General features: G+C 36.3%; 4 protein-coding genes across 5 annotated transcripts; 2 read left to right on the plus strand and 2 right to left on the minus strand.

The window, feature by feature from the left end:
- Positions 1-11,644: 11,644 nt before the first annotated feature.
- Positions 11,645-61,914, plus strand: LOC127861902 (nuclear pore complex protein Nup107-like). The gene is made up of 26 exons (XM_052400624.1): positions 11,645-11,803; positions 13,677-13,723; positions 15,428-15,543; positions 16,879-16,962; positions 17,369-17,469; positions 21,642-21,707; positions 23,179-23,245; positions 24,174-24,330; positions 26,981-27,131; positions 30,300-30,371; positions 32,964-33,055; positions 35,306-35,384; positions 38,617-38,730; positions 39,965-40,141; positions 40,317-40,522; positions 41,521-41,633; positions 42,203-42,321; positions 45,286-45,421; positions 45,816-45,985; positions 52,117-52,219; positions 53,981-54,069; positions 54,709-54,780; positions 55,942-56,115; positions 58,404-58,472; positions 59,488-59,688; positions 61,452-61,914. The coding sequence occupies exons 1-26, from the start codon at positions 11,801-11,803 to the stop codon at positions 61,554-61,556; spliced, it is 2,883 nt and encodes a 960-aa protein (XP_052256584.1). The 5' UTR covers positions 11,645-11,800; the 3' UTR covers positions 61,557-61,914.
- A 10,882-nt stretch (positions 61,915-72,796) lies between these two features.
- LOC127861903 (iron-sulfur cluster assembly 1 homolog, mitochondrial-like) lies at positions 72,797-78,664 on the plus strand. The gene is made up of 4 exons (XM_052400625.1): positions 72,797-72,961; positions 75,783-75,836; positions 76,521-76,626; positions 77,875-78,664. The coding sequence occupies exons 1-4, from the start codon at positions 72,878-72,880 to the stop codon at positions 78,021-78,023; spliced, it is 393 nt and encodes a 130-aa protein (XP_052256585.1). The 5' UTR covers positions 72,797-72,877; the 3' UTR covers positions 78,024-78,664.
- A 14,071-nt stretch (positions 78,665-92,735) lies between these two features.
- On the minus strand, positions 92,736-117,194 carry LOC127861416 (uncharacterized). Of its 2 annotated transcripts, XM_052399884.1 has the most exons (29): positions 117,050-117,194; positions 116,135-116,346; positions 115,161-115,400; positions 114,737-114,889; positions 114,047-114,495; positions 113,737-113,902; positions 113,270-113,446; positions 112,959-113,108; positions 112,240-112,824; positions 111,769-112,112; positions 111,477-111,659; positions 110,721-110,985; positions 110,370-110,517; positions 109,908-110,165; positions 109,503-109,760; positions 108,641-108,881; positions 107,691-107,904; positions 102,928-107,504; positions 97,974-102,771; positions 97,446-97,781; positions 96,264-96,429; positions 95,918-96,102; positions 95,486-95,715; positions 95,259-95,370; positions 95,027-95,102; positions 94,704-94,879; positions 94,166-94,484; positions 93,757-93,953; positions 92,736-93,417 (listed from the first exon to the last, which is right to left on the minus strand). In XM_052399884.1, exons 1-29 carry the CDS (start codon positions 117,099-117,101, stop codon positions 93,124-93,126), a joined length of 15,561 nt encoding a protein of 5,186 aa, XP_052255844.1. In that variant the 5' UTR covers positions 117,102-117,194; the 3' UTR covers positions 92,736-93,123. The 2 variants fall into 2 exon arrangements, with proteins under 2 accessions (XP_052255844.1, XP_052255842.1); XM_052399882.1 differs by having other exon boundaries at positions 97,974-107,504.
- Positions 117,195-129,901: 12,707 nt separating this feature from the next.
- LOC127861423 (BTB and MATH domain-containing protein 36-like) lies at positions 129,902-143,591 on the minus strand. Its single transcript, XM_052399897.1, has 4 exons — positions 143,303-143,591; positions 138,085-138,141; positions 136,920-137,202; positions 129,902-130,203 (listed from the first exon to the last, which is right to left on the minus strand). Exons 1-4 carry the CDS (start codon positions 143,429-143,431, stop codon positions 130,058-130,060), a joined length of 615 nt encoding a protein of 204 aa, XP_052255857.1. The 5' UTR covers positions 143,432-143,591; the 3' UTR covers positions 129,902-130,057.
- Positions 143,592-144,179: the final 588 nt, after the last annotated feature.

Raw genomic sequence — 144,179 nt, forward strand, 5'->3', positions numbered from 1 at the left:
ACTGTCGTAACAAAGACGGTACAATCAATTATATGAAATCACGTCTCACATTTAGCCTTTGGAATCTCCCACATAACGTTGTATCTTCTAATATGAGCGAGTTCCATATTACCCAATAACATATAGACTCGGACACCTGACCCCTGAGGATGTTCCATAGTTTCGTCTTCCACACAGCAGAGAGTTAACTTGTAGAATACCTTCACAGGAAGGCTTAAGGGCAGCAGAGACACTTCCCTGGATCAATCAAGCTTGAAGTTCGAACCTTGATGGTGTCCAAAAAAAGTTTTAATAGTAAAATTGCAATCGCTTGTGCGACGATAACATTGCATGTTAGAGCATTTGAACGACCTCTCCTAATAAACAGGGTGGGGGTGCGTAAACTGGAGCTTACTAGGTTTAAGTGGGGATGGCGTCGTTTATCGTAAAGGAGTAAAAAAAAACCATTAAGAAAACACTAACATTGCAACACATAACATGCTATAGAACTATAATATGGAAGTGCACATTCAAAATTTATTAGCTAGGGTAGGTATTTCGTGCCCAGCTCTTTAACATCGGAAAGAGCTGTTTGTCATTTGCAAGTCAGGTTCCAAAATATGCTTATTATGAAGTCAGTTCCATGAAGGGGGAGTTAAACTAAGTTTTTGGCAATACATTTGTTATCAGAGCGAAAACGGCGCCAGGAAAATAAAATAATTGTGATTTAAGTTATATTTTACTAAACACGTTCGTCAATACTGTGTATTATAAGTGAAAATGATATTTGTACATTCGATTTTTCGAACGTCACGTAAGTAGATTTGTGGAATATTTGCATTCAATAACTTTTACATCCCGAAGTGAAACAAAAAACGAGGGAAGCACAACCAATATAAAGCCGAAAGGGCGCATTCACTTAAAGGGACCTGTTCACGTTTTGATAGACTGACCCAATTGAAAATAAAATGTTTCAGATGACTTAATTTCTATTGTCATTATTTTTTCTGTAAGGAAATAGTAATACTGAACATTAACTATGCTCCAAACTATCCATTACATGCATCTGATTTTAAAAATCTGAAAATTATCAACAATTACGTGTGTCAAATGGTCTGTTGATGCGTCTTGTGTGTAGTGTTGGGCCCTGCGTGCTTGTCACCTTCGCTTTCAGCCTATACCGCTGGCTAGCCCTGTGCGAAAATGAAGCTGAAGTGCGTAAGTCTTCACTGCCAGTACATAGCCTCTCTACAGATAAGTCCTATGTAGTGCCTCCTAGTGGCGACACACGTCAACTGAGTACCTCGCGGCCTCAGGCTGAACTACAGGGACTCGGAGGTGGTCTGCCCCCAGACATGCGGCATGCCAGGCCCACCGGCGTATGGAAATGCCCTGATGCCCATGAACAGACCCCCAGCCAAAGGGTAAAATGGCCCCTGTGTTCCCAGGGATATAAGGTTCCCCGCCTACAGGGTTAAGTAGGAAACCACTGCCTTGTGGTTTGTCGTTGGATCGGCAAAGGCTAAGGGTGAGGTAACCCCGACAGAAAACCTAGGGAGTTGAAATCGGAGACGTTAGGCCATTGGCACTCCCTTAACAAACCATGACGTCATGTACATCGCTATGTCTACACAATCAACCGGTGTTACTCGATGTGGTGCTGAGTCTCTGAGATCCCACCAGGGAGATTCAGTGCCGGGCTCTGAGCCTCGACAGAGTCCACCCACAGCTACTGGGGGTCCCTCCTTCATTCCACAACAAGCCAAGAGAAGAGGAGGAAAGAAAGCTGGCTACAATAAGCCTAGGAGGAGAAAAGACCAACATCATCCTTTCAAGGTGATGCATTGGAACGCAGAAGGAGTCTTTAACAAAAAGACAGAGCTAGAACATATCCTTCATGAACAGGACATAAATGTCTGCTGCATTCAGGAAACTCATCTGCAGCCAGCGAAATCCTTCAAGGTCAGAGGATACCAGAGTTTCCGATGTGACAGAAAAGGCAGAAAGAAAGGAGGCATCCTGACATTAGTCCGGAACAACATCAATGTAGTCCAGACTAAAACGCATATGGATGACTCTGAATTCCAGGTTCTGAGTCTCAGGAAGAACGATTTCAATCTGAAGCTTGTGAATCTCTACTCTCCAAATGACAAAGCTCTTTCCCTAGACAGTATCCCAACAGAAGAATCTAACTTCATTGTTGTTGGCGACTTCAACAGTCATTCACAAAGCTGGGGATATGACCACATGGACCGACGCGGAGAGGAAGTGGAGAACTGGCAAGATGAAAACAAGCTTAATCTTATCAACCAGCCTGAAGATCTGGCAACTTTCTACTCTAGGAGATGGCACACAACGTCGACCCCCGACTTAGCTTTCTGCACTGCAGATATCCAAGGGCATATCAAGAGAGAAGTCTGTGAACAACTAGGAGGAAGCGACCATCGTCCAGTTCACCTCATCATAAACCATTCTACCTCTTCATCCTCAAGCATCCCCAGATGGAACTACAAGAAGGCCGACTGGACCTTATACAAACGTCTGAGTGATGACCTCTGCAGAGATATCAGAGTGGATGGTAGAGATATAAACAAAGTTGTGAAAGACTTCAATGCATGCATACTAAACGCAGCACAGAAGGCGATACCACGTGGGGCCAGAAAAGACTACAAGCCATACTGGAGTAGGGAGTTGGAAGACCTCCAGACTAAGTTGACAGAAGCCAGGGTGGAAGCAGAAAGCAACCCCTCACAAGAAAGCAACCTCTCACTACAGCGAGCCAAGGCCAAATTCCTGCGGCACAAACTTGAAGCCCAGAGAAAGAGCTGGAGAAACAAAACAGCATCACTCAACCTGGAGCGAGATGGCCGTAAGCTGTGGAGGTTAACGAAACAGCTGAATGACGATGAAGTCCAAGCGAGAGGCTCAGTAACTCTGGAAGAGAATGGAGAGCTGCTGACAGGCAAACAAGCGGCAAATGTCTTTGCCAGCAACTACAAAGATGTCAGTGACATTCCTGTCAGTAGAGAGAGACAGAGAGAAGTAAGAAGAGAACAAAGGGACAGGAAAACAGATGATGTGACATCAGACCGCATGAGCCAAAGCCTGACCCTGCACGAACTACAGACAGCAGTCAGGCAGCTGAAATTAAAGAAGTCTCCAGGACCAGACAAAGTGACCAATGAAATGATCACCCATCTAGGCAGTTCAGCAATGCACAAACTCCTAGACATCTTCAACCACAGCTGGACACAAGGCCAACTTCCCCAAGTCTGGAAAGAGGCCATTATGATACCTATCCACAAGAAAGGCAAGGATCCGAAGCAGGCTGGAAGCTACCGTCCAATAAGCCTCACTAGCTGTGTTGGGAAGACGATGGAGAGAATTGTAAATGCACGCCTTAAATGGTATCTGGAGACGAACGACTTACTTGCAAAACAACAAGCTGGATTCAGGCAATTCCGCTCCACCGAGGACCAGACTACCTACCTGGCACAAGAAATTGAAGATGCTTTCCAGGAACAGAAGGTTGTCCTGACAGCATGGATAGACCTTCAAAGGGCCTTCGATAAAGTCTGGACTGACGGACTCCAAGTCAAACTGATGAGGAATGGAGTTGGAGGAAACATGCTGAAGTGGATCAAGTCCTATCTATTCAATAGAAGGGCAAGAGTAAGCTTGAACCAAAGAAGCAGTAAGAAGTTCCTTCTACGGCACGGTGTCCCACAAGGAGGAGTCCTGTCCCCGACGCTCTTCTTACTCTTCATCAACGATCTTGTGTCTGAATTGCCAAGGGGAGTGAAGGCGGCACTTTATGCTGATGATCTTGTGTTATGGTGCAAAGAAGAGCATGCCACCACAGCCACATACAGAATGCAAGAAGCAATAGACAAACTTACCGCATGGGCTGAAGACTGGTGTGTAATGATCAACAAAGAGAAATCATCCACCACACTATTCACATTGTCATCAAAACAGAAAGCAGGGACGGTGAGAATGGGAGACACTCCTATGACTGAAGCAGACGAGACCACGTACCTGGGAGTCACCTTTGACAAGAGGCAAACGTGGAAGCCACACCTCATGAAAGCAGAAGGAAGGGCCCGAAGAAAACTTGCAATGATGCGAAAGCTTGCGGGAACTACATGGGGGGCAAATGAGCACATACTCAAGACAGTCTATCAAGGCACAGTGAGACCCCAACTAGAGTATAGTTCCCCCACATGGTCTTCCACAGCCAAATCCAATTGCCAGGCTCTGGATAAAATCCAGAACCAAGCTCTGCGCATCATGACAGGAGCAACCAAGTCCACACCAATTGCCTTCATGGAAAAGATAACAGGAATACAACCACTTCAAGAAAGAAGAGATGTCAAAATCCTGCTTCAGACAGAGAAGTATAAATGTCTAACGGATCACCCCATGTCAGCCAGAGTTAAAGGGTACACCAAAAATCGGATCAAGCGTAGCAGCTTTGTACACGAAGCTAAGAAGCTGGACAAGGCCTATGCAACGGATCTGACCATCCCCACCACTCCGCTTGGTCAAGAAGACATCATAGATCCATTACAAAATGACCTGTCAAATGTTGCAGTAAGATCCAGTGTTCCTCACCTACAGCCAGGTAAACAAGAGGATGAGCATATCAGAAAGAGCCTCACACTTGCCATGATCGATGACGAATACCCAAGAGAGGCATGGACTCATGTCTACACAGACGGTTCTGCCACTAGAGCAGTCATAAATGGAGGTGCTGGCATCGTCATTCTGTACCCATCCGGAAAACGAGAAACACATCATGCAGCAACCGGAACACACTGTAGCAACTATAGAGCAGAGACTTTAGCCCTCATGAAGGCAGTGTCAATGATTGAAGACTCGACCGAAGATGTCAACTCGATAGTCTTCTTTACAGATGCCATGTCTGTATTAGAAGCCCTGACCAACAACAAGGTTCCTCAGCTTGCAAATGCCTTACAAAGAATCAGCACCAACCTAAACGTGACCCTCCAGTGGATCCCAGCACACTGTGGAGTGGCCGGAAATGAAGATGCTGACCAACTGGCAAAACAAGGTGCTCAGTTAGATCAGCCACCTGTGCAAGTAAGCTACAAGGAGAAAGTTACCATCATTAAATCACTTACCCGGCCAAGACAAGAGGCAGATGCATATCATCTCCTAAGCAGGGCAGAGCAAGTGATAATGGTCAGACTCCGATCAGGGCACAACCGACTCAATGCACACATGCATAAAAAATACAGACTGGCCCCGTCACCGACCTGTCCGTGTGGCACAGAAGACCAAACAGCTGAACACATCCTCCAAAGATGTAAACGTCACGACCAGGAGCGAGCTACAAAGTGGCCCCAGGACACAACCCTCCATCAGAAACTTTATGGAGACGTGGATGACCTGAGACGGACCACATCATTTATCGAAGAAACTGGTGTGATCGTGTAGAGCGAACGCCAAGAAGAAGAAGATCAACAATTACAAACGCGAAAATATGGAATAATTTGGAGAGTTCTGTTATATCGTTGTATTTGTAACATTATGAGGATTGTTTATATAAAGTATAAAATACCTATGTTATAATATCAGAGAGAATGGCCGAGGGGTTTAAGCGCTAGACTTATTCTAAGTGTCAGTTGTTCAAGCCTAGGTGTCGATTAATTTCTGTTTGTTCTTTACTGTTATTTTTGTTTTATGCTAGCGCTCTTTAATTTCATTGTTTAAATTTATCAATTTAAAACACTAAATGTCAAACTTCGAAACATGCCAAAATCTGTATCGGGTGAAAAGATCCACATCTACTTCGCGAAAATCACAAAAAAAACGACGCCATCTTGAAAGTATGTTCAAACTAACCCCACTTAAACCCCCAGTAACCTCCTGCTAACGCCCCCCTCCGCCCCGTAAATAAGCAAAAAGTGTCATTTAATAAAACCTGAACGAAATAATTAAATATTTGTGTTTCAGGCTTATGGTCAATCTGAAACACCTAATGATTCATGCAATCTTAAATCGAAGCCTTTTCCATTAAATCTAATCTACTTGTGTTGTTCTTTGTGCATAATTACGTGTTCTCATCTTACAACCCGGATTGGTGATATATGTGTATGTCATGCTACGTTTTGTTGCGTTTGTCAAGGATAGCCATTTTCTGGAACAAAGACATACTATTCATCTACAGAATAGAACAGAAAAGCATTTATAATGTTTCACAAGTCGAATGCAATCAACATGTCTTGTGACAACCGATGGGCAAATATTTGTCATACTAATTGAAATTTGTAACGTATCAGTATCAGTAATATTTTTCTATTTTGGAGACAATAAAAAACAATCAAATACAAACTATATTAAAAAGGAAACATCAATAAAAATAACATCGTAAGTAAAAGCAATACAAATGAAAACATTCGTTTTCGAACCATTTGAGTAATTTGTATTGAAAACAATGTCTTGACATGTATACTTATTTCTTGTCAACTGAAATATAATTTTTAAAATATCACTTTATTTGATTGGAAATCAATTGCATCGATACGGGAATGAAACATAAAATTTAACAAGCGATGACACCATACCATATTTTAAAAAAACACAACATGGAATTTGTTTACGTCAAAATTAACCTTTCGTTCGTTCAAATTGAAACGAAATAATTTGTTTTAGTCGCGATTTATTTAATGTTGCGTAACGTACATTGAATATCGGCAAATTTTATGTTGCCACTTCAAATGTAAAAATATCAGTGAAACAACGCCTTATTCATCACATGTTGTCTCATTTTCTTTCGAATGCGCTGAGATATAATTTGCAAGTAATGCTATCGGGATTAGAATCTGTACATGAAATAATTCCAGCAAACGTGTTCAATGCATACACAGATTTAAAAGCCTAACTGCAGAATGTACATTTAAAAGGTTTTCAATAAGAATAGTTGTATCAATATTTTAATTCTCAAAGCTGGATAAAGGCATCATTTGACACAATCACAGACAATAATCACTTTACAATTATATTAAAGATTTCATAGATTGCTTTGTTATTTGATTATGAGCGGAGTTAAGCTGGCCTGTTACACGTTTTGCTCAAAACATCACATATCAATCAATGACAATCCAGCACGTGACAAACACAGGCGGTAACGAATGTTCTTGCTCAGGACTTAGTGACTATATAGACGAGACAGCATCTTCATCGCTCTAGAGGACGGGTCGGAGGCCGGTATGGCAGTCCGACCTACGGCTAACAAATGGTTGGAAACACAAAATGTGTACAAAGGTATTTATTTAGTTTATAATTTTTGTCTGTAACTATCATACATGAATTATTGTAAAACAGAATAATTGTTTCTGCTAGATATGGCATAAAGAGAATACTAGGTTAGATTTTAATGTAGATAATTTTAAATTCGACCATTCTATGGTCTTTTTTTTATTTATTCCATCAATTTAAACTTTGCATTTTCATTCCAAAAGAAAATAAACGCAAATTACTGAAATCAACACTTAAACACTCCATGACATCATGAATACTTTTTCCGTGTGCTGTATTCAACAAGGTTAAAACCACCATGATTTATAACATATGGATGCTATTTTTTCAAAACGGTATGAGGATGAAATACTTTGAATTATATGCTGAATTAAAATTCGAATTTCAGAAACATCAAGCGCAATTCATCGAACACTTCTGTGAAATACCGGATACGCTCATCTGCAGACGTCCATTCCTCGTGTGTTCACGTGATGACCGGTCATCGGAATTCAGATACCCCCAAAACGCAGCTACCGGAGTGTGTATGTACAACATTGACATCACACTGACGTAAATATGGCACGCCATTGATGTTGAAACAATTACGGAATAAGATTTCTTTTTATAACACTAGGTTATTGTTGTATTTTAACACAATTATTTCGTGGTTTTATAAAAGGTTATATATTTCTAATAAGTATGAAATTTATATTAACAAAAATAACCGCTATATATCTCAACAACTTTGTAATTCTGAATCATAATGATACCACATCACATGGATGAAAACTTTATACATATGAGACTGAGTGGGCGAGGCATATTCCATACATATGAGACATATATCAGTTTGATATTTATACGATAACACTGACTACTCTTCAAAGACATTTCTATTTACGATCATAACTGTGATATGTATAAGATGTTTATACTTTTATGTTTACACTGACACCTTATCAAAACGTAACTGTGGTATTTATAAGATGTTTCCCAGCATATCTGTGATATTTATATACATCCGCTCGATATTTATACTTCTAAGTTTACAATGATTACTTTTGAAAGATCTTTCAATTAACAAGCATAACTGTGATATTTATAAGATAATAACCAACATAACTTTGATAGTTATATGAAGTTCATCTGGGATATTTACATACACCTGTTTGATTTTTATACTTCTATGCTTACACTGATGTCTTTTCAAAAATGATTATATTTTACAGCATAACTGTGATATTTATAAGATGTTTAAGAGCATAACTGTGATAGTTATAAGATGTTTAACAGCATAACTGTGATATTTATAAGATGTATGTTTAAGAGCACAACTGTGACAGTTAGAAGATGTTTAACAGCATAGTTGTGATATTTATAAGATGTTTAAGAGAATAACTGTGATAGTTAGAAGATGTTTAACAGCATAACTGATAGTTATAAGATGTTTCAAAGCATATCTGAGATAGTTGCAAGATTCATCCATGCTCATTTATGCAACTAATAGTTTATATCAAGTTATATTAAACTTTGATATGTATTAATCAAAGGTATGTTTACAGTCAAACGTTTAATATTTATTAATTGCACATATACATAGTTTAGATTTGAAAATTATGGTGTTGTTTATTGTGTGTTTACAAATAGTAACAATCATATTTTTAATTGACGCATATACATTTTGATTATTTAATATCTAGTTTTATAAGGTTGTCTTTATGTTGCAACTACTTGCATATTGTATATATAACGCAATTAATCACGTTTTACTTTTTTTAAACTGATAAGCTTAATAACACTATCTGTGATTTTTTATGTGTATATACGTTTTTTATTTATATTTTAACATTAGCATTTTTGTCTTATTTATGTGATACCGATATTAGTGTACATAATGCAAATATTGTGGTAGGATGTGGATAATTGATTGAATGCTTTATTATTTGTGTTTATTCACACTGACAAATCCGTCCATGTTTTCTTTGTGTAAATAAGCATACGTTATTATTTTTTGCGTTTGAACTGCTTTTTGTATACTTTCGTCAAATTTTAGTCGAATATAGGGGACATAAACATGTATTGTACATATTTTTTTAAACATAATTCGGTGATGGGTAATATTCGGTGTTTGGAGCCAGTGACTCTATAAATACAGATGCATTGTCTATAAATATGTTTATACAATGTTGCAATACCACTGTGGTAATATATTTGAAAATAAATTATTTAAATGTATTTGATACTCCATTTTTCATACAACACTACTTAATTAAATAGTTGTATTGTATCAAATCCGAAAGCATTAAACACTTCAACCTCGCTCTTGGAAAACGGGGCTTAATGCATGTGCGTAAAGTGTCGTCCAAGAATAGACTGCCCAGTCCGCAAATGTTTATCAGGTTAAAAGAAGTCACGTCTTAGCGAAAATCGAGTTTAGGCCGAAAGTATTGCTCCTGTGTCGATGGTGTTTTGGGATCTTTGTCTTTTGAAATTGATATAAATAGAAACACATGTTTAAATGCAATTACTATTACTGTGCACCTAAAATGATTTTATCTTCTTCAATCTATGACTGCAACACACCAAAAGCTCGACGTTCAAACAGAAATCCGCGTTCACAATTACCGCAATGAAGGCATTTTGACATGTTAGGTTGAATTTAAACTTCAGTAAACACGGTATGTGTTATTTACAATATGTTGATCATCGACTGTACTTTTCTCTGAAATTCTTATTCCGGGCAGAGAGTTCCCATCTTTATTTTTTTCTTCCGGACAGATAGTACCCATCAAGCGAGGTTATTTACGTTTAATGGCTTCAGCTTGTTGCTGTGAACTATTCGAGAGGAGGCGCTATTTCTTGTTCGGGTGATTGAAAAGCCGATATAGAATAGTTTTGTTGTCATCACAGCATTTTTAGTATGCCCTTTCTAGCTTTTGGTTGGCATTAACTCTCTTGGTTTCATAAAGACATCACACCACTTCGCTTTTTGGTACCGATAAAATGACAGTTATGTGTCTTATATTTCTTTGCTGCGTCCGCGAGCTCTTTACATCTTTTCATGCTGCCATAAGGTATTCGACTGATTTCTCTAAGCATGGGCGGGACTTCGCGTGGCCATAGATGAGGATTGCGGCATACCCACGTAATTCTGGGAGGTTTAGAAACAGTTTTGTGATTTCATGCGGAGGAGACCTGTATGCCGCAGCAAGATGTGCCAAATGCAGATCACTTTTGTCCTGTTCGCCGATAAGGAAAGCTGGCTTTAAACCATGATTTATCTGTTGAACCTTTCAACTTGTCCTTTTTCGCGCCAGGTCCCGCGCGCTGGTCATTGTATCTCTGACTTCCAACATCCGACAGAGCTACTTGAAGACATTGTTTTCTACGCGGTCAATTGGTCGGTGCGTATCGCCAATTGACGTATCCCATCTTTCTAAGTCGTTCAGAACTCTAGTAGCACACTCGTCATCTATTCACTTTTCAACAGGCTTATTTCGACATATTTCTTTACAATAAACGTTGCTTCTTGATATTATCAAAAACGGACCAGTAAAAACAATCGCAAGAATATCACATGTTGCACCATTACTTACGTGACCCGTGGGTGCCATTGGCAACTTCTTTGGCATTTTTTCCAGCATCACATAGAGAACAATTGTACGCATATCAGACTTTATATAAAATATTCTTACTAAGGTTCGCCAGCCCCCTTGATGACCGTGTGATGTGCTTAATACTAACTTCCATTAAAAAATCAGACACTCGACTATATGAAGCCACGCGTCAGTTCCAGCCTTTGGAATTTCTTATATTACAGTTTACCACACCAATCCGAGCGAGTCCCATATTACCAAATATGTATAAACTCGAGCACCGGATGATAACATTGTCCACATTTTAGTCGTCCACACAGCAAAAAGTTACCATGTAAGCGCTTTTCCTGTCAACACGCGAAGTCTAACAGACCGTAGAGAAACGTCACTGGATTTCCGAAGATAAAAAGCAGTTCATGTACATGAATAACGAGTAAAGTATTCATAGTTTCTATTTCACTCTTTCAGCCCTGTTCAACGACTCTATTTACCAGCTTCTGTCATCATGATTTGAAAAGTGGATGCTGCAAGTGACATTATCACTTCACACGTTATATTTCGTTATCTACGTATCTGGTTCCGTCCATTTGTTGCTCTTATTATCTTTGGTAAGTAATTGCGTTTAGACGAATTGTCTTTCAATAGTAGTTTTGTATTGATTAACAATATTGTTACAAAGGTATAGTCAGGTTTATCACAATTGGAAGGAGACTAGTAAGCACTGGAGGGTCAGCAACATTTATGATAGAGATCTCTTCGTGCAGGTGACCGACATGGTTAGAGAAGACGGGAAGTAGGATATGATATTGCGTTGATTATCACAACACATTAATATTGATAGGCCACCTAAACTGGCGCCGGGATGAAAACAAAGTTTGGAAAGACAATAACAGCGAAGATATAATATGTCGATGAATAGAACGCTATTTCAAGTAAAAAAATAATAACGACATTCAGTAATGGTTAGTATTCCTTTGTCGTGTGACCAGCAATATTTTAAATGTGTTTGCACATGTTTCGGATAGATTAATTCGGATAAAGACCACTTATCAGGGACCTATACTGTTTGGTCCCTGCACTTACTTTCGAATTAGGCATGATGTAGATTAAAGAATGGACAACTTGTATCGATTTTGGATAAGTATGTGCGCTGAGGTAGTTGTCAAAAAGTAAAAATTAATTTTAATCTAGATTTTTAGGCGATCCCGCTTATTGTGTACACATTTGAACACAAATCATGTTGGCTTGCTGATCCATGTAAACGTACTCCCAGAGCCTTTGATAATTTTTGCTGTTGCGGCTCTGGGAGTACATATGCACCCCTTCATAAACACAATCACAGTTATGCGCACTGATTTTGTGGGCTGCTGCATCACTAAGCTTACAGTGATTTTTTTTGTTACAGCCTGTGGCATTTGGATTGGGAAAATTAGCGCGATAAACCATGAAATTGGGAAAAATCGCGATAAACCATGAAATTGGGAAACATTATAAATACGATAATAAGAACAGCATGAAAATTGCTAAGTTCATGTTTGACAGCATTTTTATATTGTGTTGCTTTCATGTCTTCTTACAACGTTTAGTTAATATCCTTCCACATGCATATTAAACTTGCAATAATCTATAGATTCTTCAATATACATGTACCATTATGATTTAATCATATTCTCTTTAAGAGTATGAATTTAATTTATGATGTTTTTTAAAGTAAAATATGATATGGTGAAAACATTAACAAATACTAACAAACACGCTTTTGTGTTCTTGCTGTGTAAATGTTGTATTAAATGGAGCTAAAATAATACATTTCATTTGTTTACCTTTTAATATCTTGCACAATTGACATCCTCAGTTCAATGCTATTTCACCAAACTATACAGCGTGACAAACATAATAAAGCAGAATATGCATATGAATCTGAATATACACAGATCCACTAACATATTAATCAAATCATGTTTGTCGCTTTCCATTTTCGAACGGTTCTTGTCTTAAATGCTTTAACTTTGTGAACTCCAATTCCCCAACACAGATTTCCGTGACGCACATTCACTGTAAAACATTTCTAATAAATATTTGTTGTTGTTCATCTCAAACTAGTATTTTGCGTTAATTGATACACACATTAAATTATCTCCTTATAACCATGTGATATCAGCTGTTAATTTGAGTGTTATTCATCTGACATTTTCGCTGCTCATCGCAAACTTCTCGTCTGCTTGCTGCCATCTTGGACGTGTGTAAAAACAGGCGTTAACAATCGGGATACATCGACTATCGTCGGTATCCTCCCGCAATATAGAGAGAGATGTGTGGATAGCAACGTAAAATCGTATTCGGCTACTTTTGCGAACATTCGTAAGTCAGTTGTCATTCGGCGAAGACTCGACCAGCTCGATCAGCACTCGTTCTACAAAATTAACGCTAAATGACATTGTAATCTTATTGGCTTGATTGGGAAAATTTGGTCATTTTTTGGGAAATTTTGGTCAGATTTTTGGGAAAAAACGTCATTTTTTGCAATTGGGAAGCAGCCAAATATCGGCGGTAATTTTGGGCAAAAAAAATCACTGGCTTACGTCGTGTGTTACTAATTAAGGAGAGCAATGAATAAACTTCAAAAACACATTAAATTTACCCGATGAGTTCCAAAATGGTTCTGGTCGTTCGAAAAACATGGCCGCCAGAGAAATGTCATTTTACTGCAGACAGGCTTATCTAGGACAATACTTTGCTAACATGGCTTTTTCTCGAACGTGGCTTGAAGCATGCAATTTCCATGTTATAAATAGCAAACTCCTAAGTATTAAATTTTGCTTTTTATATTTTCAGGACATGTCAAGCGATGAATCATTTCTTACAAGAACTCGTGGAAGGAGGTATGAGAACTTATTTTAGAAATGATTGACTCATTGCAAATACTACGGAACTGTGTTCTATAAGCAATTTTTTTTTGCCCATGTGGGAAAAGTGCCCTTACAAGCCCAATTGTAAAAAAAATTGTGCGAAATTCCTGAAATTTAAAATTGATAGCCGAGTGTTTTTACGTTGTCAATATTATATATACTTACGTTCAAGCTATAGAGCTGCAAAGGGAAACTAATTACATGTTGCATTTCATTTATAAAAAAATAATTCAAAAATAATGTTGTTAAAACCTTCAATTGGGATTTGATTTTTACAGCAATTGGAAATTTGTAGTTTTTTCCTCATTGGAAAAGTGCTGTTTTCCGGTACTTTACATATATTCAATATTTCCTTCAATTTGGCAGAGAAACAAATAAGAATTTAGCTGTACAAACTATGCTTTTTAACCAGGTTTTTTAACCAGGTTTTCCGAAGGAAAAAACTGGTTATTAGATTGGCGAATGCGGGCGGGCTGGCGGGCGGGCGGAACAAGCTTGTCCGGGCCATAACTATGTCGTTCATTGTCAGATTTTAAAATCATTTGGCACATTTGTTCACCATCATTGGACGGTGTGTCGCGCGAAATAATTACGTTGATATCTCCAAGGTCAAGGTCACACTTTGAGTTCAAAGGTCAAAAATGGCCATAAATGAGCTTGTCCTGGCCATAACTATGTCATTCATTGTGAGATTTTAAAATCATTTGGCACATTTGTTCACCATCATGGGACGGTGTGTCGCACGAAAGAATCACGTCAATATCTCCAATGTCAAGGTCGCCACGACTAAAAATAGATTTAAAAAAAAAAATCAGATTTTTTTTTCACAATGAAAACCTGGTTTTGTGACAATTTTGTCCCTTGTTCAATTTTATTATCTAAACCCAATCACTCTCAGAAGAAAGTGAAAATGGCAATATGCAACCAGCAGATAAACAGAATAACCGCAAGAAACTCCCAGCAGAGTGTACAGGTTTGATGCCAGTTGCTACTCATCTGAATCTTAAGGTTGGAAATGAATCCTTTAAAACTTGAAGCTATTTAATAAGGTTTGTATTTTTTGTTTCTAGGGGGCTATATACAGGTAAAAATGCACATCTGAGTGGTAAAGGGTTGACCGTGTCCAGGGGGTTTTCTGCCTATTTTGGGAAAAGGAGTCTGACCAAATTGGGAATTTTTTATCGACAAAATTGGTCATTTTGGGAATTTTTGCTTCGATGAAACGGCTCATTTGGGAAAAAATTGTGAATTAATCATGCTTAAATACTTCAGTGGTTTAACTAATAAATTTGTATTTATTTGGTTATTTTGTCTACTTGATGTAAACAGATGCAATATTGGGCATGTTCAACGTTAAGTCAATTACTGCAGTTTTGTTTTTCAGTTACAGTTACACTCTGTGATAAGAACTGAACAGTCAAAACCTTATAGCAAATATTTTTTACCAAAACAAACACTGGTTAGTCACACAAGTTATAAGACACTTCATTCTTAAAAAAAAAAAAAAAAAAAAATTTTTTTTTTTTTTTGTAAATAGGGATTTTTTTTTATAATTTCGGTTTGGGATCGGGTCCGTTTGCTTTGGGAGTGCCTCCGTTGTCCGGAGGCGCAGACAGTGCTGAAAAACCCCTGGTGTCCTGTTCATGTTTGAGAGTTGCAACCTCATGCTCATTGCAGGAGTCTACAGGCCTTAGAGGCAATGCTTGATGCTGGTTCCCCCGCACTGAGAGAGGCCCAGATCAGTAAGACTCTGAGACGCAAGAGTGCAGTAACTGCAGTCAATGTTCAAAAGTGTATCCTTTCATGATTGAAATGAGCCTCACTCTGTGAAAAGGGGGTTTAAAGCATGTGCTTAAAGTGTTGTCCCAGATTAGCATCTGCAGTCTGCACAGGCCAATCAGGTACACATGTTATGCCTAAACTGGAATGTTTGCTAAGACAATACTTTCTGTTAATAAAAATATGTAAGTGCAAAGTGTCGTCCCTGATTAGCCTGTATAGACTGCACAGGCATATCTGAGACAAAACTACTCACATGCATTAAATCCTGTTTTCCAAGAGCGATGCACATAATATTTTATAAGTCTTCTCATTGTCCTTTAGGTTTTATATGGGGGCATAGGAAGTTATAGAGGTTCCATCTCTTCATTTCGTGCAAACTTACTTTGGAGATATTTGTGCAAGACTAAGCTGAGGTATGAATTGTGCTATTGTATGCAAAATAACAATGATTTTATTAATCCTGCGCTACAAAGCGTATTACTATTGTTCACCATTATTAGAAATTGCATGAAAGACCTGTGCTGCTATATCAGACAAAGTTCAAGGTCACACTTGAACTCAAGTTGAAGAAGTCAAAAGATCAAATTTGTTAAATTTCTATTGCTTAATTACAAGCATTCCTGAAAAATGGCTTCACGTGTTACCCACAGGCATCTCCTTCTGATGATTTCCTTTGCAGAGTTCCAAAATATTTGATGCTCTTATGAAATCTCTTGAAGTCTCATTTTTACTCTTTTAGTATGGAACATTCCCAGAGCATTGGTTCTAATGGTATTTTGGACTAAATTGAAACTGGGTTTTGTGGGTCAAAAGTAAGATCACATTTATTAGGTCATATTTAATAATATGTTTGTAAACATGAAGTCATATGTTTCAGCCAATTGTTATTATTTATCTAAAAAAATTTAAGGGTAAATATGTGGTCAAAACACTCTGTTGATCAACTTTAATCGCAGCACTTTAATTTTTGCAGAGCACTAGACTATTTTGGGATAGTTGCTTTACAACATAATTATCCTGAAGCTTTTTTATTAGAATTAGGTGAAAAAATTAAACACATGGAAATATGCTAGAAACTTCATTATGTATAATGTTTTACCAGTCATCAAGTATCAATTCATTTTGCGGAGATCTGAATGTTACATTAAAACTGCTGTCTTAGTTCACTCCAGGTTGACATAAGTTGTAATTTGTTATTTATAGATTTTATATCCATTGAACCTAATATTTTATTCAATTACGTCATCATAATTTGCAAAAAAAACTAGTAGATCAAAAAAGAAATAACAAAACACCCTGAATGCCTCTCACATGATTGTATGAAAACCTTGACTTGGATGCTGCAGCCTTACAGCTTCTAGATGAGAGTGTCAGTTCTGCTGGGAACCGGTCACTACGCACACCAGGGGGGTCAGTCAATATCAGCTCATGTAAGTGTGCATGCAGCCATTGGAATTTCTCAAATGATCAAAAGAGTTTACTTTCCAGAAGCTCTTGAAAATGTAAACAAATCAATGTACATCTTTATTTTCCAGTTTCAAGAAAAATGTTGACAGATATAAAAATCTTAAGGACATGATATGAATAAGATACTGAATACAAATTTGCTTCTTAAATATAGACTATCAGCCAACTCAAAACCATGTGTATCACACACTGATGAAGTTGCTGGGAACCTATATGAGCCTCATTTAGGGAAAATTTGGCTTAGTGCATGTGCAAAATCTGCTCAGGCTATTCTGAGACGATGCTTTATGCCTGGCATTAAGCCCTGTTTTCACCGAGCAAGGACCTCATAATGAGGTCGGTTGTGGTGAAGCTTGAAATATTTTTCAGATGTTCCTAAGCTCCTGGCTCCAGGCAACAAGTTTGACGTCTCTTCTAGAATGGGTATCGTTGCCAGGAAAACACCTAAGAAGGATGGATCCTTTCACAGGGTAAATGCTACTGTGATACACACAAATTGATGAGAAATGCAAAATAGTTATAAGTTATTTTCAGTCTTTCTTACGCCAGGCTGACAGAATTATTTAATTACAGTAGACTCTGCCAATACAGGACTCTCTGAATACCGGAACTCTCCCAATTCCGTACAGTCGGGCCAGTCCTGTTTTTTCTCCTTCTATTTCTTTGTTAAAAAAACTTTGAATAAACCGAACTCTCTCAAAACCGGAAATCGAACGGATATCTCCGTGACTTTGGTCATTTTCAACGTAAAATACATTGAGTGCACCGGACGGGCCAAATTCTCAAGATGCCCAAGGCGTGAAAATTACAGTACCTAGTCAGCACAGCGTGTGCAGTGTCACACATTTTGCTCGCGCAATCATCGACAATCGGATTAAACATACCATAAAGGTGTCAAGTCGTTACCGCGCTAAAGAAGTCCGATTTAATAATGCAAAACAAACTGTGAATGTCTATAAAAGTCGTACGGTAACACCAAAAAGTGATTGACTCGATCGTTTTATTAAGCTTATTATAAACAATTTAATTACACAAATAATGCATGCCGTATCAAAGATCACTTTCTTGTGATCTTCTCGGGTAGTTTAAAAGATCTTATAGCCATGTTTTTAACGCTTAAATAGTTGTTTGTTTGTTTGTCAGATAAAACTGTGAGAAATATGACCGTTAAATATCCATCCATCTGTCTGCAAATTCATTCATTGCCTTTTCTTAATTTCAAACGCATCTTCAGCATTAATAGTCTCAAATCTACAAGTCTTCTCAAATCGTTATTCGTCAAAATTGTCTGAGGTTTAATTAATTCAGAGCTATTTATAGCGAACTCGAACACAACTCACTCGCCTATATGACAAATGTCATGTATGTACATGTATAAAGCACCACACTCACTTTGAGATTAATCAAAACAAGTCGGTATGGAATTTTTTTTTTGCTATTGATCGAATAAAAACATTTTTTGAAGAACGCTTTAAACATAAACCTTACATGAGTACAGTTATCACGTGGTACATGTAAATGTATATGGTTTGTTTTATTCTTATATGATTTTGTACACAATGCATACAATGTATTTTTCGGCAATATGCATACTCTTGGTAAACCGGAACTCTCTGAAAACCGGACAATCAGGCTGGTCCCCAGAACGTCCGGTTTACAGAGAGTCTACTGTAATTGCATGTACATTGTTATTGCAACCATGCGAAATACAAAATAATCTTACTGGCCATAAGGTCCGATATACATGTAATTTAAAATTTACAAGACCTCACCAGATTTTGCTGGACCTTGTTCTTCTAAACCCAAACAATAGAAAATAGCTCTTATAGATTTTATTTTATTATTATGACATTTAGCATCTTTAAGAATTCTAAATACAATAAAATAAAAATTAAATATACCTGTTCTATTATAAATATGGTAAAACATTAAATTAAAAGTGAAGAAAGCTTTGTTATATTTTAAACATAACAAGTAATTTAAGTGTTGAAACAGCTGCTACTACTGCTGACTGTCACATAAAATCTTGACACTGAACAGGCAAGGGTCGTGTGGTTCCATGCGTACGATTTACTATCATCACAAGGATTGAAACCAGTAAAATTCAGTTCAACCAAAAAACTATGTCACGAAAAAATGTGCAGTATTTGACTAGTTCTAAGAAAATGTGTCTTGGAGTTTGTTATGTCACAAGCAAAGATAGCAAGTTTGACTGGTTGATAAAATCTGTTTTATTTTAAAGTTAAATAATCTGTTGAATTAAAACAAAAAAAGCCAGTTTGCATTTTTAAGCGTATTCTTACTTCATTGTTAATAAAACCAAATTTTACTATTTTTTTTCTGACACAATGTCCAACAGTTTCGTGAATAATACCATACCTTAGTGTGTCCCAGGTCCGACGTCTTTCGCATTGGTTGATTATCCTCTGCCATAGGTGGAAGGATATTGTTTTGCCCTTGTCCATCCATCCTACCTTCCATCCAGAATGTCTGGAGCCATGTCTCAGAACTGCTTGGGCTGACTTCATTGAAACTCTGAATAAGTTTATATAAGGATAAGAGGATGATTCATTTCAAATGAAATTGCAATCATTTTGCAAATAACAGAGTTAATGCCGCTTTTTTTTTGTAAATACGCACTTTTTATTATGTCCCCCACCCACTATAGTGGGGGACATATTGTTTTTGCCCTGTCTGTTGGTCTGTACGTTGCTCTGTTGGTCTGTTTGCTCCAACTTTAACATTTGCAATAACTTTTTCAATATTCAAGATAGCAACTTGATATTTGGCATGCATGTGTATCTCATGGAGCTGCACATTTTGAGTGGTGAAAGGTCAAGGTCATACTTCAAGGTCAGAGGTCAAATATATGTGGCCAAAATCGCTCATTTTATGAATACTTTGGCAATATTGATGATACCAACTTGATATTTGGCATGCATGTGTATCTCATGGAGCCGCACATTTTGAGTGGTGAAAGGTCAAGGTCATCCTTCAAGGTCAGAGGTCAAGTATATGTGGCCAAAATCGCTCATTTTATGAATACTTTGGCAATATTGAAGATACAAACTTGATATTTGGCATGCATGTGTATCTCATGGAGCCGCACATTTTGACTGGTAAAAGGTAAAGGTCGTCCTTCAAGGTCAAAGGTCAAAAAAAAAAAATTCAAAGCGGCGCAGAAGGGGACATAGTGTTTCTGACAAACACATTTTTAATAAGTTGCCATGCTTTTTATGTCCCCCACCACTATATTGTGGGGCATATTGTTTTTGCCCTGTATGTTAGTTGGTTGGTTTGTGTGTTTGTTTGCTCCAACTTTAACATTTTGACATAACTTTTGCAATATTGAAGATAGCAACTTCATATTTGGCATGCATGTGTATCTCATGGAGCTGCACATTTTGAGTGGTGAAAGGTCAAGGTCATCCTTCAAGGTCAAAGGTCAAATATATAGCTTTAAAGCGGCGCAGAAGGGGACATAGTGTTTCTGACAAACACATATCTTGTTTGTGTTTGGAGCCACATTTTGAAACTTCTTTGGCAGATTTCATTGAATCTTGGTATGAGTGTATGTTTGGATTAGAGGATGAGGCAAATCAAATTGCCACACTAGCACTTAAACAATAACAGAGTTATTTGCCCATTTTTTACTAAAATACCCCTTTTATGTAGGATATTTCTGTCTTGAGGTTTATCTCCAACAACATAGGAGCCATCCATAAAACTTACCACTGTTGTTCTCAATCATCTTTGATTGAGTTACATGCAAGACCCTTAACAACAATAGATCAAAGGATTTTCAAATCCCTCATGTATTTGTTCATTGTTATCAAGCAGTGAGGCAAGTCCCAACGGCCATGGTCATGGTCTCACAAATTTCTTCCTTGTTTCTGATTTCATTATTGAAATAGCATTTTCATGACCCATTTTCTGCACAAATACTTGATATGATATCCAATCAGAATGCATGATATTGATAATGTACCAACATGCTGGACAGTTATTGTATTTGAGTTAACTACCAGTTGAGACAGGAAGTTTGTGTATTTTAAACAGAGCAAATTATAAAAGTAGATTTGCATTCAATGATTTTAAACGGGCAAGTATTTCATGACAAACACACAATTGTAATCAATTAATAAATTGCATATGTTATGATAAACAGTAAAACATCTGGCAAAACTTAACTTGAATTTTGCGGATCATTGAAATTATAAAAGATGACTTGTGCCGTTTTTGAAAAACATCAACGAAATGGAAAGGTAGTGACTACAGACCATGATGGAATGTGAAACAAACACTTTGGCCACAGATGCCAACTCTTGTTCTTTCAGTATATATATTTTTTCATAAGACATGATTTTGATCAGATAATCTCAGGACCCCCCCCCCCCCCTAACAATGAGGGGGGCTGTTTTCTAGTGGGCATTTGATAATTTAAAAAAGGACACTTTCTGTCTAAACTGGATTTTAGCAAAAATACTTTCTTAAAAAAACACTATACAAACTGAATCAGTTGTCCCCGATTAGCCTGTGTATAGTGCACCAGCTTATCTGTGAGGACACTTACCTAAGCCCAGTTTTCCTAAAGGGGGCTCAAACAGCGGTTTTGTGACTTTCAATAATTGTATCATTTCAGTCCATGCAAGAGGAAAGCATGTCCAGTCCCTTCCGCAACCTGTCTGGAATGGCCCCAGTCATAGAGGTAATGTGGAAACTCATATTAGTATAATTACTTACTAATGTTTTGATGCTTTTTGAATTGTAGCAAGTTATTTCTTGTTTACTGGTGTAATGCTATTTCTGTTGTTAGTATTAACAAAGTTTATTACATATACTTTAAGTATACAGTCAAACCAAATATAAACAATGGATCTTTAAACTTGCCACATTTTGGTGGGATGACCAGGGTGACATTGTCTCTTTTTGCCCCCTTTCGAAGAAAAGTGGGCATATAGTGATCGGACTGTCCGACCGTCTGTCTGTTTGTCCGTCTGTCTGTCAGTCTGTCTTTCCGTCACACTTTGCGTTTAGGTTTCGAAAAATGCTCATAACTTCTATGTCCCTTGAGATATAACCTTCATATTTGGAATGCATGTGTATATGGACGAGGCCTTTCCATACGCACAAAAATGTTCACCCCTGTGATCTGGACCTTGAACTTAGGGTCTGCGTTTAGGTTTCGAAATCTGCGTTTAAGTTTCGAAAAAATGCTCATAACTTCTATGTCCCTTGAGATATAACCTTCATATTTGGTATGCATGTGTATATGGATGAGGCCTTTCCATACGCACACAAAATTTCACCCCTGTGACCTAAACCTTGAACTTAGGGTCCGCGTATAGGTTTCGAAATCTGCGTTTAAGTTTCCAAAAGTGCTCATAACTTCTATGTCCCTTGAGATATAACCTTCATATTTGGTATGCATGTGTATATGGACGAGGCCTTTCCATATGCACAAAAATGTTCACCCCTGTGACCTTGACCTTGAACTAAGGGTCCGCGTTTAGGTTTCGAAATCTGCGTTTAAGTTTCGAAAAATGCTCATAACTTTTATGTCCCTTGAGATATAACCTTCATATTTGGTATGCATGTGTATATGTACGAGGCCTTTCCATACGCACACAAATTTTCACCCTGTGACCTTGACCTTGAACTTAGGGTCCGCGTTTAGGTTTCGAAATCTGCGTTTAAGTTTCGAAAAATGCTCATAACTTCTATGTCCCTTGAGATATAACCTTCATATTTGGTATGCATGTGTATATGGACGAGGCCTTTCCATACGCACAAAAATTTTCACCCCTGTGACCTTGACCTTGAACTTAGGGTCAGCGTTTAGGTTTAGAAATCTGCGTTTAAGTTTCGAAAAATGCTCATAACTTCTATGTCTCTTGAGATATAACCTTCATATTTGGTATGCATGTGTATATGAACGAGGCCTTTCCATACGCATTAAAATGTTCACCCCTGTGACCTTGACCTTGAACTTAGGGTCTGCGTTTAGGTTTCGAAATCTGCTTTAAAGTTTCGAAAAATGCTCATAACTTCAATGTTAAAATATTTTATATTTTTTAGTCACCATGCTTTTTCAAGCTCAGTACATATCAATGATGTTTCTCCATGGTTTTATTGGTAAAACATGCAAGTAAAAACTGTTTGTATTCATTATCTCATAGATGGAGGGAGATGAGGTGACAACAACCAACGTAGGACTGCTACTGGAGGAGGACCCAGGGGTCTCGTGTAGGTCACCATAGCAACATGGGTTGCACCTTGACAATGATTGTTATTATACACTATCTTTTAGTTACACCACTCCACATTTTAATAGCATCTTTTGTTATTTGTAAAAAAAAATGCTTCATCATTTAGGATTGTTTAAGGCGGAGGTTTTTTATGTCCCCCACCCATTATAGTGGGAGACATAGTCTTTTTGCCCTGTCTGTCTGTTGGTCTGTTTGCTCCAACTTTAACATTTGCAATGACTTTTTCAATATTCAAGATAGCAACTTGATATTTGGTATGCATGTGTATCTCATAGAGCTGCACATTTTGAGTGGTGAAAGGTCAAGGTGATCCTTCAAGGTCAGAGGTCAAATATATGTGGCCAGAATCACTCATTTTATGAATACTTTTGCAATATCGAAGATAGCATCTTGATATTTGGCATGCATGTGTATCTCATGGAGCCGCACACTTTGAGTGGTGAAAGGTCAAGGTCATCCTTCAAGGTCAAAGGTCAAAAAATAAATAAAATCAAAGCAGCGCAGAAGGGGACAGTGTTTATGACAAACACATGCCGCACAATTTGAGTGGTGAAAGGTCAAGGTCATCCTTCAAGGTCAAAGGTATTTTTTTTTTAACAAATTCAAAGCGGCGCAGAAGGGGCATAGTGTTTCTGACAAACACATTTCTTGTTTTTAAAAGTGCTTTTATAGGTTTTATTAAACCTCTTTTGTGTACAGAGTTTTAAATTGCAAGCTTGGAAAGTTTATTAATTCATAAACAAACTTTATATGGCGGGGCTTATCACTTTCACAAATTTGGATTGTTAGATAGCGAATAAGCAAGGATCAAACAAAAGACATTAAAACTTTGGTTTGGATAATGAGTATGCATCTCGGAAAAAAAAAAAGTTTACTGATATCCTTGTAATTTTTTTGTTAAACAGCATCGAAAGACCTTTACATGGATTTTCTTCAATGTTTGAGGGATCACCCATCAGAAGGGGAACTATTTACTTTGGTGGAAGGGTATGAAAAGTTGTGCCAAGACCAAGTAGTTCTGCTAAAAAAGCTGGTCCGCCATGCCTCAAGGCAGGAAGAAAAGTAAGCAGTATTTTTTTATTAATTTTTTTTGTAAATAGAGAAACTTTATTGACTTTATCCCAAGATATGTGCTGGTTGAGGCAATTGTGCTCAATGCCCTACAGAGATTAAGCAAAAGGCTATAAAGTATCTTAGAAAGCTGTAAGTTTTAGTTTAACCAAAGATTAATACTTCTTTGGGGCCAAAATGATTATGACAGCATGTAAAGCTTTCCTATTTGTATTGATCAATTTATATTGCATATTTAGTTTTTAAACTTTTTCATTTTAAAAAGAGCAAATGGAGTTTTTTTTTGGTAGTACAAAGAGCTCTTGGTAATGCTTGTTATCTTTTAACAGGTTACTAAAGTTTAAAAATAAAGGAGTATTATGGTAACATCTTCGACAAGCTGGCAGGGTTGGGCGTCCAGGAGAATAATACAGAGTTTGAATCATCATTTATCTAATTATGTTTAAGGTCAAGGTCACTGTTATTCAAAATGGAAAGGTCACTGTTATACAAAATAGAAAACAGTTTCAACTCAATAACTTTAGTTTGGTTCACAGCACTTAATTTAATTAAAAAAAGGAAAACGGTCTGAAATCAATAACTTTAGTTTTTAACATGGCGTTACTTGGAAAATAAGTGTGAATGTAGCTTACCTGCATACCTACTTTGGGATTTCATTTGTGGCCTGTCAGGTTAAGGTCAAGGTCACTATTTCAAAAATGGAAGCACTATTAATGATTTTAACTTGATTTTGAAGGCATGTATTGCACTGATATTGTGTACATGTGTAGCCTTCGTGTAGACCTAGTTTCGGAATGTATATGAGTAATTTTGAAAAAGATCACAGTCAATGATTCTTAAGATTGAAATAAGTTCCTGCTTAATTAATTTAGATTGGATTGAGGTATTGTGCTTGAAAATGAACAGGTTAAGGTCAGTGTTACTATGAATAGGAAAATATTTTTCACTTGAAAACTTAAGCGTAAGAATGAAATTGTGTTGAAATTATGCGCTGTGGTGGCTTACAACATGCAGACCTAACTTGGCATTGCTTTTTTGGTCAGTAAGTTGGATCAAGGTTGAGGTCACTATTACTTAAAATAAAAAACTTATTTTCCCTCAAGAACTTGAATTTGGATGGCAGTATTTCACTGACATTTTCTGTGTAGGTAGCTTACCTGTTGACCTAAGTAGATTTCCACAATTATTGTAATTATATGAGATTAATATGTTAAAGATCAAATACCTGGTTTCATGGCATTGCCATGTTTATTTTTGTCTCCATTATTTTCTGTGACATATTTTCAAAAAAATAAAATCTTTCTGAGATTTATGTTACCTGGACCTTTAAACAGGCATATTTTGTGATGAATTGGCACTCTTCTTGGATTAATTAAAATTAATGTAATAATAATAAGGAGTTGCAACTACTGATGGGAAAAGCTTTGTGTATGTTTGGTCACTTAAAAAACTAAACAATGTAAAGCTTAAAGTAAACTAGATGGAGAAATCTTATTATGCCCCCACAAACGAAGTTTAGGGGGGTATATAGGAGTGAGCTTGTCTGTCGGTCTGTCTGTTGGTCCGTATTAAGTGTCCGCTCTCTAATTCAAGTTGTTTTCACCGATCTTCACCAAACTTGGTCATATGTTGTATCTAGATGATGTCTAGGTCAAGTTCGAATATGGGTCATGCTGGGTCAAAAACAAGGTCACAGGGTCACTTAGCGCGTTTTAAACATTGAGCATGGTGTCCGCTCTCTAATTCAAGTAGTTTTCATCCGATCTTCACCAAACTTGGTCAGAAGTTGTATCTAGATGATGTCTAGGTCAAGTTTAAATATGGGTCATGCTGGGTCAAAAACTAGGTCAGGAGGTCACTTAGTGCATTTGAAACATTGAGCATGGTGTCTGCTGTTTTTTGTGAAGACAACATGCAAAATATTCTGTGCCCATGCGGCATGTGGGGGTATTCGTCACGTCTGTGACAAAGCTCTTGTTATTGCACCCTTTTCTTTTTTTTTCCTATCAGTTGATCAATTGACCAACTTTCTGACACACCATTATGAATCGGGCAAACAGCAACAAACACATAAAACACAAATTAAATTAGTTGCCACCTTGATATGATCAAATCAAAGCATGGTGGCTTCAAGATGAACGTGACAATCTTTTATCTTCTAGTCTTAAAATAAAAATATTGACATATGCAGTCATACTTTCAATTTCTATGGTAAGTCTCTTGAATTATTTTCATTGGAACATATTCCAAAGCAAATGAGTCGGATAGAAGAAATTAAAATTAAATTACAATTTTTTTATCAGTTGACCAAAAAAATTAATTGGAGTCTTTGTTTTCATTTTGAAGATTATCATTCAATGCACCAATCATGTACATATAAGAAATTTATGATTGAAACACATTAAATGTAAATTAAGTACCACTTTACTTAAATGCAAGCATATATTCAAAATAGCATGTATCATGTGATAAACTTTGTATATGTATAAAGGGCGAAAATTAATTAGAGATTATTCAATGGGCAAGCAGGGCAGGGAGATCATATTGGCACAGCAATATCGACGTGAGAACTTTAGCTCGAGTGTAAACAATGACTTATTAAACATGGTCAATGTAATTGATTTCTGTAATTGTGTTCAAGATTCACACGGACTTTCAACGTGTTGCAACAGCTTAGTGATGAGGAATGCACTTGGAAACTCATCAAGAATCTGTTCAAAGATCGGCAGGAGACTGCAATGAAAGAAGAATTTATGATGGATGAGATGAAGGAGGAACCTACTGTCGTACAGGTGAGATAATCAGTTTTCTGCCAAGGCTGCAAAATTGCAAAATGTTCACAAATGTTGCAAAAAAATCTGGTCTCTTTGCAATTTATGTTGCACACTTAATGCGTAAGACAAATCATCAAGAATGGCAACGATTGGGAAGACATCAGATTTCTCTAAGTTTACATGAAATTTTCGTTAAAGAGCCACTCCCTGATTGGTTTGATCAAACTTGAGGCTACCATCTAGGCCAATAGAAAAAATAATGCATTCAAGATATTTTTCATATTAAAGAGTATTTGATAATTTTTGGGGATTTCCTTCTACACGAAAAAGTGTGGATTTCACTTTTACAGTTATCAAGTATATCTCTATGCATAAGAACAAAACTTAAAAATGCCATTATTAAATTAAAAAAACTTAGTTGATTGCTCACTGTCTTATAAAAGCCATATTCACAAAATTGGTGTAATTTGTTTAATTTTCTGAACAAAAGATATAAAAATGTCACATTTTTAGCTTGACTATTATATATGAAATATATATAGTGGAGCTATCCTACTCACCCCGGCGTCGGCGTTTCCGTGCAAATGTTAAAGATTGCGTACTACCCCAAATATTTTCAATGTCCCTTGACACATTGCTTTCATATTTTGCATACTTGTTAACCATCATGACCCCAACCTATAAACAAAAGTATACAACTGTATCAAGCATTTTGATAGAATTATTGCCCCTTTTATACTTAGAATATGCATATTATTGATAAATCTATGTTAAACTTAGCATACTACCCCAAATATTTCCTATATCCTTTGAAATATTGCTTTTATATTTTGCATACTTGTTTACCAACATGACCCCAACCTATAAACAAGAGCGACCACTGTATCAAGCATTTTGACATATTTATGGCCCCTTTTACACTTAGATAATTGAACATTTTGCTTAAATTGTCATAACTTCTTTATTTATGATCACATTTTATAATTACTTTGACAAAACAACACTGAATACCACAATGGATGCCACCCAAACAATACCCCACGCCCCTACCCAGAATCCCTCCCCCCCCCCAACCCCCCCCCCCAATTTTTATACGCCCGTCTATGACGGGACGTATTATGGTATACCCCGCGTCTGTCCGTCCGTCCGTCTGTCCGTCCGTCCGTCTGTCCGTCCGTCTGTTAATGTCGTACGCTACGTCAAATATCCTTTGACAGATTTTCTTCAAATTTTAACACAATCTTAATATTGATAAACCCTGATCCCCTTTCGTTTTTGACGGAATTCTGAATTGTCGTTCCAGAGTTATGGGACTTTGTTCGTCAAAATTTCGTGATTTCATTGAATGTCCTACTGTAGCTCAAATATCCTTCGATGGATTTTTTTCAAATTTCAACACAATCTTAATATTGATAAACCCTGATCCCCTTTCGTTTTTGACGGAATTCTGAATTGTCGTTCCAGAGTTATGGGACTTTGTTCGTCAAAATTTCGTGATTTCATTGAATGTCCTACCGTAGCCGTCCGTCCGACCGTCTGTTAATGTCGTACGCTACGTCAAATATCCTTTGACAGATTTTCTTCAAATTTTAACACAATCTTAATATTGATAAACCCTGATCCCCTTTCGTTTTTGACGGAATTCTGAATTGTCGTTCCAGAGTTATGGGACTTTGTTCGTCAAAATTTCGTGATTTCATTGAATGTCCTACTGTAGCTCAAATATCCTTCGATGGATTTTTTTTTTTTTTTTTTTAGTATCCCTGAAAAATTGAACAAGGTGAGCTTTTTTCTATTCCAATTGTACACTACCACTTACCCATCTACATTTCTCTTTTATTATTGGTCAAAATATCTATAACAGGTTTACTTCAACTCCATATCCTCTAAAGAAATGCATACATATACTCAAAAAAAGATATGGTATGAATGTCAAGGAGACGGGGCTCCATGCTCATGTACTTATAAAATAAACCATGTATTCAAATACAAATAAACTGAAGTAAAAAAATGATTCAAAGGGTTATTTATTACCTTACTACTTCATTGGCGAACGACGGGCGTATCATGCGCTCATGGCGCAGCTCCTCAGTTTTTTAAACCACATCTAATAAATTATCACACCCCACATTATACCCCCCCTCTCACCCCCTACCCCCTCCCCCCAACCTCCCCCCCCTCATTTTTTTTTAACATCATCTAATAAATTACACCCCCCCCCACATTATACCCCCCTCACCCCCTCTCCCCCCCCCAATCCCCCCTACCCTCCCCCCAATTTTTTTTGTTTTCCTTTTTTTATTTTTGAAAGATTGTCTAATAAATGACTATTATACCCCCTCTCAACCCCCCCCCCCCCCAAAAAAAAAACAACTTTTTTTTCCTTTTTATACGCCCGTTTTTAAAAACGGGACGTATTATAGTTTCACCCTTGGCGGGCGGGCGGCGTCCACAGCAGTGTCCGCTCTGTAATTCAAATAGTTTTCATCCGATCTTCACCAAACTTGGTCAGATGTTGTGTCTAGACAATATCTAGGTCAAGTTCGAATATGGGTCATGCCGGGTCAAAAACTAGGTCACGGGTCACTTAGTGCATTTCAAGGATTAAGCATGGTGTCCGCTCTTTAATTGAAGTAGTTTTCACCCGATCTTCACCAAATTTGGTCAGAAGTTGTTTCTAGGTGATATGTAGGTCAAGTTCAAATATGGGTCATGCCGGGTCAAAAACTAGGTCACGAGGTTACTTAGTGCATTTCAAGCATTTAAAATGGTGTCCGCTCTCAAATTGAAGTAGTTTTCAGCTGATCTTCACCTAATTTGGGCAGAAGTTACATCTAAATGATATCTTGGTCAAGTTCAAATATGGGTCATGCCAGGTCAATAACTAGGTCTGGAGGTCACTTAGTGCATTTTAAGCATTGAGCATGGTGTCCAAAACCTTCGAACAGGCGTATCTTGTGACAGTTTGGCACTCTTGTTTTATTTTTGAAAGATCGTCTAATAAATTATTGAAAATGAACAGTCTCCCCATGATGGCGTACGTTATACTGTTAAGCACTCGAATAGTCGAGCGCGCTGTCCTCTGACAGCTCTTGTTGTATACGTCTTGGACATCCATGTGTTTGTGTTTGTGTCTATATAGCAACCAAACACTTCTATATACTCATCTGTGGGTGACTGTTCCAGGGTGTCCACCAGAGTGATGCAAGGATAGCCAATGATCTGCTGGACAAGGACCAGAGTGTACGGGAAGCACAGGTAGGCTGGGCATTGATATTCAAATGGAATGCTTTATCAATGGGTTCTTGGTACTAAGGCTTTTATGCCCCCGGTAGGATTGCATATAGCAGTTGAACTGTCAGTCCGTCTGTCTGTCTGTGCGTCCGTCCGAAAACATTAACATTGGTCATAACTTGAGCAATATTGAAGATAGAAATTTGATATGTGGCATGCATGTGTATCTCATGGAGCTGCACTTTTTGAGTGGTGAAAGGTCAAGGTCGTCCTTCAAGGTCAAAGGTCATAAAACAAAATCCAAAGGAAGTAACAAGCTTTAAGGGGGGAGATAATTTCTATTTTATATCATTTGGCAGGTAAAGATCTTTTTCACAAAGGAAGTAATATTTTTAAAGGGATATATTTTAAAAATAATAATTCAAAGCGGCGCAGTAGGGGGCATTGTGTTTCTGACAAACACATCTCTTGTTTATAGAAATGCAGTCGTCTTAAGTTAGCAGTTTTTACAAACAATTCATATATTGTTAGACCCATGTAGATCTGAGCAAGTCAGTCTTGAAATGAACCTGTGAAGTTCTTCCAGACTTGATATCATTTTATTCACTTAAAATAAGTTTGAAAATGTCCATTATTGTCACACATGATTTAATAAGTTTATTATCCACCGCCATAGGCGGAGGGATATTGTTTTGGCGTTGTCCTTCCGTCCATCCGGCCGGCACTTTTGTGTCCGGAGCCATATCTTGGAAGTGCTTTGGCAGATTTCATTGAAACTTGGTATGTGTATATATATGGATAAGAGAATAATGCACGCCAAATGGCATTGTACACCAGCTGTTAATAACGGAGTTATGGCCCTTGGTATCTTGAAAAAATGCTTTTTTGTGTCCGGAGCCATATCTTGGAAGTGCTTCGGCGTATTTAATTGAAACTTAATATGAGTATATATATGGATATGAGGATGATGCACGCCAAATGGCATTGTACACCATCGGAATATAACGGAGTTATGGCCCTTTGTATTTTGAAAAAATGCTTTTTTGTGTGTCTGGAGCCATATCTTGGAAGTGCTTTGACAGATTTCATTGAAACTTGGTATGAGTATATAAATGGATAAGAGGATGATGTTGGCGTTGTCCATCCGTCCAGAAATTTGTGTCCAGAAGTATTTTGGCGGGGGATATCAATTCTACCAATTTGCTTGTTTATAATTGATTTCATTGTCAAATAGAGAATACTATGTTAGTGTGATTGTGTACTTAAATTTATCCCACGAGTGAAGAAAGGTTTTCATGGCGAGGCTTGCCGAGCCTTGTAAGCCTTTCTGACACGAGTGGGATAAATTTAAGTACACAATCACATTTACAAAGTATTCTATTTATCCTACAATATTGTTTTATTTAATTTATTCCTAAAATAAAAGCAAAAATACATTAAATTAACTAAATCTAACATTGCGTAGTAATATTTATTGTGATCTTTCCTGTTTACGGAACTCAAAATAGTCCTTAAGAATTCCACGCAAAAGAAAAGTAATGAGACAAAATATCGCTATACGCCTTAATTCAAAATTAACCAGCGTTCCAAATGTAACACACTCAATTGGAACACAGACGGTTGTGTTCAAACTACAATTCTTGTTTCACCACTGTAAAAAACCAAAAAACAAACATGGCTCCCGCCATTTTGAAATTTACAAAAATGTGTAGACACATACTGTGGCTACGTGAAGCTTGATTCAGCATTTATTCCCGCCGATATTGTTAATTTTAGTCTTTAAACAACTCTTCTTTTTACACGCTTTATACTTACTTACATAAAATTATTGTTCTACTCACCAAAGTTGTATAATAACCACGTCCATGTTTATTTTCGTAATGTTTAATTTGCTTCCATGACGAGTTAAAATTCTAGACAAATTTCTTCATCGCCATCCATCTTTTCCATTTTAAAGCACTGGATGTAAGCAGGCAATTCATTGTGGATAGACATTCTTTGATCGACTGACAAAGGAACGACTAAACCAATCGAAGAAATTACCATTTTAATTCGACATCGATTTCCTTCGAAAAGTTAAAGAACAATTCACTCACACTTTTCTTAAATTTAATCCATCAATTGTTCAACAAAACATCACGTTATTCGAGTACATTCGACATTTTAACTAAATCAAATATGCAGTCTCACCAGTTTCATTCCAGTTTTATATCCAATCACTGTGTTTTTCACATTCATAATATTATAGTAATCCATCGTAAACACACACACACACTCGTTAAACGACTGCGTACCCAATGACCTAAATGACGCAATCAGGGGTGAAAGGCCAAAAAAGTAGTCCCTATGTACATGTTCTAAAAATAACTGCTATAAACCGGATCTAAAAAAATAGCGATAAAGAAAACCTTATCTTTTCTTTATGAGTCGTATTTGTTCTATAAAATCATTTAGCTGTAGGATAAAAGCAGATGTATTATAGAAGTAAGTTAATGACAAAAGTAATGACCCTGTGCAGAAAATTGTATAAATTCAAAAACAAACTGTGAAAGGATACTTTACTGGACCATATACAGCATACATACACAGCAAATGTCTGGCTTCTTGTGCTTGCAGGTTGTGGTAGATTGGCTGGAGAGCAGTGCACAAGATAACTGGGAATACTTCTCTGAAAACATCAAGTTCTTCTCAGACAGAGCTGTGGGATAGTAAGTTATACCTGGATAATAACTAAGGATCTATGTAAGTTATCTAATGGATGGCTTTGAGGCAGCTGTGGCTTTATGGTGTGAGGAAGAAAATAGAGTATACATTGTGGAAGTTTAATTTTGTAGGTTGTGTTCAGACACATTTTTCAGACCTACCAGTACAAAAAAAAACTTCAAAAAATACGTTGAGAAATGTGTCTGTTGATCTACAGAAGGAAAAGCAACTAGGTCTCTTTTGAGATAAAAAACATTGGTACAAGACGGTTCTAAGAGAGGGGATCTAACACACAACCTCACCTTGTAAAGATGTGTATTAGTTATCCAGCGAAATATGCACCTTAATCTGGAACAATGAGGCTTTCTGCATGTGTGTAAAGTGTCGTCACAGATCAGGCTTTGCAGTTTGCACAGGCTTATAGGCTTATAAGAGATTACACTTTTTTTTGCCAAGTAGAGACTTTCTTTTAATGAAAAATACCTTCAAAGTGGAAAGTATTGTCCCTAGTTAGCCAGTGCAGACTTCACAGGCTGATCTTTGATGACACTTTACACACATGCATTAAGCCCAGGTTTACCAGAGTAAGGTTCATGTATATACTACCGAGGATGTTTGTGTCTTGTTCAGAGAAAATTGGGCTTAATTCGTGTGCGTAAAGTGTCGTCCCAGATTAGCCTGTGCAGTTCGCACAGGCTAATCAGGGACGGCACTTGCCGCTTTAATGGTATTTTTAGTTTCAAGGAAGTCCCTCCTTACAGAAAATAAAGTTTAGCCGGAAAGTGTCGTCCCTGATTAGCCTGTGCAGACTGCACAGGCTAATCTGGGACGACACTTTACGCACATGCATTATGCCCAGTTTTATCAGAACAAGACACATTTGTTGATTTCACTCTTAAGATTGTTTTATCATTATATGAGTGGTCTATTTCTTTCTATTTCATGCTTTTTATGCCCCCGAAGAAGGGCGATCGGACTGTCCGTCAGTTCGTCCATCCATCTGTCAGTCTGTCCGTCATACTTTGCGTTTAGGTTTCGAAAAATGCTCATAACTTCTATGTTGCTTCAGATAGCAATTTCATATTTGTAATGCATGTGTATATGGACTAGGCCTTTCCATATGCGCACAAATTTTGGCCTTGACCTTGAACTTAGGGTCCGTCTTTAGGTTTCAAAATCTGCGTTTAGGTTTAAAAAAAAGCTCATAACTTCTATCAAGCATTTATAGGGGGCATAAGTCATCTTATGGTGACAGCTCTTGTTTATCATGTATTGATGTGTTCCCAGATTTGCTTGAGAGTTAATAGATTTTGCTTAGAATAGCATAGAATGGAATAACATAGAATTCTAAATGTGCACATGAAATCTTTTCATGATGCAAACTTTAACTGGGCTTTTTTAACCAGGTTTTCCGAAGGAAAAAACTGGTTATTAGATTGGCGAATGCGGATGGGCTGGCTGGCGGGCGGGCGGGCGGAACAAGCTTGTCCGGGCCATAACTATGTCGTTCATTGTCAGATTTTAAAATCATTTGGCACATTTGTTCACCATCATTGGACGGTGTGTCGCGCGAAATAATTACGTCGATATCTCCAAGGTCAAGGTCACACTTTGAGTTCAAAGGTCAAAAATGGCCATAAATGAGCTTGTCTAAAGGTTAAAAGGTTGAAGGTGCGGTTTATAGTCTGCTTCTATATACATATTCAGCCGACTTCACAATCAACCCCCCGATCACTGGGATCTAAGTCGTCCGTTAACATATGGCGCACCAGGCAGCCACGGCACATTGGCTTATTTCCCTCACAGGTACCCATTTATACACCTGGGTGGAGAGGAGCAGATGTGGGACAAATTTCTTGCTCAAGGAAATTACAGCGGTCAGGGCGGGATTCGAACCTGGGACCTCTAGATCCCTATGCCAGCGTCCTACCATTAGACCACTGCTCCCAAACTATGTCATTTATTGTGAGATTTTAAAATCTTTGGCACATTTGTTCACCATCATGGGACGGTGCGTCGCATGAAAGAATCACGTCAATATCTCCAATGTCAAGGTTGCCACGACTAAAAATAGATTAATTTTCAAACAAACTTACAAAGGGGGTTAATTTTGTTTGTTCATTTCAAAAGTTCAGTTTGAGTTGTCTCCCTTTATCAGATTTTTTTTCACAATGAAAACCTGGTTTTGTGACAATTTTGTCCCTTGTCTTCTTTTTGTTTTCATCCATAAACATCACTTTTTGTTTATTTGCCAGTGAGAATGCCAAGCACAGGTTGCAGACCCGGTCTAGTGGACTTCCAATTGGAGCCGACAGATCTCTCATCACTGAACTGGTACCTGATTTTCACTGATTGCTTTCTTATGGAACAGACCCTAATGAACTAGTGCTGTCAATTACAATTTGTGAAAACACAAACAAAGTTTCCATATTTTATTCATTTTTAGCTGGACTATTATATATGAAATATATATATAGTGGAGCTATCCTACTCACCTTGGCGTCAGCGTTGCCTTTGGCGTTGGCGTTTCCGTGAGCGTGCAAATGTTAAAGTTTGCATACTACCCCAATAATTTTCATTATCCCTTGACATATTGCTTTCATATTTTGCATACTTGTTTACCATCATGACCCCAACCTATAAACAAGAGTAGACAACTGTATCAAGCATTTTGACAGAATTATTGCCCCTTTTATATTTAGAATATGCATATTATTGATAAATCTATGTTAAAGTTTAAGTACTACCCCAAATATTTCCTATGTCCTTTGACATATTGCTTTTAAATTTTGCATACTTGTTTACCAACATGACCCCAACCTATAAACAAGAGCAGACCACTGTATCAAGCATTTTGACAGAATTATTGCCCCTTGTATACTTAGAATATGCATATTATTGATATCTATGTTAAAGTTTGCGTACTACCCCAAATGTTTCCTATGTCTCTTTACATATTGCTTTCATATTATGCATACTTGTTTACCAACATTACCCCAACCTATAAACAAGAGCATACAACTGTATCAAGCATTTTGACAGAATTATGGCCCCTTTTATACTTGGATAATTGAATATTTTTTTCCTTTTTTTTATTTTTGAAAGATCGTCTAATAAAATATTTAATATGAACAATTTCCCTAGATGGCTTACGTTATATGGTCAAGCACTCAAATAGTCAAGCGCGCTGTCCTCTGACAGCTCTTTTTTTATTTAATTGTCATACAAACTGCTGCTACCTTGGTCACACCTATTGTTACCTGCTATTCAGTATGTTGGCAATAGTCCTTTTAGCCAGTAAGATAATGGGCTGTAGTTATCAGGAAAAACAAACATCACATCTGTTATAAACTTGTACTTTTGTATATACAATCCCAGAAATTGATAATTCCCGGATAACTGCCCCTGAATACTCGCGCGCACCTCCAAAACGGTACTGAAGAAAACAACAGGGACATATATGTCTGTATAGCTCCCTGAACAAAACAAGAATGCGAAACGATTTTATCACGGGCATACACATACGCGCTTTAAATCCATAATTGGGACATCGCCCTCCCCATTCAGCCGATTCGTTCGCTCCTTTATCGCTGATGTTTTTTCAAGACCTTTATCTTGCTGCAATTAATCAGCCCTAATAAAAGAAGAAAAAAATCACTTATTTTTTCGTGTTTTTTATTTTTTAATTGTAAATTTAGACTTTATAATGAAAATTGAATAAAGACATACGTTTAGGAAATCTAGAGAACACAAGAGGAACTATTCAAGTTTATTTAAGGCTCCATGTTTTTCATGTTGAACATGTTTATCGTGAATTTAGATGTTATTAAGAAAAATTAAAAAATAATGAAATCAGTTTAGAAAATATTGAGAACAGCCCAAAACAGTTTATTTCAGACTATAAACTTTGATATTACATGTTAAACGTTATTTCAATAATAATATAAGAAAGTTATAGGCAAAAGCTGATAAGTCCTTTTCAATAAAAAAAGTATGCCATGTCCTGACATCTTACAGAGTTTTGCAAAGGAATAGCTCCGATACTTGTTACTTTAGAATCACAAAATTCATATCCGGCTAGTAATAGCTTGAGAGCGATTTTTGTTTAGATTGAGAGAGATTTTTAAATAAAAAGCACTTTAGTTTTAGACTCAACCAGATACATTCTTTTAATTAAAAAAGTTTGCCTCTACCTGAAATCTTACAGAGGTTCGCTAATAAATATTTCTGGACCAATTTTATAATCACAAACTTCATTTCGGCTATAGATTTTATATTACCTTTAAAATGACACTTACAAGGGAAATATTAATAACGAAATGGAAAATGTTTAGACAAACACAGATATGTACTATTTAATAAAAAAAGTCGGCCTTGGTCTTGAATCTTACACAGTTTCTTATTGAGTATCTCCGGAACTATAGAAGTACGGCATTTAATACGAAATAAAACAGGCTTAAACAAAGGCAGATATCTACTTTTCAATAAAATTGTCTACCTTGTCCTGAAATCTTTCAAAGTTACGCTCATTAATATCTCCGGCACTATTTACGCTCAAATCACAACGTTTACTTCGGACTTAAGATATTTCTTTATAACCTTTATAATTTTCATTGAATACTTGTATTCCATAAAGAAATAATTAAATTTTATACAAAGGCATTACTGAAAGGTATGCTTAAAAAGCAAACTTGGCCTTAAACATTCCGTGTTGTCACTGAATATTGTTGCAGAGACACATATTTTATAAATCTATCGTGTATAATTCTTATTTAACTTATATTGATTAACGATGTGATACATATGACACTTGGTTTCATGTTTCAATTGTTTTCAATCCCACTGTACAAAGTCATAAAGTACTGTTTATTGGAATAAAGCGGGTGTACACCATGATTACGCTGTAATCTGCCAAATTCTTCAGTACCGTCAGGATCAGCGGTCACGTGATAGCCAATATGGTCAATTTATCGATTCTGGGATTGTTTAATGAATGCTTTCAAATTAACTGCCAGAATAGCATTATATCAATGTATAACTTGCAGCAACTTATGGAATGAAAATTTGGGGATGACAAACTGTGTGCTATACCTTGTAAGGAATGATAATTAGGAATTATTCATATAAAGCCACAACAAATTGCTCAGTTGTACATTGTATTTGCTTCCCTACAATTCGTAAAATGGAACAAAAATTTGGTATCCCCTGCTAAAAGAATATTTTTTGTCCGAATCTGAGGTGTAGTTTTTTAAGTCTACATGTTTTACAATATACATTGTATATTTTTTTGTTCAACAGTTAATACGACAAAATGGCAGCATTGAGTAAGCTAAATGTGTTTGGCAGAAATGTCCAAATATATGTTCACAATACCTTATGTTATTCTGCACATTGTGCTCGTCTATGATTATAGTGAAAATGGAATAGCAATATTTTTTCTTTTAATTTTGCTCTTACATTTTGGATAAAAATTATGTCTAAGAACTGATCAATTTGTTGTGGCTCAAATATTTGATACTAACATTTTATGGAAGTAGCATCTGCTGCTAACTGCCATGTTCTGTAGGATCCAGATGCGCCTATTCGTCAGAACAAGCTCTTAGATGACCTTGACAAGGAAGATGAGGATCGTCTGCTCCAGTACATATTTGTCTGCATAAGGGCTGGACAGCTGGAAAAGGTATGAAGTTTGTAAAGGGTCTTTGACAAAAAATTAAGGGTCAATTATTTAAGCAGTCCTTTGTTTTTAAGTAAATTTGCCGAAGAACATGTACTCATACACAGCATTAAAAAAAAAGGACAATAAAACAATGAAAGAGGAAACCTTATTGAATTAGTAAAATAATTGGTTTAGAAATGTTTATGGGCCCTGTGTCTGATGTATGAAGAAAAAAAAAGTTTCACTTTTTTAAAGAAAAAAATTGGGAAAACTATATGACATGTTTGAAATGGCCTTTGAAGTATCAATTAGCAAATTGTAATAACGTAACTGTTCAATCATTACTTTGTATGGATGTACTTCAGTCCAAGAAAATGCGGATGATGAAATGTTAGTTATCATATACTATACAATGCCTGGAAAGAATACATGTATTTAGTGTTTTTTTAACCCTTTTGAGATTGGGGCCATGTCCCTTTGGATTGAAAAAATTGCAGCATTTTGACTAAAATTGGGAACTTTGTGTTGTTTTTGTTTTGCTAACAAATGCTTCAAAATTGAGAATTAAAGTGTTTTCAGTATTATATTTACAAATGTTTAACTTATAGAGCTTGTTTTGAGATCCAATTGGGATTTTTAAGGTCCCATTTGGGAAAATATATACTTTTTGGCATCTGCAATAAATGTGTGCATATATTTTAAGCATATGAAACTGTCTGTTTGCATTTACATTACTAAATTTTGCAAACCAAACGTTTATTTTATGTTTCTTAAAAAAATGTGTTAGAATCAAACTGAATCATTTAATACTTATTATGTTACAATTTGTTGGCAGATCTGCCCTACTGATAGGACTACTTTAAACATCACTTTGATAATTTGTGAAAGATATATTCCAAATCAACTAAAAAAATGATAAATATTAGTAATATTAACTGACGAATACAATCGAATATCGAACAGTCACATGGTAAAAATGACAACATTTGATTAGATGATGTGGTAAATAATTGTTTTATCTCACACAATTCCGCACTAATCAATAAGTAGCTACATATAAGGCCCAGAAGACTTGCGAAGACTGTGGCAAAGCGTAGGGGTCTGCACAGGCTTATCAGAGATAAGACTTTCTGCTTCTACGGTATTTTTCATGTATGCTATATATGCTAAACATCAGAGTGCACAGACTGTGGCCTGTAGTAAAGTGTCATGTTCCTCAAGATTAAGCTATTACCAGTAATTCTCTGTACATCAGGCCCAGAAGATGTGCATAGACTGTGGGCAGGCATGGCGGGCTGCCACTTTGGAGGGCTGGCGACTCTTCCACGACCCCAACTACGAGGGGCTGGGGCCGGAGTGTCAGAGGACCCCTGTGGAGGGGAACCCCAACAGGGACATCTGGAAACTGGTCTGCTGGAATATGACACAAGACGTGAGATATTATAATTATCTTTGCGCTCTGGAAAAATTAATGTTATTGTTAATGTTAAAGAAAAATAACTTGAGGTGTGGGCTGAAGAAAGATATATGAGTTTTCTTTTTCGGATTCCATAGCATTTCAACATTAATCTCTATAAATTGATTGAGATGCATTATGTGTATTACAGCCCAAGGTAAATGTATATGAGAAAGCCATATACTCTGCGTTGAGTGGTAACCTGCGAGGGATGCTGCCTGTGTGCAAGTCTTGGGTGGACTACGTGTGGGCGTACTTCCGTGTGCTGGTTGACATGAGGGTAGAGGAAGAGATACGTCTCAAGACAACCATCGGACGAGGCCTGGAGAGCTTGCCGGGCCAGTACTATGAGAAGAAGTAAGTTCTAAGTACGGCTATGCACAATTTAAAGCATTTGGGCTTGCACTCTTGGACAATAAGGCTTAATGCTTGTGCCTAAAGTGTGCATTCCACACAGGCTAATCTGGGCTGACACTTTCTGCCTAAGGTAGACTTTCAAGTTTGACACTTTTTTAAACAAAAAATTCAATAAAAGGGAAGATTTTTATCTGATTAAATATTTTTTCTTGTTCACAAAATCATATTTTATCAAATGTATTTCCAAGTCAACGTCAGCTGTATGATTCCCTTCTTAGTTCAATTTTAATGACTTGAATGTTGCTAATTTCCTCAAGAAATATGTTAACGATGCACATATATAAATATTTCATGGAACTTATAGAACTTTTTAGAAGTTTTGTTTCTATGTATGTCCTCAAAGCCGCATCTAATATCAGATTCTGTTTTAAATTTATAATCAAACAATCGTAATCACTGAATATTAATACAATTATTTTATGTGCAGACTGTATAGAGATGCATAAAAAACTAAACTGTCATGTTGAACAAAAGATCTATTTGTGGTAGGCTATTAGACTACTCTTTAGCACTATAATTAAGAGTGTGTACATTTTAAAACAACGGTGTACAGTTTTACCAAAGACTGTTGTTCTTTTAACATCACATGTTCTAGAAAAGAGTACATTACTGATGTTAACACTGCTGTCCTATACAATTTATTTTGCCAAATACAATCCATGCTATAATGGTAAGCTTCCAGACTATTCAGTATAGTGAAGTTACATTCCAAATAAGTATACACGTAGCAACAACTGTATACCTTTTTCTTTACATTTTATTTCAAGGGCACATTTGAAACAATAATTGTAAAGTCAAAAATCATGAATAACACCCACAGGGTTTGAGTAACACTGCATAATGCTAATATTAATATTATTATTGGAACAAATTAGTATTAATACCTGTTTGACTAAAAGTGATGTCTCTTTCTGCATTCATTACCACATGTCTTTCAGTTTGAATGCCAGGGTTGTGTTCCGTGAAATCGAAGCCAATGAAACGATGCAGAAGGAAGCTAACGCTCTGTACCACGTCATCCAGAAATACATCATACTTGAGGATATTACAGGTAGGTTCCTTATAAATGATCATGCTTTTTCAACAGGGTCGTTTGTATGTCACAATTTAGTTAATGTTACAAAAGAAATGATTAAACACAACAATATACTGGGGTAGATCATAAAAATGATTGGTTTTAGAATGAGTAAAAATTCTTACAGATGTAAATGGAAAAAGTATGCACTTTAACATTTCTATTATCAATTGCTATTATGGTATCAATATATAATGCCATACATTACCCTTACTAAAACATTGAGTTGTTGTGATTTTTTTCATTTTCTTAAAAGAAGTAAGGTTTTCTTATTTGTGCAAACCATAACATAACAGAAATACGGTTCAAACAATAGAAGAAAAAATACAAAATACAAAACAAAGTTAATTTTACCCTGATAATTTTATGCGTTTTATCCATAAAACAGACTTAAAAGTGTCTCAATATTCCTTTTCCATTTGACAATACCTGTATTTTATATACAAATATTTTAATTAGAACCTTTATTTGAATTTAAAGCTCAAATCTGCTTTGTTAATGGTAATATTGATGCCTTACATAATGCAACACTGAACCTCATACAGGTTTGCTGGACATTCTTCATGAGAAGATGAGCCACGGCGGGCCAGAGCTGTCCCTGCACACACTCAGGTTCATGGCCCACTTCGTACTGTTTCTTCGAAAAGTTGGCCAGCATTCTCAGGTGGGTGAACCTTAACTGACCTGCGCCCGTATTAACAATGATCTGATAAGAAAATCTTTATCTTAGTTTTAGTGCTTCTATGCAGGGTTTTTTTTTACTAAGAAAGTGACGCCGATAATCGGCGTCTTCCCCTACCAGAATTTTTCCCCTAAAACTACCATTTCCCCTCCAAAAATATAATTTTTCACCAAAATAGAATATTTTACCCTCAAAGAAATGTTTTTTTCTTTCTTTTGGGAAGTCGACACTTATCCTATTTGTACCATGTACAACGATCTCGCTCTCTCTCTCTCCCGACGAACACTCAAATCTGGGAATCCCAGTGATTCTATATATAGCTCTTAAATTATGTCATGGAAACCGGGCAACTAATCGTATTAATCATGTGACTATTTTTCTGGATTCCGGTCGTGCGCGAGAAGGGTGATTCGTCAATTAATTACCGAAAACCAGTCGAGTTTTCATCCGGGTTATGTGAAAGCCAAGATGGGTATAAACGTTAAAACAGAAAAAAAGTCTCACAATTGGCGTTCATACACGAACAAAATAAAACGTTCGGACTCGGAAAATATTAATTGCGTTGACGCATTTTTTAAGAATGAATCATCAAAAATCGTTGAAACCCAGCAGGATGCGGAGGTACATGTAATCAACATCGATTAATACTGTCGGATTATTGTGAAAGTGAAAGTAGACAATCGGCAGCTGCCGCACCTTTCCCTTCCAATACTGTAGCAGATCTAGATCGTCAACCCATTCATCATGAAATTGAAATCACAATATTGAAATCGTTACCCGGCCCCAGTTGAAAACATTTCCCATTATTAGATCTACCCCTGCAACTTTATTTAGGACTTTGACTTTAATATCATACTTGTTCATGTGTTTAAGAACAAAAAGGTCAGAGACATGTCTCTTTTTAAAAAAAAAAACCTAAAGTCTGTAGGCGAGTTATAGACATTGAAATGAACAGTTTTTATTTTTTCCCCAAATATGTCTTTTTCGCGCTCGATTTTCCCCTTTTACCCAGCGTCCAGCGTCTTCCCCTTTTTCTAAAAAAAACCCCTGCTATGATATAATTTCGGATAATGTACTAGTTTATTTTTAACCAGGTATTCCGAAGGAAAAAACTGGTTATTAGATTGGCGAATGTAGGCAGGTGGGCAGGCTGGTGGGCGGGCGGAACAAGCTTGTCCTGGCCATAACTTTGTTGTTCATTTTGAGATTTTAAAATCATTTGGCACATTTGTTCACCATCATTAGACGGTGTGTCGCACGAAAGAATTACGTAAATATCTCCAAGGTCAAGGTCACATTTTTGAGTTCAAAGGTCAATCATGGCCATAAATGAGCTTGTCCGGGCCATAACTATGTCATTCATTGTGAGATTTTAAAATCTTTTGGCACATTTGTTCACCATCATTGAACGGTGTGTTGCACGAAAGATTACGTCAATATCTCCAAGGTCAAGGTCGCCGCGACTAAAAATAGATTTATTTTGAAACCAAGGATGTTAATTATAAACAATCAGTTCAGTTTGAGTTGTCTCCCTTTATCAGACTTTTTTCAAATTGAAAACCTGGTTTTGTGACAATTTTGTCCCTTGTTTTTATAAAAGGAACCTTTATCCATTGCAGAATTACAGTAGTTGTTATTCCTATCATGCTTAAAAGCGCATTTTAACCTGTCTGATAGTCAAATTAAGAACTTTCTTAATAGATTCAAGTTTCAAAGACTTATTTCCAACCCTAGGATACAGTTGAGCTGTCAACAGCACAAAACATGAAAAGACTGTGAGTAACTGGCAGGCCGTTCTGGTTTTATGCTGGTTGCATTTAGCCATTTTCATTTTGCTTCGTTTTGGAAAGTTTTAACCCTTTCAATGCTGGAACCGAATTTTGAACCTTTGCAAACAGTTTTGATCCAGATGAGACGCCACAGAACGTGGTGTCTCATCATGATCCAAACTGTTTGCTAATTTTGATAGTATTCTTTGAAAAAAATCAAAGAAAATGCTAAGTTTAGAAATTCAGCAGACGACAATTTAGCAGACGACAAATTTCCCAGCATGCAAAGGGTTTAAGCACTAGACCATCAATCCAGGGTGTGTTGAGCATACACCCACTCACATAGTTTGTTTCCCAGCTTGGATACAAGTAGGACAGGTGTCTACTTACTTTAACCCATTTATGCCTAGCATAAAAAAATCGAAGAAAATGCTAAGTTTAGAAATTCAGCAGACGACAATTTAGCAGACGACAAATTTCCCAGCATGCAAAGGGTTTAAGCACTAGACCATCAATCCAGGGTGTGTTGAGCCCACACCCACTCACATAGTTTGTTTCCCAGCTTGGATACAAGTAGGACAGGTGTCTACTTACTTTAACCCATTTATGCCTAGCGTCTTGAAAAAGGCAGGGGCAAACAGCTTAGACCCAGATCATCAGGGTCAGGGTCTGCACTGTTTGCTTAAAGGAATTTCTGTTAGAAATATTCTAAATATAGAAATAAATATACTAGACATCCCTTATTTTGGAAATTATAAATGGGTTAACTGGTAGATGGGCTAAGCTTGTTCACTCAAAGTGGGGGTATTGCTTTAAGAATAAATAGTTGTACACAATTGGCAGTATGGCTGTTTTCCCATGTGCTATCCTTCGGTTCTTTAATTGAGCAGAACTCGGGGGAAAACAGGGCTTAATGCATGTTCTTGACAGCGTTGCCCCAAATTAGCGTGTCCAGTAAGCATCGGCTAATCAGGGACGACATATTTCGCTTTCAGGAAGTTAAAAAAAAAGTCTGTTCTTAAGAAAAATGCAGTCAAGGTGGAAAGTGTCGTCCCTGATTAGCCTTTGAAGACTGCACAGACAAATCTGGGACGACAAGTACCGCTAATGAATAAAGCCCCATTTTCCCAGAGCACGACTTGTATTTTAGTAGCGAATGTTGTGATTGCTGTTTTAGGAAGACATATGTAACCTGATCATAGAGCGTTATGTAGAGGAACTGATCAAGAACAAGCAGTACAGCCTGCTAGCCCACTATGTCTCCAAGCTGCCAGCCTCGGCCCAGGTGCACTGGTATGCACAGTTCTTGGAAGGTAAGTGAACTTGAAATGACATGCAGTACACACAGTACATGAAGTTCTCTACATTTTTATGAGCAAAAATAAAACGCCAATAATGAACAGATATTTTTAATGTTTTAAATAAAAAGTTAAGAATGAAAACAAATTCAATACAATTTTATTGAAAAACAAACTAAAATAAATTTAGAGAACAACTTCTATAGGAAAAGACATAATAAGAGTTTAAAAGATGAGACAAGGAAACATCGTGTCATGCCAAATTCAGTCTTTCGCCAAATGAGTCCAACGAAGCTGTTGTGCCTACTTATGAGACCACTATCTTGCGTGGCTTTAACAGGTTAGCTCTTGCTATGCTGTCAGCATTTTGCATAATACTCATTTTTCCATGATGCTGTTCATATTTCAGGGATCACCACCAAGGAGGACCGGGCTCGCTACCTGGACCTGGCTGAGGAGGCCGGCCTTGACGTGGCAGCCATCACGAAGCGGGTTGTGGAGAACATACGCAGCAAGTCACAGGTGGACTTTTCCAGTCTCCAGGACACGCAGGCCAGCGTTGATACACACATCTCAGAGGTAGATTACTTTGGGGCTTTTATTTCCCTCCCATTTTGCCACTTGGATTGTTTTTTATGCCCCCGGTAGGGTGGCATAAAGCAGTTGAACTGTCCATCAGTACGCAGTCTGTGTGTCTGTTCGAAAACTTTAACATTGGCCATAACTTTTTCAATATTGAAGATAGCAACTTGATATTTGGCATGCATGTGTATCTCATGGAGCTGCACCTTTTGAGTGGTGAAAGGTCAAGGTCTTCCTCCAAGATTAAAGGTCAAATATATAGCTTTTTATGCTCCCCGAAATAAATTTCGGCGGAGCATAAAGTTGCCAGTTTGTCCTTCCTTACTTACTTACTTCCGTCACACTTTTGCTACCGTTTCTCATAGCGCCTTCAATACTTAACAAATCGCTTTCATATTTGGCATGTAGGTACCTTTTGATGAGGTTTGAGGTCACTAGGGTTAAGGTCACCGAGGCTAATAATAGCCTCCTTTCGTCACACTTTTGCTATCGTTTCTCATAGCGCCTTCAATACTTTACCAATCTCTTTCATATTTGGCATGTAGGTACCTTGCATGGACCTCTACCTTTTGATGAGGTTTGAGGTCACTGGGGTCAAGGTCAAGGTCACCGAGGCTAATAATAGACTTCCTTCCGTCACACTTTTGCTACCGTTTCTCATAGCGCCTTCAATACTTTACCAATCGCTTTCATATTTGGCATGTAGGTACCTTGCATGGACCTCTACCTTTTGATGAGGTTTGAGGTCACTTGGTCAAGGTCACCGTGGCTTATAATTCATTTTTTAGGTGTTTATTAACGCATACATTGACAAAGCGCATCATCAGGGAGCATCCATCAGTTTCACTGATATTCTTGTTTCAATATTGAAGATGGCAACTTGACATTTGGCATGCATGTGTATCTCATGGAGCTGCACATTGTAAGTGGTGAAAGGTCAAGGTCATCCTTCTGGGTCAAATGTCTGTCCGTCCGTATGAAAACTTTAACATTACTTTTTCAATATTGAAGATAGCAACTTGATATTTGGCATGCATGTGTACATGGACCTGCACATTTTGAGTGGTGAAGGTCAAGGTCATCCTTCAAGGTCAAAGGTCAAGTATATGGCTTCAAAGCGGCGGAGTAGGGGGCATTGTGTTTCTGACAAACACATTTCTTGTTTACCATTTTTATGCTCCCCCCAAAAATTGGGGGGGGGGGGGGATATAGTCGCCGCTTTGTCTGTCCTTCCGTCCGTCAGTCCGCGTGTCCGTCTGTGCACAATTTTTGTCCGGGCTATTTCTTAGCAACTTATGACCAGAATTTAATGAAACTTTATGGGAAGCTTCACTACCAAGAGGAGATGTGCATATTATCAGCGGGTTCTGGTCGGATGATTTTTCACAGAGTTAAGGCCATTTGAAATTTTCCATTAACTGTACATATAGTGCAATTCTTGTCCGGGCTATTTCTCAGCAACTAATGACTAAAATTCAATGAAACTTTATGGGAAGCTTTACTACCAAGAGGAGATGTGCATATTATCAGCAGGTTCTGGTCGGAAGATTTTTCACAGTGTTATGGCCCTTTGAAATTTTCCATTAACTGTCCATATTGTGCAATTCTTGTCCGGGCTATTTCTCAGCAACTAATGACCGGGATTCAATGAAACTTTATTGGAAGCTTCAATACCAAGAGGAGATGTGCATATTATCAGCGGGTTCTGGTCGGATGATTTTTCACAGAGTTATGGCCCTTTGAAATTTTCCATTAACTGTACATATAGTGCAATTCTGTCCGGGCTATTTCTCAGCAACTAATGCCTGGAATTCAATGAAACTTTACGGGAAGCTTCACTACGAAGAGGAGATGTGCATATAATCAGCGGTTTCTGGTCGGATGATTTTTCACCGAGTTATGGCCCTTTGAAATTTTCCATTAACTGTACATATAGTGCAATTCTTTTCCGGGCTATTTCTCAGCAACTAATGACCGGAATTCAATGAAACTTTATGGGAAGCTTCACTACCAAGAGGAGATGTGCATATTATCAGCGGTTTCTGGTCCGATGATTTTTCACCTAGTTAAGACCCTTTGAAATTTTATATAAAAAATTCTTGTCCCCCCAACTACTGTACCCTCAAGACGTTTCCTTTTATCTAAATATATAGTGCAATATTGTGACCAAAAAACACCTTGGGGAGCATTACCCGTCTCCGACGGTTTCTTGTTTGAAGAAGTTGCAGATTTTGATTATTACAGTGCTCACACTGGCCTTCAGAAAATAATAGCCATATTTTTTTCCTTAAAAAAATAATAGCCAAAACAGACGCGGACTTTTCTGCAAAATGGTACTGAAGGCAAAAAGAAAAAAACAATGAATCTCATTTTGTCTACGTTTTATCAAATGTATATCTATTGGATTTTAAAACAAGCATAACATCAGTGTCATTCTCTTCTCAAATTATATCATGGCTTTACAAAAGAATACAATCAAGGTTGTGGTGTGACTTAACAAACCAGACATCAGCTACAGTTACATACATACATACTTTAAAACAAAAAGATAAATACTTTTATTAAAGTACTATTAATAAAATAAGAGAACTGCCCTTTCAAATTGTTCAATTTTTAAAGTCTGTCTAGGTGCAAGTTCTGGTTAGTACAATGCAAAATATTGTCAACCAGACCATCCGTAACACCGCATATGTATTCGTCATTCTATAAAAATGTTATAAAGAACGCAGAAAGTAAATTAAAATCGACAAACCGTACCGTATCTGAAAACGACTGTCCGAAAACATGTCGAGATACCTCTTTTGAACATGAAATAAAATATGCATATCGTTTGACTGCAGAAAATAAAAACCCCAATCTTGCGAAATGCAATCAATATAGGTTGAAATATTGTTTTAAAATGTTATATTGCAGTGCTTTACTTTACTCATAGATACATAATTTAAAATTGCGAGATGGGGGACATTTGCAACATACGTAGAATGGTACGGTTTTCAGAAAGTAGCGAAAACGCGAATAATAGCAACCTTGTAAAACTGGAGCTTTTATTAACCAGGTTTTCCGAAGGAAAAAACTGGTTATTAGATTGGCGAATGCGGGCGGGCTGGCTGGCTGGCGGGCTGGCGGGCTGGCTGGCTGGCTGGCGGGCTGGCGGGCTGGCGGAATAAGCTTGTCCGGGCCATAACTATGTCGTTCATTGTCAGATTTTAAAATCATTTGGCACATTTGTTCACCATCATTGGACGGTGTGTCACGCGAAATAATTACGTCGATATCTCCAAGGTCAAGGTCACACTTTGAGTTCAAAGGTCAAAAATGGCCATAAATGAGCTTGTCCGAGCCATAACTATGTCGTTCATCGTCAGATTTTAAAATCATTTGGCACATTTGTTCACCATCATTGGACGGTGTGTCGCGCGAAATAATTACGTCGATATCTCCAAGGTCAAGGTCACACTTTGAGTTCAAAGGTCAAAAATGGCCATAAATGAGCTTGTCCTGGCCATAACTATGTCATTCATTGTGAGATTTTAAAATCATTTGGCACATTTGTTAACCATCATGGGACGGTGTGTCCCACGAAAGAATCACGTCAATATCTCCAATGTCAAGGTCGCCACGACTAAAAATAGATTTAAAAAAAAAAAAAACTTACAAAGGGGGTTAATTTTTTTTGGTCATTTCAAAAGTTCAGTTTGAGTTTTCTCCCTTTATCAGATTTTTTTTTCACAATGAAAACCTGGTTTTGTGACAATTTTGTCACTTGTTCTACTTACCTTTGAAAAGTGTCGAATGTTTTTAACGCTAATTTGTTTTTTTAGCAACAAAAACACATTAATTATAGAAAAATAACAAAATCGGCTTCTTCTTATTATTATAAAGAAACATTAAAGCAGACGACATTTAGCGTTAGCTGACTTTAAATCAATTACGGGATTATTTGAGCAACGTAAACAAAATTATTACAAAAAAATGAAATCATTATCACACATCAAGAAATGTTGAAGCAAATGACAGATAGCGGTAATGCCGGGGATAATTAGTTGATGATGATAATAATTATTTAATCAAGAAAAGATCAACGTAATCTAATTGCAGAAAAAAAACGGCGTGATAAACTAAACCAGCCGACAATATTCGCGGCGATTTTCAATAATGCCGCTTAAATAATAATTGATGAAAAAATAACGAAAATCTGACAGTTACCGATAATTGGTAAAGCACTGGGAGATTAAAGACATTTTTTTCCGAAATTTATCACTTCTGTCGGACACTGATTCAGAAAAACGCTCTAGGCCAGGATATCGCAGAAGTATTGACGTGTGTATGACAATACACAGGGTCGACTGTGTACACAGGTTATCTCGTTATCTACTTTTCCTGCTTGATGGCCTGATTTACAGGCCTTTCGCATTCGCTGGAAAACTTTTAGAGGCTAAATTTTTTTAATGTAGGCGGATAAAATAATCGCCATTTTTTCTAGACAATTTTAAGAAATAATAGCCTGTGGAATTAAATAATTGCCATTGGTCATAATGCATACATGCCATAATTTTCTAGGTCCAAAGCGGGACATTCCATAAAAAATTGTCGGGACATTTGACCAAAAAGCAGGACACCTAAAACGATCTATCATTCCACCTTTACTATAGTCAGTATAGTACTAACAAAAACTCTTGATACTTTTATTCAAGACATAAAACATCTGATATGAAGCATGAAATCTAAAACATAACAATAACAGTTTTATTAAATAAGACAATAGCAAACAACGTAGATAATATTCATCTGTTTAAGAGTACAAAATCTAGAACATTACGACAACAATACTCATTATATTAATTTCAATGGCAAACATTAACGCAGGGGAGGCTATCCAGTTGACTGAAAGTACGGGTTACAGTACACTATCTACCGAACAGTTACATCAGTTACACACGGAATGCGCGGCCGTACACATTTCCGTATTTTGTTTTCTTCCTATATACACAGATTAAACTGAATTGTGAATTGTCAGGCGCTGTATTGGGGTTACATATATATATATATATAGTGTCAAACTGTCATGAATAACAACACGTTGTTTTTATTACAATAACACAAGACAAGATGGGTAACTATTTTACTGTTTGTTGCGATGTTTTTTAAGCATGTGTCCATGCGCAGTTTGTTACTTGTCAATTGTCGCGGCTTAATTGGAGTAGGGTCAAACTGTCATGCATAGCATCTCGTTGTTTTTAGCTTAATTGGAGTAGGGTCAAACTGTCATGCATAGCACCTCGTTGTTTTTATAACAATTACACTAGACAGGATGGGTATCACTTATTGGACTGTTTGTTGCGATTTTGGTATATTGCACATTCGGAATATCCCGCTATATTGGAACTAAACATTGAATGGAAAAGACTCATTTATGACGTAGCGTTAATTTTACAAAACAATTGTTTTTTTAAACCGTTTCAAACAAATACAAAATAAACACATTTTCAACATTTATTTTATTATAATAAAACTATCGATAGCAATAAGCGACCACTATCTTGAAGACCACCATGGTGTGAATGCCTGATGAAATCAATAATTAGCCGATAAATCGCTGATAAGGTGTCATAAACAACACTGGTACACACGATAAGTAGACTCGGATTGTTAATTGGGGGTCAATAAAGGGATTAGCAGTGTTAAGTGTTAGCGAAACAGAGCTTGAATAGCGAATTTTATTGGGAACCTATACACCTTACATCGTTTTTTACGAATGTCGGGACAAATCGTCTCATGGCGGGACGGCGGGACAAAGGGCCCAAAAGCGGGACTGTCCCGCCGAGATCGGGACGTATGGCATGTATGTCATAATGTCTGGCAGCAGCGTGAGCACAGATTATTAGATTATTGGATGGCGTGCAGGCGTAGGTAAGTTTTCTTTCAATGAGTTTGCAGATATAAGGCTTAAGAAAATTTGGAGCTAGTAGGGTGATGGTCACTTACTACAAATGAAAAACTGTTTTCACTGTATAACGTAAGGTAGGATGTAATTAAGGTAAAATTTTGTGTGTAGAAACATACAGTGCTATCTTGGGATTCATAGATTTAAAACAGGGCGAGTAAACCAGTATTTGCCTGGTTTGTAGGAGGATCTCAGGAAGATTGAGGCCATCGACTGGTTGGTGTTTGACATTGTGCAGCGAGCAGAGGCCATGAAACAGGCCAACGCTGTCATGAGGACATTCATAGGTAACGCACGGAGTATAAGTTTTTGTGATACTAATGAAATAATTGCTGTCCCATGAAATATATGTTCTATCATAGACATAACTTGATTAGTATTGACTTGAAAAACCTGTTTTGACCACCAGAGTTATCAAAATGTTTGTAACTTTGAGCATTGATTTGAGCTTTGTTACTTTGAGCATTAATTTGAGCTTTGTTACTTTGAGCATTGATTTGAGCTTTACTCTGGGAAAACCCAGCTAAATGCATGTGTGTATTGTCTCTGATTGGCACGTGCAGTCCACTCAGGGACAACACTTTCTGCTTTTATGTTATTTTTTGTGTTAAGGAAATCTCTTTGCAGCGAAAATTTTGTTTAGGCAGAATGTGTGGTCCCTGTTAAGCCCATGCAAACTGTACAGGATAATCTGGAACAAGACTTTAGACACATGCAGTAAGCCCTGTTTTCATAGAAAAGGGCATTCATTTATTTTAAATATTGAGAATTAAAAAGAGCTGAAGGATTAATGTAGTCTTGGGGCTAGTAGAGGGGCTTTGCTACTTAAAGTGTGTATGCACGATTTTGTCAAATATTTATGAATTTACAAAAAAAATTGTGTATAAAATGTTTAAAAATCTTATTATACATATATTTCAATAAAAATCAAAATAAAAGTTAGCAAAAAAATGTGTCGAAAAATACGAAATAAGACAGATATTTTATTCTCAAATCGCAAATGTCTGCACAGTTGAAATCGCCAGCATGCATGAACGATGTGAATCTAAATTTAGTTTTAGTGCAGATTTGTTCATACAACACAAAGACACAATTTTGTTTTACGGATCATTTTAATTTCCTGCAACAATGTCTATTCAAACGACAAACGAAGAAGACGAATGCTTCGGTTATTGTAGGAAAATATGTACCAAATATCTGCATCACAATCTGCTCTGGATGCTAATTTGTCTTAACTGCATTTTATGAAATTATTCTTCAATCTATAATTGTTCTTGCCTATTTTGTGTTATTGTAACATAGTTTTATCAATAAATTACAATTTATAAACACATATACAAATCATGCCCACTTTAATACCAGAGTGCTTACATCAAATATACCAAAGGTGATGGTAGTGCCACAATTCTTGTTTGCATATGCCGTAAGTTACTGTAGAATTTTTAACTTTTAAACACTTTGCTTTGTGTGTTTAGCAGTAACTGATCACATACAGTTTTTCAGTAATCTTGCTCACTTAAAATTCAAAAGGCTAATAAAAATCGAATCAATATAACATAAGAACCTAATGTGTTAATGAACAGAAATTTGAATCTGTTTTACATTAAGAAGCATGCAAATATCTGAAATTTATATCAAGCATCTGTCTAAATCAATGATGATTGAATACTAAAGCATTGAAGATTGCTGCCAATGGTTTGCATATTTATGCTTTTCTTTGGCAGCATAAATTCCCCCCTTCAAAGAAGAGGGAGTACCGGTATATTGTTTTGCACATGTCCGTCGGTTAGTCGGTCGGTCGGTCCGTCCACCAGATGGTTTCCGGATAATAACTCAAGAACGCTTAGATCATGAAACTTCATAGGTACATTGATCATGACTGGCAGATGACCGCTATTGATTTTCAGGTCACAACGTATTCACACAATGGCTGCCACTACAACTGACAGCCCATATGGGGGGCATGCATGTTTTACAAACATCCCTTGTTCAAGAAAGGTAGTGAAATTTTAACATTAATTTCTTTGTTTAATTGTGCTTTCTTTCAGCTTTGAAGAAGTTGGATGCTGCCAAGGCTGTGTTTGAGAAATTACCTCCAGATTCTGTGGACATTGTTCATAAAGTATGGCATCAACAGGTATGAGAAACAATATCAACATCATTGTTTTCACATAGTTGGTGGAGTTTTGGGATGTTGTTAAACATTGGCAATGTATACATAATATAGGCTATGACTCAATTTTTTGTCTAAAAAGGCATAGCGTTAGCAAACATTGTAAATGTTGTTTATTTTACTCAACCTGTCTAATTTGCTGGATGCTGTCAGGGCTTCAATCAAGTTTGTCAAATGTTGATTTTGTTTTTGGAGAGCATTTCATTGCTAGTTTGTCCTTCCTTCCTTCCGTCACACTTTTCCGTCACACTTTTGATACAGTTTCTCATAGCGCCTTCAATCATTTACCGATCTCTTACATATTGGGCATGTAGGTACCTTGCATGGACCTCTACCTGTTGATGAGGTCACTGGGGTCAAGGTCATCGTGTCTAATAATAGATTTTCTCAAGGTCACACTTTGGTTACTGTTTCTCATAGCGAACATAAGGGGAGCATGCATCGTTTTCAACGATACTTGTCGGAATATGCTGTAGACCTATTATGGTCAGTTAGTTTTCCCCTTGTACTCAAGAATGACACAATTTGGCCATTTGGCCTTTGAATTTTGCCAACTCAGATATTTTATGTTGCCTTTTTCATCAGTTTGTTTCTCTCTTTTAGACGGGTACACCTCAGCTCCCCCTGCAAGACCGCAACACAGTCAGGGAATATCTGTGCATCAAAGCGTACCTTGTAAGTGTTCCATGGACATATTTATTATTATCAGACAACATAATTGCGTTTTTGCTTTTAAGTATTGTCCCATATTAGCCTGTGCAGTCACCACAAGGATGACTTTAACATAAAAAAGTGTAAAGCGTCCCTGATATGCCTTTTCTATGTGGACTGTATACATTGTATGGGATGTTTGTCCATCATTCTGTCTGTCTGGCGGAAGACACTTATTATTGTCCCCTACCGGTGAAACTGTGGGGGACTTATGGTTTGCGCTCCGCCTGTCTGTCAGTACATGTATGTCAGTCTGTCACACTTTTCTGGATCCTGCGATAACTTTAAAAGTTCTTAATATTTTTTCATGAAACTTGAAATATGGATAGATGGCAATATGGAGATTATGCACGTCATTTCATTTTGTTCCTACGTCGAAAATTCTGGTTGCAATGGTAACAAATACACACACAACAAATTCTGACAATGGTGGTGTTTCACAGGTAGGGGACCATATTGCTTGACAATAGTCTTGTTTTAAATGCATTCCTCTACAGTTTTCAATGTACAACATTTAATCTTGCAGACGTACGGGATTGCAAACAGAAATGTAGAATCACTCTTGTTGATTAGCACATATTGTTTGTGCCATTTCAGAAATGTGACTTAAGCATACCTTGAATATATTAGTGGTTATTTTTGTATGCTCCCGGTAGGGTGGCATTGAGCAGTCGCACTGTCTTTTGGTCAGTCCCTCTGTCCATCCATCATTCCATTTTCTGGACTTTTTTCCTTAACGCTTTAAGGTGTTTTCTAGCGGTTTTTCACGAAATGTTTGCAGATATATAGCTGATTTTGTTTCTTGGCAAAGTTATGGGCCTTGGACATTGAAATTTTCAGTATAATAAACATTTCGCGAGTTTTTTAACGAAACAATTTAAGATACTGTCCAAGGCCTGTAACTTTGCCACATATCAAAAGAAAATAACTTTGTCATGATGTTTTCAATGAGGATATAGCTGCTGTGTGGCTTCAAAGTGCAGAAGAGGGCATTTTGTTTCTCAAATGCAGCTCTTTTTGTTGTTTTGCTATACTCATAGTTTTCATATGTTATGATTGTTTATTTTGCATGAAATGTTTATTCAAAGAAATCTTCATTTATAACACTATGCCTATGTGTGCAAGGATGCCATGGAGAGTTTCAATGACTGGATGCAGCACTACCACCACGGTAAGCCTGTGCGCCCGCACGTGCCTCAGGGAGGCTCCTTCACGGACCGTGTCGCGTACGAACATCGACTCAAGCAGTACGAGCAGGAACACGACCGCTGGCATCATAATCTCCTTATGCAGACTCAGGTAGCAGGAATACACTTGTTGTCCCGTACCGGTGAAACCAGAGGGGACTTATGGTTTGCGCTCTGTCTGTCTGTCAGTCAGTCATTCTGTCACACTTTTCTGGATCCTGCGATAACTTTAAAAGTTCTTCATATTATTTTTATGAAACATGAAACATGGACAGATGGCAATGTGGAGATTATGCACGTTATTTTATTTTGTTTCTATGTCAAGAATTCTGGTTGCTATAGCAACAAATAGACTAGAAATATTGCTGAAAATATGGCTTTGCAAAAGTCTTGTTGTTTATAGAATAGCCCTTGTGTTTGTTTGAAGGATTTTCTTTTTTATAGAAATTATGGTATCAGGGCTTTACCTGAATTGCATTTGATTGAACAAGTTCCGGAGATTGAAAAAAGATGTGCACTGCAAGATATGCATGCGAGTTTTTATGCCCCCAGATCGATTGATTGCAGTTATATTGTTTTTGTTCTGTCTGTTTGTCATTGTATGTGTGTGTCTGTCTGTCATTGTATGAGTGTGTCTGTCTCAAAACTTTAACCTTTGCCATAACTTTTGCAATATTGAAGATAGCAACTTGACATTTGGCATGCGTGTGTATCTCATGGAGCTGCACATTTTGAGTGGTGAAAGGTCAAGGTCATCCTTTAAGGTCAAAGGTCAAGGTCAAATATTGAAGATAGCAACTTGATATTTGGCATGCATGTCGATCTCATGGAGCTGCACATTTGGAGTGGTGAAAGGTCAATGTCATCATTTAAGGTCAAAGGTCAAATATATGGGTTGGGGCATTGTGTTTCACAAACAAAGCTCTTGTTTTAAGTAGGAATGGATGAAGAATTTAGTAATAAAACAAACATGGCAATATCCATTGTATGCATCAACATCTATTAAAATGCTTACCAAATTGCCTTCAGTCTATGTATATATTTCTTTAATCAATGCAATTTGTTACAACATTGTCAAGAATAAAACCTGTTTAAACTGAACAATAAAAGTGTTAATAGATCAATAAAGATTTCTAAATCTTCAAGGCATAACCAACTTTGTAATTCTTATAAAATGCCTTTGAAGTGTATTATGAGCCGGGTAATATTTCAAGGTAGCTGTAGGCGTGTTGCATGGTTAGCAAGTGGTAAATTCAAAATGCGTCTTATATATTTTACTAAGTTCTATACATATATACTATTTGTATTGGAGACTAGAAGGAAATGTTAAAGGTGTCAACTGTTGTTTTATGTTATTGTATGAACTGAAGATTGATGAATGACAAAAAATACACCTTTAAAACTTAAATGTTTTTTGTATTTTTGTACATTATGATTTCAATTTCAATTCTAAGAATTTAGGATCAGATTTTGTACTTGTTACATTTTTGTAAAGACTTTTGTTTGCACACAAATATAACTTTAGTTTGCATTGAGCAACCTTGATGCAAAATTAGATATAACAAGCTGATATGGAAAACCTGCATTTCGACAAGTTGGGTAAATTCACAATTGCTAAAATAGAATGATTGGGGGTATATTGTTTTTGGCCAGTCTGTCTGTCATTCTGTCCCAAAACTTTAACAAAACTTTAACCTTGGTTAAAGTTTTGCGATAACTTTTGCTATATTGAAAATAGCAACTTGATATTTTGCATGCATGTGTATCTCATGAAGCTGCTCATTTTGAGTGGTGAAAGGTCAAGGTCGTCCTTCAAGGTCAAAGGTCAAATATATGGCTTCTAAGCGGGGCAGTAGGGGACATTGTGATTCTGACAAACGCATCTCTTGTTTTATACATTACGTATTTCAATACATATTGGGATATTTTGATGAAATGTTGTATGTAGGTAGCTGACATGCTGATCTTAGTGGGATTACATTGGGCTAGTGGGGTCAAGGTCAATGTTACCAAATATAGAAAATGTTTCCACTAAATAACTTGATATTGCTTTAAGGTATTGTGCTGAAACCAGTGAGTAGCCAACATACATGTACATACATGTAGATTGAATATAGGACCAATCAGGTCAATATGAAGGCCACTGTTTCTAAACATAGGATAACAGTCTCAATTGATTAATTTGAGTTTTAATCAAGGTTTTGTGTTAATATTTGGAAATATGAAGATTATGCATGACTTTTCTTTATTCAGAGGTGAAATGTAACTACAAGTATGATGTAATATTGCAAAAGTTCATAAAACATGATATTGGAATTTGGTTCTCATTGGTAGAAATATGTACACACACTCATGATATGTGTTGCAAGGTTTATCATACAAGTAATTTTCCATTTCCAGACCACAAAGGAGCACATCTACAATGTCCTTTTGTTTGCTGATGGTGGATGGATGGTGGACCAAGCACCAGTAAGTAAAATGTAATTCTAGGATGCTTGTATTATATTAACTTAGACTTCAAGCTAATTTTTATGTCCCCCACGGCCACCACTATAGTGGGGGACATATTGCTTTTGCCCTGTCTGTTGATTTGTTGCTTTATTGGTTTGTTTGTTTGCGTCAAACTTCAACATTTTGCCATAACTTTTGCAATATTGAAGATAGCAACTTCATATTTGGCATGCATGTGTATCTCATGGAGCTACACATTTTGAGTGGTGAAAGGTCAAGGTCAAAGGTCAAAAAATCAAATCCAAGGAAAGTAATAAAAATCAAATCGGCGCAGAAGGGGACATAGTGTTTCTGACAAACACCTTTCTTGTTACTTATTATTTTTGTTTGCATGAAAGTCATCTTGCTTTTTTCCTCGCAAGAGAGTGTGTCTTCTCATTTATCATTTAAAGACAGTGGTGTAAAATTGTTTCGCATGGTTTATGGCTTCCAAATAATAAAATTGGCTTTTATCCTGTTTGTTTGCAATTTTAATTTTACAAAATGGGCTATATATTGGGAACTAATTGTATAGCAAAGAACTTTTTAAGTTTACAACTCAGGTGCACATTATTTTGATGCTTTTGTAGTCCCTGAGGATTCAAATTAAAGATCTTTCTTATAAGATTCAAGCTTTAAACGCGTCAATTCCAACCCTAAGATACTGATGAGCAGCAAACAGCATTAAACCTAAAAAGCCTGCTAGTAACTGGCAGTCAGTGAAGGTTTTATGCTGTTTGCTGCTCATCAGTGTCTTAGAGTTGGAATGTAAGTATTTAAAAATTGAAATTTAGCCTTACATTTACTTTGATTTTGCTAGTGTGTACAAAGTGCATATCTCAGTGGTGAAGGATTAAGTAATGGAGTGTGAAAAATTAATAAAACATTAGCTTTATTTATTTTTTGTTATGTAAAGATCATTACATCACAAATATATTGGGTACAAATTGTAAAGCAAAGCACTTAACAACATCTCCACTTTACCACTCTAAAGGAAGACGTTGATGAGGACATAGCTGATCACAGTGGGGATGACGAGGCTGGTCAGCGTTCAAGCCAATTAGACCGACTTCGCAGACTTGTGTTGCCAGGGCTTGTGTTTTTGCTTCACAATGTGCTGCACACCAGCGAGCAGTACCAGGAGAGCCTGCGCATAGCAGATGTCATCGCATCTGAACAACATAGGCTCTACATGGTATATATACTGTCTGGAATGTGTTTATTTAAGCTTTGCACTGGGAAAACAGGGCTTAATGCATGTGTATAAAGCATCGTCCCAGATTAGCCTGTGCAGTATGCACCTTAACTTGATTTTCCATTTAAAATACTTCTTTTTGACGAAAATATTTTATAAAATTATAAAGTGTAGTCCCTTATTAGTCTGTGCGGACTGATCAGGCCAATCTGGGACCACAACTTACACAGATAAATTAAGCCCTGTGTTCAAGGAGCTAGCCTTGTTTTGATTCTAAACAAAAATAGTTTTGGTAGAGCACTGGACAACAAATCTGAACAGGTTCTAGTCCTGGCCCGGTCAAATAACGTGCTTGGGGATTGGTCATGAAGTTATTTCTGTTGCTATTCTACCCATATCTCTGATTTATTTAGGTCAGTTTTCATTTAATAGAAAAGGTATGTGCACTTTGTACCAGTAACCCAGCTTACCTAGAAAGTGTTAGTGGGCTAACTTACTGCCTTTACATAAATGGAATCCTGTTTCCCATGGCAAAAAAAATCATGCAAACAAACAAAACTGAATGATGAAATGAAATTATTCTTTTGAGTCCTTTTAGTGTAAACATGATTATTGTCTTCAATATTTGACTTATGGTTTGCACTCCGTCTGTCAGTCAGTCTGTCTGTCACACTTTTCTGGATCCTGCGATAACTTTATGTTAAGTTAATAGTTCTTCATATTTTTTCATGAAACTTGAGACATGGATAGATGGCAATATGGAAATTATGCACGTCATTTCATTTTGTTCCTAAGAATTCTGGTTGCTATGGCAACAAAAAAAAAAATATTCTGACAATGGTGGAGTTTCACCGGTAGGGGACAATATTGCTTGGCAATCTCTTATTAAATCTAAATTGCATGGAAAGCCATCAGGCTTATTGAATCGCTCTTGGGTCCGTTTCCTGAATAGAACCAGTAATTGTTGTCTTTTGGAGAGATCTAAAGAACACTTGAACCCGTGACCTCTCGGTCTCTAAGCAGACACCATATGTCACTTCAAACTTGCAACCTTTTGATGTCACAGTCAACAATTTCCATATTCAAGCTGATGTTTTTTATGATATTTTGTTGTCTTCTGTGTAGGTTTTATTCAATCATATATCTGTTGAACAGCTTATAAACTCCTTCAAAGTTCACAATCATGCAGCGTAAGAAAATATAACGAGTTGAAAGAAGTGCTAAGCCATCGCTTATCCTTGAATTTGATATATGAGTTCATGCTATCAATTACCATTTGGAAACCTGGGCTTAATGAATGAGCATAAAGTGTTTTCTAGATTAGCCATGGCAGCGCGCACAGGCTAATCATGAGCAACACATTCCGCATGCACTGAATTTTTGTTTACAAGAGAACTCCTTTAAACAATTAATTCCATAAAGGCCTTAACCCTTTCAGTGCGGGAACCGAATTTTAAAGGCCTTTGCAAACAGTTTGGATCCAGATGAGACGCCACAGAACGTGGAGTCTCATCAGGATCCAAACTGTTTGCTTTTCTGATAGTATTCTTTGAAAAAAATCGAAGAAAATGCTAATTTTAGAAATTCAGCAGACGACATTTAAGCAGACGACAAATTTCCCAGCATGCAAAGGGTTAAGTCTTGTCCCTGATCAGCCTGTGCAGTCAACAGGCTAATCAGGGAAGACACTTTTAACTTCTCTTTACGAACATGCATTTAGTCCAGTGTTCCCAGATAGATGCCCCATATTTTTAACTTTGCAGGTATTTCGCAAGGAGGAAATGCAGAGGTTGCTTCTGTTGCTGCGAGAATCGTCACTGAAACTTCTTGACCAGGGAAGAGGGCCACTGGGATATGAAAGGGACTAATAGCTGTAAAGAGACAACTAGCTTAGTGTATGAATTGAAATAGCAGACTTGGGATCTGAGAGAGGGCCTTCACGGTGCAACCAGACATGTCATAGGACAATAATTAACATCAGTCCGCATTCATAAAATCATGTTATGAGGATATATCTGTTGAAGATGTTTGTGAATTACTTATTAAAAATTGAAGACATCAACTATATTCAAATTAAGGAAAATAATGATCTCACACAAAAGGAATAATGTTTAGTATGACTTGGTTGGTCTAAATTTTTGGATTTCTAGCGATTAGTTGTTCTTTGCTGAATACCTGCTGTAGTTTGTAATTTCTTTTGATGACCAATACAAAATCTCATTTGTTTTGATGTGTTGTGATGACATGAAAGTTTATATCTATATAACATGATGAATCCTTAATGAATGAACAAAAACTGTCTTGGTTGAAGCTCTTTAAAATAAATTACATCATCATTACATTTAAAATGTAAGTGATATGCGCAGGGTGTATGGAAAAGGAGTTAATGCATTTGAAGATAAATGAAAATGTAAATTATATGTTTATGTTTACGTCTGAGTGCATTAAATGAAATAATTAATTAAAAAGTATAATTAATTCATATGCTCTCGAAAATGTTTGTGTTCATCAGTTTTCTGCAACTACTATTGGAATAAAATTAAAACTGTACACTTTTCATCATGTGAGATCGCTTCTGCAGGTCTATACCTCTGACCTTCACATAAGCAGAATTATGCCATTTCTTCGTGGGCTTGATGATGGCTGCATTTAAGCAGATTTATGGCTCTTTTTATGCTTTGAAAATGCTGTGTTAATGTCTACTAAAGATATTCAATTAAAACTTATGTATTAAGGGTGATTCAATATGGTTATTGACAAAGCTTTATAACGCTGACCTGCAATATATTTAGAAGAATTATGGCCAGTTTTTAGCTCACCTGAGCGATAGCTCGGGGTGAGCTATTGTGATTACTCACCGTCCGGCGTCCGTCCGTCTGTCTGTCTGTCTGTCTGTAAACAATTTGTAAACATCTTCTTCTACTAAACCATTGAGCCAATTTCAACTAAATTTCATGTGGAGCATCCCTAGGTCATGGGACAAAAGAATTGTTAAAAGAAAATTGATCACATAACCAAGATGGCCGCCATGACCATATATGGTAAAAACCTTAAAAAATCTTCTTGTCAGAAACCGCTCATCAGATTTTCAAAAAATTTCACAGGGATGACCTTTGAAGGCTCCCCTGAAAAAGTTGTTCAAAGAAATTTGATTCGTCAAAAAACATGGCCGCAGGAGCTCGTTGAACTTTGCATGTTTATTCGTTTTTGCCTATTTTGTGAAAACTTTCAAAAATCTTCCACATTTTTTGTCCGATCCTTTCCAAATTTGCACAGTGTCTTTATATCAATGAGGACATAAACCCTACAAAAAATGAGCATTATTGGTCCATGAAGTACAGAATTACCTCCCCTTGAATTGAGAAAATGGTGTTTATGCAATAAAGTCCAAATTTTTCATTCAATTCTTTCCAAACTTGTAAGGATTTAGCATGGTTCAAACAAGGGAAACAACTACGGTTTATGCATGTTCTTTTTATTACAGATTTGCCTCCCTTTAATTCATTCAAAATCTCATTTTACAGCAGAGATTCCAAAGCTGACCTGTAAATGAGCCCCATATTTACTGCCAGAGCTAGGTTACCTTTTCCCATTGATCATTCTTAAGTATTGGTCTTGTAATGCTGCTACTGCTTCTGCTACTGCTACTGCTACTACTACTACTACTACTACTACTACTACTACTACTACTACTACTACTACTACTACTACTAGTACTACTACTACTAGTACTACTACTACTACTACTACCACCACCACCACCACCACAGCCACCACCACCACCACTACCACCACGTCTACTATTACTACTTCTACTACTACTGCCACTACTACTACTACTTTTACCACTACTACTACTACTACTACTACTACTACTACTACTACTACTACTACTACTACTACTACTACTACTACTACTACTACTACTACTACTTCTACTACTACTACTACTACTTCTACTACTACTACTTCTTCTACTACTACTACTACTACTACTACTACTACAACTACTATTACTACTACTAATACTACTACTACTACTACTACTACTACTACTACTACTACTACTACTACAACCACCACCATCACCACCACCACCATTCACAGTGACAAAAAACGTATTCACACAATGGCTGCTACTACAACTTATAGCCCATATAGGGGGGCATGCATGTTTTACAAACAGCCCTTTTTTCTATGGGATTTTAACCACAACTGTTCATGTTTATCTCCGACACATATTTTTAGGTCACCTGTCATGAAGTGACACGGTGAGCTTATGTGATAGTGTGATATCCGGCGTCCGTTGTGTGTGCCTGCGTGTGTCCGTGCGTGTCCGTCAACAATTTGTTTATGTAGACAGTAGAGGTCACAGTTTGCATCCAATCTTGATGAAATTTGGTCAAAATGTTTATCTTGATGAAATCTGGTTCGGGATTGTATTTGGGTCATCTGGGGTCAAAAACAAGATCACTAGGTCAAATAATAGAACAACCTTCTGTAGACAATAGAGGTCACAGTTTTCATCCAATCTTTATGAAATTTGGTCAGAATGTTTATCTTGATGAAATCTGGGTTGGGATTTTATTTGGGTCATCTGGGGTCCAAAAACTAGGTCACTAGGTCAAATAAATGAAAGACCTTGTGTAGACATTAGAGATCACAGTTTTCATCCAACCTTTATGAAATTTGGTCAGAATTCTTGATGAAATCTGGGTGGGATTGTATTTGGGTCATCTGGAGTAAAAATCTAGGTCAAATAAATAGAAAAACCTTGTGTTGACAATAGAGGTCACAGTTTTCATCCAATATTTATGAACTGTGGTCAGAATGTTTATCTTGATGAAATCTGGATTGGGATTGTATTTGGGTCATCTAGAGTCAGGAACTAGGTCACTAGGTCAAATCATAGAAAAACATTGTGTAGACAATAGAGGTCATAGTTTTGATGTAATATTCACAGGCGACTTTAATGCACATCACCCTGCTTGGGGTTCCATAAATTCAGATGCAGAAGGTCGGGTGGTAATAGAATGGTTGGACGAGCAAGATCTTATACTGCTCAATGATGGTTCTCCAACCAGGCTTAACCCCACTGGTTTAAACTCCCACATTGACCTTACTGCTGTTAATGCCAGAATAGCAAGTGCGTCTGCATGGGCAACTGTTAAAGATACCATGGGATCTGATCACCTCCCACAACAGGTTACCCTGCTCAACTATATTGCACAGGGAACTGAGGCCCAATGCTCAGGAGAGCAAATGTTTTTATTGGAAAAAGCTAATTGGGCTCAGTTTAGGGATCTCTGCTCAGATCTCTCCCTTGCAGATGTTCACTCCCAGGATCCAAATCTGTTTTGTATTAACTTAACCAGCAGGATACTTTCCATGGCGGAATGTAGCATACCGGTCTCCTCCGGCAAGGTCAAAGCCAGAAATAGGGTCCCGTGGTGGAATGAGGCGTGCTCCAATGCGGTACAGGATCATAAAAATGCTTTAAAAATTCTTAAAAAGAACCCCGCTGAGCATAATCTTCTTAATTATAGGTCCCTCGAAAATCAGGCAAAGCGAGTTATTTTGGACGCAAAAACTCAAAATTGGAAAGAATTCTGTGATTCAGCTATCATTAATAAGAAAAATACTAGGGATTTTTGGGAAAAAATTCACAGAATTAAAGGAAATTCATTCACCCCTTTACCGCTACTTAAATACAAAGGCGAAATTGCCACTAACCCAAGGGACAAGGCTCAATTTTTGGTACGACATTTCCAATCTGTCTCCAGTGACTCAAACCTTCCCGTTGAAACTTTGAATTATCAAAAGCGGTTTGAGACTGAGCACCGAAATATTTTAAATGAGCCTGGGGATAACAGCACACCTCTCAATTTACCATTCACTATTACAGAATTATTAAGTGCCATTAACAGCAGGAGCAACACCGCCACGGGGCCTGACAAGATAGCATATTTAATGTTTAAAAATATGCCAGCCATAACTCTAAAAATCTGGCTTAACCTATTCAATCAGGTGTATAGGACAGGCAGGATACCACCCGAGTGGAAGCAGGCCACAGTGATTCCAATTCCTAAACCCAGTAAAGACAAAAATGATCCAAACTCATATCGTCCAATAAGTCTAACATCACATGCAGGTAAATTACTAGAAATAATGGTCAAAAATAGATAAGAACACTTATTGGAATCAAATAATATACTAAACCCCTTCCAGTCTGGCTTTAGGAAGGGGCGATCTACTCTTGATCAGCTAGCTAGATTACAACATGATATTCTTTCTGCAAAAAATCAAGGGCAATCAGTATTAGCAATTTTTTTGGACCTTCAGGCCGCCTTTGATTTAACATGGACCTTCGACATACTAAAAAAGCTAGCTGACTATGGAATCACTGGATACTGTTTCCACTACCTCAGAGCATTCCTAGAGGGCCGTAAAATCCAGGTCAGGGTCGATGGGGAGTTATCAGAGGTAGCCATAACTGACCGCGGAACCCCTCAGGGGTCCGTAATATCCCCAACTCTGTTCTCCCTCATCGTAAACGGTCTAACTGATGCCGTAAAAGACTCAGGAATGGTTATCTCCCAGTTTGTCGATGACTCAGGCACTTGGTTAAAGGGGTCTAACATGTTACGCCTGCAAAAGAGGGCTCAAGCAGGCTTAGACTCCATATGGAAATGGGCAATTGAATGGGGATTCAAAATTTCTCCAACCAAAACAGTAGGAGTACTATTTGGCGAACAATTTCAGCACTCTTTGGACTTAAATTTAGGCGGCACCAAAATTATCTTTGAAAAAGTGGTGAAATTTCTAGGTATGTACCTAGATAAACAGTTAACTTTTACTCACCACTTCAAATATTTGGCAGAAAGGTGCGAAAGGGACCTAAATTTAATGAGAATGTTAAGAGGCACAGGTTTCGGATCAGATCAAAATAGCCTCTTAACACTACAAGTCCGTTATACGTCCAAAGCTAGATTATGGAGCCCAAATCTATGCATGTGCTAAGCCAAACGCCCTAAAAATGGTTGATGCCATTCAACACAAGGCCCTAAGGATAGCTCTGAGAGCCCTAAACTGTACACCGGGTGCACTGCTAGAGGAGGAGGCCGGTGTGTTACCTCTTGACTTGCGTAGAAAACAACAGTCCCTCAATTTCTGGGCCAGGGTTAAGTCTCGGCATGGTTCAAACCCCGTTAACAAACTTGTCGGGACTGGCACCTTCGTCAAGGGGAAAATACTTAAGCGTAAGCATGTCGCCCTACCTTTTGGTGCGAGTATTAGGACCCTGGTTGAGGATGCCGGTCTCGACAAGGTACATGTAGCAGACCTGAGGCCCTCCAAGGCCCCCCCCTGGACGCTTTGACCCATTGATGTTGACCTATCACTCTCTAATAAAATAACGAAAACTGACTTGCCACAACTCATCAAGTCAGAAGCTCTCTCTCTTATAGATAATATGTATGCTGAGCATCTAAAAATCTACACTGACGGCTCCAAATGCCCTAACTCTGGTTTGGTAGCCAACTCTTTTGTAATCCCTTCAAAAAACATTAGTAAAACGCACAGGCTCAGCAACAATCTCTATTTTTACAGCAGAACTCTTGGCAATTAAATTCTCTCTGTGCTGGATATTGGTCAATAAACCTACTAAAACTGCTATTTTATCAGACTCAATGTCATCTCTTGAGTCCATAAAAAACAGAAATAGCAGATCTAGGCCTGATATTTTAGCTAGCATTTTGGAACTTCATCAACAGTGCCTAGATAAATCTTTAAAGGTCACATTAGTATGGTGTCCAGCACATGTCAACATCAGTGGGAATGAACAGGCCGACAGGGGGGCCAAAGAGGGCCTCTTGAGGGGGGCCGTAGATGTTGGGGAACCCCTGGCACCTTCTGAGATCTACTCCTTGACAAAGAAATTTGTTTTGGGCGAGTGGAATCTCCGGACCGACAATTTGTCTTCCCGTCGACATACTTTTACTAGACCTGCGAAAACCCTCAGGCCGCCTGACAGATACTCAGCAAGCATTGTGCTTGACAGAGCCATCACCAACTGAGGATGGGAACCACCCTATTACCCGGTGGCGCAGGAAAGTATGTCCTCGGTATAGACCCTGCATGTCCTAGGTGCCAGGAACCTCTCACTGCGCCCCACATGCTGCTACACTGTCCTAACCATAAGGCGCAGAGGGACCACCTCGAAGCTGCATTGCACTCCCATGGACTAGTTTTTAACCTTACCAACGTGCTAGACCCAAGGGAGCAGCTAGGGGCCCGGTCTTCTCTGCCCTCGCCAAATACTTACTAGATTGTCAAATAACTGACAAAATCTAGGTCATTGGGGGAGGGAGAGCAGCCAACACCCACCTAATTATACAGTCTTGTGACTGTTTTCTTTTAAAAATGTGTAATCTCTGCACAAACCTGATGTAATCAAATAATTGTGTTGGATTTGTGTCGCTTTTACACAACCTTTATTTTAATTTTTAATGGGTTTATTGTTCTACCCCGCCCTTTCTAAATCAGGCCAATGGCATTGACCTGGTCTTCTTTATTTAAATACATTTTTTTATGAGAGTATGACGTTAGTCCACCATTTACATTTTTCAGTTTTTTAATATAATCATATTTTATGGCATTTCTTACTACACGAAAGGACGAGGCTGTCCAGTAACCTGGGATTGTTGGCTGCATTGCACCCCCTCCCTTCCTCTTTGACACCCCACCCTTTCTCCTTCAAACTCGAAGAACCATGTCGGACTGGAGTGCACGGTGCAGGGCCTTATACCATTATAAACACCTATTTAGCTCTATCTAGGACAAAGTATTGTCGACCTTGTTGAAACTACTAATTTTGTACCTTGGAGTACATTAAGGATTATTATAACTGCTATCTTGTGTAGCAATCTCCTTATTTTTGTGAAAACTGCTATTTTATATAGCAAATTGCCTTAATTTTATTATTATTGCATTAACTCATGTTAAAATTGCTACTTTTATAGCAAATATCCTAATTTTTATATTAAATTGCTATTTTATATAGCAAATTGCCTCGGTTTTACTGTCTAATTGTCATTTTGGATACCATATAAGGTACTTTAGTATTATTTCCTCCAATGTTATCATCAGTATACTGATAATATTGGATAGATTAGAGCTTTTTGGGTTTATCTTAACGTATCTAGGTAATATTTGGTCTTTTTACCATTTTACATCTTACCATTATCAATTTTCCTTCAATAGTATACAAACTATTTTTCATTTACTGTGCACTCCCTCTGGTCCAGGGGAAACAACCATTGTAGACTCCATCATCACAATTACCTCCCTTAGTACAACTGAGTGACACCACCTCTGCTGGCTCCTCTTTTCCCCCACCCACATCGGCCTACACTTCCAAAAATCTCTCCTTCTTTCAACCCTCCAGGGTGGAAACATGTATTTTAAATATATAAATGCATATAGTCCTGTACATATTGTAAATATTGTACATCTTGTACAAATTTAGCTGTCTTTGTCTCATTTTAACTGTAAAGTACATTGTCTTACCCTAAATTTTTATGTGGCCCTATGGAGGTGACCGTTTGGAGACACGTAAGTTATTGCCCTTAACATATAAGGGTTTATTACTAAACCCACTTTTAAATATTGATTTAATGCCACTCTGGGGGGACCTCTCTTTTCCATAGCCCAATCCTCCTTAAGTTCCATACAGACAGGGTCTTATGTTGGAGCATTACGGCTATATTCCCTGTCTGCAAGTGTTCAACATTGAGCCACATACATTAACTTGTACTCATTATTTTTTTTTTAACAACTCTACTCAATTGCAATATTAATATATAATTGAGAGTTACACTCCCTATGTGTTATCATATATTGTCTTTTTTCCTTCCTTCTCATATAATTGCATTTACACATGCAACTTCACTCTACATTTGAGAGCTGTTTAATCAGGCTCTGGAAATCCCTATTAATAAATGTTCTTAGATATAAACATATCTCTCCTAGGATTAGATCTTGTTGTTTGGCGTTCAGTTTAAACTTTAAACACACACATAAAAATGGTACTTGACTATGCATGTAAACATATTGTGGCAATGTTCAACCACTTTGTGATCTGAAAAACCCTCAAATATTATTATTTTGTTACACAAACATATTACACATCTGTGTATCCCTTTTTCTATAAGTATTATATTAAAATAGTCCTATTTGGATTCAAACATTTAAAACACAGATCACAAAGTCTAAAGACTCCAACAAACCCATTGCAGTATATACTGAACAGTGGGTCTGGTAATGATGCTGCCACATACAACAGTATGTGTGTTTTCACCATCTTTACTTATTAAAATTGGGCTATTCTTTCTCTCTCTCCTCCTTAAAAAACAATACAAACAATAACATACAATAACAACATCATATTAATGATAATAATTAATAATAAGTACAGTAACATAACAAAAACATAATAATCTAATACTATAAAACAACTCCAATTTCTTTTGGATTAACTCATCCTTTTCTTTCATTTATATTTTTGCATATAAACTATTATTGTTTACTTTTTCTTAAAGTACAAAGTCAGCCGTGGGAAAATCTATTTTTAAACGGATTGACCTACTGGCAATCCGTAATAAGAAATTTCGGCCAATCAGCGCCATTGTTTTATAAGCGCATCAACCAATTAAAACGCCGCTTTTTAACAGCGTTAGGCCTATCCACTGTAAAGCACTGCCTCTTTTTAACGCTTCATATAAAGGTTATATATTTTTAAACCACCGCACCAACACTGCAAAGTTTTATATTTATACCAATGTACAGCCCAGTAAAATCGGGCTGTCCATTTTATGGCCGTTTTCGGCTATTTTATACAGAGTTCTATGTTAAGCAGTGTGCTCGGGCAATGGTTTTTAACCGAAGTCCTGAGGGTAAATAACCCCATTAGTCAGTCATAGTTTTCATCTGATCTTAATGAGTCAGGTGAGCGATTCAGGGCCATCATGGCCCTCTTGTTCTCTGTATCTAGTATACAAGATGTTCACATTTCTCCATAATCATTATCTAAGGTTCTTAAACATTACTAATAACCAAGCAATTTGGTGGAATTAAGAACATTTTGTGTACTTTAAAATATTTGTGTTAATGCTTACATATTAGTCACATTTAACCCATTTATGCCTAGTGGACTCTCCCATCCTTCTAAATTGGATCAATTTATTTCCAAAATTAGGGATGTCTAGTATATTTATTTCTATATTTAGAATATTTCTTTCAGAACTTTCTTTAAGCAAACAGCGCAGACCCTGATGAGACGCTGCATCATGCGGCGTCTCATCTGGGTCTACGCTGTTTGCCAAGACCTTTTTAACAGCACTATTTTTATGTACGGTCATCACAAGATAAAAAGTTGGTACTTTTTGCTTAAAAAAAGGCAAAAGGTCCGGTTGAGTCGTAAAAAGTTCTAAAAACCCGATCCAAAATATGCAGATGCGTAAATTCGCATGCTGATGATTATGTTTAAGCACTTTTTGACTGACGCGAGACACAAGTTAACGGTTAAAAAGTATTGTTTTGCTAAAAATGGGCCATAACTCCGGTTGTATAGAAAATATAAGAACCAAATTTATAGATTTGCGCAACTTCACATGTTGGAATATTTGTTTGTAAAGTTTGAGCTGACTAGCAACAAAACATTTGATGTACAGACGACATCTTTTGAAAAAGCTCAATTTCACGGGGAAAAAATGCGCATTAACTATGCTTGTGTCACAATAACTTCTGAGAAAACACACACAATTTTGCTCAAAAAGTGCATTATCGGTACTCCTGTTGTGTAAAAAATATCCCGAAAAAAATACGAAGGTTCGCAACTTCACATGCTAGTGAATATTTTTTGTAAAGTTAAAGCTTATATCACGTCAACACGGCGACAACATAAGTTGTGTTGAATAAATCGTACCAAAATATTAAGATGCGCTAATTCACATACTTTTTATATTTGTTGAATATATAAAACGGACTCGCACAAACTATGACGTGTCAAACAAACAATAGATACATATGAACTTATTACATCAAACTTTTGATATATGTGTGTTTTTTAATTGAATTTTATTAGTTTTCATAAAGCTTTGTTTATGCTGCTATAATATTTAGTTTCAGTGGTTTAAGGTGACGAATATAATTTGAGATTTAACTTCACTGAATAGTACAAGTAAACTCAAATCGGTGTTACAGCGACCGCGTCATGTTTTAAAGATTTGTGACCGCCATGCACCGGCATTGGTATTCGAGGGACAAGTGTGGTTAGTTGTTATGGTTACTGTGGTTAGTCCGCATATGTCCGATGGTTTCGCTCTGTATCACAAATGATCTCCAACAACTCTAATATTTATGGGGTTCTCGCTACAAAATTTCATCAGTTTGAAATATAACCACCAAATTTGTTTTAATAATTTCATACATGTTTTAAAAAGATCCGTTGTATTTTCCCACTTCGCGCCCGTCAGTCAGTCTCTTCAGGGCTCCCAAATGTAAATTGAACATTGAACTGCATCGACAGGAGTGAAAGCTTATTATACCATTATGCCGTTTATTTATGACGAGGTATAATTTTCCTTATTAATTCACGGACTCTAGACTCGATATACGCTCCGTGATTAATTTTATGCATCACACAAAAACAGAATATTGAACATTTGAGTTTTAATTGCTTGCAGTTGAAAATCTCAGTAGGGATTGTGTCCGGGCTTTTGTCTCGAAGAAGTTCGTGTTTTTGAAAGTATATTATTTAGAAAACAATACGTAACTTTATTCCGATTTGCTCGGTATACAATTCCACATATCAATGGCAATCTGCCTACGATCGAGTTCAAATGCTTAACAAATGATTGTGAAAAACGAATAATGCATAATTTATTCGCAAGTAGAGCTATAAAAGTATGTTTTTAATATAAAAAGAAGCATGCTATAAATTATGTAGAAATTATAATTAAGTGATTAGTTGACAGTTCGCCGTACAGATAATCGTAGACATAATTTTGCAAAATATAGTTGTAATTAACCATTAATCGATTAAGTTCTGTAGCCGTGAAACGAGAATGTCGTTGTAACCTTGACCTTTTGATAAACACAACAACACTGAACTAGTTATTCTGATTATAGAATGGCATCCAAACTTGTAGGGGCCACAGTAAGAACTGTGGCACGGAAAAGAACTCTTATTCCATCGAAGGCTCCTCTCATCCTGGTAGGTTTATTTTTTTTCTGCAGATTTGTATTTACAATAATGTGTAAGTCAATGTCAAGACTCAAGTTCAATTAGAAAACAATCTGATTGCGTAATACAATTATTATTTTATATAATTGTTATTTGTTGAAAGTTTTATAGGTCAGTGTGATATTTAACTTGCTATTTAAAGAATGTATTGGTACTCGACGTACGCGTATTTTGTTGTTATATGACTCATAGTCATAATTCTATGCCATGGACCTTAAGGTCAGGCAATATTGGGTTCCTCATTTTTTTACCTATTTACCAGTGGTACTAGTGGGTGCCTTAAAAGTTCTCTTGTCTTGATACAAAAGTGACTGGTCCTGTAAGATTTCGGAAATTTTACAACTGATGTCATTATGTAAACATGTTTTCATTCAAATCTCATAAGGCGTAACAAAAATAATTGTTTGTTTCCGGTGGCCCGACCCTACCTAATTTTTTGCCGCCTGTCCTAATCTTTTTTGAGCCCAAAATTCGAAAAAAATCGGACCGCGTATTTTTCGTCGACGGTCAATAAACTTGTCAAACTTGTCTACGTTATCCGCATATCATTTTTATTGTTATTGAAGCGCACGTGGTAGCTGGCCAATCAGCAATGAGTTTGCTCACACATGATATTGGGTCATTCATGCGCAGACACTGTACACTTGGAATACACAGTCAGTTGATCTTGTCGTCTGCCAACAATATAGCGGCCGATGGCAAACGTCGTATTTAAAGATTAGCAAATCAAAAGAAGCGTACCAATAAATAAATTATTTCTAAGCTGATTACTTAACACCTTTCTCCCGACTATCGATCTGAATTAAAGGATGATAATTAAATAATTAGTTCTATTTCGACGATGTTACACCTTTTTGCCGATTATCGTTTGAAATTAAAAGGTGATAATTAAGTTGTTTTTTACCCACAAAAATGCTATTGTAAAGCAATATGGCAACCAAATTGTATATTTGCTAGGTTTTGCAATGTCTGCAGTCAAACGATATGCACATTTTAATTAATGTGGCAAACGCGTACAATTTTTCGGACTGTCGTTTTCGGATACAGTAATTATTTTTCGTCGATTATAATTTATTTTCGAAGTTCTTTATAGAAGAAATAGAATGACGAATGCACATGCGGTGATACGGACGGTGTGGTTTATAATATTTTAAATTGTATTCACCTGAAAATACAATTGGAAAGACTATAAAAAAGAACAATTAGTAAAGGCTCTGGATGGGTTGGTGGATCTGCCCTTTATTCCTGTTGGATTCCTGCGGCTGCGGTTCCAAGACCCCCGGCCTAATTTTCAGGATTTCAAATTTTGAACAATCGACACCCACTATTAAATGTTCATCTATAAAATAACTTATGTTTGTACTTTGACAAGTACCATACTAATTATTTGTATATTGAAAAATTTATGTTACATTATGATATGTGATATGCCCTTGTTGTCATTAAAAGAATATAAACAAGTTGATAGTAAATGTGTATATAATTATTTCAAAACCAGTTTTCGCGCAGCTCAGCTGGTCGGCTCAAAGAAATTTTGTGACAGCGCTAGCCCTGGTAGATAGACCTCACGACACCAGAACATAATATAATCTGAAAATGTGGTCCTTTGGAAGCATAAACTGCATCCAAGAAATATAATAGCACACCCAGTTTGATTGGGTCTGTTCATGGTGATAATGTTACATGCAACACCACTCGCGTCCCCCAAGCATGGCTTTTGGGCTATTTAATATATTATAAATTATAAATAATATAGTATATACTCCATGATTCCAAAGGAACGGAAAGTATAACAACACTGAATTCCTATAGACACTGAGGGTCAAGCTTACTGCGACTTTAGTAATGCCTTTTATTGGTAATAAAATGGACTATTAAAGCCGCTGCCAGAAGTCAACATTAACCTCGGAAATAAGGAAAGCACCAAAATCAAAATTAATGAACAGCAAGTTTTTATTTCATTAAAGCATTTAAATAAAGCCATATTGCATTACATACATCATCAAATTTATTGTACATACAGTTATACACAAAAAAATGAGAAGAAGATGCACCATGTACGACATTTTCTAAAAATAAAATTATTTGCCTACCTACCTACCCTAATTTTTTAGGCCATGTCAGTGGAAACAAACATATTTTTTTGTTAGGCCTAAATAAAAAATACAATGACTAGAGTTCTAAAACTTGTGTCCCATATGTTGTTCGAACATCTTTCGATATAAATTAACACAAACCAATATTGCAAAATTACTGACATTTTGACTCTCAAATAACTCTTTTAAAACCCATTAGAAACATCGTTATTTTCAAACACACTTAACTGACTGAAATTCGGAGTTAGTATCATTTGTTATTACTGAAAGTATTACAAAAACGAGATTAATATACAGCTAGCGAGAATGATATCATTCAAAACAACCTGAGGCAGTGAACTGAAGTGTATGATTTATATCCTGTGTTCTCAGTATGATAATGTTAATGGCAAAAGTATCAGAATATTTAGCACATTGTTCAATATCATTTATTCCGATTCGGTGACAAAAAGTTGGAAAACTGTCATTCGACAAATTGTCATCAAGTCCCTTATATGTTAAGGAAGAAACAATACCAAATACACCTGTAAATCTTGCCAGCATGTAAAATATTTACAATAATGTTAAAATATTATTCACTCTTTAGACATTTTAAATTAATTACTACTTAAACCCCAATATCATACTTGTGGTGTGCAATGTATGCAACCCCTGATAATAATCATTGCACCAATTGTGTTTGTTTATTTTTCCAGACACCTTCGGCTGTAAATAAAGTGAAAGAACTTATGCATCAAAGACCTGAAACTGTAAGTTAAAAATAGATGTTTAAAGCAAAAGTCTGCTAATTACAATAGTATGCAAATAATGTGCTTTATTTGATTTATAATTCATAATCTCATGATAGGTTGTATAAACACATGTACTGAGCAGGAGTCTCAATCTCTGTTTTTTTGGGCCAAAATAAGGCCCCATTATTCCCCCAGCAAAAAGTATATATTCCCCCCCCCCATTTCAGATAAAAATTCCCCCAAAACTCAAGAAAATTGAATGCCCTAGACCCAGAATTGTCAAGTTCAAGATCAAAATGTTCCAAACTAAATACTTGTGGAATTGATAGATAAGTGTTTAATGTTAATATATTGTTATAAAAAGGACAAAATTAAGTGATTAAAAATATATTTTATTGTTTCTCATGTTTTGGTTGAAATTCCCCTATTTGGAAAATGATGCCTGATTTCCCCCTCCTCAGGGTACAGGTACTGTTACCCCAAACCAGAGTGAGACCCCTGCCGAGTGGTACATATTTTTTGTTTGGAAAAAGCTTTTATGTGTATCTGCACTTACAACAATGTCTATACTTTTTCTAAATCTCTATTAGAACACATTTATAATTCATAATAAATAGAATGTAATTGTTCCCTTTGATAATACAACAGTTTCTACTTGTTGCTGTATGAAGTTAGTTGTGTGTATTTTCTATATCTCTTTAGTTGGGTCTGAAAATTGGAGTGAAGACGCGAGGTTGCAACGGTTTAACCTACACACTAGACTATTGCACAGATAAAGCGAAATTTGATGAGATTGTTGAACAGGATGGTAGGAAATTTCGTTATGATGTTGCATATTATAACCCGGCCTAGTTTAAGCCTTCCTTGACCCCCCCCCTCTTCAAATTCTATGTATTATGTCCCTGTGTATTGGAACCCCACTGTGGTCACAGTGCAGCGACCCATATCATTGGTAATCAATACACAGATGCACAGGAACAATGTTGCACTTACCAATTATTAAAGGGATCTTTTCATGGCATGGTAAATTGACAAAATTGAAAAAAGTTGTTTCACATTCGCAAATGTTCGTTTTAGTTGTGATATTTGTGAGGAAACAGTATTACTGAACATTTACCATAGTCCAATATAGCCATTATATGTATCTTTTGACGATTTGAAAACCTAAAAATTATAAAGCGTTGCAACGTGAAACAATTGAATAATTTGGAGAGTTCTGTTGTTGTCGTTTAACTTTACAAAACTACGAAGATTGCTTCTATAAGGTATAAAATACTTAAACTGTGTATACCCGGCGGAATAGTCGAGAGGGCTAATGCGTTTTTACTTCAGTCTAATTCCAGGACTCTGGGGGTCACTGGTTCGAGCCCTGGTACCGGCTACTTTTTTTCCTTTTTTAAAATTTAATTCTTGATTTTTTACTGGAGCTTTTAAGATCCAATGTTTACATTTATCAATATAAAGCATTTAATGACAAACTTCAAAAATGCCAAAATCTGTGAAAAGGCCCCTTTAAGGCAACTGTGAGAAAAGATAAGAATTCACAATTTTTTTCCCATCTTCATGACATTGCTTAGGACATTTGTAATTAATGATATCTCAGCCAAGTTTGAAAACAGTTCTGGTCCTTTAAATAGCATGGGGTCTGGAAGTTTACCTTTATGGCTATATTTAAACCTTGTTAACCTGCAAGAAATGGCTATTTAGTGCAATCTTTATGAAACTTGGTCAGACCATTAAATTTTGTTCTTACGATATCTTGGCGGAGTTCAAAAATCATTTCGGTCCATTGAAAAGTCAAGGCCACCAGGGGGACAGGGCAGTTTTCCTAGTATGGCTACGGTGTAACCTTGTTTTATCACATTGTTTGCTCATAATCAAAATGACAGAAACAACATAACAATTTAAAAACATGTAGTTGTATATTAATATTTCTTTTAATTTGGTAGATGTAGTCGATATTAATATTTCTTTTAATTTAGTAGAATGCCTATATTTGTATCATATTCACTTTTAAAGACTATTATTTTGATAATTGTTGTAATTATTCTTTCAGGTGCAAAAGTTGTGATAGATGCGAAGGCTCAATTGACATTGTTGGGTACAGAAATGGACTATGTGGAAACTAAACTTGCTTCAGAATTTGTGTTTAACAATCCAAATATAAAAGGAACTTGTGGTTGTGGTGAAAGTTTCAATGTTTGAAAATCATTGACAATTTAGTTTTGTGATTCATGAATTGTGGCTGTTTTGTCTTTCTCTATGAATCAAGAGCTTGGGCTGTCAGGTGCTACGATAAAACCGCTGGAAGTGATTTTACATCCATTGTTAATTCGGTATAAAAACCAATCTAGAATAATTTTAAAGTCAAACAGCTGCACTGCAAAACATGCAAAACATTCTTGTGAAAAAAACGGGTGTTTTGTGTAAAACAACTGTGGTGCAAATGTTGTGGCATTAGTTATTTAATTTGTAATGCTGTCCTATTATTGGAAAACTGATTATCTATTGCATGGTAAAATGTTGTTGACAGTAAGACTCACGTGTTATGTAAATGCCAGGATGTAGGATTTTTAGGAAGATAGATTTACTGGCTTTAAATCTGTTGTTGTTGTGCATTTCTATTTAAATGGTAAACAAGTACCTACAATCACGTTTTCTTACTTAATACTTTACTTGAGCTTAATTTTAAATTGAAATGTAAAACAATTTTTTGTTTAACTGTCTTGAACAATTCGCCATATTTATAAAACATTTGAATTTTATTGTTGATAGTCAAGCCATCGCTTCATTTTAATGTGTTCAGCATCTGCTGATGGTGGGAGGCATTAATGGATTGGCCCATCTGTCTGTTTGTTTTTTAATTCAATCATCTGTCCATCTGTACAAGGTAAATCCCAACTGATACATTTTGTTTGACACTAATAATGCTTCATACAAAGCTTTGAAACATGTATTGATGTTTGCGATGAACACTATTAATACTTTAAAATCACCTAACCTTAGTTTGACATTGACCTATTTTTGGACAAAGACTTATTCAATATGTCAAAGTTTTTGCTTAACTCTTATTGACCCTTTTGCTTTAGATCAATTCTACTCACTAAAAAGATTTTATACTCCCATTCCTCACTTAGCTGACACTCCTTGCCTAAAATTATTTTGACCTAGACAATGATCTTAGTTTGGACGGTTCTTTTTAAACGGGCCAATGAATACATATTAAAATGCTTCCACTGGGGGTGCAAGCATTTATTTAATGCAGCATCTTGTTTCTTATTGGATTTTATACAAGTGACAACTAGATAACTTATAATTTTTTTAATATTAGCAAACAAGTCAGGGAGGCTTAGGTATTTAACCAGTGAAACTAACACGTACACTCTTTGCTGAATTTCTAGCCATAAGAACTCCAAAAATTTGGTCATTCCCGGGGCTGAACTTCTGTCATAAGATTATCTCTGCTCTGCATATAACAAGTATACTTCAGAGTAGGCATTTATTTAAAAAAATAATTTCTCTTTATCTCCACAGTTATATATTAACTTCCAGTTTAAAACATCTCCTTACACCCTTAAATTTTGTAAAGCCAGTGTGATGCCTTCTTGGTGGGAATAATGAGAAGATCTTAAATTTTTTGTTTGTTCCATATGCATGATGTACAAATGCTTTATTGTGCTGGTAGAACCACTCATTGATTGTATCTTTGCACACTTTTTGACTGGATTTTCCATTTGTAAATTGAGCATATGTACTTTTTAGTCACCTGTTCTTTTAAATTCCCATTCAACCTTAGTTTGTAGGAAAGAGATTGTTAACCAGGTTTTCCGAAGGAAAAAACTGGTTATTAGATTGGCGAATGCGGGCGGGCTGGCGGGCTGGCTGGCTGGCTGGCGGGCTGGCGGAATAAGCTTGTCCGGGCCATAACTATGTCGTTCATTGTCAGATTTTAAAATCATTTGGCACATTTGTTCACCATCATTGGACGGTGTGTTGCGCGAAATAATTACGTTGATATCTCCAAGGTCAAGGTCACACTTTGAGTTCAAAGGTCAAAAATGGCCATAAATGAGCTTGTCCGAGCCATAACTATGTCGTTCATCGTCAGATTTTAAAATCATTTGGCACATTTGTTCACCATCATTGGACGGTGTGTCGCCCGAAATAATTACGTCGATATCTCCAAGGTCAAGGTCACACTTTGAATTCCAAGGTCAAAAATGGCCATAAATGAGCTTGTCCTGGCCATAACTATGTCATTCATTGTGAGATTTTAAAATCATTTGGCACATTTGTTCACCATCATGGGACGGTGTGTCCCACAAAAGAATCACGTAAATATCTCCAATGTCAAGGTCGCCACGACTAAAAATAGATTTAAAAAAAAAAAAAAACTTACAAAGGGGGTTAATTTTTTTTGGTCATTTCAAAAGTTCAGTTTGAGTTTTCTCCCTTTATCAGATTTTTTTTTCACAATGAAAACCTGGTTTTGTGACAATTTTGTCCCTTGTTCCTATATTTATTGATTGTTTTTTATTGGAACTTCACACTCATTTTTGAGCAATTACATGATTTAAATGATAGCAGTTCTATGGTCTAATATTTATACACTGAATTAACAGCTTAGTTGCATCCTGCCAATAAATCTTGTGCAAATTGATTTTTGCATGATGTGTATGAAATTAATATGATATAATAAGTGCAATACACTAATAGTAAGGGTTTCTTATAAGTCTCATAAAACTTGCCCATGCTATGAATTATCACATTTAATTAACACTTTCAAATATATGATTTATGGTTAAGAACTTTTATGATAAATATTTCTTGAGGATGGAGACATGATGTGCATGGCTCTGTGCTTTTTTAAACTCTGACTGTTCAATAATTTAATAGGTTTCCTTCTATCATAAACTTTGTCAAGTTTTTTTGTTAGTTTCAAACTTAAAGTCTTCATTATGTTATTAAATGTCTATTTATAGCTGTTCTTTACTAACAAAAAGCGCCCATTAATGTCAACAACGTTTTTTATTCCATAACATAACAAACACAAACGACCCTTTGAAGATGCATTTTCCTACACATTTTATTTATATAAGGTATTTACTTAAAACTTGGGATATAGAATTGTCATCATTACCGTCATTATGTGCAAGCCCGCATAACTGTTATGTAAGTTCTGTGCTGTTTTACATATAAAATTCAAGCCACACACCTTGAAATGATCTATGCCAATAAGAATATATCTGGTGGTTACAAGGTAGAAATCAGTCTTTTTCTGCGCTTTAAAACATACAAATAAACGCGTTTGTCGAAATGGACATAAACGTCTAGAAATCCTACTTTCGGTTTTAAAAGCGGTATCGTTTGAAAAATAAAAAAAAACTTGCTAACTAGGCTAGAGATTAATTTTATCTATGCTAATTAGAATATATCTGATCGTTACGAGGTAGAAATCCGTCTTTTTTTGTGCTTTAAAACTTAAAAATAATCGCATTTGTCGAAATGGACGTATACATATAGAAATCCTACTTTCGGTTTTAAAAGCGGTACCGTTTGAAAAGTAATAAAATAAAGTACTTGCTAACTAGGCTATAGATTTAATGACAATTTTGCACACTTTCAAATTGCATCTATATGTATTGATCAACATGTATTTCATTTCAAGGTGTGTTGCTTTAAGTTATTAGAATCAGGTTATTCTTTTGCTCAAAGGAAAAAAAAACTTTAAAGTTAAATTAAGACTTATTTTGTGAAAAATATATATGCCCCTTCAAAGTTAATTTAAAGCCAAGTAAAAGTTGAGGTTCACATGTTAACTTAAGGACTAACTAAAGGGATTCATTTAAGACTTGTATTGTTGTCTTTTTATTCCATGAAACATGCAACAATTACTATTTTTTAAATTAAGATTGTTTCACTTAGCAATTGCTATGAAATGAATTTATGTACATGTTTCAAATTGAAAGATATTTAAATAAGGGATAATTAGGGTCACTAATTATTAATTGTGAGTTTTGTTTTTGGGAATTTCTTTTTCAGTAATAACAAAAAATAGCTGGAGATTGTTCTGCAGGTATAATGAAACATTTGCTCCAAAACTCTTCAATCTAGTAATTTAATTTGGTAGGAGTGCTGAAACATAGTCCGGATCCAGACATAAAACATCATCTGGCATTAAGACCCAAAACAACTTTGAAATACACGCACACTGGTCTTATTAGCTGGTAGCCAAGCTCCTGACCAGATTGTCTGAATGCACAGACTGGTCTGACGATAGGTTGCCCGCTTAAGGCATACCCATTTTCACATCCCTAGGCTGATACATGGGTCATTCACTTATTGGTACATTTCCTTAGATAAATAATACAATTGTTACATCACAAATAACTTATCTTCATACTGCTGATATCAGCGGAATGTGGAGGCTATTTTCGCCATGGCAGTGGAAGTTCTAGTTGACTATTGTTTGTAAGTGTTGGTATGAACCACATGCATAATGATGTTTGGCATTTATCAAATTGAGTTGTTCAAGATGATTTGATGTTTTATTTTTATTTTTTGATCAGATATATGTATGCTGTCTTATTTGTTTTATGAAAAATACATTGTATATTAACATATTCTTGTGTATGTGTTTAATATGAGTGTATAACATTTCTGTTTTTTTATATCCCCATGTATGGCTTGGTGGCGTTTTTGCAAGAAAACAGGATAGGAACACGGGTATTGGAATTAATTTTTTTACATTTGTATACACTATTTAAATTTATAAATGAGCCGCATTCTGAGAAAACTGGGCTTAATGCTTGTGCGTAAAGTGTCGTCCCAGCTTAGCCTGTGAAGTCGGCACAGGCTAATCAGGGACGACAATTTATGCTTTACTACATTTTTCGTTTAAATGAAGTCTCTGCTTAGCAAAATCCAATTTAGGGGAAAAGTGTCGTCCCTGATTAACCTGTGCGGACTGCAGCGTCTAATATGGGACGACACTTTACGCACATGCATTATGCCCAGTTTTCTCAGAACACGACACAAATTGGGGTTATCTGTTTGTATTGATATACGAGACATGCCAAACGAAAATGGGCGATAGGACATATCCAAACAGTGTAGCTCCAGATACGCCTCTGCATCCGTAATCTCTGACGAGGAGTCTTAGTATCTGCTTATGAGACCACGAAACCTTGCGTTACTTGATCGAGGACAGCATAGTTCCTGACCAGACAGTGTAGTTCCTGACCAGACAGTGTAGTTCCTGACCAGACAGTGTAGTTCCTGACCAGACAGTGTAGTTCCTGACCAGACAGCGTAGTTCCTGACCAGACAGCATAGTTCCTGACCAGACAGTGTAGTTCCTGACCAGACAGCATAGTTCCTGACCAGACAGCATAGTTCCTGACCAGACAGCATAGTTCCTGACCAGACAGCATAGTTCCTGACCAGACAGCGTAGTTCCTGACCAGACAGTGTAGTTCCTGACCAGACAGTGTAGTTCCTGACCAGACAGTGTAGTTCCTGACCAGACAGTAGTTCCTGACCAGACAGCGTAGTTCCTGACCAGACAGTGTAGTTCCTGACCAGACAGTGTAGTTCCTGACCAGACAGCATAGTTCCTGACCAGACAGCGTAGTTCCTGACCAGACAGTGTAGTTCCTTACCAGACAGCGTAGTTTCTGACCAGACAGTGAAGTTCCTGACCAGACAGTGTAGTTCCTGACCAGACAGTGTAGTTCCTGACCAGACAGTGTAGTTTCTGAACAGACAGTGTAGTACCTGACCAGACAGCATAGTTCCTGACCAGACAGCGTAGTTCCTGACCAGACAGTGTAGTTCCTGGCCAGACAGTGTAGTTCCTGACCAGACAGTGTAGTTCCTGACCAGACAGCGTAGTTTCTAACCAGACAGCGTAGTTCCTGACCAGACAGTGTAGTTCCTGACCATACAGCGTAGTTCCTGACCAGACAGTGTAGTTCCTGACCAGACAGCGTAGTTCCTTACCAGACAGTGTAGTTCCTGACCAGACAGCGTAGTTCCTGACCAGACAGCGTAGTTCCTGACCAGACAGTGTAGTTCCTGACCAGACAGTGTAGTTCCTGACCAGACAGCGTTGTTCCTAATCAGACAGTGTAGTTCCTGACCAGATAGTGTAGTTCCTGACCAGACAGCGTTGTTCCTGACCAGACAGCGTAGTTCCTGACCAGACAGTGTAGTTCCTGACCAGACAGCGCAGTTCCTGACCAGACAGTGCAGTTCCTGACCAGACAGTGTAGTTCCTGACCATACAGTGTAGTTCCTGACCAGACAATGTAGTTCCTGGCCAGACAGTGTAGTTCCTGACCAGACAGTGTAGTTCCTGACAAGACAGTGTAGTTCCTGACCAGACAGCGTAGTTCCTGACCAGACAGTGTATTTCCTGACCATACAGCGTAGTTCCTGACCAGACAGTGTAGTTCCTGACCAGACAGCGTAGTTCCTTACCAGACAGTGTAGTTCCTGACCAGACAGTGTAGTTTCTGACCAGACAGCGTAGTTCCTAACCAGACAGCGTAGTTCCTGACCAGACAGTGTAGTTCCTGACCAGACAGCGTTGTTCTTAATCAGACAGTGTAGTTCCTGACCAGATAGTGTAGTTCCTGACCAGACAGCGTTGTTCCTGACCAGACAGCGTAGTTCCTGACCAGACAGCGTAGTTCCTGACCAGGCAGTGCAGTTTCTGACCAGACAGTGTAGTTCCTGACCAGACAGTGTAGTTCTTGACCAGACAGCGTAGTTCCTGACCAGACAGCGTAGTTCCTGACCAGACAGTGTAGTTCCTGACCAGACAGTGCAGTTTCTGACCAGACAGTGTAGTTCCTGACCAGACAGTGTAGTTCCTGACCAGACAGCGTAGTTCCTGACCAGACAGCGTAGTTCCTGACCAGACAGTGTAGTTCCTGACCAGAGAGCGTAGTTCCTGACCAGACAGTGTAGTTCCTGTAGTTCCTGACCAGACAGCGTAGTTCCTGACCAGACAGTGTAGTTCCTGACCAGGCAGTGTAGTTCCTGACCAGACAGTGTAGCCTGACCAGGCAGTGCAGTTTCTGACCAGACAGTGTAGTTCCTGACCATACAGTGCAGTTCCTGACCAGACAGTGTAGTTCCTGACCAGACAGTGTAGTTCCTGACCACACAGTGTAGTTCCTGACCGGACAGCGCGACTGTCATCATACCCATTATCGCACGACGCGGCTTATCGATCGTAACACTTCGTCCATCTCCGGAGTCTCCGTAAAGAGTTGGTTTATGGAATAAAAAAAGCCGGTTGGGTCCAGAGTGGCCCCTTATAAAATATTGACATGAATATATTGCACTTGAATCACGGGTATCATGAGCATATAGATTTTTTGGGCAACTCAGAAGATACAGATTTGAGTTTCCACTCATACGATTATTTCGTATGTCGGCCAGGACACGACCACTCTCATATCTCTTTTACTCTTTAATACTTTTATTTTTCACAAACCCAGACTTGATTTGTACTTGTGAGCATGATGATCAACCTTATCTTAAAGCTTGGGAAATTACTTAGAGTTGAGTCAGAATATTGACGTTAAAGCGTTATTCGGTATTTTTATTTTTTTATTTTCAATATGTGATGCTTGTGTTTGTTACTTTTATTTCAGTATCGCTCTGTAAAAACGGGGCTTAATGCATGTTCGTCGAGTATTAGCCCAGATTATCCCGTGGAGTCCGCAATTCAAATCAGGGACGACCCTTTTCGTTTTTAAGGATTTTTTGTTGTTGTAAGTAAATATGTTTTACACCAAAATCCAGTTTAGGAGGTATGTGTCGTCCTTGAATTGCTTGTTCCACTGCACAGGCAATCAGACAGGAAGAGGACAACGAGCGAGGCATGGTACTCTAATGCGTATGGGGGGGGGGGGGGGGTAGAGGGTAAGGGGTAGGGTTAGGTGTCGGGTTTGGGTTAGGGTAAGCCATAACCCTCAACATAACCCAGGGTTATCTCACCTATACCATGCCATCTCGGAAGGAGACAGTCAATGGATTGGACTCCAGCAGTGCGATATCTGGTGACGTCACAGGCTTCATTGATGATGTAGTTGGGTCGTGTTCAGTAAGCTTAACGTCACTGAGCTACAACACCCAGTACAAAGTGTGTTGAATGGAATTTGTGTTAGTTAATTTTAAAAATACAATCTTATTAAAAAATGGTTTATAACTGTGATACATATAAAAACATTTGACTAATACGCCCTTGTCGTGGAGGTAGTCAATATCCATTAAAACACGAATACATGTTGATATACTAAATGGTTAAGCCTGCCGCTAATAAAACTTCAACAGAATGCTTATAAATAAAATACTTTCAAACATTGCACAACATGAATCAAGGACATGTACGAAAATTTAGATTATGGGGACTTATTGTTGACAGAATTTCGTATCTTCAAAAATATCAATTTTTATTAGTTTTTCTATCACATTTATAATATATAAATAACATTACAAAATAATTAAACAAGGGAAAAAACTTTTTTTTTTTTCGAAAACTTTCAGTCGTTGAGGCAACGCCGTTCGATGTTACAGAATCTTGCGCAATACATACGGATTTTCCACGGTTATCGATGAAAAGCGTTATCAAAACGTTATATACTAGTAGTTTAACCGATGGGATTGATGATTACAGATAAACGAACTGAAATGTTTCTCCTTTCCCTTACTAAGGAGTGTTATTTTTCGTGTTTCAATGTAATGCATTAAATCTTGTTTTACTATTTGAGCATTTGTTTTATTCCCGTGTTATTTTGCTTACTTGTAAACAAGTCCCTTTAAGATGAAAACACTGATACATCGTGTCAAGTGTTACAACATTACGCCACCGTGATTAACTTTAACATCAATACGTGTCATTTCATTCGACATAACGTCAACGCACTTACCCTCATGACCATTTCGCATTTGGAGACAAAGTCCAGATATACGCGGGAAACCATGTGGACTCCGGCATGATCCTCAGATGCACCCTGTATGGCCGTCCGTACGTCCGTCTCGTAAGTAAACTCGTAGGTTGTTTCCGGTTTGCAGTTGAATTTGTTTGATACCGTGCATTGTGCAGCGCATTTGTCGGATATAACAATCTCTTGTATTGGACCTGAAATAGAATACATTTATATGAGGGTTATAACGATTTAACGGACAATACCATGAAGGAACAATGTTAAACTGTGAAGTTAATCAATGTTAAATCATTTAGATCTTACAGTAATGACACAGTGTAAATTAAGTCAAAAGAATACTACATGTTCATCTACTTTAATGAAATCAACTTTCTGATTTTTTTATTACAGACATTAATATACGTTTAGCGTCATTACTTTATGAAATGTAATTATAAGTGGCTACGATATAAAATGGGATAGCATATAGTTCATTTAGATGCCGAATTGATTTGACCTTCTTAAACATTATGCGATGTGAACGAAAGCATACGTATGACAGCTTGTACTATGCTTATAAGTGGTTAATGTAAGAAAGCAAATGGAAATACAAAGCCGCAATGATGACGTTCTTCATACCAATATGAGCCGCGTCATGCAAATATGGGTCTTATAACATATGCGGCCAGTTTAGCTACAGACCAGCCTGTACCAACTCCGCTTTATAGCGAACTGCGCAGCTCCGTAACTGACTGCGAATGTGCGGGTTAATCTTAAGCTAGGCTGTCCGCATATGGCAGTAGACGTATTATATCATATTGTTTAAGTTATATTGTGACCGAGTAATGAAAACCATATTATAATCTGACTTAATAATAGTTCAGCAGAGTAGATATATAAACGATAGCACAATAACGTGGTAATGGAGAGTAACGGATACATTATTTTTAAAAGAAAGAAAGAAATTGAAGTCATTTTAATATTGTGTTTGTAAGTAAAGGTAGCGGATACGATTTTAACCCATTTATGCCTAGCGTCTAGAAAAAAGGCCTTGGCAAACAGCGTAGACCAGTATAGACGCCGCATGATGCGGCGTCTCATCAGAGTCTGCGCTGTTTGCTTAAAGGAATTTCTGTAAGAAATATTCTAAATATAGAAATAAATATACTAGACATCCCTAATTTTGGAAATAAATTGATCCAATTTAGAAGGATGGGAAAGTCAACTAGGCATAAATGGGCTAATGACATAGCTTTTGTACATTTGAATACAGATTTGAGAAAGCTAGTTTTATTTCAGGACACTCTTAAATCGGTATAATTCAATAGCACGATGATTAAAAATTAAACATTTGATTATGAATGGACATAACTGTTACGTGATTTTTTAAATCTGTTTCCAAAGAATTATTGTAATTCGGTTCCAGCACTGAAAGAGATACACACAGTTGGCACTTACGTTACTGACCAACGGGAACCATACCTGATATGGAATGCCAATCAGGTGGGTTCCACCACCCAGAGGCGTATTTAGGTGGGGGGGGGGGGGGCTAGGGGGCTAAAGCCCCCCTAGCTGGCTGGCTAGACACGATTTTTAATAAAAATGAGCCCCTTACAGTTTCAATCCACTTGTGTATTTCCTGTCATATGTCCCTAATTAAGCCATAAACAGCTGTCGATTTGTGTGATTAGCCCCCAGGCATGTGTAAGACGATCTTACATTCGGCAGCTAAAGTGCACGCTTGACTGTAAGTAATAAACTGCGCTATTTGCTTGGCTGAAGAAGATACATTCAACTAATGAAATTCATCCATACATTTAGCTATAGATAAATGTTAACAAATGGCTGCCGCATGAGACTTGTGAAAAAGATTATTTCAATTTGTAGCAATTAAAGAGTTTAGACTAACACAATGGACAATCATTATTATTTTTTCGGTAATTTCTTTGATGAATTTAATTGGTATTAGCTCTTTAGAGTGATAATCCTTTTGAGTAACAAGTTATTGCCAGTGAAATTCAACTGCACACTTAATGAATGGCAATTATTTTTTTTTTGGTTTTGATTTGGGGTTTTTTACAAATCGCGCTTACTGCTTTGATGTTCATCCATAGTTTTTAAAATTAAAAAAGACTCAAAAATGAAGAATTACTTTGCTATATGAAACTAAATCATTTTCTTAAAGCGTGACAACATCGAGGCAGCAACACCCGAATTAAACTACACAAGAAACCTAACGACTCCCTTTGTTGACACTTTTGTGAACGAAATGGACACCCAATTCAGTGATTTGCAGACTAAGGCAGCCATGGGATTGAAGTTTATACCTCAACAAAATCAGGACAGGTTGTCCGCTGTGTGCCTGCTTTCCATTCATAGGGACATGAACATAAACATTTTAATGTTTTACCTAAGTTGACCTAGTAGGATATCCAACAAGGTTAAATAGGAGGTCCACCCATCTAACTCCGTTAAAAAAGTTATGGATAAAGATTATGTCTCCCACCACTTTAGTGGTTTGAGAGACATTTGATTTACCCCTGTGTGTCTGTCTGTCCGTGTGTCTGTCACACTTGATGTGTGAACTCAAGTTCTTATTTGTTTCATATGCACTGTTATCAGGCAAAATGCTGATTAGATAGCATGAAATCGCATCATTTCAAGGTGCCATTTCAAAAAAAATTCGACGACGGAAGGGAACACCCCTCCCGCACCCTTCCCTGTTGAGCCCCCCCCCCCCTCTTGACATTTTCAGGATACGCCTCTGCCACCACACACACACACACACACACACACAGAGCTCACGCACTTTATTTCATTAAACAATCATAAGCCAAACTGTGCATATAATTTCTTGTTCAACATTCATTCCAACTTTCGATTATTTAGTGCATTGAATGCACGTTACGGAGACTCTCTTCAGTTTATTACATACTAATGCTTGAACGTTGGAAGACATTTCTGAAGTGGGCATGATTATCGGCAGAAAATATTAGCCGCGTTCTTGGAAAATGGGCTTAAATGTATGTGTCGTCTCCTGTTAGCCGGTGCGGTCCAAACTAACAAATCTGGGTCAACACTTTCCACCTACACTGGATATAAGTTAAGAATGACTTATTTTAAACGAAAACTTCCATTTAAATTTAAGGTGTCTTTCCTGATTAGCCTGTGCGTAATGCACAGCCTTATCAGGGCAGACACTTTCCACACATGAAATAAGCCCGGTTTTCCCAGCAAACGGCTCATATGTGTAATTGCAAGAAGAATTTTATTAAGCTTAATGACATAAAACGTGCTGAAATAATAGTATTCTCACACAGTTTTAGCCTATGACACTAGGGGTCATTATATGATATATTTGCATAGCCAATTATTCAAGTTTATCATGAACTGCACAGATTTAACATCTCTTTTGTCTATAGGATATTTAAGAATTGTTCATTTTAATCTCGGACTACGAATTATGCAATGGATGTGTTTAAACATTGATAATAGTGGGTGACAACTGTAGTCGTATTCGTAATTTTATTGTAAATATTATCTCCCTTTATTAAATAAGATTTTATATTTTAATTGTTGCGTGTTAATGGTGTTGGCGACTGCATTTACTACCTGTTATTTGTTTGCAATATATTTTTTTGTCAAGTGGCCGTTCAAACATTGAATTAAAATAAGATTATTGTAAGTGTTTTAGTACTCTGTTTATGTATTGGTAAATCGTTTCATGATAGTGTTAAACCTAGTGAAACGACATTCCAATATCAAAGGGCATCTATATTTTTCGCTGAATTGATTTAAAAGTTCATACAATTTTTAAGTTATATGTTGGCTTATCCGATAACCATATAAGCAATCGCAAAACAATGAGTGTTCATTGGTATTATTTTGTTCATTACTATATGTGAGTATTGTAGTTATTACTTTGAGCCTCCCTCCGAGGAAACGGCGCACGTGGAAATGCGCGTGCGTAAAGTGTCTTCACAGATTAGCCTGTGCAGCCCGCAAAGGCTATCCTGGGATGAAACTTTCCGCTTTTATGGATGTTTGTTTGTAAAGGTAATCTGTTCTAAACAGAAATCAAGTAAAGGCCGAAAGTGTTGTCCCTGATTTGCCTGTGCGGAATGCACAGGCTAATTCATTCAGCCCCGTTTGTGAAGAGCGCGGTCCATTTGTTACTTTATCTTCTTTCGTAAAAAGGTATATTCAAGTATTTGTCTACTTGCTCGTACCATTTGTCACAGTTTGCGCGTATTTCGTATACGTTTTTTTTCTCTTATTCTTCGGCCCAAATTTGTAATGTTCGAACTTCGGTATAGTTGCTATTTCAACATTTTATCACTATTCTTTGTTTGCACTGTATCACGTAATCAACTTACAGTTTCACCAATGGACGAACAAGACATGTAAGAGTGAAGAGACAGTATTCAGAACCACATTTTGGTAAGTGAGCTGCATGATTTGTGTAATGTTGTTCTGTGCAAATGTATTTGTGTGTATTGTAATTTTATGCTGCATGTTCTATAATGTTTACATTTATTTGAAATGGTATTTTGCCATTTCTGCTATTTTAATGTAAATATGGCCACTAGATTGAACTAGCATTCATTTTGTTATCTAGTTGTTTAGGAGCTAATTCATTCTATTAAATAATAAAATATCATTAATTTTCAGATTGCGGAATCTCTTCCTTCAAGACGTACTTCAGTATATTCAGTATATAACGTATATTATTTATGATGACCTGATTGAATATTGAAAATACATACATATATATAGTCTTAATCTCTCCCCTTAACTCTGGGTTACAGTAAGATCAGGAATCATGATTTAAATGAGTTTTTATGATTATTTGTATGTACTAAATTTTATCATAGTTTGCACTATCGAATGTGGAATATATTGTAAGAAATGTTGTTAAAGACCTATATAAGAATTGATCATGTGTATCTTGTACTTGTTTGAACTTTGAGTGTTTTAAATTGATCTGAAAAAAGAACATTTAATGCATATGTGTAGCGATTGCAGTTAGAAACAACTGCTCTCGTATGCGTTATTTCATCGGAAATAGTCGCTCTCTCTATTAAATATGATTATAAATTAGTCTTTGTGCGTGTTATTTACTCAGCTTTATATCTGGAAGTAGATACTTTTGTATGGTATTCAAAATTGAATAAACATACTCATTTTGTGTTCGAGTATTCTCTTTGTACACAGGTTAATCGTTTTATGATTGGGCTATTACAATTAAAACTGCATTCCATTATCATAGCCCTTCTTTTTTCTCTTGCGAATTGATGCAAACATACGTTAAAGTAAACAAGATTTACTTTAAGTCAGATATGCGCTGATCTTTTGCACAAATAAGAAAGCAGCATAAATTGAAGGTTCATCGGTATTTTGTTGTTAATTGCTATATGTGATGACTGTAGTAATATGCATCTGAGTAAAGAGTCGTCAGGGACGACACTATCCGCGTGTATGACATATTTCGTTTAAATGAAGTTTCTTCCTAGCAAAAATCCAATTAAGGCGGAAAGTGTCGTCCTTGATTAGCCTGTGCGGACTGTACAGGCTAATCAGGGATGACACTTTACGCACATGCATAAAGCCCCGTTTTCTCAGAACACGACTAAAATGTTCGCGGGTCAGTACGAGGTTGGTAAGCATTTATACCGATATTTGACGCACATGCATTATGATCAGTTTTCACGACTAACACGACTAAAATGTTCGCGGGTCAGTACGAGGTTGGTAAGCATTTATACCGGTTGTTTTCACATCATCTATGACTATTGTGCTATGATCGCTTCGCCTGTTTTGACCGTTGTGGTCCGGAAGTAATCATATTTTTGCTGATGCGATTGTATCGGTGTGGTATCATCGTACAATTGTGTACAACTATGTATCAACAGCTACTTTCAACTGCGTAACATGAAAATCAACATCATTTCATTTGAAAAACACTGTAACAAATTGAGATGCTATGATTTGATTTATTTATATTGAGTAATACGTTAACAATATAGATATTAATGGACAAATAGATCTTAATTGTGTCAAAAACTATTATAAATCGAACCATTTTTAGTACATTAAATATTTAGTTATTATTTACGATATCTTAGTGTTCTTTCTTTTCTTAACGTAGAGTTACTACCTAATGTCACTTGTTTCTTTTTTTAAAAACGTTAGGAAATTTCATTGCAATATGGCACTCTTGTAAAGAGTTTAAAAAGCTCAATTATAATCACATATAATCACATATATATTTTTTGGTATTTTTAATGCATAGTCCGTGGTTTGGATAGTCCGTGGTGTTGGTTATTCCGTGGTTTTGGGTTTATGGTTTAAACTCAATAAAATGTTCAGCATTTGCCAGACCCAACGTCCCACGTCCTAGCGAAGCGGTCAACATCGTTGATAGGCTTGCCAAATGACGTCATCATGTCGTTGTTGGGCTCGTTGTCATAGCTACCGAGGAGGCCATTGGTCTTGCCGAAATAGAAGCCGTTCATGACGATCGTGTAGTAGTCCATGTCCTTGATGTAGTCGACCTTGATGTGGCCTGCAACGTCAATGGTCACGCGACCCTCAAGGGAGGTAATTGTGATGTTCTTAAAGATGGCGGGAGTTGTGACTGGTTTGTTATCGACCTTTACCTGTAAAGGAAGGTCTAAATCATATAAGCGATAATGTATTAAAATTGCAATTCAGTCTTTATTAATTGTTTAGTACATTGCATAGTTCATGCCAAATACAGGAACGCGTGTCAGCAAAAAAAGGAGAGTGTTAGGAGCGTGAGAAATCGTGACAAATGTCAAGCAATAATAAATGACAATGTAATTATTAGTCAACTATACTTTTATTTGTATTCGTAATTTGTTTCGTTTTTTATTATATTAAAATGAGCATGAAACAGTACAAAAGCAAATAACAATGTCTACCGAAGTCACACTACTGGGTGTGTGGTTCGCAGCCTCAAGTCTTACAATACACACCTGTCCGCTGGAGAAGAGCTCAATGGAGCGTCCGTCAGCCAGGATGGCCAGAGTTTTGGTTCCCTCCTTGTTGTGAAGAACGACTGTGAAGTTGCCGTCAGCGTAATCCTTAGCCAGCATGAACGAGCAGCTTCTAGTCAGGTCGTACTCGAAACCGTCAAAGGTGGTGATCCTGTTGCCCACAATCTTTGCCATGGCTGCAATACAAGATTCATTATGGGAACCATTGCCATATCCACTCATAGTACAATAATTTACCAGTAAAAAGAATCAGGTATCGAAGTTAACATACCCTGTGTTACTACTTACACAAAAACATTCACTTAAATACATTGTGCACGAAAAATTCGTAACCAAAACACGACATTGGCGAACATTACATTAACTTTAAGTTTAAACTAATGCATACCTTCATATGGTGGCAGCCATTTGTTTGGTATGGAAATGGTAGGCATTGTTGGAATGTACTTCTGGATCTTGGACGTATCGAAGACGTACGTTGGCACTTCATCAAGGGACTTCAGTGCAAACGGCAGGCGCACCTCGGCCTGGATTTCACCGTGTTCTGGGTCGTACACGGTAACAATCGTTGTATTCCTGAGGTTGACCAAAATGGCCTTAATGTCCGAGAGTTCCCTGTCTACTTCCTCCTTGATCCAGTCGAAGATGGCACTGGCAACCGCCTCAGAATTTTCACGAACCTCCCAGTATTTGTAGGCATTTCGGCTCTGCAATGTTGAAAGGGACTTTGAGGGTTGATTCATCATATTTATGTAAAACGTGGTAAGGTATATACATAGTATGTTTAAAGGTTTGTAGATAGCACTGCCGACAAAATAGCAACGGTATATGTGAAATATTATTATTGCCATCAATAATGATATAATACACTCTTTAGTTGTATCTAATTAAACTTATATGGTACATTACAAACCGCGAACACTCACCTGTTGATATACCATGTTTGAGCTGAGACGGTCATGGATACTGTAGATGGCGGAGTTGAATAGGTTGGTAAATTCGATTTTTGGTGTCAGGTCGATCTTGGACATGTAGTCGACGTACGTATTGTATCTGTCGTACACAGACTTTACGTGAGGCGCCGTCAGGTTGTAAAGTCGCGCTGTTAAACAGCAATAGTTGTACATGTATAAACGTACTAACATAAGCGAAACATTCTCTTCTTATTGCATATTTGTAACATTTTAGCATGTCGACAGAAATGATCTGGATGCTTTCCGGATAAAATAAATCTTTGAAATAAAAGTACCTGTGTGACTGTTGTACAGATCAGCCATAGGTTTCACACTGTACGCACTGGTTGTTTGCAGCCGCAAAATGGCGCTCTAAAAGTTATATAAATAAACAGTGTAGGGATGCTGAATATAATCAATTACGTGCTTTTTATTTGGTATATCAACTTTAAAAACTGAATTATATCTAATTTATTTGCATTTGAAACAGTTTTTTTTTATCGCAATACATACGTTTATTGTAGTTACCTGAATTTGTTTCTTTGACATCTCTACAGATTCAGACAATTTCTTTTCAAGCTCAGCGGAGAGTTCAATCATGTATTCATCTGTGACCTGCGAGGCGTCTCTGATTTTCCTCCTATCATCAAGAGAAATCCGAAAGTATATTTTAATTCCTTGAGCAATCGGAGCAAAGTTATTGGTGTTTGTGGTGAGCATATGATTAAAATATAAGGTTATTTAAATGTTCTTACATGGTCTTTTTTGTTGACTCGACGATGGCATCTACAATATCTCGTGTGCGATATTCGTTGCGTTCGTACATGACAGCAGCGGCTGCAGCTATGGGCTCGATCTCCTCGTTGATGGAGCGTCCGAATCGTTCAGCTTTTTCGCGTATCTCAGTGCGCATGCCCTCCCCCGCAACATCAGCAAAGTTTCGGAGCTGGCGAATGTAAGCATCGGTCTTCCTTGCAGAAAATGTCTATAAAAAGAGCACAATGATACACCAATGGAAAAACAAGATCACTTGCGAATTTAAAGACTTTATGTATGTTGCAAATGGCGTAACTCATTCTTTCTAAGAGCAATGTATATATGAATAATATTCTTCATTATTATTTTCAGATTGTTCATAAGACAAGGACATGCATCCCATACAAACGGAATAAAGTTTACTATCTGACCTTTAAATCAACAAGGACCTCGGGTCTCCATTGGATACGGCTGTGAAGCAGGTGAGAGGTATTGAGGCGCAGTGCAACGAGACCGTCGGTGATCTTCTGTCGGTTGACCACGTGGTACACTTCAGCGGCAACAGCGGAGCTGTTTACGTACTTGGCGCTCACGTGTAACTCGCTGGTAGGGTTCTCTGTGGATTTCGAAATGTATATATTCGATACGAGTTTCATATATTCGATACAAGTTTCATATATTCCGTTCGAGTTAATACATTCAAAGCAATTGGGTACTAAACCGTACACTTTTTGCAATATTGGCTTGATAAACATTCAGAATAAAACTGTTATTTACCAAGATCGTAATTCATCTGGAAGTCGACGCTGCGTTTCTCCAAATCAAAGGACACGACGGTATTCAGTGGGCGTTTGTTGTCATACTGGTTCGTCAGTGACAAGCGATATGGCGAAGACGTTTGTGCGTTTCCGTTAATGCCGATTTTTTTCATTGGTGTATCGATCTGCCAATTGTAAGAAAGATTGTATAGATGTATGTTTAAGAATTCAATCTTCTAAACGCATATAACTCGTAAATAATTCATATTTCGTTTGATGGATCGTTCCGTTTAAAGAAATCGGTGTATTTTGTCGAAAGTATACCTACTTAGGCCTGTTAGCGTTTATATCAGTATGATATATTATGTGGCCATGGTATACACCCCATTCATATTTTTGAATCAAGACACTTTATTGAGTATTAATTACGTAAAATTGAAATGCCTAATTCAAGTTGAATAAAAAGCGTTATTAAGTCCTTGGTATACAAATCGGGTTTCGACTTTGCCTGCACAGGGTTTGGCTATGTTTGTGAACAACGAGCGGCTGTTATAAAGATATATTTTTGTTAATTGGTTTTCAAAGATTGGATGACATTTTTTGTACAATCATGTTTGAGTCATGCATAAATTCATCGAGAATAATAACAAACAGTGGTGTTACAATGAACTTTGAATTAAAATTATATCTGTACGTTTAAAAATTACGCCAGTGTAGATCTTCACATGTATGTTTCCAAACATTTTCACAAAAACTTATGATTAACAAGTGTCGATATTTCACTATAAATATGGAATATATATTTTCTTCTTAAATGAGTTTTGTGTTGTGCTTATTTATCCGAGCTTCCATGATAATCGCGTATGTTAAGATGCATTCCCTTTTAAACAGTGCCATAAACCCCAAACGGTAAATACATGTACTTTAATAATGAGCTGAGGTTATGCAAATATAAATAAGAATATTGCGATACATTTATGCATTTGATAGAAGTTTATTGCAATCTTGTTTATAACTACTTTTGTAGCTGTTCCGAATGTTTATCATTTAAACAAAATAAATTGTGGGTATTTAGAAGAACTACTTTATTAAGTTCGTTTATTTGCATTGGCAGGAGGTCATATAGCAACAAACATTGAATTTAAACTTGAGACAAACAGTGAGCAAATACTAAACTGTTTTAAATTGTAAAACCACTTACGATCAGATTAACTTCTCGCTTCACGTTGTCCACGGAGCCACTAAATGTGAACTGTTTTGTTTCTTGTCTTGCAGTCAAGTATTTCAGATCAAAGGCGCCAGTAATTTTGTCGTCGGACTTTCCAAAATGAGAGATTACGTCTACGTTAACGCTCGTATAGGGATGACTGATTCCAAATGATAGACTGTAGTTTTTGGATTTAGCAGAAGAAATGTCCTCAATCTTTGATGTGATTATAAACCGTTTTCTGCTGTCCTGTGAGTAGGTAAGCTCCGTCTTGCCGTCAAACCATATCCGTCCTCTGTTCAAGATCATTTCAGAACCAATTTGAAGGTCCTTAAATATGAAATATAACATTTATAAAATAAACATAATGTTGATATTATTTACGTATTATTGAAATATTTATATCCCAAACCTTAATCTAAGCGCTAGAAAAATACAAAATTTTAGAAGATCGTACACAACGTAGTCAACTCGAATTATTCAATCCGTTGCACAAATACAGTTAATTACAAAATAACTTACTTTGCTGAGGCTAGGGAGCATCAGTGATACATCAGCCTTCAGAAAGTCGGACAATTGCCTGATTTGGGACCTGAAAGCGATCTTTTTGGTGTCATCCTTGTCAGCATCCCACATAAAGGAACCCTCCGTGACGCCTTTGTTGCTTGATCCTGTCAACATCAGGCTTCTAGATGGAAGACGGACCTTGGCGTAATTGCTCGTAACGTCGTATCCGTAGGTCATGCCATTGATTGTCAGATAAGACGTTCTTATGCTTCCATCAAGGTTGATTGTATTGTTGGCACATCGGTATTCGGCACTTACTTTGTTTGTGGCAGGATCAAATGTCCCTGTTAGTTTCCGATTGTCTGACTTTGATATGATATCTTGAGCAAACTCAATAGTTCCTTGGTACTTTCCTTTTGTTGATCCACGAAGTGCTGTTGTGAATTTGACTGGTGCACGCATTAAGACAGAGACTGATTTCAAGTCGTATTCGTCAATCGAGAAGTCAACATCGGTAATGGTATTTCCATTATACTGAATTCCGATTGTGTTCGAAAACACACGCCCCCTTTTGTCAATCTTGGAGTTGAAGTTACCTTGTTTAAGGATAGTGAATGGAGTTCGGACCGTTCCTGTGAAAATTGTAGCAAATCCGTTTTCTGTGGAACGTCCTTCAACGACAATATTTTTACTTGGTGTCCATGAAAGCTCTGCTCGTCCATTATTTTTTCCTCTTCCGGAACCTGTTTTCACTGTAAGCCGCAGATTTTCGAAGTTGGAAATCTTACTTGTAAATGAAGCAGAGGCGTCCATGTTATACCATGTTGCGTATTTTAAACTGGCCTGTGCAGTAGCGGTTGGTAGATATGAAGACGTAATGCTTGTTGTTGTTTGGAAATCTAATAGTCCACCATTCTGCGAAAGTTTAAGTTCAGTTGTTTCGTATCCAACGAATGGCGTTTTAATCACAATGCTGACCGTGCGAGGTGCGGAATTAATGTTGTATGCAGAGGTTACAGAAATGGTCTTTCCATTCATATAGGCGATATTCGCCTGTGTGGACATTTCGCCATTGCCAAGAACTAACTTTACATCTCCACCAAGTGTTTCGAATCCATTGAATGGAGTTGTGATTTTTAAAGATGCCGATATAGGCGTGCTCGATGTTTCCAATGTTGCAGTTAAATCCTTACCAAACATAGATACTTGAGCATTGCTTTCATAACCATTCGTTACCGATGTATGTCTCATTGAGGCCCGCGTTGATTCAAATCCAGGGAACGGTGTGGTCAGATCAAAAGAACCACTTAGCCGTCTCAAATCATAGTTGGCATAGTCGACAATTCCTTCAATTTTCTTTCCTTGCCCGTACTGAATCTGTGACTTGGTGGAAAATCTACTGCGAGTTCCACTGTGTTCAAAATTTACAGAAACATCTCCTATAAATTCTTGCGGAGTTGTAACAGTGATCGCAGCAATTATTGCATCATCAATGTTCAATTCCCCTTCAGCCGAGAAATAACTTCCGAACACTCGCGCATTCGCTGAGGTTTTAAATGAAGGCAGATTAGATTCCCATTTTGCCTCAAATGACATGTCCTCAGAAAACGGACTTTGTAATTTTGCTTTTGTTTCTAAGTTCCTGGCGGTTTTTATATTTTCAAATGATACCACAATCTGTTTGTCAGTCATATACTTCAATTTGCCGTTGAAAACCATATTTTCAAGAGTACCTTTAAGTGCAAATGATCCTTCAATAGCTTCATATCCTGGAATTGGTGATGTTGCAATCACTTTAGCAGATATATCGTTCATGTATTTGATATCAGTTGCAACTGAGTACATTTGTCCAAAAATGTCAACAACCAGTTTGTTTTCATTGTTAGGAAATGAGCCAATAGATGTAAATTGAGCACTTGATTTTCCTTGTGGCAATTGCAAATTTATGCTAGAATCAATTCCGCGCTCCATATTAAGGTTACCTTGTACACTTGCCGTAGTTCGACCCATGGTAGCCTCCAGAAAGCCGTTAAACAATTTAGCGTTTTTGCGTAGGTTTGCCTTGCCCAGAATTTGTTCGTATCCTTGGAATGGAGTCTTTATTGACACAGAGCCACCAAGATCAGTGCCAAGGTAATACGACATGTCTCCTGACAAAGTTTGACCAGACAGAGTTCCTTCAATATGAGCCGCATTTCCATTTCGAATTGGGGTAACAGCGAACATACCGGATATCGGGTTCATATTAGGGCTTGAAAATGCAAATGATCCAGATGGCATAATTTTATCAAAAGCAACATTTATGCTTGTCGGCTGACCGTTGAATCTGAATTCAGCATTGGAACCAAATTTTGCAAAGTTGCCAGTATGTGTTATTGTAACTTGTAAAATTGGGAAAGCAACAGACTGCGCTGACAGTTTAACAGACATTCCATTGGTTGTAGAAAGCTCAGAGCTTGCGGTAAAAATGTTTCTTCTTTCTGTTTTAATTTGTGCAAACGTGTTTGTGTTGGGGAAAACACCGGCATGAGTGGTTTTTACGGTTACCGTTTTATATCCTTCAACCGGTGTTTTCAAAGTGGCGAAAGAGTCCAGGCCGTTTCGTAGATCAACAGATGCGTCAATTGAATATACGTTCGAGTCGACTGCATATTCTATGGCTACCTGGAATTTATCGGATGTTCCTTCAAATTCAACCCCAGTGGAAATTGTTGGAAATAAAGGTCCACTCGCAGATAGTTTCCCTTCCAATTTAGATCCAAAGTTAAAACTCATGTCCGCTTGTGTTTTTTTGCCAGAAACAGTAACCTCGGCATGGTTTTCAAAATTAAGCAGTCCTCCTTTGTGTGTAATAACTCCTGACACACTTTCAAATCCTTTAAAAGGCGACCTGATTGAAATCGAACCTTGCAACGGTGTTTGAGTGTATTTAACATCGGCTCCAATTATTTCCTTTTCACCCTTTTTAAACAAAATGTTGGTTTGAATTTCAGGGAACCGGGCAGTATTTTTTAATATTATTTCGATAGGACTGAAAGCAACGGATCTTAGTGAAAAACTTAATGACTGTGTGGTTTCAAAGTCCAACTGAAGTGATGCAGTATGGTCGGCCCCGTCGATTGTAATTGAAGCTTGAGAAATAAATTTCGAAGACGATCCGTCAAAGGAAAATACGAGGGATGCGTCAGTAATTGGTGTCTTAAGTGTTAATGATGAAAGGAGAGGCAGCATCTGGAATTGAGCATCAGCATTAATGATTTCATCGTCATCGATTCTCAAAATTCCTTTGCATTTGAACGTAGCGAGTGTACCTTCGTGTTGAATTAAAACATTTATGTCTTTGAAAGGGTTTTCCAATGAAAGAGATACTTCCAGAGGTTGAATCTTATAGGAAAATGTACCGTCTATTATTGTGTCACTTGCGGACCTTAGAACAACGTTTCCATTGTAAAGTGAAGGTAATTCAAAACTTGCAGTTATCGGATTGGATTCACGCATAATAACCAGAGGGGCATCGATGGTAATGCTTCCTTTCATCGATGTTTCCAAGTCCATATTCACAGTGATTTTGTTCGCGTTATCGCCCTTCGAAAATGCGGCTGAAGAACGGAAGTTCGTGATTTTCCCGCTATATTCAACTGATAATTCCAGTGGCTCAACTAATGGAGACCTAATTTCAATTTTACAATAAAAGTCGGGCCTTAATCGAAGCTCCAGTCCAAGGTTATTTTCTATCGCCTTATACAGAAGTGTAACTTGCGATTTCAAATTATTATTTGTAATGTCCAAATTGACACTTAATGACATCGGTGGTACAAAGGGTGAATTTATCGAGCCATACGCGGAAATCTTGTCATTTGTATTAGTATAAATAGTTATTTCATGGGTTGATTTGCTGAAAAGAATTTCAACCTTGCCTCCGAAGTCACCAGCCTTAGTATATTTGACTGAACTTGTTTCAAATCCCGAAACAGGTAACTGAACAGACAACTGTGCATTCGAAGGTAGTTTTAATTCCGTAGTTATGTGTATCAAGTTCAATTGGCCGTAAGTTAATGATGCCCTCGCATTGTTATTCGTCAATTTCTGACCCCGTATGTTGTATGATCCAACAATATCTTTCGTAAAGGGTGACATTATAGACAATCTCCCTTGGGATGGATTGGCCTCCAAATCACCAATGAATGCACTTTCTTCTAAACGTAATTCAGCATGCGTCTTGAAGTCTGTTAGGACTCCTTCAAGTGTGATTTTAGATACGAATGTTTGGAAGCCTTTGATTGCCGAGGTCATTTTGACATCAATGTCAATCGATGTTTGATGTTTAATTTTTGAATCAATCGTGTAAAGCGCTTGTTGACCATACATTACAACACCTGATGTTTGACTGTTTTCAAATGGCCCAGAGTGTGCAAACGTCAAATTCACGGCCTTTGTCCACGGTGAAGTTAATGCGAACGAAGTGGAAATTGCTGGAAGTAATTTGACATTCAGGGTCGATCTGACTTCCCTACCTGCATACGCTAGACGAGAATTTGTTGTAAATCCAGAGCGCTCACTTTGGTGGGTTAATGTTGTTTGTACGTCCTTAGTCCAAGGTGAATTAAGTCTGAACGAACAGTCAATACCAGGAACGGAATTGAAACGTATAGAAGACGTTGCTTCCTGGCCTGCATATACAATCTGTGCATTAGTGCTAAACGCAGATTGATTCCCTTGGTAACTAAACGTTGCCTTTATGTCTTTTGTCCACGGCGAGGTAAGTGTGAACGAAGTGTCTATGCTTGGAACGGATTTGAAATATAAAGTCGACCTAATTTCCTGGTCTGCATACGCTACACGAGCATTAGTTGTAAATCCGGAACGCTCACCTTGTTGGGTAAACGTTGCTTGTACATCTTTTGTCCACGGTGAAGTAAGTGTGAACGAAGTGTCAATGCTTGGAACGGACTTGAAATTTAAAGTCGACCTGATGTCCTGGTCTGCATATGCTAGACGCGCTTTTGTTGTAAACCTGGAGCGCTCACCCTGATGGTTAAATGTTACTTCTACGTCCTTAGTCCATGGTGAAGTAAGTCTGAATGAAGTATCGATACCAGTAACAGAATTGAAACGTAAAGAAGACGTTGCCTCCTTTCCTGCGTAAGTAATCTCGACATTTGTTGTAAACGCGGGGCGATCGCCTTGGTGGTTAAATCTGGCTTTTATATTTTCTATGAATGGAGACATTATATTCAGGTCACCGGCATATGTATCATAGATGTTGAGATCGAGCTCGATGCGGAGTTGACTAATCTTCCCGTAAACGATTTCATAACTTGAGTCAAATTTTCTCAAAGATCCTTGTACTGTAAGGCTTGTCTCAAAATTCTCTGTCCATGGAGTTGTTGTTTTAATGTTTGCTGAAATTTCTGGCAACAGAATAACTTCTACATCAGCTCCAGTAGATTTACCCATAAAAACGAGAGATCCACTGGTTCTGAAACCATTCGCATCTCTGCCATGGAGGAGCGAGATAGATGTTAGTTCAAATCCGTTAAACGGCGTTTTTACAGTTAAATCACCTCTCAATGATTGCTTTGAAACCATTTCCGACTGAATTGAATATTTGACTTGACCATCATATGAGACGAAGACATTTGAATTGCAAGCACCATCAACATTTGAATGTGAAATTCTTATTTCGGCATCTTTCGTTGCAGGGGATTTTATATTGACTGTTCCTGAAATACCTTTCATGGAATCAAAGGTACCCATAAGAGAAGATGGTCCAGAGGGCGTTTCTATTTTGGCTTCGCAATTGAATTTCGAAATGGTACCTGTATGTCTAAACGATGCAACGTAATTGTCTATGTCCTTAAAGGTAGATTTAAGGGACGCACTTCCGGTTACAATTTCACCATTATTGAAAGAAACTTCTCCGTCAAGAGTCTTGCGATTTTGCTTCGCCTGTAGAATTGTGACAAAACTTTGGAGAGATCCTGAGTGACGGAAGGTTAAAGCAAGGTCTTTCGAATCTACCCATGGTGTTGAGACAACAACTGTGGCTATTGTGTCGTTTTTAGTATCCAATGTAATACCGAACTTTACTTCTTGTCTGTTAACTGAAGCTTCGCCCGACGTTTTAAAGTTTCTGATATCACCAGAGTGTGAAAAGGTTGCTTTAAGGTTCTTATATTCCTTAAATGGAGTTGTAATAGCAGCGTCATACTTTAAACCAGTAATAGCATTGAAGTTGATACTTGCAGTAATTGCTTCTTTACCCATGGACATTGCAGCAGATGATTTATAATTAAGTGGCTTCACTTCAAAATGAGTAAATGAGCCTTTGATTGGCCTTGTGTACGGACTTCTTATCGTTAAATCAATCTTAGATCTTTGAGATATATCTGCATTCAGATCAATTTGGGATGTATCCTTGTTTAGTTGGAATTCACCGTGTAATTTGAATGATTTCAAAGACCCTTCGTGTGAAATTTCAATTCTGCCCTGCTTGTATCCATCAAAAGGTGTTTGTGCGGTAGCTTCAATTATAAACGACGGATTAGTGCTTAATTTCAATGTCGCAGCGAGAACATCAAGGTTATTTTGTAATTCAATCCGAGAGGTAAATATTCCGGACGCCGATCCCTGGCTCAGTTTCCCCTTAATATCACCGAATCTCTTAAGTGGAGTTTTGATTGATACTGAGATATCGGTTTTAGATTCAATGTTAAAACTGACATCTGAAGAGAAAACTCCAGTTCTTGGAACTGAAACTTCAATGATATTGTTGAAGTTTGTTGGTTTTCCATTGAATTTTGTTGACATTTTGTACGACGACGACGGTGTTTCTGCTGCTAGAGAAGCGGTTATTGTTGGTTCGAATGCAAAAGTAACCGTTCCAATGTAGTTTTCATTGTCAATTTGCAGTTTCGCATTTGATGCAAAGTCCTTTATCGTGCCCTTGTGTTTTATACTTGCACGGAGTGTTGACGTGTAGGTTAGCTCAAGATTGCATTGGAAGTCAGCACGGTCTCCAACATGGCTGATTGTTGCGGAAATGTCGTTCGAAAAAGGCGTTGAAATAATCACTGTGCCGCTTACTTGTCCAACACGTGTAAAGCGTGTTTCAACTGACATTGTCTTTCCTCTCGGGTACTCAATCTTTGCACTTGAGCCGAATCGCGAATAGTCCCCAACGTGTTTTAATTCGGTGCTAATAAATGCGAAATTCTCAAAAGGAGTTATGATTTGTAAAGCGAAACTCATGTCGTTTGGATTAAGAATATCGTACACAGAGGTCAGTTGAACATTTTGTCCGGGCAAGTATTCGATGGAAAGTGATGATCTTCTACCAGTATCTTCCATGCTGCTCGAGAAGGTCATCTTGACGGACGGCACCTGCCTTAGGGGTGTATTGATCATGATGTTTGCTGAAAGTCCGTTTGTGCTATCGAGTGTTGCGACCCCCGACCATTGACCCACGATGGGCGTTGCGTCGAAACTTGCAGATGCATAGAGTTTGTTGTCCTGATTTCTGTATACGGCTTGAGCTGAAATCATCGGTGTAAATGGTGAGCTCAATTTCACGTTCACTTCAGTATTGCTGATGACAGATGAGATACGGATTGTTTGCCCATCACTGTATGTACCAGTAATGTCGAATGTATTTCCGTTTTGTATCAGTGTTCGGACTCCTTTAAGAGAAATTGGAGACGTATTTGGCACGTTCAGAGTAAGGGAAACCTCATTGTCTTTCAAAGACCCATCCAGTGAAATCTTCTGTGTAGGTGTCAGCACTATTTCAGCTTTTCCTGTCTTTGTTTTACCGGAATAGTCTGCGTTAAGATTCATAACTATATCGCTATCATAACGAGGATTTAATGCTTTAAACAGTAAAGTAATACGATCATTACTTCTCAAATATTTGCCTTCAACGTTCAAAACTGCCATGTTGTTTGACAGCGCTTTCAATGAAGAATCAACATTTCCAGGTGCATGCACATGATTTATTTGGACAATTAAGTTATCGAGCTTCTTGAAAGATGCATTAATTTCAAGACTTCCTCTGATGGTTCCAGCAGACAAAGCCAAGTTTTGAACTCCATTTGTCTTAATAGAAATAAATTTGCCATTAACTGATACTCGGGCAGATGACTGTATCTCGTTGGGAGTCATCATGTGGTTCCAGACGGCACTAAAATCGTTAGATGGCAGTGTTACATTAATTGATCCAGTTGTTGAAATCTTCGGAGTTATCGTATATGTCATAGAACTCTTAACGCCGTAAAGTTTGTTGTTGAGATCGGCCATTGCGTTTGTGTTCATACGTGTACCATCTCTTTGGTGTTGCAAGGTCAATGACACCTTATTAAGGTCACGAAGTGACGTCTTAAGGTTAATTTGTCCGTTCATGTCTATTCCTTTCTCACTTCGAATATTGTTGAAAATCAAGTCGGCATTCATAAATTGCTTGTTGTAGCTATAATTGATAACTGTCTTAATACCTTTGTTCGTACTATGTAGAAGTGACCCTTCGAAAGATTTAACTCCCATGGATGGTGCTTTTCCGACGAAGCTAGCATTGATTGTGGTCAGACCGAATGGTTTTTTAAGCGTAAATGTAATTGACATTGCTTCATTCTTTTTGCGTTCAAGATCTACCTGCGACGTCCAGGTGTCTCTGGTATTGGTATATTTAGTATCCAAATTAATGTATTCAAATCCTTTTATCGGACTTGTAAATTTGAAAGAGCCTGACACTTTATCGTCCTTCTTAGACAGCACCGTGTCGAGTGAAACTTTGTATGTGTTGTCCAGTGTTGCCTCAACATGCGAAATGTACCTGTTGCTTGCAAAGGTTTGATTCACGTTAAGATCAACTGTTCGGGATGGTAACTGGATGTTCACAGATCCGTCATAATCATTTAAACCCTGCACTTGACCACTAGATTTAATAGAAAGCCGTTGTGAATCATCCACATCAGCATTCCAGCGCAGATCCGAGCGACTGCTGTACCGTCCGTTCTTTACAGATACTTCATAATTTCCTACAATATGTCGGTCGGGGTACCCAACGTCCAGTGAACCTTGAACGGACTTTCCTGGATCGACTTGAGACGAAAGCATCGCTGAATACTTTTCTTTGCCTTGCTCTGCTGTCCCTCCAAGAATGTACTGTTCTGGTCCTAATTTGTATTCCGCGCCGAGTTTTACGGGACTGGCCATACTCAACATACTGAGTTCAACTTCTGAGGTAATCTTGAATGTGCTGTCTGAAGGTCGGATCCAATTCGCGTCGATTCTATTCACAGATTTTCCGACTTTCATGTTCGTCGAAGAGGCAAACTGGCTAGGACTGGTTTCATTAGTCATATGTAAGAAATTAATCTTCTTACCTAGCACGTTCAGATCCCAACTGCCGAAGATGTTCAAATTTGCAGAAGAAGCATCCTTGATTTTTAGTGTAGAATCTATGGATTCTTTGTTGTATTTCAATAATAGAGCGGAGTCCAGCGACTTTGGCTCATGTGCATGGTCCAGTTTTGCTACCATCCGAATACCCTTCAAATAAAATTTTTTATGAAGTAATGACGTCTTGTAAAATAAACAAATGGTCATAAAAATGCAGAAAATGAAAAGTACACTTGAATTTATTAAATTTTAAACTGCAGTAGCAAGCCAAATTTGAATAAAATTGACCAATTGCGTACACATCGATATTTTAACACAAACTGTTAACTTTCTTACAGTTCCTATCTCCAGTTTGCCGTTTAGAGACAATGAGGCCTCCGTCCAGCTTTTAATTTTTCGGTCAAGCTGAGCTTCAAGATTGATTTGTTTGTTGGCATCTTTTATGTTGCCATAAGATACAGTTGTATCAAATGCTGACGTACGCTTGTTGTGATTAATGTTGCTCAGGAGTTTGAAACTGTAGTCTTGATATTTCTTAGATTCCATACTCCTGAAATTTATCGAATACCCCATTTAATAACAACAAAAGGAAAACAAAAATATAAAATATACAAAAATACAATATTAACCCACACAGGCTCCTTCAAAAGACGTCATATAAACGGGAAATTATGTTTGTTTTTTATTACATTTAAAAATCGAATTTCAAAACCTGTGTTTAAAGCCACACACCTTGAAACGAAGTTTATGGCACAGTAAAGTTTAGTGTAAATCAGAAATATATTTTATCTATGCCAATTAGAATATATCTGGTTGTTACAAGGTAGAAATCCGTCTTTTGTTGCGCTTAACAACTTCAAAATAATCACGTTTGTCGAAATGGACGTATACGTCAAGAAATCCTACTTTCGGTTTTAAAAGTGGTACTGATTGAAAAATTATAAATTACTTGCTAACTATGCTAAAGATTTCATTATTTATATAACAATTCAAATATATCAAGTGGTTACAAGATAGAAATCTAGAAATTATTTGCTCTTTTAAACTTATAAAATAATCGCGTTTGTCGAAATGGACGTATACATGTAGAAATCCTACTTTCGGTTTTTAAATTAAAAAAAAATTACTTGCTAACTAGGCTGTAGATTTAATGACCATTTTGCACACTGTCAAATTGCATCTACATGTTTTGATTAACATGTATTTCATTTCAAGGTGTGTGGCTTTAACAATGCAATATTGTTTCTAATGATATTGGAGGGAAACGCAATCGAGAGACAACTTACATCGCCAGTCTAGCCTTTGTTAATGTGTTTGTGCTCCAGTTTATCATTTTTGAAGTCAATTTAATATTGTCTCGCGCAATTCCTTTGATGACGTATGTTAGATCTGCGTCGGCGGCGATTGTCTTCCAGTTGCGATTGTCCACTTTACTCTTTATCTTCAAAGACGCTGGCTCTGATTCGAATTCGAGGGTAAGGACGTTCAGTGCTCTACCGCGTTTGAAGGACTTGGTTTCGAATTTGGCTGTAACATCAATACGTACTTTTAAAAATAAGATATAACTTGCATCGTATTTCCTATACTAATTGAACACATCAACACAAATACTATTATATTGACTTGAATTATATACTTTAACAACTTACCTTAACAGTCTTAATGTTCAAGTTTCACCGATGTTTATATATAGACATTATTAACGTAACATTACTACTCAAAATCAACGAACATTTCGTACAATATTTCGTTAAATAAAGCTAAACAATTAAAAATCATTGTTCCTTATGACCATTGTCGAAATTTCAACACCAGATGTGGTCTGGTAAAGAAGATGTTTGTGGATACAAAATGCTCGTTTTTATTATGGTTTTAACATGGTATTATTTTAGTGTCCGTGTGTCGTATCAATAGATATATTCGCAGGAAATTAACATGGAATTTATTGCGGTCACAAATAAATAAAAACGAGCATTTTGTATCAACACAAATCTATGTAATCATACCACATCTAGCGTTGAAATGGTGGTGATTGCTATAAGGAACATTGATTGTTTAGGTGTTAACTTTATTTTAAGAAATACTTTACGAAATTTTCGTTGATTTTGAGCGTAATAGAGACTTTAAATTTATTAAAAATACTCTTACATTTCAACGCCACTGGCTTGATAAATACTTTGTCCAACACCAAGTTCAGTTGAGTCATCTTGCCAAAGACATTGTCGTATTGGCCTCCGAATGCTATCAGTTCGTTGGTTGGAGAACGGATGCTAAGTTGGGGTTTTAAGATAACTTTCTTTTTGGAAATTGTCTTCTGGAGTGAGGACGCTAGAGAGTAAGTTCTCTTCGGTCCAGTTGTGAGCGACGCCTGAGCAACACTCATGTCCTGCTTGTTTGAAAATGCAGCTGTAAAATATAAACAGACACTGTACTCATTATAAGATAAATATTCGTTTGAATAATTGCAATTCAGTAAGCGTATATTATTTTATGAATTAAGCAACGAACAAGAGAAACTGAATGTAAAATCAATATGAGTGTGTACAAACATACATTTTATGAAGATTGGTGAGGTTGTAAGCCCAGTAACTGAAAGGCTCGTATTCAAGAGTTTCCAAGGAGCATATTCCACTGAACCTTTAACGCTGACTGAAGTGAGCTTGGCTACATTAATAGACACAGCAGGCGTGTACAAAATGCCGTTGGCAGTTGATTCGGATTTCAAGCTTCCGCTGATGTCGAAAAGAAGGCTTTCATCCCAGTTCATCTTTCCGCTGATAGTCTTTTCTGACCGGCTATTGATCACAGAACCTAAAATAACATATAACAGTATAATACCATTTATTATCTCTCAAATGGTTTATCTATTGTTCGACATAACACACACATGTAGCTCAAGAAACTTCAGCAAACATTATATTTGATAAATAAATTTTAAAATAAATAGTTAAAAAATCACCATTCTAAAAACGGTAATCATATGATAAATTTACTGAATATCACACAAATGCAAACCTTTGAAGAAGCCCTTCTTCCACGGAGACTGCAGACTGGCATCCACGGTTCCTTTCTGCTTGTTCAGGCTTAAATCTACACCGATGCTTCGGTCAATTTTGGAATTGGGAGTTGAAAACTCAAATCGAAGAGTGTTCTCGGAATCGGTCTAAAATTGTTTACTACATGTATAATCAACTCTTCTTAACCGGATTGTTTTAAATACGAATACGATATGCACATTCTTAAACGTTAAAGAAATATTACGTTTTCGATTTTTAGCCTTAAAATTAATTTAATATTGAATCAGTAATGAAGTATATATACCACAATCATTTAATACAGAAAATAAAATTGAAGTAATTTATTTACATGAAGGTTTTTAGCCTCGAGTTTGTAGCCAGTCATTTTCAAATCTCTCTTGAAAAGAGTGACAGCTGCAGTGACTGGTCCTGTGAAGGGGAAATATGGGGCAGCGTCGGTTAAAGAAGCATTGGGGTACTCTAGTTCACTGCAGATCTCCAAGCCAGTTATCTGAGCCAACTTTGACCCGGAACATGAAATCAAACGTTGACGATTGTCTGTAACCATCTTTTGGGCGCGTTCTGCATCGTGGTGAATCGTGTAAAATTCAGAACTGTTAAAATAAACGTTTTAAATATTTTACAAAGGTTGTGTTATGTGAACATCAATTACCTATTGAGTAATACATTATTTCGAAATATTAAAAGGGACATCCATCTGTAAATCCAAATTATTTGCACTATACATATTGACTAGCAATATATCTTATGATGTGTGTATAACAATTTACACAATGAACGAGTTTATTTAATAGTGCGAAATTTGCAAATATAAACTGATAATAAACAAAATAAAAAGTAAAATGCAATCTATATTTACTATTTACAACATTCGACTTCTCATATTGACGCCTCTTTTTAAAAGCTATTGATATTAATCAGTGCAGCATGTGCAAAGTATGTGAGTTCGCAGTTTGCATGCTGTTGCTTATAAATAAGTATGTTTTCACAACATTTAAATGATATCATTTTACTTTCTGTTTCACTAACATGACACAGCATAAGGTTTATAATGGAAGGATAATGTACCAAATTAAGCACTCACTTGATACTGATTATGTCCATTTTGTCCTCAGGCATGTCGAACTGTGCGCGCAGAATTGACCCTTCCGACAGTGAAATCGACCCTTGGATTGACGTGCGTGTGTGCAGTGTGGATAACATCTTAACACCAACGCGTGTTGAAAGAGCTTCAACTCCCATAACTGTCGAAATTGCAATAGCAGCGCTGAAAAATTAAAAAGACACGTCTTATCTTTAAAAATGTTCTTATTGTACTACAGGCTGTCGTGTATATATTATTTTCAGTAAGAGTATGCAATAGTGAATTTATTTACCTTGGTTTTATCAGTCCATGGATATCGAGAGACCTTGGAGAAGAAGCCAACTTCATAATGTCGACTTTGCCGGATGCCTTTAAATCAACAGTTGCTGTTCCATTCACGGTCAGGCTAAGTGGGAAGCCGGAACTGGTTGGGATAACGATGGTGCTGTCCATAAGTATTGTGCTGTGGCTGTACTCGTAATCGTTTTCATTTGCAAGCTTCATCAGTACATCCAGGAAATTTATGTTGTTCTGGCTCATAAGTGAATCAAGACCATTGAAGTTTATGTAGCGCAGCTCGTTGCCGAATACGCGAAGGTACAGCGATCCACGAAGATCATCCATGGAAACGCCCAACTACATTTGAAATAAAATATAATGTATTATACACGGAAATTAAATTAATTCGGATGAAAATTCTTTATACTCGATACTGACAAGAAAAGATAAACACTTCAGAAATGTTGCTTGCCGAAAAACGTACCCGTTTGTCGATGCGATCAATTTTCATTTTATCAGCCTTGATGGTGTCGACGGCTGTTTCGGTGGAAGCTGCCTTGACGTTGGTCTCACTGAAATAACCGTTTGGTCCGAAGTATGATTCGAGGAAGTATTCGAGCCCTTCAATTCGTCCACCAATCTCGAACAGGTTGACAGCGTTTCCGAAAAGATCAACGGTGAGGTTGAACATACCAGAACGTGGGATGAATGATTTTGAAGACCAAATAATGTCACTTTCAACAGTTGCGCCGGTGTTGATTTTCTCAAGGAAGATGGAACCTTCGTAGTTTCTTGAGTACTTCCTCTTTTCCATATCGAACTCTGCTTTAAGAGTTTCGTCTTCAAGGATTGATCGAATTGTTTGCTTGTGAGGATCAGATGTTTCCATTAAGTTAGATAGATGCGACCATATGTAGGATCCGACCTGATTGACCGGTTCCTTGACAAGAATCTTCTTGATCTGCTTAATAGAGTCATCAGATGCGCATTCCATGATGGTCTTGTATGCGGCAATTCTGATTTCGGAGTCCTCTTCGGTGTTCATCAGCACCTCAAACAGTGCGCGTTTCTAAAATATGCCAAAATTTGAACGTGTAGTTTGTTTACTTAGTTAAATAACAGTTTATACAAAACTCAATCAACAGGCTGTAAACTTTAGAAAGTTTTAATAAGTGTTTAAACTAGCAATTGTGTTAAACTCACGTCAGCGGAGCAGGGGATTCGTCGGAAAGCCTCAACAGCGGAAATACGAATCTCGATTGGGTTCTCAGGGCGACGGAAACACTTTTCTAGAGTTGCTATGGCGCTGGTTCCAAATCCTGTGTTTCCGATTGCGCGAATGGCCAACAAACTCTTAATAAAGATATTCATGAATTAATGCCAAAAGTAATGAAAACCATAGTACTTGAGTGTTAGCCTAGTAAAAGACAGTTGTAACTTAATTAACGTATTTTTAATTATGTATACAGGCTTAATTCATTAAGCTTAAAGAACAACAAAAGAAAGTGACTTACGGTCCTCATGTCGCCTTCAATTTTGCAGGACGTTGCGATTTTGTTTTCCAGAAGTGAGATGATCTTCTTCACCTCGATAAAGTTTTCGCAGTTCTGGTTAGTTCTGCACACGGAGTGAACAAGGGCGCTGACGGAGAGCATTGCCCTCTCTTGAAGGGTGTCCATTTTCAGAAGGTCCTTTTACAATGATCGGGATTATTTGCAAGCTATTATTTTAGTTGCTCGTTTTGAATAGTACGCATTTTGAATTATCATACTTTTATGACATACATTTTCAAATATGTCTATTAAAGATAAAAAATGAAAAATTAACTGAATACAACACGGATATAAATAACCCTCTGAAATTTCGATCCTTGTCATAGGCGTGTGATTATTAACAACTTAAACTGAGTTGTAACACAACAATAAACATCTTGTTGATTAATTATGCCTCGTGGTTTACAGTTTAAATAATAAATGCTAACCTTAACGATGTTCAGCATTTCCAGATTTGGGTTCTGAATGAAAGCCAGAGTGGTCATCCACATATCAGCCTCGACTCCGGTCACCACGGACGTAGTAATGAGCTGCGTCATGAACTGGATACCTTCAGAAGTACCGGTCATTGGAACAGCGTCCAGGAAAAACTTTCTGAATTCACAATACACAATTGTATAATTACTAAAATTATTTTACGCGCGAAAACTCTGAGTGATTTAAAATCTTGTTGGATACAAGTGTTGAATAAATTATTTATATACGAATCAGAAGAATACACGTTGTTAATAAACTTACAGGACACGTGCGTTGTTTTCTGGGCAGACGCTCTGATTCTTGATTCTCTTGTAAAGCGCCCCCATATCTGTTGCAGTCAGTGACCGCATGGTGAGCACGACGGAAGTAAAGAGCTTCGGCGTCTCCATGGTCACGCCATTGACGGTTTGGGAGCAGATTGTCATCAGCTGGTTCTCCAAGTCTTGAATACCAGAAAAAGAGCTTGTAGATGATTGCTGGAACTGCAAGGTAGCCCGCGTCTGCACCGTTGCAGACTTTGTCCTTGACTTGGATTCCTTCACGAATGTAAGGGTCTGAGTCGTGTGGGTTGTGGCCCCGCTTTCCTGGCGTGAGAAAGGCACGAAAGTGTGTCTCTCGTGGCAAGTGGCAACCTTCAGACGACCGCTGTCCTTGGCAATCTCTTGTTCGCATTCCTGTGAGCTCTTGAGGAGGGGCATTGACTGCACTTTCTGTTTTAGACAATTCGTAATAAGATGATAATCTGCTACTTGCTAATGTATAACAACTAGACTATCAGTAGTTTTAAATAACAGTTGAATAGTTGATTTATTATTATAATATCTGAAACTGTGATAAAAATTACTATAATAACGAATACATCCCCAAATGAATAAAATATTTGATGATAATCGAAAGCAATAGAAATATAGTATCATGTGTAAAACTTCAAGAAGTGGGGCCTTTGCATACCGAGTCGCTTGAATAAGGAACTCCTTGAATGGCGGTGTTGGCGTTCTGGCGTCCGGTGCATCCCAGAAGGTTCTTGGACTTCTTGATGAGTTTGCTAGACCAGCCCTTGTCTTCCGAAGTGTATTGGGTTTCGCAGTTTCCGGCAATATCAGACTACACAAATAATACGGAATGTGAACATCTTGTAATTAAGATATAAATTTAGCCAGTGACTAATTTGAGATTTTTTATTCTGTATCAAATACTTCTAATTTCATTCTTATTTTACATGATTTAGCATATCCTGCCTTAAATGCCTTAAATATGGGAAAAAAATATGTAAATTCAGGATACTTAAGAACATTTTGATGCTGAACGATTTAATACTTTGAATAAGTCACCGCATGCGGCACTATAACATCAAATTGCAAGCATGCACGTGTACCTCTTTGACTGTTTGAGCTGATGTAATGTCGTCCATGTTGTTCTGGATCATTGAGAGGATACCCCGCTTGATGTTCAGCGTCTTGTCAGATTCCATGCTGGCCAGACACAGATCCTCAATTTTGCCATCTTGGAAGGAGACAGTCAATGGATTGGACTCCAGCAGTGCGATATCTGTTGACGTCACAGGCTTCATTGATGACGTAGTTGGGTCGTATTCAGTAAGCTTGACGTCACTGAGCTACAAAACCGAGTACAAAGTGTGTTGAATGGAGTTTGTGTTAACTAACTTTATAAAACAACTTTATTACAAAGGTTTGTCACTGTGATTCATATAAAATCATTAGCCTAATACGCCTATTAAGTAGAGGGAGTAAATAACCATTAAATAACATTTAAACACGAATACAGGTTTTCATACAAAATGGTTAAGGCTGCCGCTCATGACCTCCAATAGTAGGCTTTTGAAATCCTTTCAAACACATTGTACAACATTAATCAATTGGCATGCCAATCGTTAGTAGTTTTTCTGACACATTTCCATTGTATATAGAACAATACAACCTAATTAAACAAGGGAGAACAATGTTTATTAAGAAAACAGTTCAGTCGTTGTGGCAACGTCGTCGTCCTGTGTGACAGGCCTTTACGCAATACACGGATTTGCCTTCGTTATCGATGAAAAAAGTTACAAAATGCTGTATTATTTAATCGATTTTGTTGATTTTTATCGATAAACGAATGTTTAACCTTTCTCTAACTTAGGAGTGTTAATTTTCTTGTTTGAATTCAATGCCCTTAAACGTGTTTGAGTCTTTAATCATTTTATTCCCTTGTTATTTTGCTAACTTGTAACCAAGTCTCTTTAACATGAAAACACTGATCATCATGTCAAGTATGACAACAATACACCACTGTGTTTAACTTAAACATGAATACGTTTCATTTCATTCGAAATTAGCTCAACGCCCTTACCCTCATGACCATTTCGCATTTGGAGACAAAGTCCAGAAATACGCGGGAAACCATGTGGACTCCGGCATGATCCTCAGATGCACCCTTTATGGTCGTCCGTACGTCCGTCTCGTAAGTAAACTCGTAGGTTGTTTCCGGTTTGTAGTTGAATTTGTTTGATACTGTACATTGTGTAGCGCATTTGTCGGATATAACAATATCTTGTATTGGACCTGAAATGTATAACAGAACAGACAATTATTACAGTCAGTTCGTGTATGTGGTGACCGGTCATGTAAATGAAATAAATACAAAAAATCACATACCATTTGTATGACCTAAGTTAAACTGTACATATTGTGTTTTCTTACGTGACAAGGTGACACGGTCTGTCTAAAAAAATATGTTTAAATGTATTCTCGTTTCACGCCAGTTAATCAATTGTTTTTGTTGTGTTAGATTCTTTGCCGTTCCCAACAGTCAGATTGCGGCAACTCACTCCTTTCCTATGTTAACTGGTTTACCAGTACTAAGTGCATACCATTAACGGACAGGTGCCCTACTTGAATCAGAGATAGATAGGAGTATGTGTCCAATCCACAAACAAGTCATGTGGTCTCCGGATAGGGGATGGAACCCGCAATCCTGAGACCTAGGATATCTAGTCAAGTGCTCTACCACTTTAGCTAGCCGGCCTATGAAAATGATCGAGTAACCATATTTACATTATTTATGTTTATGATATTACCAAGGTATTTATTAATAAAAATAAATTTATTGACCAATCCTCTCACAATATGTGTAGCTGTGTCGAGAAACGAATCCTCGAACCTCTGATGTATAGTAAAGCCATAATACAACTGCAATAATCAAGCCATGTCATACTATCAACAAAAAATAAAATAAACGTGTAACAGTGTCAAATAGAAATCTTACCTGCTTGTGATCCCGCCACAAGGGCGAGGAGGAACAGTAATGTTAGCCCCATGTTGGGCTGCTGAATGTATCACACTTGTATTGAAGTGTGACCATTGAGAGAGCCTCTTATATAGCGGGTGGATGAAATCAGCACGGACATAGTCCACGGTTGCACAATCAAAATGTGAACGACATCTCGAGACACTGATCTGATAACCGAGATGTCAATCGTTGTACACCTCAAATCAAAGTTTAATAACTGATATGCGATATTTTGCTATACATAACGCTATTGATGAACATATCATACACCAAATCATGTACATTTTTTATATTACATATACATCGTAGTATTTCGTCGCATATAATTTTTCTTCACTAAATACAAAGTTAATAATTTGTAACAACATTCTAGAAAAAAAGGAATACGTCGACAAAAATGCTATTGGGAAGTTAGCACAAACATATTATATATATAAAATATATCAGTATTATTTCACTATTTATTCAACCCTTAGGTTACATACAAGTCGATGCCTTGCGGTGAAACTATTGTAATGCAATACTGTTTTAAACATTACCATTTTGTTTTTGTAAGAACCAAACTTGAGAAGTACGTATTCGACCTGTGCCCTTTACAAATACACATACAGATGAAATACTAACCCAGAGCGAAATACAACTATCTTAGCAATATTTAAGTCACATACAAATAGTCTATTATAAAATATGGTTAAGAACCTGAATCGCTGACACTTCCGCTTAAATAAATCGGCGTATTTTTTAAGTGACAGAAGCACCTAGTTTTATACGTTCATACTATTGTGGGGTGTGGAATTAAAGACAGATATTGTTTCAAATGGATGCCTGGGTTAAGGTTCATGTCAATCTATGAAATACGACAATGGATAAGCTGTTATTTACATAAAAAACATCCATATCTTATTTGTTGTAATTTTAGCCCATTTTTTATAGATTATTTGATAGCTTTATTGTTATCCATGCGACTATATACGCTCTTTTTTACCAGACAAATACACGAATGAAAGTTAAGGAAAATTCGTTCCAGAACATAAACGAAGTAAGAGTTTTATACAATTGCACACAATTTTGGACAGAGCAGTAGAAAATGCATTCATGGACAAAAGACGTATCCAAACAAATCCGCGCAGATTTGATCTTGCGACTTTTTGCCATAATATTTGATTCTGCAAATAATGCGACTAAATGTGTCGCAATCGGCGTAGACTTTTAGTTTTGTAATGAATTGCATTCAAGTAAACAACATTTGATATATTGTAGAATCAAAAGATAGTTAATTGATTTCATTTAACATTCCATGTTCATTGTATGATATAAGATTTCAAAAATAAAATGTTGACATAAAAATCTTGTATACTCGTTTGAATGTCAGGATTATTTATTATAATCTATAATGTGTAGTGTCATAATTTATCTGGTTTCAATTCAACATGTAGATCAGATCTCGTATACAGATGCCCAAACTGGTGTCAATAAACTAGATGAGAAGTTTAGATCAGTCTGTCAGCGAACTCGATTTCACAATCAGAGAACTTTGCCTGATGTTTTACATTCATTAATAAGCGGGCTTTCATAGCTATCTTCGTTATATTAGATACTAGCATACCAACGCATATTGATATAAAAAGTCACAAATAATAATGAACTTGTGTATTCATTCTGAATGATCTTGTCATTGTTTTCTTTTTTTTATTAGGATTTAAGGACATTGTGTAATGTGTAAGTTTGTGTCTTCATTCCAAACATGTTCTAGCATTTGTGAAATCCTTATATATATTTTTATATTCCTTTATAGTCTATTCCCTACTGTGAATGCAATATGCCAAATATAGATTTGTACTGTGATAATAAAATTAGGCCATTTATCTGTGATATCAGTCCATTTAACAATGTGTACTTTAATGAACTTTATTATAAGGTTAATGTTTTAAAAGCTACTTTTTGTTAGCAAAAAGCTCTCTATGTCATGCCACCAGCACAAAGGACCACAATGGAAATAAGAGTCGCTCTTTTTTGTGTTATCCTTGGTGTTGGTGTGCATGTCATGATTTATCTATTCTCATGTGTTTTACGATTCTGTATTATACATGTTGTTTTAAATGTCCACGTATGTGTATTCCATGCCAAAATAAATCAATCAATCAACAAACAATTGTTCCTTTATTAACCCATTTATGCCTAACGTCTAGAAAAAATGCATTGGCAAGCAAACAGCGTAGACCAAGATGAGACGCCGCATGATGCGGCGTCTTATCAGGGTCTGCGCTGTTTGCTTAAAGGAATTTCTGTAAGAAATATTCTAAATATAGAAATAAATATACTAGACATCCCTAATTTCGGAAATAAATTGATCCAATTTAGAAGGATTGGAGAGTCCACTAGGCATAAATGGTTCAAAGAGTATACAGAAGTAATTTATAAACAGTTTCGAACTCAAATACTGTGTTATATCTAAGACTGTTTTATATTACATTTAATCCCAAACATATTTAAAATAGTATCTTAGATACCTTTAATATTCTTAACAAAATTAATAATTCATAAACGTTTATATACGTGAGCTCTATTTTGTGCAAGCGCATGTGAAACATGAACATTAATTGGCAGTCCAATCTCTTACTACTATTAAGGAGTTTAATAAATTTGAACATACTAGGTCGCTTGTAATAGAATTCTGGGATATATTTGATTCTTTCTTCTAGGTATAACGGACATATTAGTATGAAATGGTACTCATCTTCGATATCGTTACAGCTACACAAGGGGCATATTCTTTCGTTCCTGTCAATATTATGATGTCTGCCTGTTTCAATTAACAATTTATGAGATGAGAGACGCATTTTGGCAATAATCCTTCTATGTTTTTTGTTTTCAATTAAATCTAAATACGGTGACCTTTCGAATGTAGGTTTCAATTCTTTATACAATTATAATGATGTTGACGAATCAATGTTAGTCCTCCATTCAGCTACATACTGATCTCGCAATCTTATTTTTAATAAAGGGATGAATTTGTCGATATTAATAGATTCTGGGAATAACCATACATCTCCAAATCCTGAATGGTTAAGTATATCGCGAACTTTTGATGACCAATTCACTGTATTATTTCTTTGAACAATTTCCGATCTTTGCATATTTATAACAGTGTGTAAAATACAGTTACTTTGTTTTGTTTGATATAGTTTTAGAAAATATTTAACAATTCTTAAATAGCGTCCAATGATTAGAGGGAAACGACCGACTTCCGCATACAATGACAATGAATTAGTTGACATCTTTACATTTAATAATCTTTTACAGAATTTTCTGTGAACACGTTCAATATTATCGGCAGTTATAAACCCCCATACTTCACAATTATAATTCAAAATTATTAGCATTGTGATCAGCTTGTGTACGGTGTCAGTAATCATGCGGGTGCGAAGAGTGGTGTGCGTCATTAGGGGTACGGTCTAAACTTTTAATTAGCTATTAATCTAGAGGCCACATGCTTAGCTCGTTTTTTTTAAACTTTGGTGGTTAGAATGTTTATCTGATAATATCTAGGCTTCATTTATAATATGGGCCACGTGTGTGCAAAAAATGAAGACCATGATGTCAAATCATAGAAAAACATTACTATTCAACGAATACACATTATATATATATATATAATTATTATAAAATACTAACATTAAACTATATGACATAAAAAACACAATACGCAAACGTATTGAATTTATGAGGGAAGTTTCCATGCCTTGAAACCTTTTAACATACTTACACAATAACATACCGTTAATCAGGTAGATCAACATTTTTTTTTATTCAATATAAAACATACAATGTAAATATGTGCATAAGCAAGAACAAAAGTGGTATAATACAACAGTAATAATGTCAAACACATATTATACATGATATGCTAGGATATACTGTTTTTTTTTTGCTTTGGTTGCATGTGGTGTATGCTGTTATTTTTAAATGTAATAATCAATCCTATAGATGAGTTGCGTAGACTTGGTAGAAGACAACTGGACTGGGTTATGAAAGTTTATGCGTTTCCATTTTTGTTCAAAAATATGAAGTTTATCGTTCTTGAGGGCTATTTCTTTTTCAATTTGGATCTTTAGTTTTAAATAGTTTATAAAACAGTTGAAAGTAGGTATTTGTTTTTTGTATGTGAAGCTAAATATAAAATATTTCATTAATATGATAATGTGGTTCACATTGTTATTAATTTCTGGTATTTTAAAATTATTCACACCGAAACTGATATTTAAGAGAGGCAGTTTTAATTTTAATTGTTGGTTCTCTAGAAATGTTGTTAACTGGTTCCATAGAATTTGAATATGTTTGCACTCCCAGAAAAGGTGTTCTATTGTTTCAATGTGTTCGCTGCATATATCACATAAATTTGTGTTGGATAGGTTGCACTTAAAAAGGTATTTATTTGTAGCTATGATTCTATGGACATATTTATATTGAAAATTTCTCAGTGTGCTATCAATAGTTGTTTCATATGGCATGATAAATATTTGTTTCCAATTAAATTCTTGTTATCGAAGAAGGCTTTGCCATTTATTTTGAATCTTGGAGTTTTCTGCAGGGTGTTTAATTTGTAGTTTGTAAAATATTTTGTTTGTTTTGTTTTGTTTTGCAAGTATGTTTTCCGTGAATGATGTTTTAGTACATGGTGTGTGATTTGTATTAATTGTAGATTTAATATGTATGGGTATGCTTTTAATTAATGTGTAATACATTAGGAAATTGCCTGAAGGTATTCCGTATATATAACATATATTCTCAAAAGAATAAAAGTCTTTTATTCTGTAATCGTACAATTGGTCGACATATTTAATGTTTTTTTCAAACCAATGTTTATAGAAAAAAGTCTTATTGTTTGAAGTTATGTCTTTATTGTTCCATAAAATGGTTTTACTGGTGATTTGGGTTTCTAGATTATGAGTAACATTTGTCCATGCCGATAAAACATTAGACAGAAATATGTTTTCGTTTGCAATTTCATGCAAAATGGTATTGCTGATGTTACATTCAAAAAATAAGGAGTCAACATATTTTTTTTAGGATTTCCTGGTAGAATAATTTCTATTTACTTGTATTGGTATTATCTAGATATCTTTTAACCCAGCTGCATTTGATTGCATACAAGAATGAGTCGATGTCCGTTAATTGGATACCTCCATTTTCTACAGATTGAATTAACTGAGTTCGCTTAATTTTATCAGGTTTACCATCCCATATGTATGTATGTCAAGGATAACCCATGAAAGTGCACGCACTTATTTCCAATGGGGTCCTTTTTTTTTTGGGGGGGGGGGGGCTGAAGAGACAGCAAGCAGAAGAGACAGTATTGTGATACAAGGAATCCGGGTGCGATACCCTAGCTCTTTGCGAATAGATCCCTTGGTTCTTTTACGTGCTCAGTGTATAGCACCGATACACGCGAGAATTACCTGGGTTTCATACCAGTACATCTCTAGTTGGGTGGGAAACACTTAAAGCATTTCTGAAATTTCCAGGACCTCTGGAATGGTGCACCAGTGTGTTACCACTAGACTACCGCACCACCCATATGAAATTAAATATTTCTGATTGTATATCTTTAATAATATCATTTGGTGGGTTTGGGAGAACTGTTAGTGTATAAATTAATTTAGGGAGTGCAAACGTTTTCAACACAGTGTTTTTTCCGATTAGTGTAAGTTTACGATGCTGCCATGATTTTAAACAATTTTTAAATTTTTGTAATTTAGGCAGTATGTTTTTCAGAACTGTTTCATTTTCATTGTTTGTAAAGGTTATTCCTAACGTTGTTGCTTCATATGATGTCCAGTGGAATTTCATTTATTTTTTAGGTTGAATATTACTTTGTTTAAATTTACCTACTCGTAGCACAGTGCATTTACTTTTGTTAAGTTTAAGACCCGATGCCATTCCAAAAAGGGTAAGCGATTCTATAAAATTATTGAATTAGTCAATACTGTCATTTAAAAAATAAGTTGCGTCGTCAGCAAAAAGGGACTGTTTAATTTCTTCGTCAGGTCTAGCGATATTCCATTTATATGTTTATTTGATTGGATATAGTGTGATAGATACTCGATGCATATAATAAATAGTGAGGATGAGAGTGGACATCCTTGTACCCCTCGTTCGATGTTAAAACTGTTTGAGAAGAAGCAATTGTTAATTATTATACTGTTAATATCGGTATAAAATAGTTTTACCCATTTAATTAGACTCACCGAAATTCATATTTTCTAAGCAAGAGAACATAAACGAATGGTCTAGTGAATCGAAAGCCTTTTCAAAGTCTGCAAAGAAGATGAGGCCAGAATTGTTTGGTTGGTTGAAATAATTTATGCATTCTTGTATCAGACGTACATTTTCACCAATGTATCGTCCTTTAATAAAACCAGATTGAGATCTTGAAATGACTGATGGTAATACTTTTTTGATTCTGTTTGATATACTTTTAGTTGCAATTTTATAATCATTGTTAAGTAGACTAATCGGGCGCCAGTTTGATAAGGATTCTAGGTTTTTTCCAGGTTTTGGAATGAGTGATATTATACCTTGTTTTTGTAGCGTAGTTAGGTTTTGTTGTTAAATGAATAGTTAAGTGAATTAATTAAATGTGTTTATATATCGTTCCAGAATATTTTATAAAATTCGACTGTGATGCCATCAGATCCTGGACTTTTGTTATTTTGCATTTCTTTAAGTGCTAATCCACATTCATATTCATTAAGTAATCCGTCGCACAGTTGTTTTTCTTCTTGATTTAAAGCATGATGTGTATTTTTAAAAAGGGTGTTATTTTCAACATGTTTTCGTTTTTAGAGGGTTTCGAAGAATAATCGTGGTTCTTCTAGTATTTGAATTCTGTGTGTTATATCTTCGCCATTAACTACTAGTTTGTGTACAATTTTTTGTTCACTTCTACGTTTTTCGATGTTTGCGAAGTATTTTGTATTTTTTTAATTGTGTTCAACATGCTGTGCACGTGCTCGTAGTATAATTCCATTGAGTTGTGTATGATAAATTCCTTCTAATACTTGTTTTTTTGATGTTATTTCATTCTCAATGTCTGTGGTATCGTTTGTGTTTGTTTCATGTAATTGTTTTTCAAGTGTTTCAATGATTTTGATGGTTTCAGTTTCAAGTTTGCGTGTTTCTTTTTGTTTAAATGATGTGTATCTAATTGTTGTGTTACGTATATTTCCTTTAATTACTTCCCATAAGGTGTTTGGGTTCGCATCTTTATTATTTTGAACTGCATTGAGTATTTCTTGTTTTATTTGCGTTTGGTATTGTGTATCTAATAATATGCTGTTATTGATTTTAAAGTATCCTGGGCCTCTTTCAGGTTGTATGTTGTGCAGTTTAAGTTCAACTAGAGAGTGGTAAGTCATGGATCCTTGTTTAATGCTACATTAGTCAATAATGTTGCAAAGAGACTCAGATATTAAAAAATAGTCTAATCTACAAAATATTGTTGGTTTTGTATTTGAGCGCCAGGTGAATTTTCTCTCATTTGGATTAACTGTACGCCAGATATCTATTAAATTGTAGTTTTCAATTATGTTTTTCAAAATGTTTCTATTTTTTGAGTGAGTATAAAGGTTTCCGTTTCTTTTATCTAATAACGGCTTAAGAACAATATTGAAATCGCCTCCGATTATAATGTTTTTATCTTGGTTACTTATTATATAGGATTGAAGCGTTTCGTAAAATTTAGATTCATCTATGTTAGGGCCGTAAACGTTTATTAATGTTAATTGGGTTTCGTGTATTTTTATATCTATACTTGCTAGTCTGCCAATTATTATTTCGTTAAAGTTATCCACTGTTATTCCTGTATTGCTTTTGATCAGAAAAGCAATTCTTTGTTTATTTGTATGTTGTCCACTAAGATAGATATCTCCGTCCCATTCATTTTTTAAGGTTTGTGCTAAGGTAATTGTTAGGTGACTTTCCTGTAAGTACATTTGTTAATTTTTTTTTCGTCTATCCATTTGAAAATTTTAGTGCGTTTGTCCTTGCTATTAAGCCCTTTTACATTTAGAGTACATATGTTAATATTCATACCAGATGATAGTAAGGTAATGGTAAGTTTTTGCGCGCCAGTCCAGTTGGTTGTTAGTATATTTGGTAAAAAAAGGAGACACAAATTTATTGTTTGCAATACTACTATAAAAACAATAGCATACTTTAGTACAGAACGGAAGTAATATGGATTGAAAAAGAAAAAAAATCTAACATAAGAAAGAAGGTTTGGTAGGCAAGTACCAGGATTTTACATCAGCAAATATAACAGTGGCGTCTTTTTAAACCGAGTCACTCTACCTGTTACGGAGAAAAAACTCTCTAATTACACTGGCATTGAACATATTATGACGTCAAAAATAAAAACAAGAGAAATCTCTAATTACACTGACATTGGACATATTATGACGTCAAAATTCAAAAACAAGAGAAAGCTCTAATTACACTGACATTAACAAAATAGTTATGACGTCAAAATTCAAAACAAGAGAAAGCTCTAATTACACTGACATTGAACATATTATGACGTAAAAATTCAAAAAAGAAAAAGCTCTTATTACACCGACATTAAACATATTATGACTCTTATTACAGACATTGAACATATTATGACGTTAAAATTGAAAACAAGCAAAATGCTTTTATTAAACAGACATTGAACATATTATGACGTCGAAATTTAAACAAGAAAGAGCTCTGATTACACTGATATTGAACATATTATGACGTTCAATTTCTAACAAGAAAAAAACTCTTTTTACACTGACATTAAGCATATTATGATTTTAGACGAATAAGAAGCTTTTATTACTCTGACATTAACCATATAATGACGTCACAATTCAAACAAGAAAATGATCTTATTATTCTGACATTGAGCATATAATGACGACAAAATTCACAACAAGAAAAGGCTCTTATTACACAGACATTAAACAAAAATTCAAAATAAGAGAAAGCTCTGATTACACTGACATTGAACATATGATGACGTCAAAATTCAAAGAAGACAAAGCTGTTAATACACTGACATTAAAAAAGATAATGACGTCAAATTTTAGACGAAGAAGAAGATTTTGTTACACTGACATTGAAAATTTTATGACGTCAAATTCAAACTAGTAAAAGCTCTTATAATACTGACATTGAGCATATTATGACGACAAAATTTACTACAAGAAAAAGCTCTTATTTTACAGACATTTAACATATTATGACGTCAAAATTCAAACAAGAAACGTCAAAATGTAAACAAGAAAGGAAACGAACAAAACAAAACAATCGATACACTAAATGAATTATTGTTTTCTATTTCAATTCACGACAATACACTGACATTGAACATATCATGTGGTCAAAATTCAAACACGAACAAGCTTTTATAATATTTACATTGAACATATTATTACACAGACATTGTTCATATTATGACGTCAAAATTCAAAACAAGGAACGTCTAGATGTGAACACGAATAGAAACAAACAAAACAGACGATACATTAGATTAATTGTTTTTTCTATTTCAATTTATGAATACATTTTTCGTGTAATAAGCTTAATAAAAAGAACCGTAATGTTATATTCGCAATTTTAAACCTTTTGAGATTTTACTCTGTTGTGGCCCTTTAACGGTTATTTTCAGTAATAATATTTTAATAGACTTAATTGTATTTAAATAAAAAAGGGAAAAACTATTTCGTTTTGTATCTCTATATTATTCAGGATGCTTAGAAATTTTCCTCGATGAGATATGCACACAATTTCTAATTTGATTTCAAAAATGATAAGACATGTTGACTATATTTCTATCATTTTTCTAATTATTTGGTGTGACTACAGTTTTTCATAAGTGTTACCACGTAAATTTACTTTCAATTAATTTGCTTCGAAACAAACCCCATCGTGAATTGCGTATAAAGGAGTGGAGTTGGTAATCCACAGGCCAGCATATAATAATATGTTATAGATGTACAGCACAATGACACATTAGATCATGATGAGTTTTGTTAGAATAAAAGAAGTACATGTATAGTGAACATCGCTAAGTTTATACCATATCAGGTTTACATTATGCAATAACGAGTAGAAAACTATATAAATGAACATCATTAGCTCACAATATATGTACATTTTTTAATATAAGATCGTGTAAGGAGATGTATTAGTTGCAGTATAAGTAATACCGTAATGCTGTTTTAGTAAAGACTGTTTTGCAGAAACGTTAATCAATTAAAAGTACAGAGCAATGCTAACGATATGATTTGATTTATTTTCCGGATATTTTCGCCCGATATACTTTTTAGGCAATTACTGCAATAAATAGTAGAGATGGACATAAGTCTAGGCAAAAAAAACGAAGCTAAGGATTATATAAAACATCCATCACTAGTAAATATCATTTATGCTTGGGCAATTAAGCATACTTATATTGAAGTGTTTGTACATGAAGATATAAAAATATGTATTTTGGTTGCTTATGTTTGCTTGTTTGCTTAGTGTGTAGTGACGAGAGAATGTGTTATTATTAGAATTAACAAAATCAAAGAAATACAGTAAGGCCAGGCACACATCTTTTTTTTTCATAAAAGATGCAGCACGGCCACTGTTTTTTTTATAAAGGAAGAATGCCTTGCTAAAAGAGAGTACGTTTCTTTCTTCAGCGAAAAACAAAAACAGAAGAAAAAAAAAACAACAAACTCTTTTAGGTGTTAAAAGTAATGATAAACCATATTTCTGTTTTCATAAAAATTGCCATGTTTTGCCCTGTGGCATTTTATAGTGCTCAGTACATTTAACCTGTGTCTAGATTGTAATCGTATCTAATTTTATCAGGCACTGTAAACAATCTTATTGATCGGCCTCAATAAAAAAACGGGATCCTCGTGCAATAAGCTTTATTTATTAACAAGTCAGTCCAGTGAGAGTACAAAGTAAAGTGCGGGAAAAAGTAGCGTTGACAACCTTTACACTTTTACACCTCTAAAACTTTTACAGCACATGATCGTTTTTGGTAATTTAGCACCTTTAGTATGAAGTGTACAAAGAATAGCGCAAGCAATGTAATTTTAATTTTTACTCAACACTTTAGGTAAATGTTCTTTGACGTATCAATGTTATTTTTTAGGCCACGGTAGATCAAGCCAGTGCTGATAGTCCTCCCATTCTACGCGATGAACCACGTCTCTTGCGTCTTTGTAGGAGATGGCACCGTTCCTGGACCAGACACTTTTAACTTCGTCCGACATTTTCCGTTTCACGCTCATAAACACCTCATGATTTAGGGGGGTTAGATCCTCACGTACAAACACGCCTTTCGCACGAAGCAGTTTGCTTTGCCTCAGCACGCGGTTACGCGTCATACGTGATTTGAAGCGTAAGATTACATGTATATCTTTCTTGCCATTTGGACTCCTTTTCAGTCGCTGGGCGATGTCAACGTCTTCCATAGTAAGGCTCTCCTTGGTGATGCTATTAATTTTGGCAATGCAGATTTTAGTGGTTTCCTATGCTGATTCAAATAAAGGCGTTCCGTTGGGGTCAATTTCTGTGGTTGAATGTTCTATTGCGCTTAGAATTATATTATTGCTTCGACTATATTGGTTAGAGACATTTTCTGATCTTCTTCTGTTGTTTTCCTGGTTCGCTAATTCAGCTTTCAGTTTTGCGTTTTCTTCCGACTGTATATTTACTTGCGACTTCAGGTTTTTTACATCTTTCTTCAGTGTATCATTTTCAATCTCCTTCTCAAATAGTCTTGCCTCTAAAATTTCAATTTGTTTTGTACATGATGTTAATAAACTTTCTTTAAGTTTATCGAAGAGATCTTTCACTAAGATTTTCAGTATGTCGTTGTCTCTTTCTATTATATCTTTCACCTTATCGTTCATCTTGTTGATTGATTTGTCGACGTTTGAAACAATATTCGACTATTTTGAGTTAATGTCTTTCAATTGTTTTTTATGTCAGAGATTTCACTTTTACGCGTATTATCTTCGCCGCTGCTTATTTCAATTGATGCAGCACGATCACTTGAAGACTGCTTTTTAGACAGTTCAGGCTCAATAGAGTCCGTTTCTAGTTCACTGACGCTACCCGTCGAGTTGATTTCTTTTTTACGTTTTTTGTCATGTTTGCCCTTTGTTGACATTTTCGTGGTACTGATCTTTTTTTGGGGAAGTATAGATAGAGTGGTCGAACGTGACCTTCGTGATTTAAAAAAGCATCGATAGTGAAATGGTCAAGCTTCAATGAACATGGTGTCCAATATGGCTGCGTTCATGTAAATTTGTAAAATTATTTAACACATTGTTTGTCAAAATTATAATGTTTTCCTGACACCTGCCTGTTAGTTAGATAACATAAAGTTCACATGCTCACTTTTATTCACTTTATTTTACTGTCCAGAATCCTTTTTTTAATATGCAATCAACAATACTGGCTTAAAATGCCAAACATTATTTGTTGTTAATATTATTTGGAAAAATATCAAAACTGTTAAATTGTTCACTCATCTTCCATACGAAGGTCTTCTTTGATGTCTTCAGGCATTTTAAGACTATAGTCATCCGAACTTGTGACACAGTGTGTTTTAAGCTTTTCGATCTGTTCTTTGTATTCGCCTGACCCTCTTCCAAAATGTTTGTATGCTATTCTTAATTTTGAAGACTTAATTCTTTTTGATTCCGGCTTCCAATCATTGGATATTTCTGTAGTAATCATCTCTCTCAAGTGTTTCTTGGTAATTAATACAGATACATCCTTTTCATAGTGTTCATGTCTTTTGCATGCTCTGATTATTATTGCGGTTTTGGATTCGTCCGATATTTCATGACATTCGAGAGCGGATACCCTTGTGTCTAGATTAAAGTTGGCTACCCATCGTATGCATAGTTGTGTCAGGGCATTGAGATGAAATCTTTCTGCAATGTTCAATTACTTGCATGTTTCTTTACAGCTTATGGATTTTTTGCTTTTTATTTTACGCCTGATCAAAGAAATCAGGCAATCTTCACATTCCGCTGTCAGATTCTTTACTTGATACTCTGATGCCAAAGGTAGAATTGTAAGAACAGTATCATCTACAAGCATAAAGGCAAACGTATATGTATATTCATAGCATAACATCACGTTTTACATACAAAAATCTTACATATAATGAAAGAAAGTTCGCATATGATACAATTATAAAACAAAAGCTCACAACAATTTTTTATTTCAGATGTAAATGCTAGCTTTAATCCATGAATCAAATGACAAAGTGATTGCGTACTGAAAAAAAAACAATTAGACAGAAATGAATAACGAAATATTAAAAAAATATCAAGAACTGAAAATAACGAGTGAGAAAGTGATAAATATGTTTTAAGGAATATCTTAAATTGAAATTTCATGTCCACGCATGCGTTATTTCCCCTTGCATATCCAAATGCGTTTGACAGTCGCGCATGAATACTTGTTTTATCTTATTAATACGTCATTAATAGAAACGCTAGTTTCAAGCCACACGCTAATTGGCTTTGAATATAACTCCTAAAAGTTCAAGTAAACAAACAATACTACATAATAATAATACTAAATAAATAAAATAACAATGGGAATAAATTACTTGCATATCAAAAGGGTGATAAACCAGACAATTAAAAAATTTGGGATCCAATGACCTTGTTAAACACTGTTTATATAATTGATTCTGGAAGTATTGCTAATAGATTAAAAAATATATCAACAATCTGGCATCTCAGCCGTAACGCAATGCGGGTCGTTATCTGAGTTTTTTTTCCAAATACAACGTGGCTGTCGTCAGGGTGATCCCCTCAATTGTTTTATTTTTATTTTATGTGCCGAAATCTTGTCTCTTAGAGTCAGGGCAAACCCGAATATAAAAGGAACAAAAATCAATAATACTGAATATAAGCTATCGCCATTTGTTGATGACACATCTATTCTCCTGGATGGCTCTGCAGAATCCCTTAATGAAACCTTAAACGAATTGTTGCTTTTCACATTGTGCTCTAGTTTGAAAGTAAACTTTGACAAAACAACAGTGGTTTGGATAGGAAAAATTAAATTGAGTTGTGACAGTATCAAAACTAAATGGAAGTTAATATGGAACCAGCAGACTTTCGATATGCTTGGCTTCACTTTCCATGTTGATCTCAACAATATGATCAGCCATTATTACACGGATAAAGTGTCAAGAGTTAAAGCACTGATAAAAAGCTGGTCAAGAAGAATATTAACTCTAATTGGTAGGATACAATTGAAATTGAAACCAATGTTTTGCCAGTCATTACCCACTTGTTTGTTTCACTTCCCAATCCATCACATAGAATGTTGATAGAACTTAATGATCTTTTTTTATCTTTGTGTGGAATGGGATTTCGAAAATTAACAAAAATATACTTAAAGAAGCACCGTCGCACATATGCTCATAGCTACCGTGTGTGTAAGTTTCAAGGTTCTAGTGCTTATAGTGTAGGAGGACATAGTGGCAGACCACGCCCACACAATTATTTTTTTAATATTACTTCTTCATTTATTCACCAATTGACTTCAAATTAATACTGAACATCTCTTATGACAACACGGTCTATCTCGATCATCTATGTTACGTCCACATTACCCACCCCAGGGCCATTGATAAAGGAAAAAGAAGCTTTTTTCCCGTCCTCTTTCATTTATCGAGATGTGCACTGGTACTACTTCCCCGTACCCCCCCCCATTTTTTTTTCGTACCAAAAAATTTTTCGCACCCAATTTTCTGTTCGTACCCAATTTTGTGTTCGTACCCAATTTTTCTTTCGTACCCCAATTCCCCGTACACACAAGTTTTTTTTTCGTAACCAAAATTTTTCGTATACATTTTTTTTCGTAACCAATTTGTTTCGTACTTAAAAAAAAAATCGTACCGAAATTTTTTTTTGAACCCTAATTTTTTTTTCGTACCCATTTTTTTTCGTACCGAATTTTTTTTAACTACCTAAATTTTTTTTTGTACCCAATTTTTTTTTTGTAGTATCCAAATGTTTGTTTGTACCCACATTTTTTTCGTACCAATTTTTTTTTGTACCCAAAATTTTTTCGTACCCAAATTTGTTGGCATAATTTTTTCGTACCCTAAATGTTCGTACCCAACTTTTTTTCGTACCCAAAATTTTCGTAACCACATACACAATTGTGGTTATGTAGATAAAGCATCGTCACACAGTTCAGCCAGTACTTTGAATCTTATTTGTCATTGATTATCCCCACGCTCCGAATTGGAGGGGTGGGATTATGTGGTTATCTCCGCCGTCTGTCCGTCCGTCCGTTCGTCCTGGCCACTATCTCATCCTACTCTAATAGCACTAGAACCTTGAAACTTAAACACATGGTAGCTATGAGCATATGTGCGACAGGGCACTATTTGGCATTTTGATCTGAACCCTGGGTCAAAAGTTATCGGGGTTTGGGATGGGGCCGAGTCAAGGATTTTAACTATTTTTTTTTAGGTCATTTTACATAAACTTCTTCATTTATACACCGATTTACTTCATATTGATACTGAACAACTCATATGACAATACGGTCAATCTCAACTAGGCATGGCCCCATTACCAACCCTGGGGCGCCACGCCCACACAGACCACGCCCACCTAAAATTTTGTTTTAACACAACTTTTTCGTTTATTCACCAATTGACTTCAAATTAATACTGAACATCTCTTATGAAAACACGGTCTATCTCGACCATCCATGTCCACATTACCTACCCCAGGGCCACGCCCACATAGGCCACACCCACCACAATGCCTTTTACTATAACTTCTTAATTTCTTCACCGATTCATTTCTAATTGATACTGAACTTCTCTTATGACAATACGGTCAATCTCAACTATGCATGGCCCAATTACCAACCCTGTGGCGCCCCGCCCACATAGACCACGCCCACCCAAAATTTTGTTTTAATATAACTTCTTCATTTATTCACCCATTGACTTCAAATTAATACTTCACATCTCTTATGACAACACGGTCTATCTCGACCATCCATGTCCACATTACCTATCCCGGGGCCCTACCAACATAGGCCTTGCCAACCCAAAAATGCCTTTTAATATAACATCTAATCGGCGTGGGGATACGCGTCGGCCTCTGCCGCGCTACTTCTATTTTCTATTGTGATAATTTCCGTTTGCGTATACAATTTTCTTTTTAGTCTGTATCATCTGTGAAGAAAGGTTATACTAAATAGTAAGGGTGTCACGTTTAAACGTTTAAACGTTCGCGTTTTGTGTTTTGCTGAAAAACGTTTACCAAAACAGTAAACGTTAAAACGACAGTAAATATCAATATAATAAATATTGGGGTGCAAATAACGTAGCCGACTAGCCGTACGAAGTATATCGATGACAAACTGCGAAATCCGGGTACTTGCGCTAAATCCGGGCTACCGAATTCGGAAATAATATATTTCTGATTGGTTAGCGGATGGCACAGACATGAACGGAAACTAAAGGAAAATCTTCGCTACTTTCCGAAAATCTTACAACTTTGCAACGAAGCAGTGCATATGCCGACATCTTGAAATATTTTAAGTGATTGATTAGCCAAGTCAAACACTGCGGTAGCATGTTGAAAAGCAATATTTTAACCAAGTTAATATTTTGAATACGTTTTTGCTAGTTAACTGGTTTTTCATTTTCTGCGGTCAAACGATATCCGCATTGTATTTCATATGAAAAATACGTGCATTTGTTTCGGATACAGTATTTTTCATTGATTTAACATTACTTTCGACGTTCTTTAAATTGTTTTTAAAAAATGACGAATACACATGTGGTGATTCGGATGGTCTGTATAATAATATTTTATGGATTTTTGGTATGACGCCATTGCGCGAATGGGATATGCACTGAATATTTCTTCCGGAAATAAAATACTATTTTCAGTTTGGAAATGCGATGGTACTGATGCTTTTTAAATGGACATAGGGATACCGTTTAAACGGTAACGTTTCGTTTATTACATTTCGTTTAAACGTTTAGAAAAATCAGTAAACGTGACACCCTTACTAAATAGTATTACATTTCTAAGAATATCATACAGACGTACGAGAAATAGTATAATTGCAGATTTTTGTTAAATTTCATTTCGATGACCGTAAATGAAGATCAAAAGGCTTGCTGATTTATAGCAACGGAAAAAGCCACATTTTTATTACGAACTGTTATAAGTATATACTAAGAAGTGACTAGTTGCTGCGATTCATATTTTTTTAAGTGTTTGTGTTATATTTTGAGAAGATGCCTAAACATTGGAAACAAATTGTTTGTATTTACACCAAGTTTTGCGACAAAGAGGTTAAATTTGTCGATAAGACAGAATTATGTATGCTTTGTGACATCTATGTTAACAACCATGTTGTTGTGAGTGTAATGGTTGTTTGTTAAATAGTTTCAGACTTATCATATCAGCAGGCAGTTCGGAGGTTTAATTTTTAAGTCACGCCCAGCTTGTACACGCCATTTGAAATCATGGAAGATATAGTACCGAGGAAAAAGTGGATTTGTTTTTTCATCATTCCCTCCCACAAGATGGTCCAACCAGGTTTCAGTTTTCTTATTTGCTTTTTTATTTAAACGGTTTAAATGTATGTTTCTTTGCCTTTTGAAACAGTACTTTATCATTCCTATATAGAGTGTTTACCTGATAACTTATCTAAGAAGCGGTAAACAATTGAAATACTGGGATCGTATAATAAAGATTCATTATTTTATCATTACATTCAAGACACGTATCTATAAAGTATTTTGGTATTTTGCAAGCTCGGATAAAAATATGAACCGTTTGAAATCTACAATATTTGCATAAATTAAAGCACAGCATAGCCTTTACATGTTACGAGTGTTTTATTTATTTGAAATAAAACTTTAAATATAATACTAATGTTAATTCATTGGTTTATATCATTCGAAGTTTAGTATCCATCAAACTAAGAATATACTTTCTCACACAAAACAGTTTATTTTGAATGTAATTTTGTAAAACTATGAATAATATTGTAGCTAAATAAGCACTTTTCCATGACTTATTTCGTTAATATAGTTTTTATCATTTTCTATGCATTGTTAAATTATTTATGTTTTTAGGGGGGAAGGGGATTTGTTAACTGCTACTTGCATACAATTTCGTGGTTGATTCAATTTAAATTATGCATTAAAATATGCAGGTGACTGTGTTACTTATAATTTACGTAATAATTCAAATACTACATAAAATCAATACTTAATACATAGCTTTTATCGAGGTTTATGTGTCACTCCAACTTAAAGTAATTGTATAGTGTGTTTGTTTTAAATTTACAGCCTCAGTAATCAGAATAGGTTTTCTTTAAGTCTAGAAAGACAGACGATAACTCCGAATGGTGATTTTTCCTGACGCATACAAAATTAGATTCATAAAGGAAACATGTTTTTGAATGTTTACCCATGATTTTAATGCCATTGAAAATCGTGGTTGTTATATTCCCTTATGATGGACTGGCTGGCATTATGGAGGGCGGCGTCAAGCAGGTAGTTTCCGTTACACATCCTTATATTGCATATAGCAATGTTGGTGAAAAGTCATGCAACCAGCTGGGTCAAGATAAAGGAAACAGTTTCTAAACAAGCAATGTATTTCCTTAATGGCTTGAGTTTTTACGTTGTGATTGTTATTTTGTTTCTTGATAGCAGCTATGGTGGGACAAGGAAAATATTTGTTTCCCATTTATCTATCCAATGTGCTTAACTTGTGATTCTGACCTACTGCGAATCAGCATTACTTAGTAGTGAGCATGATATTCACATGTTTATATGTCTAGTATATATATGCCAAATCTAACACTCAAAAACTTTACTTACTTTAAACTCATGCGTAAGACTTTGTTTTACGTTGTGTTATTGATGGCTGATGACTATCCTTTGTATCTGACTATTATAAAAATTCTAAGATATATGACTATTTTTCAACGCATTCATCGGTAAGATAGTTTAAGGAGCGTTCATGTGTCAATGGGCTGGTGTTTGAAAAGTAGAAAAGTATTTTTTTTAGTTTGTCTTATTTGATGCAAACAGCAATTATTACTATTGAGCGACTTAATTGCAAATGTGCTGAAATCCATTATTATAAATTATGGTCAATGGACGAAATAGTGATTGCGTCTTTCATGGGCCTGGTTCAAAATTCATGCTTAAATGTAAGTTCAATCAATGTTTTCATTTATATTATATGCATTTCCATGACATGATGGAACACGAGAGGTTAATTATCGTGTAAAGGATTAATTGAAACTTAGTCTCATTACATAATATATTATTTAATAATTATTTAATAATTAATTTGCAGATAATATCTTGCCTTATATAGTTTTACTTGTTTCGCAATAAAAACTGTTAAATGGCGACCCTTTAATGCTTTGCATTATTGGTTTGCTTGGTTTATCCTTATGTGTAGTAAAACACATGGAATTATTTCATATGTACTGCACCTGTGCTTTAAAACGCATATAACTAGTATGGATGAGGGTACTAATAATCTCAAAATGTTAAGAAGTGACAGAAATCACAAGAAGAAAAGTCAGAAAGTGAGAATCTTTCTGGTTTAAGCGTCAAATAAAACAGTTGTTTATTTTTAGCATGTTATGTACATATATTGATAATTTAAACATTTGTTTTCATTAATTAAGTTTAATATATATGCAAACACGGAAATGAAGCCTTCGCAATTATATTACCGAACGAATAATATTAATCAAACATTATTCAATTTACCTGTCACACGATCTCTATGATCAGGGTAGATACATCGTAAAAACGAAAGAAATGACTGCAGGTCTTTCCCCGGCAGGTCGATCCCCTTTTGCGATTTCTCTGCGAAATCTCCAGTAAACATTACTTTGAAGACGGGTGAGGCAATGGACAACACAGACTTGACAACCGGAATACTAGTGCCTTCAATTATTAGCACTACATCGGCAATACCACTGGAGTCTCCAAATATGCTCACATCGATTTCTTCTTCCGAGTCTTCAGATTCTGACGTCGTACTGTCTACCTGTACACAAAAGTGTTATTAAATAACATGGTTTCTATTAAAACATTACAAACAGAATTTCGTTAAAAAGTACCGTTTTAGGTTAAAGACTTTAGTTGTTGGATGCTATTTTTTAATTAAATGTCAATCATCCATATTAATGTATGTGTATCTTCAAAAAATCTGCATAAATTAAACAAAGGTCGCAACAAACTGCAAGTTTGCCTTGGTCGTCCATTAGAGACTTGATAAGTTACTCCGTCGTCACATTTGGTTTCCATTTAATATTTTGTAAACAATTCATGAAAGGGCTTTTATATTGCACATGGTGTTTGTTTTGTATTTTTCAGTTGGCCAAATGTCAATGTCACATATGTCATATTAAATAGTTTTTTAATATCATCTGGAAAAAATCAATGACTTTTTAATTTCACATGTTTCACATGGTGAATGGTATGAACACGGACAATACTTTATTGGTTTTGAGTTAAGATCATGATAAAAGTGGTAACGCATTACAAAATATATTTGTGTATTTTGGGGGATTTGAGCCTGTTCAATTATAATTGACACATTGAAAAAATTCAAAAAAGTGTTTGATATCCACAAGAAATGGTATTTAGTACTTTTAAATTCGTGAACAAAAAATATAACGGAAATATATAACTGTATTATCTTTTCGTTACTGATATTTATATGCTTTCAGACTGTTTAGCACATGTCATTTGTACCTCGTATGCATCTCCTTTATTTTTTACCTTAAATAATCTTTGTTGTAGATTATTCCTAATACGGATGTTTCAGTAAATGCATTTATTGACATTAATATTTCAACAATGGCAATTTGTACGCATACGTGAACAATGCTAAGAAATATTTATTTCAAAAAGTCACTATATTCACCTTCGAATCCACCTCGATTTCATCAAGCACTCTGACATCTTCCATGTTTGTGTATTTCTGCAAAATAAACTTAAAATATATGAAGTGATTTAAAGAGATTTGTTAAGAAACTTCCAATCCTTGTTTCTGACTGAAACAATAAAAACTATGATACATCAGGAAACGGAATTAGACTCGAACACATTTCACGACACATTATGGTAATTATCTTTTGTAACTACCTAGTCAGCATTTAAATTTGATACGATTTAAAAAGTTAAAACATTCGAGAACAAATACAAGTGAATAACTTGGCGTGTTTCTTTTGTTTTCGTTTAATTTTGTGGGAACACGTGAATCGTGTATATATTAAAAATGGCATTGTTCATGTTACAAAGTGGTTGAGCGGTTAAGATCTGTTCATCATAAGGACACCGGTTCGAATCCTGTTGAGGCTGAAATTACATGTGTTCTTTTAATTACTAGAAATTGTACTTGAGCTCTTTGGTTCAAATCTTGAAACGTTACGATAGTATGTACTAAATGAAAAGCATTAAGAAAACCAATGCGGTGAATATGTCCTAAATATTAATGCCTTTTCCGGACAATGTGTTTATGCGCGTGTACTCTACAACGTACGTGGCCACTTTAATTCGGATACACAAACATAAGCCCTGATAATAAAACAAAGTATCAAAATACCGAAGGGACGTTGACAAAACTTTACTGAAATAACATATGCCCTTGTTAAAACTATTGATCTAAATCTAGATTGGAGCGTAAAGCAAATTACTATTAGATCTAGCCACACGATTGATACTCTTGGGCAAATAGCAAATCGATTAGCATTATTTCCAGATATTATATTCATTCACATACGTTTTTTTTTCCTTTATGTTTATTGTGTTGAAGTCAATTTGTTTTAAAAACAAAACGATCTGTTTATTAGCCGGATTTTTTTCGAAAAAATCTCGGCTTATAGATTGATGTTGTCGGGCGGGCGGGGGGGGCGGGCGGGCGGGCGGGGTGGCGGCGTGCTCGAAAATGTTAAAGTTCTTATTTCATGGTATAACTTTGGTATGCTTGGACCTAGAGTCTTCAAACTTGACATGAAGGTTGGCCAGGATTAACAGATGACCACTGGTCATTTCAAGGTCATTCATTTGAAGGTCAAGGTCACTGTGACCTTCAATATAAAAAATGTTAAAGTTCTTATAACTTTGGTATGCTTGGACCTAGAGTCTTGAAACTTGACATGAAGGTTGGCCATAACTAGTTAGTAACCACTGGTCATTTCAAGGTCATTCATTTGAAGGTCAAGGTCACTGTGACCTTGAATGTAAAAATGTTAAAGTTCTTATTTCATGGTATAACTTTGGTATGCTTGGACCTAGAGTCTTCAAACTTGACATGAAGGTTGGCCAGGATTAACAGATGACCACTGGTCATTTCAAGGTCATTCATTTGAAGGTGAAGGTCACTGTGACCTTCAATATAAAAATGTTAAAGTTGTTATAACTTTGGTATGCTTGGACCTAGAGTCTTGAAACTTGACATGAAGGTTGGCCAGAACTAGTAAGTAACCACTGGACATTTCAAGGTCATTCATTTGAAGGTCAAGGTCACTGTGACCTTGAATGTAAAAATGTTAAAGTTGTTATAACTTTGGTATGCTTGGACCTAGAGTCTTGAAACTTGACATGAAGGTTGGCCAGAACTAGTAAGTAACCACTGGACATTTCAAGGTCATTCATTTGAAGGTCAAGGTCACTGTGACCTTGAATGTAAAAATGTTAAAGTTCTTATTTCATGTTATAACTTTGGTATGCTTGTACCTAGAGTCTTCAAACTTGAAATAAAGATTGGCCAGTACTAGAAGATGACCACTGGTCATTTCAATGTCATTCATTTGAAGGTCAAGGTCACTGTGACCTTAAATGTTAAAATGTTAAAATTGTTATAACTTTGGTATGCTTGGACATAGAGTCTTCAAACTTGACATGAAGGTTTGCAAGCACACTTAGATGACCACTGGTCATTTCAAGGTCATTCATTCTAAGGTCAAGGTCACTGTGACCTTGAATGTAAAAATGTTAAAGTTCTTATAACTTTGGTAGGTAAAAATGTTAAAGTTCTTATTCCATGTTATAACTTTGGTATGCTTGTACCTAGAGTCTTCAAACTTGACATAAAGGTTGGCCAGTACTAGAAGATCACCACTGCTCATTTCAATGTCATTCATTTGAAGGTCAAGGTCACTGTGACCTTCAATGTTAAAATGTTAAAATTGTTATAACTTTGGTATGCTTGGACCTAGAATCTCAAACTTGACGTAAAGGTTTGCAAGCACACTAAGATGACCACTGGTCATTTCAAGGTCATTCATTTCAATGTCATTCATTTGAAGGTCAAGGTCACTGTGAACTTAAATGTTAAAATGTTAAAATTGTTGTAACTTTGGTATGCTTGGACCTAGAATCTCAAACTTGACGTAAAGGTTTATATTTGTGACCTTAAATGTTATTGTTGTTCATGTATATGCATGCATTCAAAACATAACACAAGGTTTGCTCATGCCTTGAAAAGTACTTACATTTCATTTTGACCTTTGAACAATATTTCAGTAATTTAAGTATTGCATTGACAAAAACACGAAAGGTACTTTCCTGTCATTTAAATCAAAAATCCGGCTTCAATGCGGTCATCTCCGACCGCGGAACTCTTGTTTTTTATGCTCTATGATTATTAATTAAAATTACAGTATTCTGGCTAGTTTGGTAAAATTTGAGCGAAAAAAAACTGCGAGTAGCAGAATGCTGATTTTCTTTCTTATTCATATCATCCAGTATTTTACTGATTGATAAAGCGTGTACGTTGACTATTTTGTAATAAAGATACATAATACACGTATTGTTAATGTGTCGATATATAAAGATATTGTGTGAGATTCAACTAACCTGACTAGATTTAAATATTAAATATTGTAAATAATACATTATCTTGATGGTTAAACGTGGTGAAATCTATAGAACAGATATAATATCATGTCTAGCATAATACAATTCGTTAAATCTATGGAATGTGGTACCGAACAGACAGTATTAAAGGACCTGCCCCGATAATCTTTAAATGATAAAACACTTAATACTGACCCTAATTCACGTTCAGTTTACGTTGCTTCTTTATTGTTTACAATAATATCAAATTTAATAACGCAACATTTAGTCATTACGTAATTGTTTCTTCCTGGCTGGCGGAGTCCCATTAAATATTAAACTAATGTAAACTAAAGTGAGTTAGAAAGTGTTTACCGATCCCACTTATTACAGGTAATCTATTAAGGCATATGTGTTAATTCAGTTCTCTAGCTGGTAAATGTATATTGTGTTGACTGTTGTTTCAAAACAAATTTTATACAAGCACAATTCTTGCATGCATAAAGGTAAAGGGCAAACGTCATAATATTTGTCGAAATAGGACTGGTCACAATATATTTAATACTTCTTTTAAAGGTTTGTTTAAAGCGGGTATATACGATCTTGTAAAATATTTATTTATTAATATAAAATGTGTAAAAACTTATTATACATATATTTCAATATGAACTAAAATAAAAGTTAAGAAGAACATGTGTCGAAAAATGCTAAATAAGCCAGATATTTAATTCTGAAATCGAAAAAGCGGTACAGCCGAATTCGCCAGCATGTATATCATGCATGTACGATGTGAATCTAAATTTAGTTTAACGGTTCATTTGAAATTCCTGCAGCGATATCGATTCATACGACACACAAACACTTACTAAAAAGACGAATGCATCGGTTATTGTAGGAAAATAATTACGAATTATCTTCGTCACAATCGGCTCAGGGCCCTAATTTGTATTTGCTGTATTTTATGAAATTCGTCTTAAATGTATCATTTTTCTTGCATATTGTGTGTTATTATAACATATTTGTATCAATATTTTACAATTCAGCACATTTAAAAATCGTATATACCCGCTTTAAAGGCTGACCTATATAACCACTTGTATATTTGACCCAAGACTGCTTTGAACGTCACATATTGAGTCAAACAAGTCTTTAAATCAATTATTGTGATAAGTAGTTCCTTAAACATTTTTTTTCATAACAACATTTTAAGTGACATTGTTTTCAATGTGAAAGAAAGTATAATCATGCAACTAGTGACTTGAAGAATATTCGAGAACTGTGGGCCTTTATCAGCATAAAACAAGAAGAAAAATGCGTACACAATACCAACACAATATGCCACATGGTGTAACTGAAATCAAAACTCACTGCACAGACAGTAGAAAATCCTACCTTAAATTTGATCACATCTAAATATTAAAGCCACACACCTTGAAATGAAATACATGGCATAGTAAATTTAAGTATAAATAAGAAACATATTTTAACTATGCCAATTAGAATATATCTGGTGTTGACAAGGTAGAAATCCGTCTCTTTTGCGCTTTAAAACTTAAAAACTGTCGCGTTTATCGAAAATGGACGTATACGTCTAGAAATCCTACTTTCGGTTTTAAAAGCGGTACCTTTTGGAAAATAATTAATTACTTGCTAACTAGGCTATAGATGTAATTTGATATATCTCAATTAGAATATATCTGGTGGTTACAAGGTAGAAATCTATCTTTTTTGCGCTGTTAAACTTAAAAACATTTGCGTTTGTAGAAATGAAGGTATACGTATAGAAATCCTACTTTCGGTTTTAAAATTTAAAAAGATAAACTACTTGCTAATTAGGCTATAGATTTAATGACATTTTTGCACACTTTTAAGTTGTATCTATATGTATTGATTAACGTGCACTTAATTTTAAGGTGTGTGGCTTTAAAGTAGATCATAACACTGATACAGACATCTGTAAATATTCACCTTTATATTAAAATATAGTCGTATATTGCGACAATTCAATTTCAAGCGATATGTAATTGCAGGTTAATTAATTACATAATATTAAAAATAAAAAAGTCACTAACGGTTACGGATCGTTCATGAATTATGAACGACCTCTGTATTAATCATAAAGTAATTAAATGTTGGCCATTTAGTCACTGGAGGCTGTTTAACAAAGTTTTCATTCTTTCGTTTTTTGTACACGTTTTTGTGGTTAATATATGCATTTGTATTGTAATGAGCTGTGCAATGAAATACTTCAATAAATACGTAACTCTTAAGCTTAAAACTGTATTTGTGTTATAAAATATTACCTGCTTGGTACCTCCTTGTAAATCCTTCTCTTGTACCAAAGTTCGATTGTGAGGAATATGTTTAACCTGATTAATACTTACAGCAATTATTGTATAAATTGTGTTTATTATACATGCAGATGTTCGCATTAGATTTTCATCGAAATAACCAGTAATGTTTATAAATAGCCTGTATTCATTGGCTTTCCGTATCCTTAGGTTGTAAAAATTAACTTCCTCTTTTGATATCCACGTCAATTTAAAATCGTTAAACGTAATGCCACGTATAATAAATGGACTCAACGCATGATCAGTCTCAATCGTGCTTTATCGGCTATCTCCGGACGCCTACATCGGCTATCTCCGGACTCCTCCGTAAGATAGGCCGATTTAAGCAATAAATCGTCTGCTGATCCAGAGTGGCTCAGTCTTCATTATAAGGCTATATCACGCCGGGTATGCGGATATTTTTATAACAGATGTCACTTTGATAACAGAGAACAACAACAGCCACGCAAGAGAGAAGAGTTTTACAGCTTTTTAGCTCACCTGAGCACAATGTGCTCATGGTGAGCTTTTGGGATCACCTTATGTCCGTCGTGCGTAATCCAACGTCCGTCGAGCGTCGTCAACATTTTGGATTGTTAACACTCTAGAGGCCACATTTTTGGTCTGATCTTCATGAAATTTGGTCCAAATATTTGTCCCAATGATATCTTGGTCGAGTTCGAACTGGATCTTGTGAGGTCAAAAACTAGGTCACTAGGTCAAATAAAAAAAACACTTAACACTCTAGAAGTCACATTTATTGTAAAATCTTCATGAAACTTGGTCATAACATTTGTATTTATGTTTTCTCCGCTGAGTTCGAAAATGGTTTCGCTCGTTGAAAAACATG

This window comes from Dreissena polymorpha, chromosome 16 (genome assembly GCF_020536995.1).
Source record: "Dreissena polymorpha isolate Duluth1 chromosome 16, UMN_Dpol_1.0, whole genome shotgun sequence".
Lineage (NCBI taxonomy): Eukaryota > Metazoa > Mollusca > Bivalvia > Myida > Dreissenidae > Dreissena > Dreissena polymorpha.

Excerpts from the sequence above, each read along its gene's own strand:
- LOC127861902 (XM_052400624.1), top strand. Across the intron at positions 38,731-39,964 it reads GGGCTGGACAGCTGGAAAAG|GCCCAGAAGATGTGCATAGA; the intron begins GTATGAAGTTTG and ends TCTGTACATCAG. Across the intron at positions 56,116-58,403 it reads ATCTCCTTATGCAGACTCAG|ACCACAAAGGAGCACATCTA; the intron begins GTAGCAGGAATA and ends TTCCATTTCCAG.
- LOC127861903 (XM_052400625.1), top strand. The coding sequence starts at position 72,878 with ATGGCATCCAAACTTGTAGGGGCCACAGTAAGAACTGTGGCACGGAAA. Across the intron at positions 72,962-75,782 it reads CGAAGGCTCCTCTCATCCTG|ACACCTTCGGCTGTAAATAA; the intron begins GTAGGTTTATTT and ends TTATTTTTCCAG. Across the intron at positions 76,627-77,874 it reads TGAGATTGTTGAACAGGATG|GTGCAAAAGTTGTGATAGAT; the intron begins GTAGGAAATTTC and ends TTATTCTTTCAG.
- LOC127861423 (XM_052399897.1), bottom strand. The coding sequence starts at position 143,431 with ATGCGAACATCTGCATGTATAATAAACACAATTTATACAATAATTGCT. Across the intron at positions 138,142-143,302 it reads TACAAGGAGGTACCAAGCAG|AAATACACAAACATGGAAGA; the intron begins GTAATATTTTAT and ends TTTATTTTGCAG. Across the intron at positions 130,204-136,919 it reads TCATAGAGATCGTGTGACAG|ATGATACTGTTCTTACAATT; the intron begins GTAAATTGAATA and ends TTATGCTTGTAG.
- LOC127861416 (XM_052399882.1), bottom strand. The coding sequence starts at position 117,101 with ATGGGGCTAACATTACTGTTCCTCCTCGCCCTTGTGGCGGGATCACAA. Across the intron at positions 116,347-117,049 it reads TGTGGCGGGATCACAAGCAG|GTCCAATACAAGATATTGTT; the intron begins GTAAGATTTCTA and ends TATACATTTCAG. Across the intron at positions 110,986-111,476 it reads ATGGACATAATCAGTATCAA|TTCTGAATTTTACACGATTC; the intron begins GTGAGTGCTTAA and ends TTATTTTAACAG.